General features: G+C 40.1%; 4 protein-coding genes and 1 pseudogene across 5 annotated transcripts; 3 read left to right on the top strand and 2 right to left on the bottom strand.

Moving 5' to 3' along the window:
- Window positions 1-32463: 32463 nt before the first annotated feature.
- LOC137274748 (uncharacterized) lies at window positions 32464-37081 on the bottom strand. Its single transcript, XM_067808087.1, has 2 exons — window positions 37066-37081; window positions 32464-33371 (listed from the first exon to the last, which is right to left on the bottom strand). The coding sequence occupies exons 1-2, from the start codon at window positions 37079-37081 to the stop codon at window positions 32464-32466; spliced, it is 924 nt and encodes a 307-aa protein (XP_067664188.1).
- Window positions 37082-48592: 11511 nt separating this feature from the next.
- On the top strand, window positions 48593-55636 carry LOC137274747 (uncharacterized). The gene is made up of 4 exons (XM_067808086.1): window positions 48593-48651; window positions 52692-52980; window positions 53021-53778; window positions 55432-55636. The coding sequence occupies exons 1-4, from the start codon at window positions 48593-48595 to the stop codon at window positions 55634-55636; spliced, it is 1311 nt and encodes a 436-aa protein (XP_067664187.1).
- A 16651-nt stretch (window positions 55637-72287) lies between these two features.
- LOC137274746 (carbohydrate sulfotransferase 1-like) lies at window positions 72288-76182 on the top strand (annotated as a pseudogene).
- A 2246-nt stretch (window positions 76183-78428) lies between these two features.
- On the top strand, window positions 78429-108746 carry LOC137272196 (carbohydrate sulfotransferase 6-like). 2 transcript variants are annotated; one of them, XM_067804549.1, is made up of 5 exons: window positions 78429-78669; window positions 103896-104001; window positions 104246-104320; window positions 104748-104925; window positions 106900-108746. In XM_067804549.1, exons 2-5 carry the CDS (start codon window positions 103914-103916, stop codon window positions 107687-107689), a joined length of 1131 nt encoding a protein of 376 aa, XP_067660650.1. In that variant the 5' UTR covers window positions 78429-78669; window positions 103896-103913; the 3' UTR covers window positions 107690-108746. The 2 variants fall into 2 exon arrangements, with proteins under 2 accessions (XP_067660650.1, XP_067660649.1); XM_067804548.1 differs by having other exon boundaries at window positions 78435-78669; window positions 103838-104001.
- A 1940-nt stretch (window positions 108747-110686) lies between these two features.
- LOC137272195 (uncharacterized) lies at window positions 110687-132663 on the bottom strand. The gene is made up of 5 exons (XM_067804547.1): window positions 131733-132663; window positions 119202-119292; window positions 116951-117859; window positions 114359-114438; window positions 110687-112104 (listed from the first exon to the last, which is right to left on the bottom strand). The coding sequence occupies exons 1-4, from the start codon at window positions 132551-132553 to the stop codon at window positions 114370-114372; spliced, it is 1890 nt and encodes a 629-aa protein (XP_067660648.1). The 5' UTR covers window positions 132554-132663; the 3' UTR covers window positions 110687-112104; window positions 114359-114369.
- Between the last annotated feature and the right edge of the window lie 11516 nt (window positions 132664-144179).

Genomic DNA, 144179 nt, shown 5'->3' with positions numbered 1-144179 from the left:
CTCCAGGAACATTTTCTGTCTGTCTACAAAAAAATTAAAACAAGAGGCACTACGGATATATTGTGTGCATATTGCGAATATGTCCCTTTGCGAACAGTACACCTGACAACTTGCAGCGCTACACAAAAGGATTATATTAAATATGTAACACCCTTCTACAGCAGAAAACAGTGCCTGTCGAGATTCAAAAATGCCATTTTAAACAATCTTCAGTCATTTTGACTTCAATTTCGATAGGAGAGTTTGTCAAATCATACATTCTCGTCTCGACTCTCGTCTCATTTCACATATTTGTTTTCATGTACTCTTTACAACAATACATGTCAAGTTATGTAATTCTATACCAAAAGGTTTGACCTAAAATCAGCTTTGCTTGGAAACCAAAACTGTTCCCCAATAGGAAACAAAGAATGTTGAATTTCAGTGCACTCGTTTATATATATGACAGGTAGATTTGAGGCAATGTAATTAGTATTTATGGCATGTACTATTAAGAATGTTTGGCAGTATTTCACGTTTTTTCAACATTTCTATATCATGCACATTGTACATTCATCATGACATGTTTTGGTATTCGAAAAAGTTTATGCTTTATCAGTTCAGTCCCTTTCACTAAAAAAAATATGTTTAAATCACACCGGAAAACATGTCACGAGGTGTAAACCACATGGCGAAAGAAATCCCAAAACGCTTCATCCCGGAAACCTTCATCAAATAGGATTAAGAAACAATACATGGAAAACAAGGATTCCAGCTGACTTTTTTTACCTGTTAAGGTGACTAACGTGCCATGAAAAAAGGTATAAGAAACCCCCCCACAACCAGCAAAGTATAACACAGAAAAATCGAAAATATTAAATATTTTGTATTCAGCAAACACAGGCAAGATACAAAGATTCATGGTAGAGACTTCTAGTACAATGCAACTGAGTCAAATCTAAAGTAATGGGTCACAAATATCATGTCACCTCACCAAAGTATTGGTTTGAGACTGAGAAACAGTTATACTGAATGTAACAAGATGAGCAGATAGGCACCGGATATGTAGGTCAAGTATTGGTAGAGGTTGATCCTGGCCAAATGATGTACTCCAGTTAACCCATGTGTGTGTCATCAACACAAACAGTCTTTATATACAAAGTCACAGATTCCTGAACAGTTGAGCATGACACGACCATCGCCATTAACTTAGAACCTTCTTGTAGTCTCAGCAAAACATTCTCAAAGTAAGGTGACTCTAGAGAACTACCTTAAAGGCCTGCTGCTAAAATTCTAATAGCACTGAACATTTATGATACAAAATGTGACCCATAATAACATAATAACAATCACTCAAAACGTTGTGACCCAATAATAATTATTACTTAACCAATAATACAATTTACAGAAATCACACTCTCATAACATTCTTTGCTTCACCTTTAGCATGAACTGGTTGCACCTGGCTGTGCCCTACAATATGCCCTAAAAATTCAACTTGTGCCTTCCCAGATTCACACTTGGCTAGATTCACAGTCAATTGTGATTCAGGCAGTCTTACGAAGAAGCACAAGTTCAGATGGTCTTCCCACTTCATGACGTAATTGATGACATCATCCATGTAAGTCTCGACACCGTCAAGACCAGATGTGACATTGTTGACGAGTCCCTCGAATGATGCTGGTGCTTCTTCAGACAAAACAGCATCACTTTGTATTGATTCAGTCCATCTGGTGTAGCAAATGCCAATACCTGCTCAGCACGCTCTGTGAGTGGAATCTGCCAGAAGCCCTTCAGTGAGTCAAACTTACTTATATATTTAGCTTGACCAATGCAATCGTCCACTCTCGGAATAGGATATGAATCAGTTCGTGAGAATGCACTGACATTGAGTGAAGCTCCAACCACCTCCACCAATAGAACACATGGTGAACTCCACGGACTGTCACTGGGTTCAATAATGTCATTCTCCCGCATGTATTACACTTCCTTCTGCAGAATTTCATGTTTCACTGGATTCATCCGATATGGGTGTTGTTTTACAGGCACAGCATCACCTACATCGGGGTCTTCTCGTTTATCCACCACCTATTGTTCTAGGTGGACATGTCACTGAAGCGGAATAATCCTCAAGACAATAGATGTCCCTGAAATTTTGTTCCCTGTGAAATAAGATCCCCACTTGAATGTAGTAGTAAAAAAGTAAGTCTTTCTACATTTTTTTTATTTCAACAATACATACAATATCAAAATTAACAATACATTCAATATCTATGACAATCCTCAATAGCCTGTTAAATAGGATACTGCATCCCAATATGCATATGCATCCATATGGCCAGCCAAGAATTGCTGTTTGATGTTACATAATCTGTTTGTTAAATTGACATATTTAACTTTCTTGCGAGGAGGTTTGGCACCTCCTCTTAATTGCATACATGATGCCTCTACGTAAGATTGTTCTTCTTTCAAGAATTCAATAATCTTGAAGATATTGGGATGGTTTTCTAAACAGGAAAGCTTCCTGTGCCAGCCCTCAACATGATTAGTAGTGCGGGGGCCTTCGGTGGCGAAGTGGTTCCACATGGTCCTGCCATGGTCACCCTCCACCCAGTACGATGTAATATAGTCTGTAAACTGTTCCACCCCAGGAGGTGCATCTTCCAGGGCCTGCCACCACACATCACTCACACAGTCCACTGGTACTAGGGGCAAAGCAATCGCTCGTCTTACAAGACGACCTATGTCCGGGTTGTCCTTATATTCAGTTACCATTCCAAGCTTCTGAACTTTTCTCCAAACACTCTGGCTAAAGTGAAAGTAGCAACCCTTTAATATGGCATTTTGAAAAGTCATCTTGATGGCGTTTTGAGCAGCTGACTCAAAATCAGTGAACACACTCACTGGATCCAATACAATGTTCTTAGAGGCCGCTACATTCTTCACATTTTCAAAGAAACGTTCATATGTCGACTGCTTTTTATCTGGGAGCAGACCATACACCAAAGAGCACATCTTATTTTGCACAAATGCATGAATGGTGTAAAGCTGGGTGAACACACCAGGGCACTTGTCAAATGTTCCGTCACAGTAGTATACATCTGCTTCGGAGAGAAGTCGCAGGTTCTTGTCAGTCGCGAAGGTCAGGATCTTGTCATGGTCGCCGTTAGAAAACAGCAGGAAGTTGTCGTTGGCATGCATCTTAGTATATGCATCGGGAAGATCTATTGCTGATCTAGTTGCTGGCAGATGGGGGATGTCTTTGGCTCGGGAGCGGTATAGAGCAGGACGTACACTGTCAAAGATGGGCACTTCTGCAATGATGTCAGGATTCGTCACTCTCAGACCTAGAACAGAGAAACACAATGTTAAATTCAAAGAAAACTGTTGTAGTGTTTTAGTATTTAATAGTAATTAAAAAGTTGCCAAGTATTTATGTTAATATTTACCTGATAACTCCTCCTGATAAAGAGATGGAATTGGTTTGGAATCTTTTCGGACAAGGTCCCTAAGATTGGCCAAGAAAGAATCTACAGCGATATTCTCCACAGATGCATGGGTATGCTGGTCTCTGTAGGACGTGAGAATATTATCTTTGGTGTTAACCGTGGCATGGCAGTTCTTCTGGGCGCAGTTCCAATGGACAGATGTTCCTCGTCTTCTTTTAACTACAAACTTGTGATTTTGGAACACTAAGTACTGACCACCTCTACCATTAGGAATAAACTGGACATTAACCTGTTGGTTAGCCATCGTGACTGACCTTAAAGAACCTCATGTACCATTTTATAATCGTGTAATAGTGAAAAGTGTTCACTGAATTAAAAAAACACAAATAGCATAATCGACACAATTTAATTAAAGTTCATGAACACTGTTCACTGTAACAGGGCAAATCAGCTAATTAGTGTCACCCACCAGGACCAAATTTCAGAGTGAGCAGTGTAATCACTAACACGTGTCAACTAATCCCATCTAATCCCTTGTCAAAACTAAAGGGTGGTGGATAAGTGAGAATGAACCCCTTCATCGATATCATGGCTAACAACATGAGTTCGAGTAGGCACTTAAGGAAATAAGTGAGACAACTCATGAATCAAATCTAACATTTGAACTCCTGTTCTGGGGAAACGTTTGATAGTTTCTCATCAAAGAAAGAAAACACATCAGAATTTCTCAACTTAGGTGACACATTATCACTAAAGTTATCAAACTTCATATTGCTAACACAATCATCAATGTTGTCAACATTTTCACAGTTGTCTTTAGCACAATCAGTAACTGGGGAGAGTGTTGCAATACAATTGACATGTTTGGTTTCTGATCTGTCATGATATTTCATAAACATGTTTACATGACACAACCTCTTTTGTTTATGATGGCCAGGTGTCAGGACGACATAGTCAGTGTTGCTAACCTTATTGTCAACAACATACGGACCTTGATATCTTGCTATCAGTGGTTGACCAGGAATGGGAAGTAAAACTAACACTTTTTCACCACAAGTGAAATTTCTATTTTTTTTCCCCTTTTTGTCATAATTTTGTTTCATTTCTGCTTGTGAAACATTGACGTTTTGTCTGGCCAACTCACTTGCTTTTTGTCTCACCAGCTCACTTGCTTTTTGTCTGGCCAACTCGCTTGCCCTGAAATATAGACACATAGTCTAACTGATTGCTTTCAGGACTGCCATTGATCCATTGTTCTTTTAAATGTTTCAGTGGCCCGCACACACTGTGGCCAAATACAAGCTCAAAGGGGCTAAACCCTAAACTATCTTGAACTGACTGCCCGAAGTCTTGATCATATTCTTCAAAGTTTGATGAAACCTCTCTAAAACTCCCTGCAACACTGGATGAAAGCATTAGGCTTAACTTGCTTAATGCCTAACTGGTACATAGCTAGCTACACTTTAGACATAAAGTTTGACCCCTGATCAGACTGAACAACATCTGGCAAACCAACTAAGGTGAAACACTTGATCAAAGCCTTGACAATCACAGGAGCAGCAATCGTACCAACTGGAATTGCTTCAGGAAATATGGTAGAAGCACACATGATAGTGAGCAAAGACTTTGTCTTAGGTAGTGGACCAACACAATCACTAATAACTCTTCTGAAACGTTCCTCAAAAGCTTGTATAGGTTTTAGAGGAGCGGAAGGAATTTTCTGTTTTGGGTTTGTGATGGCATAATTTCCATTCATCCTCCGCAAGAGCACCTGGCGACCTATATTTCAGAACACCATCCTTATAGTAGTAACAAACTGAAACCTTGCTAACCTCCTCAAAAGAAACAGCCTTACTAACCAACGTCTGCACTTCAACATCCTCACCCTGTGCAATAATATGCTGCTCTCTGGAAAGAATGTGATCATAACCTGACAAACTATAAGACTTGTCAAGAAGGCCTGAAGAGCTACTACTCTTTGAAGATACGTCATCAGTCTCTACCTCACAGAAAGAATGATCCATGAAACTACCTGAGAAATCATAAACAGAATCATTTGGCAGAGAAGACTTTGAAGAAATGCCTTTTGACATTGGACGACACACTGCTCAAGAAGGAAAAATACCCGGAAAATAATCCTCAAAGTTTTCTGAACTAACTGAACTCTCTGGCCAACTTTGGTCCCCATAAGACTGATCAACAAATCGGCACCCAGAGAGAGTCAAGAACACCTCACCTGAAATCAGATCTGAAATCAAATTCACAAAATGGAGAGGAGCAGAAGAATCGCCACCTATACCCTGAAGCAAAACATCTAAGTTAGCTGAAGACTCATCAGAAAAAGGCAAGATACCTTTCAAAATCAGAGACTGCAGAGCTGCAGTATCCTTCAAAATAAGAACAGGCCGCAGGGTAGAATTATCTCCCATAAGCAACACAAAACCCTTAGTAACAAAGGGCAGAACTCCTTCCAAACTACAGAATCTGGGGACTTTCCACCTCGAAAGAAAGCCTTAGGTGGAATGAACACAAAAGCATTTGGTTAACTTGCAGCCTGATTTCTAACTAGAGTTTGGAATTATTCAAATGACCTGGCTTCTTACAATATGCATAAACAGGATCAGAACCACTGGTAGTCTTAGGCTTAGGTTGAAACGTATGCAACTGCTTGCCACTTGAATTTCAACCTGTGCTAACACCACTGTAATCTGCATGTACTGAAGTCTTACCCGTAGAAAAGCCCTTTTGGACAGAAAACTTTATATTGCCCGGAGATCTAAAAGAACTCCTCTGAGTCAAACCATAATCATCTGCCAACATCGCTGCCTCATGTAGGTCATCAACCTTTTGTTCATCCAAATAAGTCTTAAGGTCAGAATAACACTCTGCTTGAAATCTTCCATCAAACCTGACTCAAACCATCAACATTTGTGACTTCCTTAGACCCACACCACCTATCAAACATTGTTTCCTCTTCTCTAGCAAACTCAACAAACGTCTCATTGTTCCTTTTGTGAGGAACTTATGAAGGGGGAGGCTGGAATGGCGCAGTGACGCCAACACATTGTGACGTAATGCAAAAAAGTGCACATTATTGTCTGATAAAGTATTGTCAGCGCCTTTGATCGTTCACTGAAGAATCTTAGAATATTTATTATTCAATCAATAATACAATTTACAGAAAATACACTCTCGTAACAACCTGGACATACCCAGAATATTCAGCACCTTATCTGCAACAATTCTCAGTACGTTTCTCATCAACATCTGTACACAATCCTTATATGACACAGTGACTGAAAATATGGAAATGCTTAATCATCCTTTCCAATTTATTTTTCTATGTGTACTTTGTTGTGGAATCCTGATTTAGAAACATCCACGTGCACAATTCTGGACGCCAAAGACGATCCAAGATACATTCTTCTGTATACTGACACATCTTTTGTAAATTATTATGTTCCAAGACTGAATAATGCCTTACCGGGGGCACCATTTGTTTTCAAATACTCTGGATGTCGATATAACTTTTTAATGTGTTATGATACTAGTAATGTTCACTTTCAGAATGTTTATCTTATATCCTAAAGATATATCTTAAAGCATGAAAAAGTAAGTTAGTACCAAGGGATTGCTCTGCCATGGTATGTATATAGTGTTAAAATGCTTAGCTCAGCTTTTAAACCACACGACTCTATTATGTCAGTGAAGTAAGTATAATTATTTATAATTGATTAGTTTATTATTTATTTTATTACCTTTCTACGTTTACTAAAGGACGCAAGATTCCTAAAAAATATACCTTTGCTATCATTTCCAATGATTAAATTATAATGGCAGTTTTAATTACTGTTATTAATCTTATAACACAACAACGTACTAGTACATTTGCGAAGTTTGTTGTCATCTAATGATATTGCACACGTGCGGAAGTTTGCAATTTCTCACCTTCGAGCAGATTGGTATAGTGTGTGAAACGCGATGATTTTGTATAGTGTGATAGTTTTGTATATAGTTATTTCACGCACTTTAATTTTGTCTAAGATATATATATAATCTGGCATCCAGGGGGTTAGGGATTAGAGAACTAATGGTTGGAAAATAAGCAACATTCAGAGACAAGATCAGTTTCTCAAAATGTGTCAAATATTTCAGATATCAGGAAATACCAAAAATATCGTTTTCCTGTACGTACACAATTTCATAAGGATTGTTCAGTTATAGAAACGTGTTCCAGAACGTGGGCTTGACGGACCACCACGTAAATTCCACCTCATGTGGCTGCCAAAACGCAACATTTTGGTACCAAGATGCAAAACATGTAATCGCAGGTGTCTTTTCAGTTAACAATATCAACTATTTTGATATGGACTTCAATATCGCAAAGAGCTTCCTTCTAATTGGAATTAAAAATTTAAATTTATCAGTGTTGCCGAGGTTTATGGCAATACATGGGCAGCCTACAGCATTCACTTATGGTTTCGTTTATTACACTGTAAATGTGTGCCATGTAATAAACGGACCGAGATCCATTCTGTCAACGTTGTACACCACTGTCCCACATTGCAAACTTGAGGGAAGATTTATGGATGGGTCATTTGTACAAAAACGCCGTGAAGACATATATATCTACATACTTATTTTCAAAGCTGCACAATTTACAAAAATAATAGCAAATATTGGAGATTTACCAAGAAAACAATAAGTGAAATGCATTTTTATAAACTTGGGATTAAAATATTTAGATAGAGGACAGACATACCCATGGGTTGAATGGTGCGCCCTCCTTGCGGATCGATCTCTGAATGCATATAAATCAGAATGTAATCGGCATAATCAAATCAAGAAGTTTAATTAAAGCTTCAGAAACAGAAGTTTCATCATGAGGCAATGAAATTAAAACCAGCAAAATACAGGTAATGCTGCAAGTCAACTGCTGCCTAAAGAGGCACAGTTGAATTTGAATTTTATTTGACTGAATTTAAAATACAGATTACATTTTGACTATAATCACCTTGGAAAGTATGTCAATGTCAAGGGATTTGATCTGAATTGTGTTCTAAAAGGAAAGGTATAGTACATGTATACGTTTCTTGTTTCTGCGCAATACAATGCGTACATCCCTTACTGTACATACACACATATTCTTGTGTATGTACAGTACAATGCGCATATCCCGTATTATTTTACCTCATTCATTTTGTAAACCTTGTGATGAGACAGTCTAGGTCAGGCATATCCTCTTAACTCTGTTGGATTCTCCATCATAATGGATAAATATTTTACTGCGAAAACAGTTCAGGATCCTTTTAACACAGTTCTTATTTAATTAATTAGTTCTTACAGGAAATTGATTTCATTGTTGAATTTTAAGTAATATGTTCTGTAGATAGATGTATTTTAATGATTGGTAGGTTAGATTAGTACTAAAATTGTTAGTGGCTGTACCCTCAAAGGGGGTTGAAGTATTCCTCCTGAGAGGGTACGTAAGTCCCAAAACATTCGATGTAAACTTATGTAAGTGAATGAGTGAGTTTAGTTTTACGCCACACTCAGCAATATTCCAGCTAAGTATGTGGCGACGGTCTGTAAATAATCGAGTCTGGACCAGACAATCCAGTGATTAACAACATGAGCATCGATCTGCACAATTGGGAACCGATGACATGTGTCAACGAAGTCAGCGTTAGTCGTCTCTTACGAAAAGCCTTTTATGGCAAGCATGGGTTGCTGGATGCCTATTCTAGCCCGTGACATTAACGGGTGAGTATATAAAGCATAATACATTTCATTATTCTAAAACATACATAGATATATTTCATCACACACTGACGACTAAAAGGTCCCATCGGCATAAATGATGTCTGCATCACAGAGATGTTCTAGGCTGGATGTTGTCGAAAATATCAAAATTCGCTTGTTATCCCCTTGGTCAGCCATCAGACACCGGTCTCCTACATCTGTAGTTGTCCAGTCTCTCGTGTTGAAAGTCAGCTTGTGTTTTTGGCAGCTTCGGTAGATTCTTGAGACGCTCTCTGTACATAGATGCCCTCATTGTGTCGACGTAGGGGATGTTTTGAGGTTGTTCATATCCGAAATGGATCGCTGAAGCAGTTTTATCTTGAAAGGATTCACAGCATGGACATGAGGGGTCGCTGGGTGTCGGTGTGGAGTTATATCACGTTTCACGAGCAAATCTTTCGCCATGATGGTTGGGGAGGAAAGACAACTAACTATTGCATTCGCCATAATTAATCAGAGTACTGGTCAAGTCAAGGCACATGTTTTCATACTGAACGTAGTCTGTTGGGAATTGTCTAAACATCTGTCATATTGCAAACAAATACTCTGCACATGAAATTATGTTATGTGCATCTATCCTCCAACTAGCCTATCTATGTATTTAGATACTCAATTAACTTGCATTTCCTGGTAGAAGAATAACTTTTAGTAATGTTATTACTTACTAAGTGTTTGGAAATATAAGTACTGCTTGTAATCTCTTTATTGTCAGTTCACATGGGCATATCTTAACTGATAAACCACTTTAAGTTATCTGGTCCCATTAGTAAGCATCTTGAGACCCCAAGTTCTCCAACAGCCTCTCCCAAACAGATTTTACGGGTCAGTGACTCCACGGCTCGCACTGACCCGTTGATAAATCACTCGTGCGTGGTTAGACAATGCAGGTAAATTCCCGAAGAAGCTACGTATTGTAAAATGGGAATTTTTCTTTTTTAATATTTCAAACAAACGCAGTCTTTCAAGCATGGCGTTCGTTTTCACATCCAATACCTTTCGTTTCGTTTTATCTAGACAGTTGGTAGTAGTGACAAAGACAATTTGTAGTCCAGTTCTTAAATGTTTCGGGAATACATGTGATGTGTTTGTGGCAGCTGACTATAAAATATACGTGATATAATTGGCGTCTCAATACCGGCCTTTGCGAAACGTGATTTTCTAAGCACTATTCAGTGCGGCGGAAACACACTTCAGCCTTCCTGTAAGTGTAGTTTCGAAAATATCCCAACTGATTCAGAAATCATCGGCAACGGTTCACAATTATGAGCGGCAACATGAAAACTTGATATTAGTGATCATTAATATACTATTTTTTTTAAATTCCATACTCCATTTAATTATCAGATTTTCCCCATTTTAACTTCAACTTCAAATTAAACATATCAAGCAATTAAAACATTTGGCACGATTTAATAAAATCAAAAGGATGGAAGATACATCATGAAGCGTGTCAGCATGCGGCGACTTATTATATATTATATAGCCCACACTGTGCAAGTATGTACTTTTCATATTGGAACTGATGGCTAGAGAAGGAATTGCGCGATGCATTGTGTGACTCCACAGACCAGTAAAGCTACCGAGTGGGAGTAGAGGGTAAAAAACTTGTATGCGATAGCGGTCGCCATGATGTGCGCTGTAAGCGCCCTCTACACACGCCCTCTACACAAAAGGGAAATGAGTTCTGAATTCAGATCGGAGTTACATCATCAGCTGGTCAAAAGGGAGACAATTCTTTACTTCCTGTTAAACTAGGTTTTATTCTAACATGAAACTATACTACAATAACATAGCCAATAATGCTCTGAATCGCGATTTCTTCGTGTCCAAAATGGCGACATTCACGATGAGACATATTTTGATAGGTTGCTTTATGAATTTTGATTTGAGATAATAGTGGATGGTATCAGGGAGCAGGAAAATTCCCGTTGAATTCAAAACTATTACGTATATTTGTGTGAGTGATATATTTAGCATCTAATTGGACTTAAAGTGAGGATTGAAGAGGAAGGATATATGTATCTTTGTGGCACGCAATGGGTTAAGGTGTTCGGTAAGATAAATACGCCCTCCGGGCTCAGGGAACATAAACGGCTATCGAGGGTACATCAGTCCATCACCCCATCGTGACCAGTGAACAACTTATGATGTATACACTTATGTTCGTTTATGTACAGTACAATGCGTATATTCCTTACTATACATAAACACATTTTTTATGTACAGTATAGAGTGCACATACCTTACTGTACATACAGACACATTCGTGTTTATGTACAGCATAATGTGTATATGCACCTTACTCTACATACAGACACGTTCCTGTTTATGTACAGCATAGTGTGTATAACACCTTACTGTACATGATTGAAACATATTTTATTAATTAAAAAACAATTTGGGCATAGGTTATCGGACTTTAGTAAGTCCCCAGAGTTACAACAGTATATTACAACGAAGTTCAAGCGGCAGACAAAGGGTAAAGACATGTACAGACAGAGTTACTCACATATTCTTATTTATGTATACTATAGTGGCTATACCCCATATTGTACATGCAGATATTTTTCTTTATGAGCAGTACAATGCGTATGTCTGTTTTTGTACATACACACTCATTCTTGTTTATGTACATTATTATGCGTATGTCCCTTATTGTACATACTCGCATATTCTTGTTCATGCATCCCCTACTATACATATTCGTGTTTATATATAGTTAAGTGCCTATATCCTCAATTGCACACAAACACACAGACACACAGACGCACACACAGACACAGACACACACACACATACACACATACATGGGTGTTTATGTACATTATAGTGCGTATATCCCTCACTGCACATACTCTTGTTTATATACATTATAGTGTATATATCCCATACTGCACATACTCTTGTTTATGTACACTTTAGTGTGTATATCCCTTACTGCACATACTCACATCTTTTGGTTTATATACAGTGTAATATGTCTATTCCTTACGGTACACACACATAATCTTGTTTATGTAAAGTAATAGTGCGTATATGCCAAGGCGACATGCTCCCACTTCTTGTGTCGCCAAGTCAACAGTTCCTGTAGAGTAATGTCACTCCTGTTCCTGTTACTATACTCAGGTCTTGCTTAGCATATACATATATCTTGCACACCCATCCTGGTTGCCACACCAACATTTCTTCCCCTAACTACTGCCTATATCCTGCCATGAAAGCCACCAGTGAAGATCCGGTTAGAATTGACCTTCAGTAACCCATGCTTGCCATACGAGGCGACTAACGACATCGGGTGATGAGACTCGCTGAGTCGGCTGACAAACGTCATCGTATCCCGCTTGCGTGGATGCATACTGATCTCAGTTTTGTGGATGTGAATACAAAATGTGCACATGCTGCTAAAGTCATGATGTCTATGTTACTGGACTTCCTCCGGTACTGGTATTCATCAGTGCCTGTTGTGTGGTTCATCACAAAAAATCAGCAACAAGATAGGCTACGGAAAAGGGCAAGTAGTTACAAATTTGAGGTAAAATACTTTATCTTCTTGTTGGCAGCATACCGGAGAAAAAGCCTTCTCGGGACAAGAAAAAGAAATTGCGGACGTTTCTTTTTTTGCGAAGATATTTGGGCATGGTCCGGGAAGCCTCTAACTCACTTCTGGTGGCATGATGGCTTTCCGAAGGATTTCCTAACCGGTAATTGTGTTCAGTACACCTGGAATGATAACAAGTATCTCTGGGAGAATGTGTCTTGTTTTACTGCACGCCGGTTTTACTGCCATTTCCGTATACAATAAACTTAACCAATCACCGCTACCGTAGAGTTGATTGTTAGGTTCAGTGCCGGTGGTGTGTGGTGTTTCCACAGTTTTACAGTTTGGATCTCACGGTATCCACTGCCCATCAACGTTATATGCAGATTCCCAGACGAAAACTATGTTTGTATAAGATTTTATTGTGATACGATGTTAACCATATGTAAATGGTGACTCCATGTTTTACTCTGATTAAAACACAAACTGACCTAGCAATTTGAGCCACATGGTCACCATGCCCGGGCCCAGGCAACCCCGTCAGTACCTGGTCTCCCTTCCGTCACAGGTGGTCATGTCATCAATGTGGCCACCATGGTCGTTGGTCGTCCTTGATCACAGGTGGTCACATCATCAACTCGATCACCACCCATATATATTTATACAGTAAAATGAAATTTGACATGTTGTTTTGGAGTGTACTCACTGAGTGCATTTAAATGATTCAAATGATGGTGCGATCGCCATGAACATCTATACCAGCTTGACCAACAGAAGACAGAAGATGCTGAATGCTGTCTTGAGGAATGTTTGGATTCTTTTTCTGAAGTGTTGTGTGCAGTTATTGTAGTGCCTGAGGTAGAGGATTGCACTGGCGCAAGCGGCGAGCAAGAGCAGCGCATAGATTTTTAAACAGGGACAAATCGTGTGATCTTTCCATTCTCATGTATATAGTGGCTTAAATCTATACATGCGGAGTACCACTGATGTGGCTTCTGAAAGCCAACAGCCTACATTGGTGTTCAGCTCAAGGTGATACACAATTTTACGATGCACGTACAGTTCATGTAGGGTGCGTTTAGAAATTCGCTACAGACGTTTTCCAAACCTTTTGTCGTCGGCAACCATTCCCCCATACGTTGGGATTCAGCATGGATTGGTCTGTATCAAATATGTTGTTAGAATTCAAATATATTCTCGGACTAGTTTCTCTTTTTGAAAAGTATATTTACTGAAACTTTGAAGACAACTGAATTTTTGTAACACTTGGAAAAATGACCTCACGATGTGACATGCAGTGTATTAGGTACAATATCAACATCAAACGTAAAACTATCAGATGTTGGAAACTGAGTCCCCTTGACCAACCCGTCTGGGACATAGACACAGAAAAAACATGAGTCTCTCTAGTGATTTTCGTTCAGTGTTTACATGTACGCTTTAAACATAACGAAATGCGTTTGTAAATAGAGAAGGACTATGCCTATTCAGTACATTGTGTGGTAAATAAATATTATGTCAATTTACAAATTACCCGATTCAACTGGATCTTTTATGGAAAATGGATCTCTGTTAGATGCTAATTAATACCAAACTGCATTCAGATCTTGCAACACAAATTCCGAGATCTTATGCTTCCTCCCTGCCGCTTTGTGGTACACCAGAGTGTCTGAAAACATAAAACACGTGATTGAACAATTTTGTGTAAGTTTGTCACTTAGCTAACTGCATTAAGGTATCAACCCCAAGACGCCATCTTTGAAGGAGTTAACCTGCATTGATGTTGGAAAACACAGAAGCTCGTCACCAAGACCAAAGTCCGCATGCAAATAGAAAACCTGATGAGAAGACTAACTACAACTTCCTTGGAATATCAAAATATAAAACTGAACAGAAGCTACTCAACTGTACCATTAAAGATTAACACTCACATATTCATTTAGAAGGCAAAAAAGTCGAATACTACCTAGATTAGGCAGGTGTACACGCAATCAAAGTCCGCCAATACCTTGCCAGGCTGTAAGATTAACGGACACGAATTCTCTGACAAATCCGGAAATAACAGGAGTCACTAACGTTCACCGAGCCGTTCACGAATCTCAAAGCTAAGTGAGAGAACCGTGCGTTAACGAGACCATATGATGAGTCATAGCTGTTGTCTGGCATCAGGCCGTGGACATTTTCTCCTGGGAGCTAACTAAAGGGACCATAGACTGAACAAACGCAAACCTGTATTTTTTGTCATTTTGTAAACTATAAGACATTAACATGAACGTCTACTTTTTTAGATTTAATTTTTTTTCGAAACTTGTGTTCCTTTTGTTGTTCAATATAGTTGGTGCTGGTATATCAGGATGGTAATATTCCCATTCCTACACTGGTAGGTAGTTTGGTCTTTAATGCCGCTCTCGGCAGTATTCAAGCCATATGGCGGTGGTATGTAAATAGTAGACTCTGGAACAGACAATCCACTGATCAACGGCCCTCAATCTAAGCAGTTGGGATACAATGACGTGTGTCAACGTAGTCACAGAGCCTGACAACCAGATTGATCCCGTTAGCCACGTCTTAGGGCAACCATGGGTTACTGAAGACCAATTCTAACCCGGATGATCACGTGTCCACATCGCTGGAAGAGGGGCCAAGCTTCAACAATAGCCGTGGGAGGAGTATTTAGCGTGCAAAGTGATCTTTATACAACTGTTAGTCTTCCTGGTATGTAAGCAGACGCCACATGGAAGGCACAGTTTCGATTCACTACATAAATGTGGTGTGTGAAGTCCATTAAAGATGCCTCAATCCCCAGCCCCACCCCAACCTTACCTAACGCCTCCCATCACAACATTGCTAGAATGTAGAATTGCACAGGGCCACGTAAAACCATCCTGACACACTTATAGTTGGTAGGGTGAGGTATTTCATTCGTAAAATGCGGTCCCTATGTAGTACACCCATAATCGCTCTCATTTTCTTATTCTTTCTCGGTAGTTGCAATGGAAATAAAAAAATATCAAACACATAATTTCCATCAGTTTTAATTTAAAATAGGACAGATTTTTATTAGCCAAATTCCTATCACCAGCGAATCACCATGGAGTTGATAAAATAAATACTACATATTTAAGGTATTTGTTGACATATCTGGAATAGTGTTGTTCGTCACCATCACGACGTCAACAGCAACAGAATGTAAACAAAGTCTTTGATACCTGGGCCCGCTTGCACAAAGCAGTCTTAGTTACAATCAATCGTAGACTCCTGGAATCATCTTTACAATCACCATATAATTGCTCTAATCCACTTGCACAAAGACGATCTTACGACATCATGGATTTAAGATCGCGATCTTAATTTAAGATCGAACTCTTCAATGTTGGAGGTAGAAATATCTTAAACTCGACTCCTGTCTACAAATGTCTGCACGTGCGCACATAGTTTGGCATCTGGTCGTGTTATTTTGAGTAAAATCCCAAATATATCCCACAAGCATTAGATTTGTAAAGATATGAAAGGATGACATGACTATGGGAGTGTTGTGGAAAATGCATGACAGTGAAATATGAAAACGATATTATTGAGTGTGTGTTGTATGTGTTGTAAAATACTTATCTACAGTATGTTAATTACTTTCTCTATTTTGTTGATAATTATTTTTTCCCCTTTTGTTAAAAAAACGTTTTACGTAACCATACCTCAGCAAGTGTATTTTCCTGTTTGAAGAAAGCTTGTATTATATTCAATATGCATAGATTGAAACTCTTGTCTCTCGTCAGATATAATTTTCGATTATACAATCAGAAAGAAACATAATTTTGTACGTTATTCAACTGTAGATTATTATAATGATAAACTAAGAAAAAAATCACCGAAAAGAAATACATGTGGAGATATGCGAGTGAGTGAGTGAGTGAGTGAGTTAATATTTAACGTCACATCGGCAATATTTCAGCCATACCGTGACGGGAACATAACATTAAAATGGAATATATGAGTATTATAAAAACCTGTCGACGAAAGACAGTAAAACAACTAGAACATCACAGAAAAGAATGTAAAACTAGTAGCTATGCCTAAAACAATTTATCTATAAAGGACAATACAACATAAAACTGGGCTATAGATTGCTAACAACTGAAAGTAGATAACCATACTAGGGACCATGGGGACTTACAGTACTTTTGCTACCTGCATGGACCCTAGCTGGATTTACATCATCCCCTCAGCTGTCAGCAATTTGTGAAATCTAGCCATACAATAAAAAACCCCACTTATTCTGCGATTAAAAACCTGGAAATTTAGAATTTACTTTGAATGTTTCAGGACTTACGTACCCTCTCAGGAGGACAATAATGTTACGATACTTCAACCCCCTTTGAGGGTACAGACACTAACAATGCAAGTCACAAATCTAAATTACCAATAATTAAAATACATCTATTTATAGAACATGTTATTCAAAATTCAATCAAGAAATCAATTTCCTTTAAAAAACCAATGATTAAATGAGAATTAACAGTGTTAAAAAGACAGTTTCGACATTGAAATATTTATCCCTTGTGATGGAGAATTCAACACAGTCAAGCAGGACATGCTTGACCGTGACTCTCTCATTACAAGGGATAGAAAACAGAGGATCCTCACCTTTTAACAGGTATGAATGAGTATATCTAGTATGGCCAATACGACATCGTCTTAAAATAACCTCTTCAAATCTGGACTGACAGCCCAAGTAGGTGAAACCAATATACGGTTTTATTTCATGTAATTTATTGATACCTACTTGGCACAGCAAAAATAACCTGGTTTCCGCAGTGCGGAAACCTGATGGAAAGTGGACTGAAACTTAAGTTTCCACCAAGAATCCAGTGAGTTTCCTTTGGGTGGCATGGGTGTCCCACTTCTTCTGCATCAGATCATGGATGTAGGTTCTAATGCTTGCTTTGTAATCAGAGTATGGTGGAAGAAGTGGTGACACAGATTTGTTGAGTGCTGCTTTTGCAGCAAGATCGGCCATCACATTTCCAGAAATACCTACGTGACTGGGTAACCAACAAACGACGATGTCATATTGGCCAGTAGCAAGAGTATTATACAGTTCAATAATTTCTATTAAAAGTGGATGTTTACAAGAAATATTTCTAATAGCCTGAAGGCAAGAAAGAGAGTCGGAATATATTATATATTGTTTACGTTTCGGGTGTCTTTGAATATATTTAAGAGCTGTTAGTATGGCATTAGCTTCTGCTGTAAAAATAGAACTATTGTCTGGTAATCTAGAAGATATTGTTCTGGATCCAATGACAGTGGCAAGCAAGCCATTTTCAAGACACCATTTATTAATCTTAGTCTTAGACCTAGGTGGTGGATAGAGTCTAGTAGTGTTAAGTTGCTTTTGCAGGCTCCACCATATATGATAGAGCCGTAATCTAGTCTCGAACAGATAAGTGATCTATATAAGTTAAGCAGGGTAGTTTGATCTCCTCCCCATTTAGAATTTGAAACAACCTTTAACAAATCTAGTGCCTTCAGACAGTTGGCCTTAAGGGATTTAATATGCGGCAAAAACGCCAAGTGGGAGTCGAAAATAAGACCTAGAAACTTGGCCTCCTTCACAACTTTGATAGGTGTATTGTTTAAATACATTTCAGGGTCTTTATGCGGTTTGTATTTTCGGCAAAAATGCATGCAGATAGTTTTGGACTTTGAAAATTTAAAGCCATTTTCTAAACACCATTTATTTATTTTGTTTAGACATAACTGCAATTGCCGTTCAATGGTATGCATATTTTTACCACGACAAGAAATATTAAAATCATCCACAAATAACGATCCATCAATTGAATCGTTTAAAACTTTTGATAAACTGTTGATCTTGATGCTGAAAAGAGTGACAGATAAAATACTGCCTTGTGGAACACCCTGATCCTGATTGTAATGATCAGACATTGTAGAACCCACACGGACCTAGAATTGTCTGTCATTTAAAAAGTTAGCAATAAATTCAGGCAAACGACCTCGCAAGCCAACGTCATGTAAATCTCTCAGAATGCCATATTTCCAGGTTGTGTCATATGCTTTTTCAAGATATAAAAGGATAGACACAGCATGTTGTTTATTAATTAGTGCATTTTTCACAAATGACTCTTAACTCACTAAGTGATCGACAGTACTTCTGTTTTTCCGGAAACCACATTGTATATCAGTTATAAGGTTATTTGTTTCCAAGTACCAAACTAGTCGATTATTTATCATGCGTTCCATGGTCTTGCAAACACAGCTAGTTAATGAAATCGGATGATAATTGGTTGGATCCGTATGATCACGTCCAGGTTTAGGTATTGGCACTACTATGGCGTCACGCCATGAGGGAGGAAAGTTACCCGATGTCCAAATATCATCAAAAATATGTAGGAGAGTTTCTAGGCAGGATTCTGGTAAGTGCTTCAGGAGTTGATAATGTATGTATACAGATCCTGTGGCAGTGTCATGAGCTTGATCAAGAGCAGTATGGAGTTCATGAATAGAAAACGTTTCATTATAATCTTCCCCATTATCAGAATTGAAATTAATAGTTTTATTTTCTTCTTGATTTTTGATATTGCTGGAATTGTGGTACATAATTTGAAGAGGAAGAGTGTTTAGCAAGGGTTTCACCTAGTTAATTAGCAATATCTGATTTATCAGTAAGCAATTGATCTCCATGTTTAAGATGATGGATAGTAGATTTAGTACCTTTACCTTTAATTTTCTGGACCATGTTCCACACCTTGGACATGGGTGTCCGAGAATCTATTTTGGATACATAATTTTGCCAAGATTGGAGTTTGTTCTATTTAAAAGTACGCCGTGCTTTAGCATTTAAAATTTTAATTTTTTTAAAATAATGTTCTGCCTTTTTCCTTGCCTTCCTAGCTAGTTTGCATTCATCGCTGAACCATTGTTTTCGAATATGTGGAACTGCAGAGGAATTTGGTATACACCCATCAGCTATGGAGTTCAGTTCATTAGAAAAGGATTTAATAGCATCGGGAACGTCAATAAAACGTTCAGGTTTAAGTTTTTTCAGCACACAGTGTCTCATATAAAGCCCAGTTAGCCTTTTTAAATTTTCGTCTTGATGATGGAGGAACATCGGATGGAGTTACAGCTTTTAATACAGTAGGAAAATGGTCACTTCCACAAAGGTCATCGTGGACTGACCATTCAAATTCATTTAGTAGTTCTGAATTTGTCAATGACAAGTCAAGAGCAGAATAGGTCCCTGTACCAAGGTGTAAATATGTGTTGGAACTATCATTATAAATACATAAATCATTGTCAGAGCAAAAGTCCTCCAACAATTTACCTTTAGTGTTTGTAGTTACACTACCCCAGCGTGGGCTGTGCCCATTTAGATCTCCCATTATAATACAGGGCTTCGGGAGTTGATCATATAGAGCTTGAAGATCAGTTTTGGCAAACGTCGAAGATGGCGAAATGTATAGAGAGCATAGCGTAAACGCTACATGTAAAGTAATTCTCACTGCAACAGCCTGCATATTAGTATTAAGTGAAACAGGGCTTTGAATAACGTTTTGTCTGACTAAAACGGATGACCCGCCAGTGGCTCTATCACCCGGAGGTGAAAAACAATGATATGCATTAAACTGACGAAGGTCAAATGTATCTGTTTGTTTTAAATATGTCTCTTGGAGACATAACGCTGAAGGTGTAAAATCCAGAACTAATAGCTGTAATTCATGTGAATTAGTCCTCAATCCTCTGCAGTTCCACTGCACAATATTATTGGAATAAACTATCTTTTGGGGGGATTTATGGGGGATCTACCCCACACTCTTTTGGAGGGCGACAAGCTATGTGCCCTAGAAACGTCCATGTGTTCAAGAGACCCGTATTTATTGAACAGTTGAATTTTGTTCTGTGATCCTTTAGGAGCTCTGCCACTTTGTTGTTTTGAAGCATCAGGCTTTGGCTTCGGTTTACTTTTCACTGTTTGTTGATTATCAGCTGTCGATTGAGACTTTGAGTGTGACTGAGATGATGATTTGTGATCAGAAGAAGACTTTGAGGCACTAGGAAGAGATTCCTCAGTCGGTGATGATATAGCAGGGTACAAAAGCTGTGGAGAATCACAATTTACCCAAGTCAAGGTAGTTTGGCAGTCTGTGGTTGATGTTGTTTTAGAGCTAGACCCCGATGATGTCTTTGCTATTGTAGCATAACTTTCTGTAAGATCAGATCTCTTTACCAGTTTTTTTTTGCCTCAGAGAAAGAGATATTTTGAGTAAATTTGATTTTTTTTATCTCCATTTGCTCTTTCCAAATTGCACACTGTTTAGAAAATGAAGAATGGTCGCCTGAAAAGTTGGTGCATTTTTTAAATTCACTGTCACAATCTTCTGTTGTGTGTGTCTTCTCACCACAATGAGCACACACAACAGACAACGTGCAAGTACTAACACCATGACCAAACTTCTGGCATTTAAAACACCTTAAAGGATTGGGTATATAGGTGTCTACATTGATGTGACAATAGCCTGCCTTTACTGATCTGGGAGCTGTTGGAGAGGAAAATGAAAACAGGTACGTATTTGTCTGAATGGTCTCCTGGTTTTTCCGTGTTGTAAAACGCTTAACATATGTGACCCCTTGATCTTTCATTTCTGAAACAATATCAAATTCAGATATGTCGGCGAATAATCCAACTCTATCCCTGATGATTCCTTTGCTTGTGTTAAGTGTCCTATGCGGAGATATAGATACTGGAATTACGACGAATGTGGTGGTAGACATCAGGTTAGTTGTCTGTTGTTTTCTGTTGCACTCGACGAGCAGTGCACCTGAACGCAAACGTCTGATATTTTTAACGTCACCAGCAATTCCTTGTATCCCTTTCTGTATCGCAAAAGGGTTCAACTTAAGTCTGCTGTTATCTTTAGTCTCAATCACGACAAAACGTGGCCAGTAATCAATGGAAGTGGACAGTCCTTGGTCGTTATCATCTGGATCATTGTCAAGTGGACGTTTTTTCTTGGTAATGGGGATTTGAGAAGCCATGGTTATGGTTGAATAGCTCATCATCCGAGCTCCCCACCCACCACGGAGTATCACAAGGACAATGCTAAACACAAGCGGGTCTCCAACTTGCAGCACCAAGGATACTCGGATGATATACTCCAGCAGCAAAATTAAAAGATTAATGATTCTGTCAGATTGGCGCATGAGCCACCGCCTTCTGGCATACGACTCTAGGCATTAATAAACAGTAACTTTTTCAAATTCTGTTTCAAAATTCGCCAAGGCTAAAACATATAAACATACAATTCTCAAACTTTTGTGCAACACTACAGAGCGCAGGGCTTGGCCTGACCAGCCGATTGATAGAATCTGGCCGATTCTACCACCCGTCTAGGTGAAGTAAGGGCCGAAGTGGTGTGTTGAGCAAAAGGAACACGAGTCAGGCTCCCAGTGCCCTCAACCACCAGACTACCGTCCTCCACCGACACGGGACGCAACCCATGGCGAACAGGTTGCCCAATTTGGTCGCCTCTTACGACCAGCAATGGGGTGCTGTGGACACATTCTGTCCCGGGTCCACACGGGAGAAGAGCACTTAGCGTTACCCAGCACCCACCACGAGGAGGTGGCTCTTCATGGGTGCCTGGAGATATGCGATGTCACAACATAACATACATTGTATTTAGGCATGACAGATTTTACAGCAACGGCATAATATGCAAAGGGAAACCACTCCATCGTGCACAAAAATTAAGATTAGCTGCCCTTGAGTTATTGAAAAGATCACGGTCACTGTTTGTCGTTACTATCCTTTCTTTGTTTATAAAAAAGGTATGGTGTTCATACTTTTTCCAACACTGAATCGGGTGAGAATTGTACTTTATGATATCGACTCGATAATGATTTTGTTCACTACCGCAAATAACGATAGTTCGGCGTTAAATCGACGTTGCAGTCACCGTGTTGTTGAAGCGTCGAGGCGAATCACACACTTAAATGCAATATAAAAGCAATATCCAAACGTGAAGCTAATTATTTGCTTGAAACTGACACCAACTTGAACGCCATTTAGCTACTGGCTACAATGATCTTAGTTCCTTACAAATGGTTCCGTCCAATTGTAAGTTTTGATTGTAACTTACAATGATCTTAGCTCAATCGCTTTGTGCAAGTGGATGGCGATTGCAGCCGAAGCCTAAGATCGCGATCTTAAGGCTTTGCAGTAATTGTAACGGTAAGATCGTTTTGTGCATGTGGGCCCTGATTATTATCACCACTTGAAAGAGCCAGCCCCCAGCAAGTCTTGTAATACAGAAACTCTTGCGGCAGGTGGCCACAAGACAGTGTTTCTGTGTTCCATCTCGATCTATAAGTCAATGAGCTGACAATACCTCAAGATGCAGAAATTGAGTTCAATGGGGTGTTTGGTTCCATGTCCGGATATTGACGAATAAAGGACTGGATGCTAAGCAAAGACGTGATGTTTAAGCTTTACTCTCCTGAAGCTCACCTGGACTACAATCGTAGAGGCTGTCTCCTAGTAGGAGTTCGTATTATCTAAGCTCAAATAATTACGGTTCATGCACGCATTTATGGATGTTTTCAGGGACGTGCTCAGACATCGTTGACATAATATTGCATATTTCTTCCAACAGAATAATCTTAGACTATTATTCGACATGTTTTACGAATCTATTTCAGAGATGGATATGATGTGGATGCCCCACAGTAGATGACATACAGGCACAAGGGTATCTGTAATTTGTAACACAGACAGTCGTTACATTTTCAGAATTATCTCCAGGTAAATTGCCTTGGGTACATGATAAAACACATAACATCGTCCTATTTCTTGTCTTAATGATTATGATTTACCCTTTGAGGGTAGCACATGTATGAAAGTGATACGATACGATACATCAAGCCTGTCAGTGCCTGATCATTCACAGAGAAACTTCTGAAGTAACATCACAGTAAGGCCGGTTAGAAGGTCATGGCACTTATGTTGTTTAGTACTTCCGGTGACATGCAACGTGTTTCCGCAATGGCGATATTAATGTTACATGGGGCAGGCCGTGGATAATCAAACTCGACACTCGCTGTGTGACACAGAAAACTATGTCATGTCATGTCATGTAACAGGCTATAAACGCACGAATGCTGTGTTAATGAATGATACGTGGATATCTGCCTCAGCGTCGTCTTCTGTCTGGTCCATAGATGTGACGCAATGCAGTTGAAAAGAATTTGAGAAAAGGAGGGTGATGTCATGAGGACCAAACCACGAGTTAAAGTCAAGCTGACAGGTTGCTAACTACCTCTATTCTGATTTGGAAAATCAACAAATGACAAGGAGTGAGTGAGTGAGTGAGTTAGTATTTAACGTCACATCGGCAGTATTGCAGCCATATCGTGACGAGGACGATGAATTATAAAAATACAAATGAATCACTAGCACGGACATTGTAAAACCCTGTCAACGAAGGACAGTAAAACTGACTAGAATATCACAGAATAGAATATAAAACTAGTGAATAGACCTAAAACAATGTATCTATAGAGGACAGTACAATATAAAAATGAGCTATAGGTTGCCAACAACTGAAGGTAGATCACCATACTAAGGACCATGGGGACTTACAGTACATTTGCTTCCTGCATGGACCCTAGCTGGATTTACATCATCCCCTCAGCTGTTAGCAATTTAGACAAATCTAGCCATAAAGTAAAAACACACTTATTCTACGATTAAAAAGCTGGAAAACTGAAATTTACGTCAAATGTTTTTGGACTTACGTACCCTCTCAGGGGGACAATTATTTTACGGTACTTCAACCCCCTTTGAGGGTACAGCCACTAACGATTTGAGTTACTAATTTAATCTTCCAATTTTAAAATATTTATCTATTTACAGTTCGGTTAACAAATTTAATTCCTTTAAAAATGCAATAATTAAATGATGACTAACATTGTTAAAAAGATCCTTCATAGCATGTGAATTAAAATACTGATCCCTTGTGATGGAATACTCAACACAGTCAAGCAAGATATGCTTGACTGTGATTCTTTCATCACAAGGGATGCAGAACGGAGGATCCTCACCTTTCAAAAGGTATTCATGTGTATATCTGGTGTGGCCAATACGACATCGCCGCATGATGACCTCTTCAAATCTGGACTGACAACCCAAGTAGGTGTAACCAATATAGGGTTTTATTGCATGTAATTTATTTATGCCCACTTGGGTGTCCCACTTCTTCTGCATCAGATCACGGATGTAAGTTCTAATGCTGGCTTTATAATCAGAGTATGGAATAAGAAGTGGTGTCACAGATTTGTTGAGTGCTGCCTTGGCAGCAAGATCGGCCATTGCGTTACCGGAAATACCTACGTGGCTGGGTAACCAACAAAAGACGATGTCGTATTGGCCAGTGGCAAGATTATTATACAATTCAATAATTTCTATTAAAAGTGGATGTTTACAAGAGATATTTTTAATAGCCTGAAGGCAAGAAAGGGAGTCGGAATAGATTATATATTGTTTACGTTTAGGGTGTCTTTGAACATATTTGAGAGCTGTTAATATGGCGTTGGCTTCTGCTGTAAAAATAGAACTGTTATCGGGTAATCGAGAAGATATTGTTCTGGATCCAATGACAGTGGCACAAGCAACTGCGCCACCGTCCTTGGACCCATCTGTAAATAAGGATTTATAATTGCTATATTTATGTTTCAGTTGATTATATTCTTGTTTATACTGTAATTCATTCGTTTCTGATTTTTTAAAAGTCGTTAATGTTAGGTCAACTTGGGGCCTAACCAACTGCCAAGGAGGAGAAGAAAGAAGACGGGAGGGAGCTATGTTATCCAGCTCAATGCTGGCAGCAGAAATAAGTGGTTTTATTCTTAAAGCAAGAGGCGGAACAAGAGAAGATTTCTTTTTGTATAAATCCTCATACAGGGGATTGAAAACACAGTTATATGCAGGGTTGGACTCATTTGAATATAGTTTTGTTACATACTGTAAAGCTAATTTTATACGTCGCTGCTCAAGAGATGGTTCATCAGCCTCGACATACAGGCTGTCAACAGGTGAAGTTCTAAAGGAGCCAAGACAAAGTCTCAGACCTTGATGATGGACTGAATCTAATAGTTTTAAGTTGCTTTTGCAGGCTCCACCATAGACAATGGAGCCATAATCGAGTTTCGAACGCACGAGAGATCGATATAGATGGAGAAGGGTAGCTTGATCCCCTCCCCATTTAGAATTTGAAACCACTTTCAACAAGTCAAGTGCTTTCAGGCATTTAGTTTTAAGTGATTTAATATGTGGTAAAAACGTTAAGTGTGAGTCAAAAATGAGACCCAAGAACTTAGCTTCCTTCACAACTTTAATTGGTGTGCCATCTAGAGATAGGTCAGGGTCTTTATGTGGTTTATATTTACGACAAAAATGTATACAGTTAGTTTTCGATTTGGAAAATTTAAAGCCGTTTTCAAGACACCATTTATTAATCTTGTTTAAACACAACTGCAATTGCCGTTCAATGGTATGCATATTTTTACCACGACAAGAAATATTAAAATCATCCACAAATAACGATCCATCAATTGAATCGTTTAAAACTTTTGATAAACTGTTTATCTTTATACTAAAAAGTGTGACTGACAAAATACTGCCTTGTGGAACACCCTGATCCTGATTGTAATGATCAGACAGGGTAGAACCCACTCGGACTTGAAATTGTCTGTTATTTAAAAATTTGCCTATGAATTCAGGCAAACGACCTCGCAAACCGAAATCATGTAGATCTCTCAGAATGCCATACTTCCAGGTTGTGTCATATGCCTTCTCAAGATCAAAAAAGATAGACACAGCATGTTGTTTATTAATCAGTGCGTTTTTCACAAATGATTCTAAACGCACTAAATGATCAACAGTACTTCTGTTTTTACGGAAACCACATTGTATATCTGTGATAAGGTTATTTGTTTCCAAGTACCAAACAAGTCGATTATTTATCATGCGTTCCATGGTCTTGCAAACACAGCTAGTTAATGAAATCGGACGATAATTGGATGGATCCGTATGATCACGTCCAGGTTTAGGTATGGGTACTACTATAGCATCACGCCATGACGGAGGAAATTTCCCGGAAGTCCAAATATCATCAAAAATTGACAAGAGCGTCTCTAAACAGGATTCTGGTAAGTGCTTCAGGAGCTGATAATGGATGTTATCAGCTCCAGTAGCAGTGTCATGAGCTTGATCAAGAGCAGTATGGAGTTCATGAATAGAAAACGTTTCATTATAATCTTCCCCATTATCAGAATTGAAATTAATAGTTTTCTTTTCTTGTTGTTTTTGATATTGCTGAAATTTAGGTGTATAATTCGAAGAGGAAGAGTGTTTAGCGAGAGTTTCACCCAGTTTATTCACAATATCTAATTTATCAGTAAGTAATTGATCTCCATGTTTAAGATGATGGACAGTAGATTTAGTACCTTTACCGTTAATTTTCTGGATCATGTTCCATACCTTGGACATGGGTGTCCGTGAATTTATTTTAGATACATAATTTTGCCAAGATTGGCGTTTGTTCTGTTTAAAAGTACGCCGTGCTTTAGCATTTAAAATTTTAAATTTATTTAAATTATGCACCATGGGATGGCGACGGAAATAATGTTCTGCCTTTTTCCTTGCCTTCCTAGCTTGTTTACACTCATCGTTGAACCATGGTTTTCTTATGTGTGGAACTGCAGAGGACTTTGGTATACACTCATCAGCTATGGAGTTCAGTTGATCAGAAAAGCATTTAATAGCATCAGGAACGTCAATAAAACGTTCGGGTTTAAGTTTCTCAGCACACAGTGTTTCATATAAAGCCCAGTTAGCCTTTTTAAAATTTCGCCTTGATGATGGAGGAACATCAGATGGAGTTACAGCTTTTAATATAGTAGGAAAATGGTCACTTCCACAGAGGTCATCGTGGACTGACCATTCGAATTCATTTAGTAGTACTGAATTTGTCAATGACAAGTCAAGAGCAGAATAGGTCCCTGTACCAGGGTGTAAATATGTGTTGGCACCATCATTATAAATACATAAATCATTGTCAGAACAAAAGTCCTCCAACAATTTCCCTTTAGTGTTTGTTGTTGCACTACCCCAGAGTGGGTTGTGCCCATTTAAATCTCCCATTATAATACAGGGCTTCGGGAGTTGGTCATATAGAGCTTGAAGATCAGTTTTGGCAAACGTTGAAGACGGCGAAATATACAGCGAGCATAGCGTAAACGCTACATGTAAAGTAAGTCTCACAGCAACAGCCTGCATATTAGTATTTAGTGAAACAGGGCTTTGAATAACGTTTTGTCTGACTAGAACGGATGACCCGCCAGTGGCTCTATCACCCGGAGGTGAAAAAGAATGATATGCATTATAATGACGAAGGTCAAATGTATCTGTTTGTTTTAAATATGTCTCTTGGAGACACATCGCTGAAGGTGTAAAATCCTGGACTAATAGCTGTAATTCATGTAAATTAGTCCTCAATCCTCTACAGTTCCACTGTACAATATTATTGGAGTAAACTATCTTTTGGGGGGATTTATTGGGGATCTACCCCGCACTCTTTTGGAGGGCGACAAGCTATGTGCCCTAGAATGGACGTTTTCAGATACGTCCATGTCTTCAAGTGATCCATATTTATTGAATAATTGAATTTTATTTTCTGACCCTTTTGGGGCTCTGCCACTGAGTTTTTTTGCAAAATCTGGCTTTTTACTTTTAGTTTTAGTGAGACTTTGTTGAGACTTTGTTGACGATTGTGAAGATGATTCAAGATCGGGTGATGTTTCTGATTGTCTTTGAGATGGACCAGGAAGGGATTCTCCTGTTTGAGTAGCTGTAGTGGGTGAGAGAAGGTTGGGATTATCCGTTGTGACCCAAGTTAAGTCTGTCTGACAGCTGACAGATACAGTAACTGTGCTTGATGTTGTTTCGGGAGTTCTTTTCGCAATGGAAGCATAGCTTTCTGTTTGTCCCGATCTTAGAACTTGTCTTTTTGCATCAGCAAAGCTGATGTTTTGAGTGAACTTTATTGTATTAATTGCCATTTGGTGTTTCCAAACAGGACAGTCCTTAGAGTAAGATGGGTGAGTCCCTGTACAGTTGACACATTTTTTAACAGTACTGTTACAATCTTCTGTTGTGTGGGTCTTTTCACTACAGTGAGCACATACAACAGACAAGGTGCACGAGTTTACTCCATGGCCAAACTTTTGGCATTTGAAGCACCTGAGAGGATTGGGAATGTATGTGTCAACAGTTAGATTGCAATAGCCTGCCTTGACAGATTTTGGAGCAGAAGGTAAAGAAAAAGAAAACAGATATGTGTTGGTTTTAAAGGTTTCATTGTTTTTACGAGTTGAAAAACGTTTCACATAGAGTACACCCTGATCTCTCATCTCAGACGCGATGTCTAATTCCGACATGTCAGCGAGTAATCGATCATGGTCTCTTACAATTCCTTTACTCGTGTTGAGTGTTTTGTGGGCTGTGATGGTGACGGGAATGCCAACAAATGTTTTGGTGTTCAACAGATTGTTTGATTGCTGCTTTTTGGCACACTCAACCAACAATGCACCAGACCGTAATTTCCTGATAGTCTTTACATCTCCAGCAATACCCTGGATTCCCTTAGACACAGCAAAAGGGTTTAATTTCAATGGAGTGCTATCTTCCGTCTCAATAACTAGAAAACGTGGCCAGTAATCGATTAGTGTGGGCAATCTCAGGTCATTGTCAACAGGATCTACTTCAAGCTGACGTTTGGTTTTCTTCAGAGGAGTTTCATAAGCCATGGTTATTTGTTTTGTATTTCATCATCCGAGCTCCCCACCCACCACGGAGTATCACAAGGACAATGCTAAAAACAAGTGGGTCTCCAACTTGCAGCACCAAGGATACTCAGATGATATACTCCAGCAGAGGAATTAAAAATAATTAGTCCACCAGATTGGCCCATGAGCCACCGCCTTCTGGGCATAAGACTCTAGGCAAAGATCACAACAACATAATTCAAAATGAGAAAAGTTTTTGATGAACTATAGAGTCAAGACCGAAATTAAACCAAGTCCAAAATTAAATTCGTGCGATGAAATGGATACAAATCATGCACAGGGCTTGGCGTGACCAGCCGATTGGTTGAACCGGGCCCATTCAACCACCCGTCTAGGTGAAGTCAGGGCCGAAGTGGTGTGTTGAGCAATAGGAACACTGGTCCTGCTCCCACTGCCCTCAACCACCAGGATCCCTTCCTCCACCGACACAGGGCCGCAACCCACGGCAAACGGGTTGGTGGACCAAATATTCCCCCGGGTCCACTACCAGGGTGTTAGCGAGCTCTTAGCGTGACCCAGCACCCACCACGAGGAGGTGGCTCGCCACGGGTGCCAAAATGACAAGGATGACAGGAAAAGGTGAGACATGAAATAATCATAATAATGAGGGGCGGTGAGGTAGCCTAATGGTTATAGCGTTCGCCCGTCACTCCGAAGAACTGGGTTCGATTCCACACAAGGGTACAATGTGTGAAACCCATATCTGGAGTCACCAGCCGTGCTAATGCTGGAACATTGCTAAGAGTGGCGTAAAACTAAATTCACTCACTCACATAAGAATGAGCCCAGTGAACTATTCTGATCACAAATGTGCTGAGAGGGATATTCATATTAAAGTGCGTGAGTTCAAACTGAACTCATAATTTCAGCGATGTATCGATTCTGGTCGTAAATATGATATATAGTGCTACACAATCTGCATTAAACCGGACTTGTACAAGCTCACAGCACGCACACAGTACTCGACACATGACAGCGATGTTCAACCCAAGTCCGCCATTCATGCTGCCTACACAGTGGGAATGTGGCGGCCACGTGAATGTCAATATTTAACTTAGCTTGTTTATAAAACAAAGATAAGCGGTGTAGTAGATACGCGGAAAACGTGTTCGGTCGATACGCCGAAGACGCCGGTTCGATTCTTTACATTGAGCTCAATGTGTAAAGCCTATTTATGAAGTGTGCCTCCGTGATAGTGGTTGAATCTTGATAAAATGGGCGTGAAACTACACTCATTCATTCCCGAACTTTGAACAAAGTGAAATTACATATTACGAAGCAATGACTAAACAAATATCTCTCCCTTGTGAGGATTACCTCGCTCTGTGCAGTTTGCAATATTCCGCTTGAATGAGGGCGACCAGTAACCAGTCCACAATGGTGTAATGCTATCACCAAACATCCTATATGTAAGGTGTAATCAACAAACTCTGATGGACAGAGGGCGTAGGTAGCCTTATGGTTAAGTCATTCGCTCATCATGCTGAAGACCCGTGTTTAAATCCCCTATTCAATGTGTGAAACCTATTGCTTGTGTCCACCGCCATGATATTGCTGGTGTCAACCGCCGTGATATTGCTGGTGTCAACCGCCGTGATATTGCTGGGATATTGCTGAAGCCGCGTAGAAACCAACTCACTCACCCACTTACTTACATACGTTCGTGAAGACGTCGACTATTTCATTTGTGTTTGGTTAAACGAACAACACAAGTAGCCCAAGCCACTGGGTGTTTTGAGAGGCGCCGTAATGGAAGGGCAATTCACAATTGGAAGGGCAACATGCACCGCTCTGGCCTTACCTGATATGTATCGAGCTATTGACAGCCTGCGTATTTTGCTCAGGTGTATCACATTTCTTTGATCAAACACACAACGTTAGCATTGGTCGTGGCGTTCCTTTACTTAGTACGAGTAAACCAAATATTGGCTGGGGGTAATCGTATCAAGGGTATGTTTGCTAGCGTGATCATGTATATGTATGCCCCTGCATGGGTCGGTCTTGTCCTGGATGAATCTCCCATATTTACTATAAAGCGGACCCCGATGGAGTTCCGGCTGCAAGACGCCTTACTTCAGTAGCTGTCTGGTTGAAGATACACACTACGAATGAAGACTGAGACACAACATTCGTTCATTCATTGAAGTTAACAAAAAACATTAGAGGGTCCAAACCATCGAATTTTATATACGTCATAAAAAAATGCTAACACTATTTTCAGTCAATGAATACTCAAACAATGAATTCAACACGATGAGCAGAAAGCTAAAATAATACCTACAAGCTCAGCACAATGTTTGGTGAAAAACGTAGGTGTGGATTGAACCGCGCTTTAAAATAGTCGGGATGCCTGGTTTCGATCAGGTTTAGTATCTCCCCTTGTGTATTTTATGTAATGGGTGTAGCGGTACAAAAATGTTCTTAAAAATTCATTTCTTCACTGATCGTTCAAATTTGGACACTACTGGACATTGCTCCCAGTTTCTACAGGGCACTGAAAGACATTGCTCTAGTTTCTACAGGACACTATTGGACACAGCTCCCAAGTTTCTACAGGGCACTGAAGGACGTCCCTCCCACACACATTTCTCCTACGCACTCTTACACACACCTTCGTGCTTGCACATCCACAGACATAATTGCATACTCACACGTGCCAGCACATTAACATACACGCATACGTTTACACACACATCAACGTACTGAGAGATATACTTACGACAACAAGCACACATAAACACACATATACATGCAAGAATATTCCGTTTGTTGTTACTGTTTGACCCACATTACATCATTCGGCCATACCAGGTATCTTGAGTGAGGAAGCTGACTGACTCTGTTCATCCACATAGGTTGGAATGTTCTGTTGACAAGGAAATCCCTTAGTTTGGGTGCATTTGCTGTAGTTTTTATTTGAAACCACTCCATTAGAATATTACGGACATCTACTTTAGAAAACAGTTGTTTTCCTTCTTTCAAAACTTCATATTCCTGATTCTCAACGTCAATCTTGATAAATGCTTTCGGGAAATCAACAAACTGCAACACGTCGTCAAGACGGACAGTGGAGATGAAGTTTGGATTGTAGTTGTCGTTGATGTCAAATGTTGTGTTCCGGACATGTTTGATAAAGGTACCTCCAATGTTTCCTTCTTTGCGTTGAAAGGTGACAGTTTTGTAGTCGTCAGAGAGCGCTGCAAATAGAATAGTGATCCTGTCGGTCAGTTTGGCCTCGTGTGTAGTTGCACACAGTCTCAACACATTCTCCACAAGCGGATCGACAGCGACCACGTGGCGGCCCATCAACGCAGCCGTTAAGGAATACGTCCCCAGCTGAGACCCAAGGTCAAGCATACCCATACCAGGGTTGTCTCTAAGTACTGAGATCATTGCATGTACTCCCGGAGATTCCCACATTCCTGATCTCTGAATAGACCCGGAGACATGAATGTCATCTTTAACGTCATGGATATACATCTGAAGAGTACCAACCGAGCTTCGGAGTTGGGCAGACTTTAATCCCTTCACTGCAGAACAGAATCGTGGAACCCTAACCCATTTCCCGTGTTTCCAACGGTACACACGTGTCTCCTGTTTGGGAATCGGAGTAGTTGTAACAGGGTTCGTTGAGGGCTGGATGTTAGGAATGACACGTACTTCGTCATGACTTTTGAAGCCTGGATATAAGTGATGAGGCAGAGAACGGGAGATGAAGAAAATAATTACTGATGATACTCCTAAACAGAATAGACATCGCCATCTGTTCCCAAAGCGAACCATTTTCATGGCTCCTTACAGAAATGTTGTAAGTTGGTTGTTCAGGTTGTGGTGACATCTATATTTATATCATCCCTGGGACCATGTTCACATGTTGAGGACGTTAGCATCGCCTATAAAGGGTTGATATCTGTATAAAAACGCCAAACAAAGACTTTTGCCGATTACGTAAATAATCAATGCTATGTCGTGTAGCAAAGCAATGGATTGAGTAGTATTGTCAGCATGACAGTCTTAATAGTTAAGATGGGTCGAGAGATGGCCGAGAATCTACTATGTTTAAATGTTTAATACCTGGATCGTCCATGTCGTTTGATAGCCGTTACCTGTCTGACAACGGTAAAACATACCCTGCTCGCATAATAAAGCGTCTTAATTTGTCTACCGTCTCAACTCACCTGGTTAATTGTGCCACCGTCTAAAGTCATATACTCTCGGGCGAACATTAGGAGGTGCCCTCCTTGTCCTCATGCAGCTGGCTTAATGGTTGATAGGTGTGACCAAACTGTCGGCAGATAACACTCGCCGTTACCTATTTACTTGGTGCGCAGTACCACGTGCGTCAACACCAGGAAGAAGTGCATACCACACGGAGGTCCCCGTACAACCTCTATCATGTCATCTCTTACGTCCTGTGTAATATAACGAAGATATCACTATTGTACTAGGGCCAGCATGGCCACGTGACTATGGCAGTTTGATTCACCCTGAACACACGTCTGGACACAAACCCTCAACACTATCGACTGCCTACAGGCTGGTCTCTCACGCTAAGATTGCGTCTGGTCTACATTACAGGGTGGGTATTTGCTGTGCTCTCACCTGACAAAGCAATGGCTATTTATATTGGCGGTTGATGTATGCAAATGGATTGAGTCATTGCATCGAGTGTCAGAGGAAGGAGAGAGTGGGGTAGGAAGTGACGAGAGAGAGAGAGAGAGAGAGAGAGAGAGAGAGAGAGAGAGAGAGAGAGAGAGAGAGAGAGAGAGAGAGAGAGAGAGAGAGAGAGAGAGAGAGAGAGAGTGTGAGGAGCTGATACATACTGAACAGAAAAAAAAGAATAGCAACTCTGGCTGGCTTCTTATCATATTTTGATAGAGGTCATGAACAAAACGTTTACTTGTATGAGATTTAATATTTTTCGAAACTAGGGTTTCTTTTGCTGTTCAGTATACGTGTGTGTGTGTGTGTGTGTGTCTGCGTCCGTGTGTGTGTCTGCGTGTGTGTCTGTGTGTGTGTACGTGTGTGTCTATATACATATATATTTATTTATTTGTGTACACATGCATGTAATTCATTAGTCAGTATTTAAGTCAGATCGAGTTAGCACTGCCAGTGACACACAATGTTAGCACTTCAGTGAACGAGAAGACATCACGGTGTTATCCTTAAACGTAAAGTTTAATATCACCGCCTGGTGAAAGCCTTAGGTTTGACACATCAGTAGAATGAACGACAAAATGTTTATCCACCCCGGATGGGACTCAACTCCACAAGCACTGTCCTATGAAAGTGTAATTCCAAATATAACATCTGTAACAGTTACATTTGGCCACAATGTAAATGGCGCTATGTATCATACAAATAGTAATGAAATGTATAATTGTACCATTGGTATGTATACCACGTGCTCCAGTGTTAAGAGTAAAATATCTGTAAATAGAACTGTTAAACATAAATACCTTGATGATGAATATCTGTAATGGCGACAGCAAGACGTGCTGTGAAACATGGGCATAAATACTGAAGTGTATTGAAGCGATGACCTGATATTGTGACCAGTAGTCAGTATACTGTTATCTGAACTGCGTGTGGGGTATGATGACCTGATAATGTGACCAGTAGTCAGTATACTGTTATCTGAACTGCGTGTGGGGTATGATGACCTGATAATGTGACCAGAAGTCAATATACTGCTATCTGAATTGCGTGTGGGGTATGATGACCGGGAGAATGTGGAATGAAAGAATGTGTGAGTTTAGAAATATTGGTCAATTTCAACACGACACCGATTTTCGAAACGTTTATTAAAAGGGACAAGCATATGACAGTGATTGAGAATTTGTCGGCAATAGTGCAGACATATCATGACGAGAACAATTGAATTTATATCGTTATTAAAATCAATAAATTGAAAACGTAAAAATCTGTCATTGAAGGACAGTAAAAACGCTAGGCTATCACAGATATGAGCATAAAACTAGCACTGTAAGCTAAAACATTGGAATTAAAGAGGAAACACGGGCTATAGACCGCAAACAACTGAAGGTAGATCACCATACTAGGGTCCATGGGGACCTATGCTACCGGCATAGACCCTAGCTGGATTTACACCACCCCTCCAGCCATCGTCGATTATACTGAAATTTAGCCAGTGTTAAAACAACAAATATACTACGAGTAAAAGTTTGGCCGTACTAAATTTACATCGATTGTTTTGGGATCTGCGTATCCTCTCAGGAGGACAATAATTTTACAATACTTCAACGTCCTTTCAGGGTACAGGTACTATATAACAATCTCAGTTACTAATCTAGACTACCAATAATTAAAAACATATCTAATTACAACTCATTTGACAAATTTTATTCTTTTTAAAATGCAATAATTCAATGAGAACTCACATTACTAAAAAGATCCTTCATAGCTCGTGACTGAAAATAGTTATCCCTTGTGATGAGTATACGACAGAGGTATGTGTCCAGTAAATATTGGATAGAATATTGAGGATAGACAAATGTTCATGTCGTTGGTCTTTGGATTGTCTGGACCAAACTGGAATATTTATAGGCCGCCGCCATAGAGCTGGAATAATGCTGCAGGCGGCTTTCTCACTCTTCTTTCCCTGCTTTGTTGACGTGGTTGTGTTCCTCCAGTGTGGCGACCGTCTGTGACAAATCGTGCCGTGACCTCACAGTTCAGTCAAAGACACCGTGAGCATCGTTCTACGATATTATGGTAACTAGGGTACCATGCTTAGGAGTATTTTTAATTAATTAAATCGTATTTCTATGTTTTACGTCGAGGTTTTGGCAGCATGTCGTTAACTAAGACGTCACAGACTGCTACTGTTGGAAGAGGTCGTACAATGATTCACAGTTCATCTAGCTACCTGGTTACACCTGTTAGGTGTTCTTTGCGCTTATTACAATACTTTTGTAACATACGGTATGAGTGACATATTGTCAAGTCTGTACCAGACCGCCATACATTTCTAGAGGCCGAGCCTCGTTTTGAGACTTCCACGATTTCCAGAGCTCCATTTGTCAAGAGCACGCTTCAGAACAGAGAACGCTGCACGGCGTGTTTGCAAGGATTAGGAGTGTAGTGTTGCAATATTCAAGAGATTAGATGTATCAAATCATACTGATTAACATTTATATATCAATTTGAATGAGTTGATTTCAAAATTCTGGTCATCGTACTTAGTTGCGCGTTAGGACAGAACCCAGTTAGCAAGAATCGAGGCTGCTGTGTAATCATGGTGTTGACTTGGACATGAGGGCCTGTGGTTATGCTATCACTTTGTTAAAGATGGCGTTATACCACAATGACGGGTTTTGTCACATCAGTGTATGTGTCGTAATAACATACCTCTCACGTTGTCCATTCTGGAGGAAAGTCTTGTAAATAACCTTGCTCTCCCCACGTGCCTGGTGTTGATCACAACCTCTAACTTGACTGAAGGGTGAAGGTCATTTCACGGCGATAAAATGTGTCAACAACCCACGACCAATAACGGCAAACTAAAGAAATTGCCACCCTTTTACATCAGCAAACTTTGACCTCAACGATCCGCGCTTTTGGCGAATTCCCCAGCAACCATGACTATGTCGAAAAAATTACTGTCGATCATTTCACACGAACGAAATGTAAACTAAACAAGTGTGCACAGAAGCATGATAATGATAATTACCAAAAATGACACAAAAGAAATACTTAAAAAGGGAATTAAATGTTTCGAATTGAGAGCAATCAAGAATAATCAGCCAGAAAAAAAATCCAAAATTCTAAGCGCATTCGGAAAGGTATGTCAATGAACAATTTTTTCAAGCTTTATGATAGCGACTCTCAAATGCTATCAGTGACAGGAGGGCACGTGTTAGTGCGATTCGTTCTGATGACGTCAGGGTTGTTTGAAGAGCTATCCGCGGGACGTTCGGACTGTATTCCTGGTGTGAGCTGCATTCCAGGTGTATTCGATGTAGATTCGACCTGTATTCCGATACATTTGAAGCATATTCAACCAGCAGTAATCCAGATGTATTCCGACTCATTCGAGTCGAAAGAATACTTACAATGCAGTAAGTATGCTTGGAATGCAGTTCGAATGTACATTATATGCCTTTCAATATTTACCACTTTTTAAAAACATTCGGTCTTGTTACAAGAATTGACTCGAATAGTTGGAATGCATTCGTAGTACAGTAAGTTAAAAGTTACCCCACTGGCACACCAGAGGTTGGTCTAGTTACAGCAGGGTTTGCCATACGCCCTTGTGCCCTGCGCCTATGAATCATGAGACAGGACAAATCGTGTTATAACTAGACGAACCTCAAGTCATGGGTGGGGTAGCAGACTTGTACCATGAGATTTCGGCGGTGTGTTTAAAACAAAGTGGTGGGAAAATGTGTGTACCATGTGACGTCATGGATATCACGTCATATAATGCGAATAAAAGGGCGCAGAAGCGCCGAGGCAGTGAGAAAATACAAACGACCGTCACAGTCTATGTTATTATTGGATCCACCTTTTGCACCTGAACCAATGAATCCACCTCTTGCACCTGAACCAATGAAAACGGAGGCCTCTGCCACTGCAAACGCAGCGTCGCAAGTCAGGGAGACCGCGGCGTCCACACTATATATTGTGTATCAAAACTACATCTTTAACTTTTAATTCCAAATTGAAAACAATCAGACGATCTTGTGTATGGGAACTGTTTCTTTAAAATTCGATTCAAGATTGAAGACAATCTAAATTTTAATTTCTTTCCTCTTTTTGTAGTTTAACACAAATGTTTTTAAATGATGTTAATTTTTATCTGAATAAATCTGTCAACATTGTACTTGTTTATTTATATGTTCTCCTATGTATCTCAACCTCGAAACCTGTTTGCGATGACGCCATAGTTTCGGCACACGAAAGTGGGCGGAGCAAGCATTATCCAGTGAGAATCAGTACGGCGAAACCATGTACATGTAGTAACTAGCAGATTACAGCACTGATATATTTACTTGCAAAATCAACCAGTGTACCAGGGGAAATTACTATTGAGACTGACCGATGTCATGTAGTAGCCGGAATGTTACACTGTTAAACGACAACCAAACAAATATGTTTCCTTTTACGTACGCTTCTTCCCTCACTATTGTCCCTGGTTGTCTTACCAGTATTGTCTCAGGAACATACCTCAAGCCGGGCATGGAGCTTTCAATTGTCGCTTTCTGTCACACCACTAGTTTAGGAAAAACGCGTTTCCATCCTTTTCTGACAATGAACTGACAATGATGCCATATATCTTTCACAGGTATTTCTACCTGTTTTTTTATGGTAAACTTATAATCATTGGAAAAGACCTATATAATGCACGTAATCTATTGTTAATTCTCTAAAACATTAAAAAGTATATTGCTAATTGAAACGCTGAGTTAGAGCAGTGGTTTCAGTGAAACATATGTTCAACTTACATGAATATTATTCAGTTATCTTATATGTAAGCCGTGAAGGTACCGTAGTAGAATAGGCCTTCAGCAACCTATGCTTGCCATAAAGGGCGATAATGCTTGTCGTAAAAGGCGACTAGCAGGATCGGGTGAGGTCAGGGTATCAGCTTTGGTGACTGTGTCCTCTCAGAAGGCCTTTTTTGATTGATATCTATTACTATCCTTTAAAAAATCGTCCAAAACCGGCAAAGTAAATAAAATTCAAAATCATAACTCAACAATCCATTTAAGAGGTAAACCTAATGTCTTTGAAATCAGAATTTCAATGTACTGAATTGATGGCGACTAAACTTCATTTGGAACCGAACGCACAGCGAATGTTTAATGTTTAATCGCTATCAGTTCAGTACAGCATACGAATATGTATGTACATACCCGTGTATATGAGTGAATAATGCATATCATTGTACTATATACGTGGTAGAGACGAATATAAATGGAAAAAAATCAGTATAATATGTCTCTGATTTTCAGACACACTAGGTTTATTTCCATTCGACAATGATCTATTTAAAATCCGGCACAGGACTAGAGGTAAGTTGAACTCGTCTGTGAAGGGAGTGGTTGGTGCCGTTCGTATTTTTAAAAAACATTCAACATAAAAAATGTCATGTCTAAAGAACACAAACTACTGTTTATCCAAAGTAATAATGTAATGCCTAAGAGCTTGTTTTTTTTATAATCCCAACTCTATACGACTGTTACGGTTAAGAATTTGCCGTGACAAACGATATAAGAAATCCCCTGTGGACCAGCAAAACAAAACAAAGACAAGTAAAAAAAAAACATTCAAATTTTATATTATTTGACACAGAGAGCAAGTCACAAGTCAATTTCACAATACTGATTTCAAATTCAATACAAATGAGACAAAATCTAAGGCAATGGGTCACAAAATATAATATAGCAAACTCACCAAAGTCTTCGTATCAGAGGCATGGAATTATGATTATTATGATAATAGCGAATCATGGGCGAGGAATTATTATTGTGGTTATAATATTTAGATCTAGTAATGATGTTATTAATAATAAGTGATCAAGGTGTTCTAATAGTATATTTAGAATGGGAAATAATAGATAAAGGCCTGTGAGGTAGAAAACTTATACAATGTAGGGGAGGTAGGTAATCGGCTGCGGAGGAAATAAGCATGAAAGTAGGTCGTCAGAACTTAGTGGGGGTAAGGCGAGATGACTCATAGATTAGGTAAAAGGATAGGGACGGTACTATCAAGATGGAGCAACTTGTCCGGGGACCTCGGCAGTAGTTCGTAGTATTCCACGGGACATATATGGTTAGGAGGTAGAAACTCTGAGTTTCTTGGAATCCACCTCGCAGCTTTACAAATATGGTATTGGGGGTACGGAATAAGGATGGGGGAGTGAAAAAGTATGCAGGGTTAGGGGTTTTTGACCAATGGGCAAAAAAGAAGAGGGTGTTGGCTGTGACGTAGGGACCCAGCTTTAAGCGGTAGCAAAGCCCAGGGTCGGGAGTCTGGTGCGCTCCCACTCTTGGTGTTTGGTCACAAGGAATCGTCGGAAAACTATCTTAAAAGGCACCAGCATTTGGCTTAAGACGGACGTTTTGCGGCTGAAGTCTTATAGAGTGACCATAGAGTGGGTTGTTCAGCAACACAGTTTCAAATAAACTATTGAACGAAGATCATCGTCTTGTGGTTGCTGGAGGAACTACGGTAAAGCTCCAAGGGCCCCCGGGTACTGACATTGTACCTCTCGCACATCCCCTATCGTCAGGACCGAAGTACGGGGGTATACCGTAGTTCGGGTAAGGACCCGTCCATCGCAGGTACAGGGTTCGACCACGTAAACGTCATCTATCTGGCAGCTAACAGACATGATTCCACACCTTGGAGATTAGTGCGAGAGAGAAACAGTTATGCAGAATGTAACACAGCGATCGGTCTGACAGCGGTAAATGTAGATGAAAAGTTGGCAGCGATTGACGATGATACTCCAGTGAATATGAATGCGTGTGTCCCCGTTTCAACACGGCAACTAGCCTTTATATACATACTCAGTCATTTCCCGAAAGTTCGGGCACACACTACCATCGCCAACACTGTAGAAATCTGTAGCAGTCACCCGGAAGTAACACACAGAAAACAAAGGGCAGATAATTTCCGGACAGTCTGATACCAAAATCTAAAAAATGCTGACATCTATTATACGAAATGTGATCCATCATAATTATTATTCAAAACACTAAACGTTGTGACCCAATAATAATTATTACTTAATCAATAACAAAAATATACAGAAAATACTCTCTCGTATAACAACTGAAACCAGCCTATTGTTTTGTTTGCCGTCATACTCTCCGCACCTCCGGGTCACACAATAATGGACTCGTCTGATCTACTTATTTTCCTGGAAGTTGAGTTGCGCAACAGTTTGGAATGGCGGACGAGCCAGTGCTTACATTTTCCGAAAGAAGTTGAACCATAAAGCATTTTAGTTTGATTCCACCAACTTCTAAATGCCTTTGAAACAAGGAATCCCAAGTTAGTCGCATCACAGGCAAACTGTAGCGCCAATGGGGTTGCGCAGTATAGCGAAAATGACCAGTCTTCATATATGCGAGCAAAGCGAGCAAAGAACTTTCCCCGCTTCGGATCGAAAAATATTTTTCATGTCAAAATAAAATATTACCACCATCAAAGGTACACTCCCATCTCCTCACTTGGTTGTGCTCTCAGATTTCCTACCCCATGTTTAATAATTACTCACGTGAAATATGTTTCATTCAACATTCTAAGCAGAACACGTGGTATTCAGATCGTTCTTCGCCTCCATTACCCCTACCAGCTTCCGGTTAAACGGAGTGACGAAACAAGAATAAGCAGAAAGAAATACCATATTGCCCAATTTTTTCATGAACCTGTTGGGGTCTATTTGTCTTTTCTGTTGTTTGGTATTTCGCAACGGTGGGTTCCTTCGTTCTTATGAAAAATGGTTTTTACAATGATATTCCAATCAAAACATCAACATACTGTAATTACCTTGGTATTTCTATTTTCTACTCGGTTGTCCTCCTTCGGGTGAAGGAGTAAGCATTAACTCCGTAACGTTGTGTTCTCATAATAAGGAAGTTGATATCCATAAAAATCTTCATTCTTATGTATTTCACTTCTAAATACCCTTCAAAGACTTGATTATAGGTTCCTTAGTAGTAGCTATATTGTCAGTTGCCCATAACTGTTTTGGTGTATCTGACCTATCGTGTTCTTGTAATTGTATTTTTGCCCATGTTTCGTGGACATCACGCCACAAAGTATTAGGCATTTTGGGATACATAACAATGAAATTGCACAGATAGTTATTTCCCATCTTGATTGGCAACAAGATTTCTGTTGGAATGTTAATATCTATTTTTGCATCAATTGTAAATGAGACTGTGTTGCTTTGAAAATGAGTGGTTCATTAAGTCCATCATTTTCATATGTCTGAATCGCAAGAGTACGTTATATTTTTATCTGGTTTATCCTTCAACGCAGACTTAAAACATCGGTTTTTGAATAATGTATTATAATAATTTTTGAAACAGGAATCTTTGTAACAAATGATGTAGGGCAGGTAAATCAAACACTTGAGGACTGTTAGGTCCTCTGAATAATATCAATAAATATCCCTGAAGTAGCAAATGGTGTCAAGATCACATTGTCAGTGTTTGGTATAATAAGATCTTTAGTTCTGCTATGCTGTGTTGAAAGGTAATGCCAGGTAAGGTAAACGGCTTTTGCGACCAGCCTAGTTTCATGGATTAAGTTACGTGTTTAGAGCCTCTCCATATTTTTTTTTGTTTTGGCGATGTTTCTTTTAATTCGTGTGGTTTATTTCAAGATGAAATTTGGTTCTTTACCATGACAATATTTCTAGAGATTCGAACATGCAACCTCATGACGTTGTCAAGTATGTGGCAAGAGTATGTCTAGTGAGATGTTCCCCATAGATATAACGTGGCAAATCGGACGCGCACGCTATGGTCGAACCTCGCATTCAAACTTGGAGTAACATGACATGCTTTGTGAGAAATGGGGTAAATAATTAACGCACAAACGTATGAAAATATCCTTGAAATAGCAAACGTGACCCCCCTGTGCACAAAGTAGACTAGTCCGTCTCTGCCGGGGTCGAATTCTATTCAGGGAGACATTATGTAATCACACTATAACTATTGCTTCTGAACACTAGTATCATTATTAAAATTGATAAACTCGGTGGTGTTGACTAAATGTTGATATATCATGTATAAGAAATATACGACTGGAAGTCGTTACTTGAAACACTACAGGGAGAACAAACCACACCGGTGTGTGTCCCTCATGTGATTCATTCTACTTTTGTTTCATCGACTGATGGATATACTACATATTTGCTTGCCTTGTGCAACATGTCGCGGACACGGACATCTGACACATGTCTCCAACCTCTTTCTCACTCAACGAGAACGGAAAACCGCTTGGAGAATGCTCGAAGCGACCATCTCTCCGGCTTCCATGTAGCGGCCAGCTTCCAGGGCTGACCACCTTCAACCCCCAACAACTGTACTTTTAGATCGCTGGAATATTGTAACAATGAAGACACCTCGGTATACAAATGGCGCGCCAGACTATGATAAAGACCAAGGGGAACCGTTCAGCCCATATTCAAGTAATTAAGGTACATTTACACCTGCTGTATACATTATGTCCTCTTTAAAGATAACTGCTCTAAGTGATTCTGTTCGTATTTGGTTGTCGCCTTGCAGGTCCATGCTTTATTCATTAACATACCTATGCCCATCATTTATGCATGTGAGTAATAACATACGTAATTGTACCCATTCTTCTGCTTAACATTTACGTAAACAGTCTCAGCCTTGGTCCGCCAACATCTACACCACCTTCTATGCCGACGTCCTTATTGGAGAATGCAATATCAACAGGGCCCCTGAAGTCAAAACCTGGCTTATTTACTGCCCTCCTCGCTACTTTGGATGAGTAATGTGCCTATCACCTATCCACTATCACCTCCAAACCTCTACTACCTCACTGAGGGTAAGACTAAAAATAAAATAGCAAATATATCAAGCATTCTAAAAATGAATATATTCTGTCATACCCAACACGGTGAAATAATTAAAATGAACATATATACATGTTGAATACTATGAATATTCGGAGACAAGATTTATTCATGTTAGCAGCGATTCACACGAAGCGGACTCTTATATATACCATTCAACTCTCAGATCGTATATAAATGTACAACATATCCTTGGAGTAGATTTCATAGTGGTGACCACGTTTTACCGCACGTGTGTAATGGCAGATGTAAGTGCAATGTAGAAGTTAGTGTATGGGTAAACAAGTAATTTGCAAAACAGGAGAAGACTATTTCTTTTGGTCGTTATTATATTTAATCATAAGATATGGTCATTGCAGTTGTAAAATGAAATTCTTAATACACGTAGTAAATGTTTGATGTCGTCATCATCTGCTTCCAAAGCAGACTGAATTATGTTACTGGTGAACCGTTTTTAACATTGTGGGCATGTAAACCAAACTGAACATTCTCCTATGGCTAAACCAGACCACTGTATACGTAAACATTCAGAACAAACGTATTCGAATTCTTGTCAACATTTTACTAAAGCTACGTTTATATTTGTACCGACCGTGTTATGAAAGAGCCGTAACAGACCAAATATGCAATTATACCACGCTTTTAGCATATAAGAAAATCCTGCTGTTCATGTAACATCAAAGACACCATACTAAAGGCGTCAATATGAAAGGTTCGTAACCGGATCCAGCGTGTCGTCCATGTCCGGTCTATGGAACAACAGTTAGGTGTGCCAGAATATGATGGCGTGTCGTTGCCCATGCACTGAAGCAGAATGAGCAGTTTGTGTGCAGTTGGAATATTTACAAACTAACTGGTGGCAACATCCGACTACAATTTTACATGAAATAGTTACAACAACAGCGAATAAAAGTTGTCCATGCCCATTTTTTTCTTTTTTGATAAAATTTTCTTTTAATCTTCACACATATCTTGGCAACTGACGGTTGGGGTAGAACCAAAAGACCATGTCTCCCGCCGTCGCAAGCTCAAACTTTCTAACAGTTTGGCTCTCACTGTATGAAGGTTCAGTCTACAATGAACACAAAACAAGAGCCAGTTTTAATAATAGCAAGCATACCCAATACGAGGTTTGTGCGCTAGCGACGCTTCGGGAGCGTGTTGATTTTGGTTCTTGACCTCCTTGGCACGGCTGCGTCCGAACACTGACGGAAATGAGATTTGCTTCTTATGAATTTCACCCTGATATTTTTACCCTTATATAGACGTTTTGTAGTTAAACGGGTCCTTCGGTTACATAATATCAAACAGATGAGGGGCCAAAGTAAGGTAACAATAACGCTGATGACCATATATAAATAACAAGATAGTTAAAGGCCAGATGTACATGTACATTACTAAACGGCATAATACATGGCCACTATAAATATAAGTTTTACTTCGAAAACCTTAAAGGAATAGTTAGAATTTATTGTGAAAGACACATTTTCTGTCGGTTGAACTAACCATAATAGTGACCTGATGATATTAAGTACTGTTAACTTGCAAAGGCTGCAACAACCTTAATGGTAAGTAAACTGTAAGATATTGTACGTCCATTTGATGTATTACCTACCTTTATTGACTCTGTGTGTAGGTAGAATCGTATGGGGGTCTGTGTTAACTATGCTCATAGGCGCTGAGGGGCTCATTGTTTTCCCACTTACAGGGAATACTAGTACGCTGTGCATTAAAATAGCACATCGTGCATCGCACCTCGTCTCTGTCTATGTCTTCACATGATTTCCCATCCGGAGAAAAGTTAACAATTTCCCAGCATATGTAACCCCTCACGGGTGATGTCTTTTGAGGCTTGTTGAGTGACGCGTAAAACTAAATCACTCAATAAAGTATTACAAAAAGAAATTGCATTTGATTAGGGTTTATATAATAAGTGTCTGTAAGTGACGTTAGTTTATATTTACACGTTAAGTTCCGATTTCAAACTACCGCCCCAGTGAGAAACTTCATCACAGAGACCCGTGATCGACCGAGTCACTAACCAATGAAACGGATGGTGAGGCGTTTTGACTTGGTTGACACATGCCACCGGTTTCATGTTGTTGATCACTGGATTGCCTGGTAAACGATGGATTATTTTCAGACCCCAACCATATAGCTGGAATATTCCTAGATCATTCAGGATCAGCGCACGCACGCACGCACGCACGCACACTATTTTGGTATGTGCTACTTAATGTCCATTCTCAAAAACAGACAAATATAGTGTGAAATGTAAGATCGTTACGTTTTATGTGAGACCAACCATCAATTTACCTCCAAGTTTGTAATGTGGGTCTCTGCTTGGAGCAGCTGTATTAACAAAAGTTGAAAATCTATTTCGTTTCTTCTTTATGCACGCGTAATTGTATAGTCCCCAACTGGTTTAAGTTTGGGTTTAACGAAAACCTTCGACATGTTTCTGTTAACCCATGGGTGCATAGGATCTTAGGATTTCATCAAGAGTTTATGACCTAGTTCCTTTTGGCTATCAGTGAATCGAATGGGGTGTCGTTTTACAATAAAATGATTTTTTCACACTTCTTAACACACGGAATTTCTCCAGAATGCAGGAAATTTACGAGATGTCAAAACCCATCGAAAATATTCAACAAAGTCTCTAAAAACGATTCAGGCAAGTGCAGGAACATAGTTAGACAAATGTTTTGCAAATTTTTTGCCGAGTTTATTTGCAATCTGATATAGTAGCTAACATCTGATCCCCAGTTTAAAGATCTGATCCACAGAAGCGTTTTATAGAGTCGTCATCATTAACGAAAGCATCAGATGTTAGAAGTTTAGAACAAAGTGTTTCTGCTTTAGTGACATTTCATCATGTCGACGAAGGAACATCAGATATGTTGTAACAAATTCAAAGACACTAGGATTGACTGCTACGTGAAAGGTTGCCATGTACACACCACTCGAATTCGCTTTCTGGTAAACACATATAAGATGATCCACGACCTGAAAAAGGACCCCAATTTGCATACTTGGGAACGCCCCACAGAACGATCCACTTGAAACAAGACGGAGACAGGCTGTCTGATATATATCGAGAAGTTCATTTTCCCCGTGCGTTTCACGCATGAATTGTTATAGCACACTCGATTTGGGAACAGGTACAATCCCAACGAATTGAATCAACACAATATACTGAGCAAATATGTTTGGAACCACCGATCCATTTCACGAAGTAAATGACATTTTCCTGTATTTTTTTTAAACAAAATTGTTGAATATCTAAAATGCTTGTCAATGCCCCAATCATCATATTTGTCTTCGTCTTAACTAAAGGTTAGCGTGGAATATCAGTATCTTATGCCTGAAATTGCAGTCTTATCATTCGAAGGAATATGCAGTGTTGTTTTAATGGGTAAAGTTGACTTTTCGTCTCGTAAATATGAAATAGATAATAACTAAATACAGTTAATTGTGTTTCTTTTAACTATTTAATATGTTAAAAGTTTTCTGTTACTGAATGGTGGTGGCTAATTCAGAGTAGCAAGGGGGAAATATTTTTATCCCATAATTTTGTTCCTATTTCTCTGTACGGGCTGATTTTCATCAGGGTTAGCGGTGTTGATTTCATGTCACGGTTAGCATGTATTGCACGTGCATAATCGTCAAGCTACCTGAAGCAGCCAAGTGTACTCGCCCAATTCGTTGTACCGCCTCTCTTGTCACAGATGCGTTTAGTGCGCAGGATCATCTAATACGTGTCTAGCAGTAGTAAGCTATGTGTTAGAACAGATAAGCCCAGACAGGAATAGGCACCCGTGAGCGGCCACCTCCTCATGGTGGGTGCTAGGTAACGCTAAGAGCCGTTCACCCCCGTAGTGGACCCGGGGGTAGGGGAAGTTTGGTCCACCAACCATGGGTTGCGGCCCTGTGTCGTTGGAGGAAGGGATCCTGGTGGTTGAGGGCAATAGGAGCCTGCAACCATGTTCCTGTTGCCTAATACACCACTTTGGCCCTGACTTCACCTAGACGGGTGGTTAAATGGGTCCGGTTCAACCAGTCGGCTGGTCATGCCAAGCCCTGTGCATAGATTTTTATTTGACTGCACATAAATATTTGGAATTGTTGAAATTATGGTCTTGGTGCCCTCTGTTCACACAACATAATATGATTCTGAAGTAAGTTTACAGGAATATATGTTTTATGACTTTTGCCTAGAGTCTCATGCCCAGAAGGCGATGATGGCTCATGGGCCAATCTGGTGGTACATTATCTGTAATGTTACTGCTTCAGTATACCCTCTTGGTATCCATGGTGCCGCCTGTTGGAGGCCCACAGGGATTAGGCATCGTCATTGTTGACACTCCATGGTGGGTGGGAGTAGTTGTATAGGTGACACGCTGGCGTATTTTTTGAAAGGGTAAATCCTATGTTAAAATTTTCGGGAAAAAGAGTTCCTCAATTAGAGTGTTCTGCCGCGGCAGGTAACCACCGCCCACTAATTAAACACATCGGCAAACACCAGCCCCGCGCAGCTACCGAGAAAAGTACACAACCATCCAACCGTACAATAAACAAGTCGTAGTTCAAAAGTATTTTCAATGAAATCGCTATTAAGTAGACAGATACGCTCGTGGCCTTGTAGTATAAGCAGAACAACCAAAATGTAGAACGGTAATTAAATGTTAATTGACAGTCCCAGTTAATTACGTGTACTCGTAAAGTCTTATAGTATATACAGAACGGCACAGGCGATGGTCCGTGCTATAGAACTGACAAAGTCGAGTCATGAGTTTGAACATCTCGTCAAAGAGTGTTGAGCGTGCGACAACGTCATTGGAGAGTGACTACACTTTAGTTTAACATGTCCTACCTGTGTGACGCCTGTTCTGGTCTGCTTACAGTGGACGCAAACGGTGACGATTATCAAGGACTATTCACTTGTGTGTATTGCAAAACCAAATTGAAATACACGTACCATCGTTTTCTAACCCATAGCGGAAAGTGCGTTGTGAAGAAAAAACGTACCTCAAAGAAGACGCACTCATGCACGTGTAAGCGATTTTGGTGTCGGTACTGAGACTGTGGTCTGTGAGCGTCACCGCTATCTATCACTGTACATAATGACCAAAGTCTCTGTTCTCGAGTGAATACATATTCACAACTATTCAACAACAACAACCAACGAAAGGTACAGTAAGAAAGCGCATTTATTTTACTAATTTATGCCATTTGTACATTTTAACACTAACGGGCTTTTGGTTTTATACGCGCGTCCACTGTTTCAAAACTGTCAGGGACGCACAAGCTGGCTCACCATCAGAGGGAAGCTGTAAGGAAAAAAGAATCATGTTCAAAAGTCTTATCACGCACAGATAATCTGAAGCAATGTCCTACAGACACGGATCGTAACATCATCGCTGTCAAATACAGGGGCATGGTATTGAGCCAACATCAAAATCGTGAAGCACTGCGAGGTAAGACATATTTTATCGTTATGTTGTGTCATCTTCTTGATATACACATAGGAGTAGCACATAGCGTCAATAATGATGTAGCATCCTATACGGCTCTTGTCAATTTGTCTTTATAGTATTTGAATCGAGTATTGTGAATAACTAAAACATTGATACGTACTTTACCAAAATCCTTTTCCATGTCCGAGACCCATGTTTGGCGCTCTATCCTCCCACAACTCTGTCACCCTCGCTGCGAGACGGCCTGTTGCCTGGTGGCGAATGAGGAAGAACATCCGATTCCAGGAGGCGACGGGGTGTTACACGAGGTGGTGGCGGAACAAAGGTTGTGGGAACATCATGTGGTCGCCTCGAAGGTCTCCTAGATATCATACATTCCACCGCTTCACACCATTTGGCATGTCCAACTGCCGGTGGTGAAATATAACCTGCTGGGACATCATGAGGACGTTTCGAAGGTCTCCTCGATGTCAGCCGCTCCACAGTTTCCAGCCATTTACGTCCAGCTGCTGTCGGTGTGAGAGGGACACGAGGGTGGCTCGACGACGTCTTTATCAGTCTATCTACACTAACGTGCCATTTGGCGCGACCCCTTGCACACGTGGGTGCTAACTCCACCATATCATCTTGGGGAGAAGACGACATGGAGACAGCAAATCTATGTATGATATCAACAAGTCTGATGATTTCCTTGTCTAGACATATATTCAATCCAGTTAGCAGATATTCATCTACCAACGATCGAAGATATCTGTTCGATAAAACGAACTCAGTATTGAACAACTGAAAAATGTCGCTAGGGTAAAGGTAGAGTGCCATGACTGTAAGGAAGGATCACGGCAAGAATAATGCGAAGGAAGAGTACCGAGCTAATCACGACTTATAAACCCCACTCGTACTAATCCGTACAACAATGGAAACTGTAACATTACTCGCGATAAACCAATGATGTCCTCGCAGTTGTCAATTAGTTAATATAAATAGCGCTACACTTGGTGAACGTCGAACAATGCGGTAATACAACGGAGTCAAACACACGCCCACCTGTATAAACTGAACACCCATCTCAAGGGCTATTGTATTGGGCTCGCGCCCTAGGGTTGAGGGTAAAACCCTTTGATGTGATATGTTGTTTTAGGTCGACGTTTCGATAATGAACCATTGCATTGAATTCGTTGTTGTCCATCGAATGACAAATGTCCAGAGGAGAACCCCCAGCTAACACACGGGATAGCAATTCTCTCACGCGCGTTTTCAGTAAATACAGACTATACCGGACTGGGTGAACGAATATTAAAAAGTATACATAGTATACATCTCTAGACTATTTAGAAATACGTACAGTTTACATATTAATATATACGTGTACCTTATTCAGTGTACGTTTTTAGCCTTATTTAATTCACGTAGTAACTGTACATTTCCTACCGTGTAATGTTTCATTAAAGCGCAAGATTTTGCCATTCTACTGTTCTCTGATCTAGTACTTCACACAACAAACAAAATATAGTATACATATTTCAGTGTTTTGAAACTGGTGCAAACCGACTTATTTTCTGGTGACCTCGACTGAGGTTTCGTGGCCTCTCCTTATCATCTCGTGGCATAGCCTTATAACCTCGTGGCCTCTCCTTATCATTTTGTGGCATAGCCTTATAACCTCGTGGCCTCTCCTTATCATCTCGTGGCATGGCCTTATAACCTCGTGGCCTCTCCTTATCATCTCGTGGCATAGCCCTTTTTTTCCTTATCCAATGTCCCTTCTTCGGCAGTGGATATTTATCATCCAAAACTGTGTTCAACAGGAGATAATGCTTGTGTGAAATCAAATGATATCTCTTAGGAAATAACAGTAGATGTTTAAACTGTTTGAGAGGCATTCTAGAAGTTGCTGAGATAAAGATGACAAGAATTTTTATGGATGATCAACTTCTTTATTGCAGGGTAGCGACGTTTCGGTATAGATTCTTATACCGTTTTCAAGCGTGTGGGGAATGGCAGGGGGAGTACAATATATATACAGCAGAGATGAGCATGTGATGACAATACAACAATAACAGGATTAACAATAACTATTTGAGGTAACAATACATTAGAGAAGTGTTGAGGTAAGCTGATTAAGGACTGAAGCCAGCGGGTGAGTTGACAGAAGCCAGAGTGAGATGAGTGGATTAATTGGTGGAAGCCAGGGTGAGTTGAGTGGATAAATTGAGACTGGGGGCCAGAGTGGGTTGATTAATTAGTGTTAATGATGCAGTTGAATGCCGGAGAGACAAAGACGCCTTGATCCCTGTTGATTGTTGGGTTGTGTCTGCGGATTTGTACTGCTTCGGCAAGTTTGCGTTGTTTGAAGTCATGTTTGTTGCTAGCAAGTGTTGTGACAGTGTCCCAGTTGATGTTGTGGTCAGGAAATTTGGTGATGTGTTCCGAAATGGCTGATTTTGTGTCACCTTTGTTTGTGGAGGTTTTGTGTTCTTTGATGCGTATGTTGAGTGGTCTGGATGTTTCCCCAATGTAGTTGCTGCCGCAGCTGCAGCTGATGTTGAAGATGACGCCTTTAGGGTGTTGTTGTTGTGTACTGTGTTTCCTACCGTTGGCCTTAATGATTGTTTTGAGGGGTGTTCCTGTTGTAAAGTAGGTGTCAATGCCTGCTTGTTGCTTGAGTAGGCGACTGATGTGGTGTGATGTTTTGCCGGTGTATGGTAGTGAGATGCGTATGGGAGCGGGATCAGGCTTGGTAGTAGTGGGTTTGGGAGGTGGGTTGACAGTGGAGTTAATGACACGGTTAACAAGTTGGGGAGGGTAGTTGTTTAGTTGAGTGAAGACATGCTTGAGATGGTTTAGTTCGGGTTGAGGAGAGACAGAGGATAGGTTTAGGGCACGGCGGGTGAGGGTAGAGATGATGCCTGTTTTAAGACTGTTGTCAACCTTAGTGACAAGCCCCTCAACAAAGAACACATCAGCGTGCTGTCCAGAGGACTCAAGTTCGTCCCTACCCGACCTCTACGCAACCACGATGACTTCATCATCAACGTAGAGAAGGGGCTGCAGCAGTTGGCACCTGGTGGCAAGGTTGACTTCCTCCGCCACCAGATTGCTGACATCCTCCAGAAGTCGAAGCCCCAGCAGCCCAACATCACCAAGCCTGAACAACAAGCCATCACAGACCTGAGAAAAGACAAGTCCATCACCATCGTCCAAGCAGACAAGGGCAAAGCGGCTGTAGTCCTGAACACCAATGACCAACAAAATGGTCAGCAAGATCCTCGACGATGATACCACCTACCGCAAGATCAAGAAAGACCCCACACAGAAACTCCAGAGACAACACAAAGCCCACCTGAAACAACTACGTGACAACTATGAACTCTCGCATGAACTGCACCACAAACTTGCCGTGTCCCACCCTCAAGCTCCCTACGCACGAGCTACTGTGAAAATCCACAAGAACCCTCCTAAAGCCAGACTCCTTGTGTGTTCCAGAGACACAGTGTTTTATAACACTGCCCAGCACCTCACGAAAGTTTTGGCCCCTCTCGGCAAAACCGCGGACTCCTACATATCAGACTCTACTGACTTCTGTGAGAAACTCAAGACTGTTGAAAACCCTGGAAAAATCGTTAGTTATGATGTAGTGGACTTGTTCACCAGTGTTCCCATCAACGAAACCCTGCACATCCTCCGTAACCGCCTTGATAACCTCGACTCCCCTCTGGACACCAAACTCTCTACTGACTCCATCCTTCAGCTCATTACTAACTCCATCACCTCCACATACGTCACCTGGGGTGATGAACTCTATGAGCAAATCCATGGTCTGCCCATGGGATCCCCTCTCTCTCCCATCCTATCTGAAATCTACATGACCTCCTTTGAGCACCAAGCCCTCAGTTCCTCACTAATTAAACCAACCTGCTGGTTCAGGAAGGTTGACGACACCTTTGTCATTCTGCCCCAAGCTAACGACCCCTCCGCTCTCCTTCAGCACCTTAACCAGCAACACCCCCGCATTCAGTTCACGTTTGAGACTGAAAGCAACTCACAACTCCCCTTCCTTGACGTTCTCGTCACCCGCACTACTGACAACACCATCCAAACCTCTGTCTATCGTAAACCCACTCACACTGACCAATACCTCCACTTTGACTCAAACCACTCACTCCGAACTAAAACAGGCATCATCTCTACCCTCACCCGCCGTGCCCTAAACCTATCCTCTGTCTCTCCTCAACCCGAACTAAACCATCTCAAGCATGTCTTCACTCAACTAAACAACTACCCTCCCCAACTTGTTAACCGTGTCATTAACTCCACTGTCAACCCACCTCCCAAACCCACTACTACCAAGCCTGATCCCGCTCCCATACGCATCTCACTACCATACACCGGCAAAACATCACACCACATCAGTCGCCTACTCAAGCAACAAGCAGGCATTGACACCTACTTTACAACAGGAACACCCCTCAAAACAATCATTAAGGCCAACGGTAGGAAACACAGTACACAACAACAACACCCTAAAGGCGTCATCTACAACATCAGCTGCAGCTGCGGCAGCAACTACATTGGGGAAACATCCAGACCACTCAACATACGCATCAAAGAACACAAAACCTCCACAAACAAAGGTGACACAAAATCAGCCATTTCGGAACACATCACCAAATTTCCTGACCACAACATCAACTGGGACACTGTCACAACACTTGCTAGCAACAAACATGACTTCAAACAACGCAAACTTGCCGAAGCAGTACAAATCCGCAGACACAACCCAACAATCAACAGGGATCAAGGCGTCTTTGTCTCTCCGGCATTCAACTGCATCATTAACACTAATTAATCAACCCACTCTGGCCCCCAGTCTCAATTTATCCACTCAACTCACCCTGGCTTCCACCAATTAATCCACTCATCTCACTCTGGCTTCTGTCAACTCACCCGCTGGCTTCAGTCCTTAATCAGCTTACCTCAACACTTCTCTAATGTATTGTTACCTCAAATAGTTATTGTTAATCCTGTTATTGTTGTATTGTCATCACATGCTCATCTCTGCTGTATATATATTGTACTCCCCTTGCCATTCCCCACACGTTTGAAAACGGTATAAGAATCTATACCGAAACGTCGCTACCCTGCAATAAAGAAGTTGATCATCCATAAAAATTCTTGTCATCTTTAACAGTAGATGTTGCCTATGCCAACCTTAAAATAAACAATGGACATTAGATACCTTTGTAATATCCAAACTGTTTACTGCCTTAAGCAATGTGTTTGCCATAGTACCTTCAACGTGGTTGGCTGTGCGAACCGACTGGATGAAGCAGGAAATGGATCGGGTCCCGGACGTGCTATTGTAGATCCATTGTCTCTCGGTGGCTTCCGATCTTTCCATCATCCCTAACTCTGCTGATGATTTGCGCGAAGACAGGCTTGATGTGATTCTGCGACAGACAGGGTAGGGACATCACTTTTGCGAACTTCTGCAATTGTCCGTTCTCCATGTACGCACACTGAAAAATGCAAAAGAGGTTTTAACACTAAACAAATATACATAATATGCATTTGTAAATATTGGAATAAGAAAATAGAATAGACACTCACAAACAAGCCGATTCCTTACACCTTTCTCCAAATAGCTTGTGCCAAATGAAACATACATGCCCGTAGTCTCACGTCGGGGAGTACAGTGCGGAAAGCCATCCAGGTTGCAGTTTCGAAATTAAGTGTGATCGACTGGACGTGGCAGAGCCTCGGCAGGATTTCAAGCAACTTCTTGAAGCAGGCGAGAGAGTCAATTTTCTTGTGTCGAGATATAACAATGAAGAAGATTGGGACCATTTTCATGAACGGACCGGAACGAGCGAAGCCATGAGTTGACAACAGGTGGTCGAATGACCGTTCCACAACTTTTAAAAGTACCACCTAGGAACCAGTGTTGTGCTTGGAAAAGTTCTGTTAATTGTCGGTCGGTTGCAAAATGAATGCGGCGAGAATCCTTAGCTGTCATATATGCGCCCAAGAAACCAACTGGTACATGTTCATTTGATATCTGAAACAAAGAAAAGGTAATATGTGATAACTAAAAATGAAACATACAGCTTTGTGGATTACAACCTCTTGTTTATTACGTTAATTAATGTTTCATGAAAGAGTATTTGCATGGCATACATGAACTAATATATATGTGTTAGTTTCTATGTATATACACCTCGAAATTGAGATGGATTTTAGGTCTGCTCTTCTCACGCTTTCAATGAGCCAACCTGACGAGGTCGAGGTTGTCCTTGTTACCTCGGGCGCCGGCTGGCTGATTACGGTAAAGCGTATCTGTCATGATTACATGATGCCATTTAGAAAGTGGTCAAGTGCAACATATGTCATATTTGGGATTATGTATGTATGTATGTATGTATGTATGTGGTTTTTACATACATTTGGTCTCCCTAATGCCGGTGTCATATATATATATATAATGTGACAGGTATAAACGTGTCATCTCAGATGATGCTTCTTGCTCCTGCTCACAAGGTCCAGAGGGTGTATTCCACTATTTTTGCATGTGTCCGAAATATGATATCATTCTTTTCATGTGTCCTAAACAAGATAGCATTCGATACAAATTATGTTTCTATGTTTTCTTTCGGTAACACAGTGTTGGCTACTGCAGTGGGTAGGTGACAGTAACTGACTGACAACTGAACTGAGCTCATTGAAACTGACTATAACGGGCCAGCAACCCAAGCGCAACATTTAAACGGATTAGATCGGATTACCGGGCCGGACAAGTGGGGCGACCCCTTACCCTGTCAACAAATAATTATTGAATAAACACGGAAATGCAGACTAAAACATAATATGCCCTTTAATATCCCTAACTTTAAATTCTAACCCAATAAAAACATGTTTATAATTAGAAAATTACCCAGTAAATGCCTACAAAAGAAAAGTTCAGTGGACTGATCCCTCTACTCATGACAGGCCCATGCACCAGCCCATCCCATTATATAGCACGGTGGAAGAAGCATGCCTGATGGATCTTCACCCCTCAAGAGACCAGTGAAAGTCCCGGGGTAGAATAGGCCTTCAGCAACCCATGCCATAAAAGGCGACTATGCTTGTCGTAAGAGGCGACTAAGGGGATCTGGTGGTCAGGCTTGCTGACTTGGTTGACACATGTTATCGATTCCCAATTGCGAAGATCGGTGCTCATGTTGTTGGTCACTGGATTGTCTGATCCAGACTCGATTATTTACAGACCGCCACCATATAGCTGGTATATTCTAAAGCGTGGCATGAAAGTCAACTCACTCACTCACCCCCAAGAGCTAAATGGACCAGTCTACTGAAGCCTAAACCTAGTGTATTGGTCATACCCTAGCCTATCCCTGTCCCAACAAACCTGCTTTCTACTGAAAAGTTAATCCTACCATTACAATACTGTTTTAACGCACATGTTTAAAGTATTGAGCCATTCCAAGCAATGAATAGCCTTTTGGATCTCGGACATTTTCATAAAATGCTACGCACTGTAAATTCGGAATTCTCTTTTGTTCGCAATTCAAAATAGTACAGTGTGTTTGTTTTCACCCCCAATATGTCTTGTTTTATTGTACCTAGGCAGCTGGTATTGGAGACAAAGACCAGTTGTAATTTGATTTTAACATGTATGGGGAATTCAGAGATGCATTTGTCGCAACTGACTATGAAATATTCGTGATGTAATAGGCGTCTCTATACCGGCCTTCCCGAAACGAGGTTTTGTAAACACTATACATTATGGCGGAAAGCCCACAACACGTCACAATTTAATTCTGGACTCACAAAAGTCCAGAAACTCTCAGCACTGTGGCCACTCTCTCACAAGGGATTTCGCAAAATTAAACAGGCAGCTGTTATGTATATGTGCTAAGGATGAAAAAATGAAAAACAAAAATTTCGAAAACTCAAAATTTAAACTCGCTAGCCCATGGGCACGCCCATGGGCGAACAGTGGTCAGTGGGTAGGCCCATGGGCGAAAGTGTTTAATTTCATCCAGAATAAATGTTTTGGAGGTTGTAAATGAATGAAAAATGTTAATAAGTATCATGACACAAATGTCAGCTTGTTGTGACTTGACTCTGCTAACTGACAGCGATTTTAAAAAATCTCGCCCATGGGTGAAAAACATATTGGCCCATGGACGAGATTAATTAATTTCATTGAAACTACATGGTTTTTTTTCCAGGCTTTGCAGTTTTTCAATAAATGAACGTGTATTTATTAGTGTCTTGACACGAAATTAAGCTTAGTTTGACTTAATTCGGCTAATTAAGAGTGATTTTTCAAAAAGTCTAGCCCATGGGCGAAAACCATTTGGCCATGGGTGAGAATATTTACTTTTACTCAAAATACACCTTTTCCCATGTTTTGGAGGTTGTGAATGGATGAAAGTATGTTCATAAGTATCATGTCACAAAATTCAACTCATTTTGAATTAATTCCGTTAATTTAGAGCTATTTAACAAAATCTCACCCATGGGCGAAAAACATTTTGGCCCATGGGCGAGAATATTTCCTTTTACCCCAAACACATCTTTTCCAATATTTGGAGGACATAAATGAATGAAAGTACATTTATGAGTATCATGTCACAAAATTCAACTCATTTTGACTTAATTCCTCTAAATGAGAGCAATTTTGAAAACTTTCGCCCATGGGAGAAAGACAGTTTGGCCCATGGGCGAGAATATTTGCCTTCACTCAAAATACATCTTTTCCTGTGGTTTGGAGGTGTAAATGAATTAGGATATATTTATGAGTATCATGGCACAAAATCCAACTCATTATGACTTAATTCTGCTAATTGAGACCGATTTTCAAAAACATCTCGCCCATGGGCGAAAAACATTGGGCCCATGTGCGAGAATATTTCCTTTTCACTCCAAATACATCTTTTCTAATGTTTTGGAGGATGTAAATGAATGAAAGTGCCATTATGAGTATCATGACACAAAATTCAACTGATTTTGACTTACTTTTGCGAGTTCAGGAAGATTTTTTAAAAATATGCCAGAATAATTACTTTTACTCAAAATACATCGTTTCCTGTGTTTTGGAGGTTGTAAATGATGAGGATATATTTGTAAGTATCATGGCACAAAATTCAACTCATTTTGACTTAATTCTGCTAATTTGTAACAAGTACAAGAATCTGGACTTCCACTTAAATTTTCATAGTTTTTTTTATTGTCTTGGGGGTTGTAAATTTATAAATGAAAGTCTGTTTATAAGTATCACGACCAAAAAAATGAAATCATTCCGGTCTAAATTCGACTAATCTCGCTCGTGGACGAAAATATTTTCGTTTGCTCGTTTTCTTTATTTTGCAAACATGTGGTTTAAAAATAGATGAAATTCTAATGAAAATTCAGTTTAATTTCGTGAGTTTAGTTTATGCAATATCCCAGGAATGTGGCGGCGGTTTCTAGATAATCGAGTTTGGATCAGACAATCCAGTGATCAACAGCATGAGCATCGACCTGCACAATTGGGAACTGATGACATGTGTCAACCAAGTCAGCGAGCCTGACCACCCCATCCCGTTAGTCGCCTCTTAGAACACGCATGGTCGCCTTTTATGGCAAGCATGGGTTGTTGAAGCCCTCTACTACTCCAGATCTTCACGGGTCCCGAACACAGAGCTTTACTTCCAGCAACATATACAGTACACTTAGAATACTAAGCCTTGAGATTCTTTTGAATTTAGGTATTCTATAAATATAACAAAATTCAACCTATATCAATGAAGTTGAAGTTATTTGTGAAAGCCCTAATCAAGAGTGACTAAACTCCAGTGACTATGCTGGGACACATTAATAAACGGTGTCGTGAGATCTTTAAACTGTATTGAAATATGTCTCGCCAATTCCACTGACATTCGCCAAATGTACCTACCTAGTAGTTTTAAGTGTACCTACCCAGTTTAGTGGTCTCCATTTTTAGTAATTCCCGTTTGCCAGTCCCGGCTTTTCTTCGTCCGAGGTTTTATGGGGTATTCTCCTATTTGTCAGACCAGAAATTATCTACAACAGGGGTAGGTCACTCGCTTGTTTTCGTTACTATTTGTACTAATTAGTATGCGCCTCCTCATGCTCCAATGCACACAGTGACCTGATTCGTCTCCATCGCAACTTAGGCTGCGTTTAACAGTACTTCAGCCAGTTTACTGTATCAGTCGAAATCTTACAATGAATGAATGAATGAATGAATGAATGAATGAATGAATGAATGAATGAATGAATGAAGAGCAAGAAGTATATGTGAATGAATGAAAGAAATGATAAAAGAAAGAAGTACATATGTGAATGAATGAAAGAATAAAAACATGCTAAAGAACGCAAAACTATCGTTAGATCACGTGTGTTAACATCAGCTTGTTATTGTCTCCCTGGTCAGACGTAACAATTGTCAGACAGGCTATAACAACAAACTATCTGGTTGACGGCACAGCTGCCTGTTGACGTAGTATACCCACATCACCTACTTTTCCTGCGTAACCTTCATCTACATCACCACCCTTAATATATTGAGCAGAGAGCACAGAAGGCCGTATAGATGTAACCACTGAACCGTGGCGTCTCTCTGCTCCCAAGTTCCCAAGTGGGGGTGTCCTTCCCTACCTCTTCCATTAATCTTTAAAACATCTAACAAGCTCAACGCATGCATTTTTTTACTCAAATGTGATGTTATACATATCATAAGAGTATTTTTTATGTATTATTCAGTTGATAAATTATTATTTCATGATACATATATGTACAATAGTTTGCTTCGATTCTGTAACTACCCACATTATGACATTGAGACCATTCTGATTTATCGAGTAAAATACGATTGTATAGTTTTTAGTTTGAATCTTGGCATATTTTACCGGTTTGCCACTTTTGCACTCTGCCCTTTTAAAGGGGGCGTGCATATTTTGGTGGGTTTTAGTATTCCATCTATTCATTTGGATTTATTAATTTATTTGTTTTTGTTTTGTTTTGTTTTGTTTTTACTGCTAGTGGACCTGTTAGTCTGCTTTGATAACTGTAAATTTATTCTGACGTTTGACGAGCGGAACATGAAGTGTTGTTATCATGTATGTTATGTAAGTATAATATAGGTATGGAGCGGCATTGATATGTATGTTTGTGCTTGCCAATCCAGTCCCGATTACTTGAGGAGATTAGTTTAAACTATAGATTACCGTATCCATACTATTAATGTGTAATCATTATATCGGGCTATGAGGAATACGTAATGTAATCAAGATTGACTTTGCGTTTACTTTTCTATTTTTTAAATAAATTTTCACTATTTTTGCTACACTCGAAAAGATTTACTTTGGCTTTCGTGATTGTGGTCTCTAAGTATTTTAGAAATTATGTTGTTGAGATAACTAGAACTGTTGATCTGCAGTCTTTCAAAGTTCATTTTCACGAGATATATTCTCCCTTTTTACCAGTTCTCAAAATGAACATATAGCTGTTTACACAAAGGTATCTTCCCGTAAAATAAGTAGGACATAGCATAGCAGCGCATTTGCCATAACTGAAGTTGTTAATATGATCCTGAAAACTGTCATTTTCAACATTCACCTTGCAAGCAATTTTATCAAGAAACTAAATAACTCATTACTAATGGAAGGAGTGAACTGAAAGCCCATTTTATTAACTGAAGTCACTGATTGAACTCGCTAACATCGATTCACTTACATTCTGGTACACGTGTCTTATTTCGTTTCCTGAGGACACACATTTTACTTTTTTTTATAGAAAATCCGTGTCTAATCCCACAAAACAACACCGTTGTCACTACACCAAACGATTTTGACCTCGACCTAAAGCAAAGGTTTAACTTACAGGACTACCTGTAAGATATCCCTTTCTTGATAACGAGTTTAACAGCTACGCCGAAATGCTACTTACCTTATAAGAAGTTGTATATCCATAGAACTTTCGTGTTTTTTTTCCAAATGATCATGACCTGAACAGATATTACTTTGTCAAAGACTTCATGAGTGATTTTCAAGTTCTAATCCACACACTGATTTCCACTTTTTCATCATTTTGACTTTTATCTCAGTTTGTTGAGTATCTCAGCATAACTCGCAAAGACAATGGAAACAGAGCGGAACGGTGACGCTTTCTGTTTCTTCCACGTTCACTTACGTAATTTCCGCAAAGCGCCTACGACAATTTGCACCGAAAGTCATGTCTCGTCCGCTGGTTTGTTTATTGGAGTAAAACAGCTGCCGCTTTCAAGTGTATTTTACTTGTCATATACAAAATTCATCCATGGATCACATTAGGTCATTAGGGGACACCGGCTTTGAAATGAACAGGTGTTCGTGAGTGTATATGGATGAAAAAGACTGGTTGCACAAGACGCGCAGCCAAATATCTCACATTCAAAGGAAATCTCGAATTGATTGTTTTATAAGGCGTCGAGCTGACCAGTTGGTTTTGAAGTTGTGTATAAACCTCCTTTGCAAGAACTTTGTCAAGCATACCTGCTTTGTCCTTTTGCAAGACCTGCACATATTAGTGTTTGAAAGACATTGACATTTATGTGCATGTGCTCTGGAAAACCTTGTCCGGCACGCTATTCCTTCCAATTTAGTTATTGTGTGCATGCTGCATTTCAGTTTTGGAAATGTGCTTAAAACATATTTTGATTCTCAAAGAACGTTGTTCGTTTAGCAAGTAAAATATTGCTTTGATTAACACTTCACCAGTACTATACAATATTACAGAATACACAAAACCGGATACACAAACACGACAAATTATAGCATTGTGATTAGGGGTATATGGGGTTATAGGAGTCCCTTTTTATCCACCGAGACAAGCCCTACACGCCCTGGTGGGGTGTGGATTCGGGGGAGGGGGTAACGGAGGAGATGACCAAGACACACGTACTCCATACGCTATCATGGTCTTCCTTACTGCTTGAAGATCGACCTTTTCTCACTGTGGTCAATGATGACTTCGGTGGACGGAAAAGAACGTATTCACTGTGAAAACCAGAAAATAGTTGAATCCGTCCACGATTTTATCATAAAATACAAAGCTTGATTTTTAATTTTTTAACAGGAAACTAATTAACATGTCAAAAACCTTCTCACAAATGTTCAGTGTTTCTACAAAGAGCTAGTCAGACACAACAAACCATAACTCTATTTTTCATGTTTACTTATATGATAGTTGTATTTTATGTAATGATAGGTATGCATATGTTATTATATGATAGTTCATATGGATGACGACACATGCTTCATTTATATTTTGTATTATATGCTGTATGGGTGAAGTACTGTAAAGCTTGTTCACCAGTCCCAATCAGAGTTCCAAAACACACAAATATACAACAACATGGAGATGTGTGGAGAAAATAGAGACATATGGAGAACAGCAATGTCATAACTGAACAGAAATCATTCCCTCTATTGGTGAAGGCCGTGTGGGATTAGTTAAACAAAGAAATCTAGTCGACCATGTCTCCTAATCCTCTTACTCCTTAAACAAACGACTTGCCTGGGCTGTCTAAAATTGAACTGAAATTTTTGTAAATTCGATGTTTCGGGTATTACGTGAGGAGATAATCAGGTGTCAACACTATGGCGTTCGACGTTCCGGACATGAAGGAAAACCAAATACGTTATAAAGTACAGTAATGTGGTCACTATGAGCGAGGCAGACGGTCTGATGAGCACAGCTCATTACGGAAATCTCTTGTCTTTGGAGCCTTCTGTCAAGTTCTTCTTTATTCTTTATTGTGGCCACTGTGTCACAATATGCTGTTTACAATGCTCACAGACCCTCGATTCACGATGACGCCAACTTTCTCGACTACTATCTTTCAGGAATTGGTTCCACAGCTCATTCTTTCACCGATGTCTTTGTGTATGTGTTTTAGCTCGTTAATTAGCGTAGAGACGAGTCTTCTGCTATTCTCGGGCACAAGTTCTCCAAGGCAGTCGACGCTCCGGGTGTCATTAGAACAGTGTTGAGCACTGTCACACTCCACTGCTTTTCGACAGCCCTGTTGTGTATTTGATAAAACAATCGACAATCCGGGTGCGAACCAAAAGAGGATACCACCATTCTCATCGGTGGATGAAATGGGATGAAGAAAACCCGCATACTCTTCATCACATTGCTACACCGTATTTACCATAACGAATGTTTAAATATCACTTTATGTAAATAGAGCATCAAAACAAGCTGGAACCATGTATTATATTAAGATGGTACTAACTATACTCGATTCGAACCACTGCTTTACAGTTCACTGACTGCCGTGGATGCAGGCTTTTCCCACGTGGCGGGGAAAACTTAATGAAATGTGCCCTGTACGTTCTTATGAACCTTGATCTTTCAGGTACATTTCATCAGTTGTGTACAAATACTGGTCTAGAATAATGTTTCAAACGTATTGATGCAGGGGCTCATTATATATGGTCTTGTTTACGTCCGGCTCGTCAAACGTCAGAATAAATTTACAGGTACCAAAGCAGACTCGCTCATAGTACTGGTGAAGTGTTAATCAAAGCAATATTTTACTTGCTAAACGAACAACGTTCTTTGAGAATCAAAATATGTTTTAAGCACATTTCCAAAACTGAAATGCAGCATGCACACAATAACTAAATTGGAAGGAATAGCGTGCCGGACAAGGTTTTCCAGAGCACATGCACATAAATGTCAATGTCTTTCAAACACTAATATGTGCAGGTCTTGCAAAAGGACAAAGCAGGTATGCTTGACAAAGTTCTTGCAAAGGAGGTTTATACACAACTTCAAAACCAACTGGTCAGCTCGACGCCTTATAAAACAATCAATTCGAGATTTCCTTTGAATGTGAGATATTTGGCTGCGCGTCTTGTGCAACCAGTCTTTTTCATCCATATACACTCACGAACACCTGTTCATTTCAAAGCCGGTGTCCCCTAATGACCTAATGTGATCCATGGATGAATTTTGTATATGACAAGTAAAATACACTTGAAAGCGGCAGCTGTTTTACTCCAATAAACAAACCAGCGGACGAGACATGACTTTCGGTGCAAATTGTCGTAGGCGCTTTGCGGAAATTACGTAAGTGAACGTGGAAGAAACAGAAAGCGTCACCGTTCCGCTCTGTTTCCATTGTCTTTGCGAGTTATGCTGAGATACTCAACAAACTGAGATAAAAGTCAAAATGATGAAAAAGTGGAAATCAGTGTGTGGATTAGAACTTGAAAATCACTCATGAAGTCTTTGACAAAGTAATATCTGTTCAGGTCATGATCATTTGGAAAAAAAACCACGAAAGTTCTATGGATATACAACTTCTTATAAGGTAAGTAGCATTTCGGCGTAGCTGTTAAACTCGTTATCAAGAAAGGGATATCTTACAGGTAGTCCTGTAAATTAAACCTTTGCTTTAGGTCGAGGTCAAAATCGTTTGGTGTAGTGACAACGGTGTTGTTTTGTGGGATTAGACACGGATTTTCTATAAAAAAAAGTAAAATGTGTGTCCTCAGGAAACGAAATAAGACACGTGTACCAGAATGTAAGTGAATCGATGTTAGCGAGTTCAATCAGAGACTTCAGTTAATAAAATGGGCTTTCAGTTCACTCCTTCCATTAGTAATGAGTTATTTAGTTTCTTGATAAAATTGCTTGCAAGGTGAATGTTGAAAATGACAGTTTTCAGGATCATATTAACAACTTCAGTTATGGCAAATGCGCTGCTATGCTATGTCCTACTTATTTTACGGGAAGATACCTTTGTGTAAACAGCTATATGTTCATTTTGAGAACTGGTAAAAAGGGAGAATGTATCTCGTGAAAATGAACTTTGAAAGACTGCAGATCAACAGTTCTAGTTATCTCAACAACATAATTTCTAAAATACTTAGAGACCACAATCACGAAAGCCAAAGTAAATCTTTTCGAGTGTAGCATAAATAGTGAAAAATTATTTAAAAAATAGAAAAGTAAACGCAAAGTCAATCTTGATTACATTACGTATTCCTCATAGCCCGATATAATGATTACACATTAATAGTATGGATACGGTAATCTATAGTTTAAACTAATCTCCTCAAGTAATCGGGACTGGATTGGCAAGCATAAACATACATATCAATGCCGCTCCATACCAATATTATACTTACATAACATACATGATAACAACACTTCATGTTCCGCTCGTCAAACGTCAGAATAAATTTACAGGTACCAAAGCAGACTCACTCGCTGGGCCACTAGCAATAAAAAAAACCAAACAAAGCAAAAACAGATAAATGAATTAATTTAAACAAATAGATGGAATACTAGAAACCACCTAAATATTAGCATGCATCATTTTATAAAGATAGAGCGCTAAAGTGGCAAGATTCAAACTCTTCAATCGTATTTTACTCGATAAATCAAAATGGTCTCAATGTCATAATGTGGGTAGTTACAGAATCAAAGCAAAATATTTTACATGTTTATGTACGATTTATTTAGCAAAGCCAGAAAAATCCCCGACAAACACGGCCGCTTCTCCTCAATATGTGGGTTTGTGAGAGTGAGGGTACTCCCTACAAGGCTCACTCCCATTAGTTAACAAGGCGTCCTCCCATTTGATGTATTTTTAACACGATAGGTACGGAAAATTAATTAGGCGATGTGGGTATGTCATGACTGGTTGATTTCTCAGGATTAGGTGAATTGGGTATGGTAGAGTCGAAAAACTATGATCATACGGGATTTAGCAACCATGTTGGAGTGAAGGAATGACAAAACTCTGTGATAGATTAATGAGTGTCTTTTATAAGCATTATGAAAATGGTAATGGTAAATTAACACAAGATGCCCTAAACCTGCCCAGCGTGTCACACACACACATATATATATATATATATATATATATATATATATATATATATATATATATATATATATATATATATATATATATATATATATATATATATATATATATATATATATATAATAATAATAATAATTTATCAACTGAATAATACATAAAAATACTCTTATGATTATGTATAACATCACAATTTAATAAAAAGATGCATGCGTTGAGCTTGTTAGATGTTTTAAGATTAATGGAAGAGGTAGGGAAGGACACCCCCACTTGGGAACTTGGGAGCAGAGAGACGCCACGGTTCAGTGGTTACATCTATACGGCCTTCTGTGCTCTCTGCTCAATATATTAAGGGTGGTGATGTAGATGAAGGTTAAGGAAAAGTAGGTGATGTGGGTATACTACGTCAACAGGCAGCTGTGCAGTCAACCAGATAGTTTGTTGTTTTAACCTGTCTGACAATTGTTACGTCTGACCAGGGAGACAATAACAAGCTGATGTTAACACATGTGATCTAACGATAGTTTTGCGTTCTTTTGGAAGGGATGGCCGTGGTGTATCATTTATTCTTTCATTCATTCACATATGTACTTCTTTCTTTTATTATATCTTTCTCATTCATTCACATATGTACTTATTTCTTTTATCATTTCTTTCATTCATTCACATATACTTCATTCATTCATTCATTCATTCATTGTAAGATTTCGACTGATACAGTAAACTGGCTGAAGTACTGTTAAACGCAGCCTAAGTTGCGATGGAGACGAATCAGGTCACTGTGTGCATTGGAGCATGAGGAGGCGCATACTAATTAGTACAAATAGTAACGAAAACAAGCGAGTGACCTACCCCTGTTGTAGATAATTTCTGGTCTGACAAATAGGAGAATACCCCATAAAACCTCGGACGAAGAAAAGCCAGGACTGGCAAACGGGAATTACTAAAATGGAGACCACACTATTAAAACGAAACATGCTAAACTGGGTAGGTACACTTAAAACTGCTAGGTAGGTACATTTGGCGAATGTCAGTGGAATTGGCGAGACATATTTCAATACAGTTTAAAGATCTCACAACACCGTTTATTAATGTGTCCCAGCATAGTCACTGGAGTCTGGTCACTCTTGAGTAGGGCTTTCACAAATAACTTCAACTTCATTGATATAGGTTGAATACCTAAATTCAAAAGAATCTCAAGGCTTAGTATTCTAAGTGTACTGTATATGTTGCTGGAAGTAAAGAGCTTCAACAACCCATGCTTGCCATAAAAGGCGACCATGCGTGTCGTAAGAGGCGACTAACGGGATGGGGTGGTCAGGCTCGCTGACTTGGTTGACACATGTCATCAGTTCCCAATTGTGCAGGTCGATGCTCATGCTGTTGATCACTGGATTGTCTGATCCAAACTCGATTATCTAGAAACCGCCGCCATATTGCTGGGATATTACTGAGTGCGACATAAAGCTAAACTCACGAAATTAAACTGAATTTTCATTAGAATTTCATCTATTTTTAAACCACATGTTTGCAAAATAAAGAAAACAAGCAAACGAAAATATTTTCGTCCACGAGCGAGATTAGTCGAATTTAGACCGGAATGATTTCATTGTTTTTGGTCATGATACTTATAAACACACTTTCATTCATATATTTACAACCCCCAAGACAATAAAAAAAACTATGAAAATTTAAGTGGAAGTCCAGATTCTTGTACTTGTTACAAATTAGCAGAATTAAGTCAAAATGAGTTGAATTTTGTGCCATGATACTTACAAATGTATCCTCATTCATTTACAACCTCCTAAACACAGGAAAAGATGTATTTTGAGTAAAAGTAATTATTCTGGCATATTTTTAAAAATCTTCCTGGACTCGCAAAAGTAAGTCAAAATCAGTTGAATTTTGTGTCATGATACTCATAATGGCACTTTCATTCATTTACATCCTCCAAAACATTAGAAAAGATGTATTTGGAGTGAAAAGGAAATATTTTCGCACATGGGCCCAATGTTTTTCGCCCATGGGCGAGATGTTTTTTGAAAATCGGTCTCAATTAGCGGAATTAAGTCATAATGAGTTGGATTTTGTGCCATGATACTTACAAATATATCCTCATTCATTTACAACCTCCAAACCACAGGAAAAGATGTATTTTGAGTGAAGGCAAATATTCTCGCCCATGGGCCAAACTGTCTTTCTCCCATGGGCGAGAGTTTTCAAAATTGCTGTCATTTAGAGGAATTAAGTCAAAATGAGTTGAATTTTGTGACATGATACTTATGAACATACTTTCATCCATTCACAACCTTCAAAACATGGGAAAAGGTGTATTTTGAGTAAAAGTAAATATTCTCACCCATGGGCTAAATGGTTTTCGCCCATGGGCGAGACTTTTTGAAAAATCACTCTTAATTAGCCGAATTAAGTCAAACTAAGCTTAATTTCGTGTCAAGACACTAATAAATACACGTTCATTTATTGAAAAACTGCAAAGCCTGAAAAAAAAACCATGTAGTTTCAATGAAATTAATTATTCTCGTCCATGGGCCAATATGTTTTTCACCCATGGGCGAGATTTTTTAAAATCGCTGTCAGTTAGCAGAGTCAAGTCACAACAAGCTGACATTTGTGTCATGATACTTATTAACATTTTTCATTCATTTACAACCTCCAAAACATTTATTCTGGATGAAATTAAACACTTTCGCCCATGGGCCTGCCCATGGGCCTACCCACTGACCACTGTTCGCCCATGGGCGTGCCCATGGGCGAGCGAGTTTAAATTTTGAGTTTTCGAAATTTTTGTTTTTCATTTTTTCATCCTTAGCACATATACATAACAGCTGCCTGTTTAATTTTGCGAAATCCCTTGTGAGAGAGTGGCCACAGTGCTGAGAGTTTCTGGACTTTTGTGAGTCCAGAATTAAATTGTGACGTGTTCCACTTAGCCGTTCGTTTAAGTATGTTTTCGAAAACATCCCAACCGATTCTAGGTTCATCGACAGTGTTACAGATTTACCATTGTGTTACGAGGTGTTTTGTGTAATTAGTCTTATGGTTGATTAAGGGATAGTTATTATTAAGTAATAATGTTTAGAGTTTTGAGTGATAGTTATTATGAGTCGTAACGCGGTAATAGTGTTTTAGCGACACACCTTTAAGTTAACACTTTAGGGTTTCCTCCCTTTGGTGGGTGTTTTGACTGTTGGTAGACACGAGCCCGATCGCAAAGGGCACACACGGACTTGCAATCAGAGTAATACCGGAGTTGTGTCATCATTCGGCCTATCTACATCTGTCTTCCTCTTCATTAAGCCTGACCTACATTCAAAACAGCTCGCTGTGAAAGATTTGGTAGAACTGTTCCCCACTAAAACCAAGACTTTGGTGAGTTGATACTATATTTTTGAACTAGAAACCTCTGTTGTGAAACATTTGGTGTAGGATGAATTAACACTGCTTGCAGAGAAGATATTAGAGCAATACAAAAGGCAAAGGACCTCCACAGAGTTAATGCTTGAGACCGTGTGGTGAGCGGTGTGAGTATTAATGTAGTGTAAACACTGCGTTGCACCAAAGATCAGACGGATCGACATTTGTCACTGGTACATTTTAGTAAATTAGAAATACACGGATAAACACGGCGAAAAGAAGGTTGACTGTAGCCGAACAACACCGGTTTGTGTGATAATTTTCAGTTAAGAATTACACAAGTTACTAAAACGTTTGTTTGCCACTTTCCATCTATGACTTAACCCCATGTAACTCATACCATTCGGCGTGGTGTTTCATTGTTGGTTCCCACTTCGATGCCGTCATGTTAACATTCCTTGGTGGGTGGGGATCAGGGATGTTGAATCTACATCCATTCATTATGGCTTCCCAACAACTCTCTGGTTCTCCATCCATATCCAAGACAAAGCATGTAGATTCAGAAACTGTCTCGTCTTCTAATTATGAATCAGAGACAACAAAGTTAGATTCTTGTTTGTACAGGCAACTGAAGGATAAACCATTAAAACTGAACCATTTCGCAATATCGAAAGCTATTGCAAGAACATGTGGCAAAGTGAAAAACGTTACTCGTCTTAGAACAGGTTCCTTGCTGGTGGAATGTGCCAGAAAGCAATAGGTTATTAGTTTGCTTAAAGCTCGTCATTTTGCAAATATAAGGATTGCTGTGTCACCACATAGGACGTTGAATTTGTGTAAAGATGTAAAGGTCGGGAAAATGTCTCTCTGACATGACAGAAGTTGGTACTGAACTTAAATCGCAAGGTGTCACCTCTGTTAAAAGATTCACAAGAAAAGATGGTGATAACATTGTCAAAACAAACACTTACTTGTTCACAGTTTGTCTAACTACCATACCAAAATCAAATGTGCAAACTGTTATGGAGATCATATGTCCTCATTACGATCCCAAATTCTCAAACTGAAACATATCCTTTGTTGAAGCAAAGAAACTGTTACAAGGCACAGGTGGAATATTCCCACAAATAACTTACTCGGCTGTAGCAGCTACCTCCGTCCAACAGTTGACCACGGGTGCCAGATGGCCATTTCCTGTGTCTCAGAAAAGGAGAACATTCTGTATACAATTTCTGATGAGGATAAAGGAACATCCACCCAGACAGATATGATACCTGAACAAAACATTCATCATGAACCAGAAAGGGAAACAACAATGTCGAAAACGAACAGAAACAACAAAGACGAATGGAAGCCATAGCCCTTTAAAATATTGAGGTATCTTTACCATTAAAAGTGCCTGTAGAGGTTCATAACACATATGAACCGCTAGATATGGTGACAAGCCCTTCACAGAAATCACAGAATAAAGGGACATCGCCTCGTTCACGCTCTCTTATTGAGCCCCCATGAGTTGCTCTCATAACGTTATCCAATGGAATTGGAAACAACCTTAATGATCTACAACTTAATGATCTACAACTATTATCACAAGATGTTAAACCATCAGCCTGATATACCTGAAAAGTACAGATAGATTTTACTTTCGTGAGTACAATACATTTTAACGGGCATATTTTATCCTTTATGAGGAAGTGCTGATACTAACAATAAAGGGAAAGTACTTGAAGACTTCACATCTAAATAACAACGCATGCATAACACTTATTTACAACCTGGTACAGGAATGTATTCTGTACTGTACTTGTCACTCTCTGATCCAGATGTGTAAAATGAATTTGAAAGGTCAGTCCATGTTTGTGGAAGTGACCATTTTCCAACAATTTTAGAAGCTATAAATCCGACTGACGATCCACCTGCACCAAGGTGAAATTATAATAAGGCCAACTGGCCATTATTTCGGACACTGTGCACTGAATATTTGAAAAATGACGTCTTTTGTCGATAGCTGGATCCGTTCCAGGTATTCTCTGATAAACTTAAGAATTACGCTAATTAAACTATACCTAGGTCCTCTGCAACTCCACACGTTCGTAAACCATGGTCTAATAATAAATGTAAACAGGCCAGAAACAGTAGGAAGAAGGCCGAGAAGTAGTCAAAGTTAAAATTCTAAATGCCAAGGCTCGACGCGCCTTCAAACAAGCGTCAGTCATGGCGAAATTATGTTTCCAAGATAAATTCCCGCACACCAATTTCAAAAATGTGGAACGTGATTCAACGACTAAAGGGCAAAGGTTCCAAATCTACCTTCCACCATCTTAAAGATGGTGGCGATGTATTGACGGATAAGGGTGACATTGCCAGTAAGCTTGGTGAAACTGTCACCAAGCATTCGTCTTCATCAAATCATGTCCCTGAGTTTCAGACATACCAGAAACAGCAGAGTTTCAGAAATACTGTGACAGTGCACAATTTATCTTTGTATTCTTCATATTTGTATATTTTTTGTATGTATGTATTTTGTATATGTTTGCCACTTATATCTTTCTGTGAGTTCACATTCATTTTGAAGAGTTGCAATTTTGAAATGCCACATTAATTAGCCTTCATGCCATGGTTCAAACTAATGTAACGCACCTGGCAAGAATAATTAACACAGGCCATATACCATTGAACATGTCACGCTTAAAACTCAAGCTATTGTTTATTGCACCAGTAAATGTCTTAATGACACGTGGTATAGACATCCAGACCACAATAAATCCAGTCTAATTAACCCCAAGCTAATTAGCCCCAACTACTGTTGTCACGGCCAGGTGACATCAGCTGTAGGAAGTTGTAAAACAAACCATAATTAAGTCGGTGTAATAATCCTGTCACGGTCACGTGACTACCCTTCCAAAAATTCATTTCGGCTTGTTCAGTCAGTAACCAATAGTAAAAATATCCGATCTTGGTCAACCAATCAAAATGGTAATTAAAACACCGATAGTACCTTTTTGGCCAATCACAAAAGAATTCCAACATTGATCAGTGGTGTTTCGGCTATAAAAAGAGGTCAGTGATTTCTTGTCTACACACTTGACCTCACAATAAATGTTGAAACATCTCCCTGACTGATCATTGACTTACGGACTTCTACATTCTATTTAAGGTAAGCTTTCTTGTACAACTCTGATATTATATTATTTAATGCCATGACTAAAATGTCTTATTTATGAATAGAAAGTGGCAATATCATGTATATAGTGTCTTTGCATGAACATCGTCATGCATAATGTCAAAGTCGTTACTGACTGTGTAATAGTGTCTTTGCATGAACATCGTCATGCATAATGTCGTTACTGACTATGTAATATTGTCTTTGCATGAATATCATCATGCATAATGTCAAAGTCGTAACTGACTATGTAATATTGTATTTGCTTGAACATCGCCATGCATAATATCTCAGTCGTTATTTGAACATGTAAGTGAAGTAGATGTGCTGTCATGGATTAGTTGTGCCTGTGTTGCACTCATGTATGGACACACTAGATGTACTTTGCATCATCATTATGCTAATAGTGAACTAAAGTGAATATTTGGTTCAGTAGCAAATATCATTTATATATGTTTTACATAACGACAGCTGAGGCACAATTGAGATATGTGTTAAAAGGATTTGTGTGAATATGCTTTCCCATTATGATTAGTATTTGATGTTATGTTGAAAAAGGAAATGTTATAACGGTTACAGAGTTAAGCTCGACCATTTGAGACGCTAATTCCCCATCAAAATGTGTATATTCGATTATTGTTTAAATATCTTTTATGTATATGTATTTATGTATTACACACTTGACCTCACAATAAATGTTGAAACATCTCCCTGACTGATCATTGACTTACGGAATTCTACATTCTATTTAAGGATCTAAGCTGGTTACCCCACACGAACCAGTTGACAATACCAAAAACAGCAGAAGAAAAATCAGTTTTAACTCCGACAAAATTGTGAAAATTATAATGAACTATTTTCACTACATGAGCTATATACCGCCCTTGAGCAAGCTCATGATACAGCAACAGGGGCTGATGATATTCATTATCAGCTCCTAAAACATTTACCCAAATCATGCCTGCAAACACTGCTAAGTATATTTGATATGATATGGACGACAGGGGCTTTCCAAAATTCATGACCTTCCCAAATTCATAGTTCCTATACCAAAGAATGGCCTGGATCATACTGATCCTTCGAATTAACGAGTTGTGTCTGTAAAACCATGAAACGAATGGTAAACAATAGATTAACATGGTATCTAGAAACCAATAACCCTAAAACAAATATCCAGTGTGGTTCCAGGAAACATCGTAGTACCACTGACCAATTGGTACGTCTAGAATCCTTTGTTAAAATACTATATTAAATAAACAACATGCAGTATCGATATTCTTCGATCTGAATAAAGTATACGATACGACTTGGAAGCATGAAATTTTAAAGGACTTACATGGTTTTGGTTTATGGGGTCGTTCATCCCCCTATATATCACACTTCTCGCCTCGCCAATATGTAACAAGCACGACAAGACAATACGTTGGACTGTTGGCATTTCGCCGGACCGACCCCATGCTCACTAAAAAGTGATTATTTCCTCTATTTTGCATGCATCTCGGCATGTGTTTACGCTTTAGCACAGTGGAATTCCGAACACTCTCGATGACTTCGTTAGATTATCACCTACATCAAAACGTTGGTCGTTTTAGCCTTTTCGCCACCGACCCCATGCTCACTTAAAAGTCCGTATCTCGAAAACTATTCGGCCGATTTTAACCAAATGTTACATGCATGTCTGTAATAGTATGGATAGTGATAGAACGGGATTGGGGCCTTGCTGTTAATTAAGGCTGTGGGAAGGACCCGATCCCGTTCCATCACTGTCTATAGTACTCAATGACACGGAATAATAATTTTGAAGTCAATACACAGTACTACAATTTGGCTTTCAAATAATACCTCTCCAAAAGAATATCCCCTATTTTTTAAAGGATATGAGTTATGCATTTACAGACTATTCAATGCACATAGATAATTTTTAAAACTCCTACACTGATCTCAGACTTACTTAGACAACGTAAATGCAGTTCCGTGAGTGAGCAAGTAAAATGTTTACAAATCAGTATTTACTGGGTGTTTGTATGTCATGGATTTACTTGTTAATGTTGAAAGTACAAACATGGTAAAAATATCATCTTAAATTTGGAATAAGCAAACAAATGTTCATTCATACAAACGCGTCAGTAGATTTTTCATCTATCCTACAGACAGGATTGGCTTCGTTATCAGAGCAAACACTTGAAAACTTCCTGACCTCTAAACATGCGCGGCATTGACATTTTCACCTTGGGTCAAGGTCACATGTTCAACAGCATTGACACGCGTGACTACCACAACTGCAGGAAACGGAAGTCGGGTCCTAGGAACCCTGGATTGCCTTCCTGTGTTAGAGCAGTCTTGCGTCAGGTCTCCTGTATCATGTGTTAAAACCATCAGGTTCAGCATGACAGACATGAGGTACCTCATGAATAAACATAAAAACATAAACATTATTCACCTGATTCGGTACCCGAGGGCCACACTGTGGTCTCAGAAAAGCTTAGGAGAGTTTTCCTGGGATGGTTTGGACGTACATGCAGAGACGTTCTGTCAGAGAGTAAAAGTAGATTTGGATGTTTCTTCAGAGATAAAACCATTTTACCCAGGACGGATTTTTACCGTTCGATATGATGATTTAGCCGAGAGACCTTTCTTGACGATACAGCAGATATATAGATTCCTCGGCTTAAATTTGACTACCAGCATTCGAGATTATGTACAAAAATATAACTAGTGCCAGTGGCAAAACCTGTAGAAACCCCGTGTGTACCAACACGAACTCAACGGAAGTTTTTTTTCTAAATGGCGGACAACTTTGTCGTACAACTACGTGGCTGTTAGTGACATCATCTTCGAGCTTCTGTACAAGGTGATGGGTTATCTACCCGCTTCCGAACACAACCTTCGGAATCCCATGTACACAACTTTACTGAAGCACAGCAAGCACTTTAAAAGTGCGGTAATCTGTAAAAAAAACTCCCCTAAAGAGAAAACACCCCTACATGCCACCTGACCAGTATCAGCAACAATCACAAAGGTTTACCATACTCACAGAACAGTCCCCCCAGACATCCTGTTACCTACGGAAGTATAGCAGGACTTAGTATCCCCTACGTATGGTTTAGTATCTCCAGCGTGGGACTGGGTAGCTCTTGCGTAGGACTTAGTATCGCCTACCTAGGAGTTTTTAAGCCCAAAGTAAGACAGAGAATCTGTCCACTTTATAACTTTCTTTTACGTTCAAATTGAATTACAGCACATGTAACCATTGTGCAATTTATAGCGTCTTTCAAAGTCAAAAAAGGAAGAAAAAGCAGAACATATTTCGGATAGTATACATTAATTTGAAATACTGGACTTAAATACCCAGACATTCAAACAAACTCCCGTTTCACTGTTCCAGTCACTGTTAGAGTCTACTGTCATGTTAGAGTCTACTGTCATGTTAGAGTCTACTGTCATGTTAGAGTCGACTGTCATGTGTGTCATTTACCATTAGAGTCCACTGTGTTTCATTTACTGTTAGAGTCGACTGTCATGTGTGTCATTAAACATTACAGTCGACTGTGTTTCACTTACTATTAGAGTCTACTGTTTCCTTCACTTTTTGAGTACTGTGTTCAACTGATTGTGGCACATTACTGTCATACGTTGGACCGACTGTTGCACATTACTGTCATGTGTCGGACCGACTGTCATACTTTACATGCCTTGCGTTAAGGTTGTTCTACTGTTACCCGTTGCAGTTAGTTGACCGTTGTATGTTGCACTTTGTAACACTTCACTGTGATGCGTTGGATATTTCAGAGGTCGATGCACATGAGTTTTAATCTGCGTGTACAGACGAGTCCCAGACTGTAGGAGGCAACTTACATTACCCTATTACTTACAGAAATATCTATAACGACAGTCTTTGAATTTTTAATTCCGTATTGACTTACGCCGCACTCAACATGTGTCCCCTACCCCAGTCAAGTCAACCGGTAAACAATCACGAAACAACGTGAGTTGTATCCGATCCAACCTAGCTCCTAGCGGAGGACGCCTGCATCACCAAACATTTCTCATCATAATAACAATACTTCACAATCCGAACATTAAAAAGAATCTATCAAGTACTACGTAGGAGACAGCAGAGCTGCAGGTGATTTTTAAAGCAATTTGGGTATTTACACCCACGTCTGTTTATGTACGAGTAATTGCCTTTCTTGAGGAGTAACTAGCATTTTTTTTATACTCCCACTAGTTTAAAGAATTTAGTACTCTTCCACAGAGTGTCTTTTCCTTATTGGGTAAATATAAATGCTTCTCAAGACACCTCATTATAAGGGATAACTATTTCAATGTAAAAACACTTACGGATCTTTTTAACACAGTTATTACCCATTGATATATACCCATTAGCGACCACGTCTGACGGTACGTTGATGGACCCACTCCAGCCTGTTGCCTACACCATGAAGTGAGGTACATCCTGCTCCTAGGTCGGCGTATGTCAATACTAGAGCTTGGATTTACCAGCCGTCCACAGAAGCAAGATTATTAAATGTCTAATCATGAAAACACACTCTTGAAATTGAGGTTTTTATGTTGTGTCATACATCAGTGGAAACTACTAGCAGGCATTGCATCATCATTTGGTGGAGGAAGGAAGACGATGAATTAACATGACACGACAGGACGGCATTTTCTGATTTTGATCGTCGTCATAAAAGGCAAATAAACAGCTTTGAAGAAAACGTCTTCTAGGTATCTGTCTGTGACAATATGAAACCTCAGTCCTGAGTCAGCGACATTTATAACAATTTTCTCCTAAAATCTCAATCGATTGTAACGATTCCAACTACATCACGAGCATCGCGTGTTTCGGAAAATACGTTTTGATACCGGATGCTCGCGAAAGAGTGACCGTTTCATGTCCCAGGGCAAACTTTAAAGCCAAACATAATCTGTATAAAATTATCAACGCTACATCAATTATCAACGCTTCTTTCCAATAGGTATAAGCTGTTCGCTGTCACAGATGTACACTGTACAGAAAACAGATTCGCTCGCATGTATGTATCACAGGTGTCGTGACCAAAGGCGGAATATATCAACCACACAATATAAGCCTGTTCGTACACACGCCAGTGCTGATGTGGAGTAGATACCATTATTTGATGGCTATAAGAACATTATAATGACCAACATAACTCCCCCTCATGGATAGTCTGACAGTGATAAAACCGGGAGATAAACATATGTCACACATCTCACATTGTTCTACCGATCTTACTCTATTTACACAGCATACAAGTTTGTGGCCAGATTGTGTAACATTAGGTGAACGACAATCGCTAACGTGGACACATATGTTTACAGAAGTCCTGTTTGTGTACACTGGTTGGGAAGCATATTTATATACAGATACGTCTGGTTTCACTGTCTTAGCCGATGTGGATGTGATTTCAAGCGTTCTCGCCAGGACCCCGTTACTGCACAGAAGGGACAAGAGACAGTAAGGCAAACGTGTTTATTATTGTGATTGTTAATATTGTATAAATACGATAACTGTGTGGCTATTTTACTACTTATGTACTTATTTGGGATGAGGGGATGGGGTAGGTGAGGTGGGTGAGGGGGTGAGGGAGTGGGGGTGGTGGTTGAGGTGGGTCAGGTGGGGCGTGGAGGAAGAGATGGTTTCTTTGGGGAAACACGTGCATTTGTTGTTTTTACCTCCACGCAAGATTGCAGTAGACAACACTTAACCACTGAATCTGACCATCCCATCCAGTGAGGTGACTCAACAGACAGTATTGGTCTTTCAGTATGTCGCCGACAGCCTTTTATGTGTCTGTCATTCCATCACAAGACTGCTTCTCCACTATCTTACCTTATATAGGGATTTGTACATTGTATTGGGCTCACCATCACGTTAGTTAACAAACAGGGTAGATTAACCTCCTAACCCGGGGAACGTTAGTTACAAAGACGGTAAATAAACCTCCTAACCAGGGGAACGTTAGTTAACAAAGAAGGTAGAAAAACCTTACCAATTGCGAACCTAAGTTTTTAAGAAAAATGTTTGATTTACCTTCCCACTTCAGAGTTAACCACAGTAGAAAAGCTTTCCTGGGCTGGGGATGATACATGAGGCAGAATGTCTTCAATACTCGGGTAACATAAACGTATTTATAGGGCTATAAGAATACACTGTCCGGGGAACATCAACTAACTTGGACAATAGATAGACCTTCTCACTTGGCCAGAAACGTTAGTGACACATGAATCAACATGGGTGAAGACGATCCTTCAATCTGGGTCCAATGGAGGGTCATCACGGTTGTGCAACATCTCATGTCAAGTCAGAAATAAACTGTTCATGAAAGTTTGGCTTTCTTTGCATGGTCGATTTAATTATCGGCCATCAGATTAGCTGATGTGGAAGTATGTACTTAGTGTCAACAAACATGTCTATATTGTACAGCCTTCTAGGTAAATCTGTTTGCACAAACACGCTGTATCTACAGACATGGATTTATAACTAGGCAGCCAGCAACAGACCACTCTGTCAGGACCATCAGTATCAGTGGTGACATTGATCTTACTGAACATCTCATTGTTGCTACATTAGAATTGTCACAACAGAGCCGCACTGTCAGGACCATCAGTATCAACGGGTGACATTGATCTTACTGAACATCTTATTGTTGCTACATTAGAATTGTCACAACAGAGCCGCACTGTCAGGACCATCAGTATCAACGGGTGACTTTGATCTTACTGAACATCTTATTGTTGCTACATTAGAATTGTCACAACAGAGCCGCACTGTCAGGACCATCAGAATCAACGGGTGACATTGATCTTACTGAACATCTCATTGTTGCTACATTAGAATTGTCACAACAGAGCCGCACTGTCAGGACCATCAGTATCAGTGGTGACATTGATCTTACTGAACATCTCATTGTTGCTACATTAGAATTGTCACAACAGAGCCGCACTGTCAGGACCATCAGTATCAACGGGTGACATTGATCTTACTGAACATCTTATTGTTGCTACATTAGAATTGTCACAACAGAGCCGCACTGTCAGGACCATCAGTATCAACGGGTGACTTTGATCTTACTGAACATCTCATTGTTGTTACATTAGAATTGTCACAACAGAGCCGCACTGTCAGGACCATCAGTATCAACGGGTGACTTTGATCTTACTGAACATCTCATTGTTGCTACATTAGAATTGTCACAACAGAGCCGCACTGTCAGGACCATCAGTATCAACGGGTGACTTTGATCTTACTGAACATCTCATTGTTGCTACATTAGAATTGTCACAACAGAGCCCCACTGTCAGGACCATCAGTATCAACGGGTGACTTTGATCTTACTGAACATCTTATTGTTGCTACATTAGAATTGTCACAACAGAGCCGCACTGTCAGGACCATCAGTATCAACGGGTGACTTTGATCTTACTGAACATCTTATTGTTGCTACATTAGAATTGTCACAACAGAGCCGCACTGTCAGGACCATCAGTATCAACGGGTGACATTGATCTTACTGAACATCTCATTGTTGTTACATTAGAATTGTCACAACAGAGCCGCACTGTCAGGACCATCAGTATCAACGGGTGACATTGATCTTACTGAACATCTCATTGTTGCTACATTAGAATTGTCACAACAGAGCCGCACTGTCAGGACCATCAGTATCAACGGGTGACTTTGATCTTACTGAACATCTTATTGTTGCTACATTAGAATTGTCACAACAGAGCCGCACTGTCAGGACCATCAGTATCAACGGGTGACTTTGATCTTACTGAACATCTTATTGTTGCTACATTAGAATTGTCACAACAGAGCCGCACTGTCAGGACCATCAGTATCAACGGGTGACATTGATCTTACTGAACATCTTATTGTTGCTACATTAGAATTGTCACAACAGAGCCGCACTGTCAGGACCATCAGTATCAGTGGTGACATTGATCTTACTGAACATCTTATTGTTGCTACATTAGAATTGTCACAACAGAGCCGCACTGTCAGGACCATCAGTATCAGTGGTGACATTGATCTTACTGAACATCTCATTGTTGCTACATTAGAATTGTCACAACAGAGCCGCACTGTCAGGACCATCAGTATCAGTGGTGACATTGATCTTACTGAACATCTCATTGTTGCTACATTAGAATTGTCACAACAGAGCCGCACTGTCAGGACCATCAGTATCAACGGGTGACATTGATCTTACTGAACATCTTATTGTTGCTACATTAGAATTGTCACAACAGAGCCGCACTGTCAGGACCATCAGTATCAGTGGTGACATTGATCTTACTGAACATCTCATTGTTGCTACATTAGAATTGTCACAACAGAGCCGCTCTGTCAGGACCATCAGTATCAACGGGTGACATTGATCTTACTGAACATCTTATTGTTGCTACATTAGAATTGTCACAACAGAGCCGCACTGTCAGGACCATCAGTATCAACGGGTGACATTGATCTTACTGAACATCTTATTGTTGCTACATTAGAATTGTCACAACAGAGCCGCACTGTCAGGACCATCAGTATCAACGGGTGACATTGATCTTACTGAACATCTTATTGTTGCTACATTAGAATTGTCACAACAGAGCCGCACTGTCAGGACCATCAGTATCAGTGGTGACATTGATCTTACTGAACATCTCATTGTTGCTACATTAGAATTGTCACAACAGAGCCGCACTGTCAGGACCATCAGTATCAACGGGTGACTTTGATCTTACTGAACATCTTATTGTTGCTACATTAGAATTGTCACAACAGAGCCGCACTGTCAGGACCATCAGTATCAACGGGTGACTTTGATCTTACTGAACATCTTATTGTTGCTACATTAGAATTGTCACAACAGAGCCGCACTGTCAGGACCATCAGAATCAACGGGTGACATTGATCTTACTGAACATCTCATTGTTGTTACATTAAAACTGTCACAACAGAGCCGCACTGTCAGGACCATCAGTATCAACGGGTGACTTTGATCTTACTGAACATCTTATTGTTGCTACATTAGAATTGTCACAACAGAGCCGCACTGTCAGGACCATCAGAATCAACGGGTGACATTGATCTTACTGAACATCTCATTGTTGTTACATTAAAACTGTCACAACAGAGCCGCACTGTCAGGACCATCAGTATCAACGGGTGACATTGATCTTACTGAACATCTTATTGTTGCTACATTAGAATTGTCACAACAGAGCCGCACTGTCAGGACCATCAGTATCAACGGGTGACATTGATCTTACTGAACATCTCATTGTTGCTACATTAGAATTGTCACAACAGAGCCGCACTGTCAGGACCATCAGTATCAACGGGTGACATTGATCTTACTGAACATCTTATTGTTGCTACATTAGAATTGTCACAACAGAGCCGCACTGTCAGGACCATCAGTATCAGTGGTGACATTGATCTTACTGAACATCTTATTGTTGCTACATTAGAATTGTCACAACAGAGCCGCACTGTCAGGACCATCAGTATCAACGGGTGACATTGATCTTACTGAACATCTTATTGTTGCTACATTAGAATTGTCACAACAGAGCCGCACTGTCAGGACCATCAGTATCAGTGGTGACATTGATCTTACTGAACATCTCATTGTTGCTACATTAGAATTGTCACAACAGAGCCGCACTGTCAGGACCATCAGTATCAACGGGTGACATTGATCTTACTGAACATCTTATTGTTGCTACATTAGAATTGTCACAACAGAGCCGCACTGTCAGGACCATCAGTATCAACGGGTGACTTTGATCTTACTGAACATCTTATTGTTGCTACATTAGAATTGTCACAACAGAGCCGCACTGTCAGGACCATCAGTATCAACGGGTGACTTTGATCTTACTGAACATCTTATTGTTGCTACATTAGAATTGTCACAACAGAGCCGCACTGTCAGGACCATCAGAATCAACGGGTGACATTTATCTTACTGAACATCTCATTGTTGTTACATTAAAACTGTCACAACAGAGCCGCACTGTCAGGACCATCAGTATCAACGGGTGACATTGATCTTACTGAACATCTTATTGTTGCTACATTAGAATTGTCACAACAGAGCCGCACTGTCAGGACCATCAGAATCAACGGGTGACATTGATCTTACTGAACATCTCATTGTTGTTACATTAAAACTGTCACAACAGAGCCGCACTGTCAGGACCATCAGTATCAACGGGTGACATTGATCTTACTGAACATCTTATTGTTGCTACATTAGAATTGTCACAACAGAGCCGCACTGTCAGGACCATCAGTATCAACGGGTGACATTGATCTTACTGAACATCTCATTGTTGCTACATTAGAATTGTCACAACAGAGCCGCACTGTCAGGACCATCAGTATCAACGGGTGACATTGATCTTACTGAACATCTTATTGTTGCTACATTAGAATTGTCACAACAGAGCCGCACTGTCAGGACCATCAGTATCAGTGGTGACATTGATCTTACTGAACATCTTATTGTTGCTACATTAGAATTGTCACAACAGAGCCGCACTGTCAGGACCATCAGTATCAGTGGTGACATTGATCTTACTGAACATCTTATTGTTGCTACATTAGAATTGTCACAACAGAGCCGCACTGTCAGGACCATCAGTATCAACGGGTGACATTGATCTTACTGAACATCTTATTGTTGCTACATTAGAATTGTCACAACAGAGCCGCACTGTCAGGACCATCAGTATCAACGGGTGACTTTGATCTTACTGAACATCTCATTGTTGCTACATTAGAATTGTCACAACAGAGCCGCACTGTCAGGACCATCAGTATCAACGGGTGACTTTGATCTTACTGAACATCTTATTGTTGTTACATTAAAACTGTCACAACAGAGCCGCACTGTCAGGACCATCAGTATCAGTGGTGACTTTGATCTTACTGAACATCTCATTGTTGCTACATTAGAATTGTCACAACAGAGCCGCACTGTCAGGACCATCAGTATCAACGGGTGACTTTGATCTTACTGAACATCTCATTGTTGCTACATTAGAATTGTCACAACAGAGCCGCACTGTCAGGACCATCAGTATCAACGGGTGACTTTGATCTTACTGAACATCTTATTGTTGCTACATTAGAATTGTCACAACAGAGCCGCACTGTCAGGACCATCAGTATCAACGGGTGACTTTGATCTTACTGAACATCTTATTGTTGCTACACTAGAATTGTCACAACAGAGCCGCACTGTCAGGACCATCAGTATCAACGGGTGACATTGATCTTACTGAACATCTCATTGTTGTTACATTAGAATTGTCACAACAGAGCCGCACTGTCAGGACCATCAGTATCAACGGGTGACATTGATCTTACTGAACATCTCATTGTTGCTACATTAGAATTGTCACAACAGAGCCGCACTGTCAGGACCATCAGTATCAACGGGTGACTTTGATCTTACTGAACATCTTATTGTTGCTACATTAGAATTGTCACAACAGAGCCGCACTGTCAGGACCATCAGTATCAACGGGTGACTTTGATCTTACTGAACATCTTATTGTTGCTACATTAGAATTGTCACAACAGAGCCGCACTGTCAGGACCATCAGTATCAACGGGTGACATTGATCTTACTGAACATCTTATTGTTGCTACATTAGAATTGTCACAACAGAGCCGCACTGTCAGGACCATCAGTATCAGTGGTGACATTGATCTTACTGAACATCTTATTGTTGCTACATTAGAATTGTCACAACAGAGCCGCACTGTCAGGACCATCAGTATCAGTGGTGACATTGATCTTACTGAACATCTCATTGTTGCTACATTAGAATTGTCACAACAGAGCCGCACTGTCAGGACCATCAGTATCAGTGGTGACATTGATCTTACTGAACATCTCATTGTTGCTACATTAGAATTGTCACAACAGAGCCGCACTGTCAGGACCATCAGTATCAACGGGTGACATTGATCTTACTGAACATCTTATTGTTGCTACATTAGAATTGTCACAACAGAGCCGCACTGTCAGGACCATCAGTATCAGTGGTGACATTGATCTTACTGAACATCTCATTGTTGCTACATTAGAATTGTCACAACAGAGCCGCTCTGTCAGGACCATCAGTATCAACGGGTGACATTGATCTTACTGAACATCTTATTGTTGCTACATTAGAATTGTCACAACAGAGCCGCACTGTCAGGACCATCAGTATCAACGGGTGACATTGATCTTACTGAACATCTTATTGTTGCTACATTAGAATTGTCACAACAGAGCCGCACTGTCAGGACCATCAGTATCAGTGGTGACATTGATCTTACTGAACATCTCATTGTTGCTACATTAGAATTGTCACAACAGAGCCGCACTGTCAGGACCATCAGTATCAACGGGTGACATTGATCTTACTGAACATCTTATTGTTGCTACATTAGAATTGTCACAACAGAGCCGCACTGTCAGGACCATCAGTATCAACGGGTGACTTTGATCTTACTGAACATCTTATTGTTGCTACATTAGAATTGTCACAACAGAGCCGCACTGTCAGGACCATCAGTATCAACGGGTGACTTTGATCTTACTGAACATCTTATTGTTGCTACATTAGAATTGTCACAACAGAGCCGCACTGTCAGGACCATCAGAATCAACGGGTGACATTGATCTTACTGAACATCTCATTGTTGTTACATTAAAACTGTCACAACAGAGCCGCACTGTCAGGACCATCAGTATCAACGGGTGACTTTGATCTTACTGAACATCTTATTGTTGCTACATTAGAATTGTCACAACAGAGCCGCACTGTCAGGACCATCAGAATCAACGGGTGACATTGATCTTACTGAACATCTCATTGTTGTTACATTAAAACTGTCACAACAGAGCCGCACTGTCAGGACCATCAGTATCAACGGGTGACATTGATCTTGCTGAACATCTTATTGTTGCTACATTAGAATTGTCACAACAGAGCCGCACTGTCAGGACCATCAGTATCAACGGGTGACATTGATCTTACTGAACATCTCATTGTTGCTACATTAGAATTGTCACAACAGAGCCGCACTGTCAGGACCATCAGTATCAACGGGTGACATTGATCTTACTGAACATCTTATTGTTGCTACATTAGAATTGTCACAACAGAGCCGCACTGTCAGGACCATCAGTATCAGTGGTGACATTGATCTTACTGAACATCTTATTGTTGCTACATTAGAATTGTCACAACAGAGCCGCACTGTCAGGACCATCAGTATCAACGGGTGACATTGATCTTACTGAACATCTTATTGTTGCTACATTAGAATTGTCACAACAGAGCCGCACTGTCAGGACCATCAGTATCAGTGGTGACATTGATCTTACTGAACATCTCATTGTTGCTACATTAGAATTGTCACAACAGAGCCGCACTGTCAGGACCATCAGTATCAACGGGTGACATTGATCTTACTGAACATCTTATTGTTGCTACATTAGAATTGTCACAACAGAGCCGCACTGTCAGGACCATCAGTATCAACGGGTGACTTTGATCTTACTGAACATCTTATTGTTGCTACATTAGAATTGTCACAACAGAGCCGCACTGTCAGGACCATCAGTATCAACGGGTGACTTTGATCTTACTGAACATCTTATTGTTGCTACATTAGAATTGTCACAACAGAGCCGCACTGTCAGGACCATCAGAATCAACGGGTGACATTGATCTTACTGAACATCTCATTGTTGTTACATTAAAACTGTCACAACAGAGCCGCACTGTCAGGACCATCAGTATCAACGGGTGACTTTGATCTTACTGAACATCTTATTGTTGCTACATTAGAATTGTCACAACAGAGCCGCACTGTCAGGACCATCAGAATCAACGGGTGACATTGATCTTACTGAACATCTTATTGTTGTTACATTAAAACTGTCACAACAGAGCCGCACTGTCAGGACCATCAGTATCAACGGGTGACATTGATCTTACTGAACATCTTATTGTTGCTACATTAGAATTGTCACAACAGAGCCGCACTGTCAGGACCATCAGTATCAACGGGTGACATTGATCTTACTGAACATCTCATTGTTGCTACATTAGAATTGTCACAACAGAGCCGCACTGTCAGGACCATCAGTATCAACGGGTGACATTGATCTTACTGAACATCTTATTGTTGCTACATTAGAATTGTCACAACAGAGCCGCACTGTCAGGACCATCAGTATCAGTGGTGACATTGATCTTACTGAACATCTTATTGTTGCTACATTAGAATTGTCACAACAGAGCCGCACTGTCAGGACCATCAGTATCAGTGGTGACATTGATCTTACTGAACATCTTATTGTTGCTACATTAGAATTGTCACAACAGAGCCGCACTGTCAGGACCATCAGTATCAACGGGTGACATTGATCTTACTGAACATCTTATTGTTGCTACATTAGAATTGTCACAACAGAGCCGCACTGTCAGGACCATCAGTATCAACGGGTGACTTTGATCTTACTGAACATCTCATTGTTGCTACATTAGAATTGTCACAACAGAGCCGCACTGTCAGGACCATCAGTATCAACGGGTGACTTTGATCTTACTGAACATCTTATTGTTGTTACATTAAAACTGTCACAACAGAGCCGCACTGTCAGGACCATCAGTATCAGTGGTGACTTTGATCTTACTGAACATCTCATTGTTGCTACATTAGAATTGTCACAACAGAGCCGCACTGTCAGGACCATCAGTATCAACGGGTGACTTTGATCTTACTGAACATCTTATTGTTGCTACATTAGAATTGTCACAACAGAGCCGCACTGTCAGGACCATCAGTATCAACGGGTGACTTTGATCTTACTGAACATCTCATTGTTGCTACATTAGAATTGTCACAACAGAGCCGCTCTGTCAGGACCATCAGTATCAACGGGTGACATTGATCTTACTGAACATCTCATTGTTGCTACATTAGAATTGTCACAACAGAGCCGCACTGTCAGGACCATCAGTATCAACGGGTGACTTTGATCTTACTGAACATCTTATTGTTGCTACATTAGAATTGTCACAACAGAGCCGCACTGTCAGGACCATCAGTATCAACGGGTGACTTTGATCTTACTGAACATCTCATTGTTGCTACATTAGAATTGTCACAACAGAGCCGCTCTGTCAGGACCATCAGTATCAACGGGTGACATTGATCTTACTGAACATCTCATTGTTGCTACATTAGAATTGTCACAACAGAGCCGCACTGTCAGGACCATCAGTATCAACGGGTGACTTTGATCTTACTGAACATCTTATTGTTGCTACATTAGAATTGTCACAACAGAGCCGCACTGTCAGGACCATCAGTATCAGTGGTGACATTGATCTTACTGAACATCTTATTGTTGCTACATTAGAATTGTCACAACAGAGCCGCTCTGTCAGGACCATCAGTATCAACGGGTGACATTGATCTTACTGAACATCTCATTGTTGTTACATTAAAACTGTCACAACAGAGCCGCTCTGTCAGGACCATCAGTATCAACGGGTGACTTTGATCTTACTGAACATCTCATTGTTGTTACATTAAAACTGTCACAACAGAGCCGCTCTGTCAGGACCATCAGTATCAACGGGTGACATTGATCTTACTGAACATCTCATTGTTGCTACATTAGAATTGTCACAACAGAGCCGCACTGTCAGGACCATCAGTATCAACGGGTGACTTTGATCTTACTGAACATCTTATTGTTGCTACATTAGAATTGTCACAACAGAGCCGCACTGTCAGGACCATCAGTATCAACGGGTGACTTTGATCTTACTGAACATCTTATTGTTGTTACATTAAAACTGTCACAACAGAGCCGCACTGTCAGGACCATCAGAATCAACGGGTGACATTGATCTTACTGAACATCTTATTGTTGCTACAATAGAATTGTCACAACAGAGCCGCACTGTCAGGACCATCAGTATCAACGGGTGACTTTGATCTTACTGAACATCTCATTGTTGTTACATTAAAACTGTCACAACAGAGCCGCACTGTCAGGACCATCAGTATCAGTGGTGACATTGATCTTACTGAACATCTTATTGTTGCTACAATAGAATTGTCACAACAGAGCCGCACTGTCAGGACCATCAGTATCAACGGGTGACTTTGATCTTACTGAACATCTCATTGTTGTTACATTAGAATTGTCACAACAGAGCCGCTCTGTCAGGACCATCAGTATCAACGGGTGACTTTGATCTTACTGAACATCTTATTGTTGCTACATTAGAATTGTCACAACAGAGCCGCACTGTCAGGACCATCAGTATCAGTGGTGACATTGATCTTACTGAACATCTTATTGTTGCTACATTAGAATTGTCACAACAGAGCCGCACTGTCAGGACCATCAGTATCAACGGGTGACTTTGATCTTACTGAACATCTCATTGTTGTTACATTAAAACTGTCACAACAGAGCCGCACTGTCAGGACCATCAGTATCAACGGGTGACTTTGATCTTACTGAACATCTTATTGTTGCTACATTAGAATTGTCACAACAGAGCCGCACTGTCAGGACCATCAGTATCAACGGGTGACTTTGATCTTACTGAACATCTTATTGCTGCTACATTAGAATTGTCACAACAGAGCCGCACTGTCAGGACCATCAGAATCAACGGGTGACATTGATCTTACTGAACATCTCATTGTTGCTACATTAGAATTGTCACAACAGAGCCGCACTGTCAGGACCATCAGAATCAGTGGTGACATTGATCTTACTGAACATCTCATTGTTGTTACATTAAAACTGTCACAACAGAGCCGCACTGTCAGGACCATCAGTATCAACGGGTGACTTTGATCTTACTGAACATCTTATTGTTGCTACATTAGAATTGTCACAACAGAGCCGCACTGTCAGGACCATCAGTATCAACGGGTGACATTGATCTTACTGAACATCTTATTGTTGCTACATTAGAATTGTCACAACAGAGCCGCACTGTCAGGACCATCAGTATCAACGGGTGACTTTGATCTTACTGAACATCTCATTGTTGCTACATTAGAATTGTCACAACAGAGCCGCACTGTCAGGACCATCAGTATCAACGGGTGACTTTGATCTTACTGAACATCTTATTGTTGCTACAATAGGGCTGTCACAACAGACCACTCTGTCAGGACCATCAGTATCAGTGGTGACATTGATCTTACTGAACATCTCATTGTTGCTACATTAGAATTGTCACAACAGAGCCGCACTGTCAGGACCATCAGTATCAACGGGTGACATTGATCTTACTGAACATCTTATTGTTGCTACATTAGAATTGTCACAACAGAGCCGCACTGTCAGGACCATCAGTATCAGTGGTGACATTGATCTTACTGAACATCTCATTGTTGCTACATTAGAATTGTCACAACAGAGCCGCACTGTCAGGACCATCAGTATCAACGGGTGACATTGATCTTACTGAACATCTCATTGTTGCTACATTAGAATTGTCACAACAGAGCCGCACTGTCAGGACCATCAGTATCAACGGGTGACTTTGATCTTACTGAACATCTTATTGTTGCTACATTAGAATTGTCACAACAGAGCCGCACTGTCAGGACCATCAGAATCAACGGGTGACTTTGATCTTACTGAACATCTTATTGTTGCTACAATAGGGCTGTCACAACAGACCACTCTGTCAGGACCATCAGTATCAGTGGTGACATTGATCTTACTGAACATCTCATTGTTGCTACATTAGAATTGTCACAACAGAGCCGCACTGTCAGGACCATCAGTATCAACGGGTGACATTGATCTTACTGAACATCTTATTGTTGCTACATTAGAATTGTCACAACAGAGCCGCACTGTCAGGACCATCAGTATCAGTGGTGACATTGATCTTACTGAACATCTCATTGTTGCTACATTAGAATTGTCACAACAGAGCCGCACTGTCAGGACCATCAGTATCAACGGGTGACATTGATCTTACTGAACATCTCATTGTTGCTACATTAGAATTGTCACAACAGAGCCGCACTGTCAGGACCATCAGTATCAACGGGTGACTTTGATCTTACTGAACATCTTATTGTTGCTACATTAGAATTGTCACAACAGAGCCGCACTGTCAGGACCATCAGTATCAACGGGTGACTTTGATCTTACTGAACATCTTATTGTTGCTACATTAGAATTGTCACAACAGAGCCGCACTGTCAGGACCATCAGAATCAACGGGTAACTTTGATCTTACTGAACATCTCATTGTTGTTACATTAGAATTGTCACAACAGAGCCGCACTGTCAGGACCATCAGTATCAACGGGTGACATTGATCTTACTGAACATCTCATTGTTGCTACATTAGAATTGTCACAACAGAGCCGCACTGTCAGGACCATCAGTATCAACGGGTGACATTGATCTTACTGAACATCTCATTGTTGCTACATTAGAATTGTCACAACAGAGCCGCACTGTCAGGACCATCAGTATCAACGGGTGACTTTGATCTTACTGAACATCTTATTGTTGCTACATTAGAATTGTCACAACAGAGCCGCACTGTCAGGACCATCAGTATCAACGGGTGACTTTGATCTTACTGAACATCTTATTGTTGCTACAATAGGGCTGTCACAACAGACCACTCTGTCAGGACCATCAGTATCAGTGGTGACATTGATCTTACTGAACATCTCATTGTTGCTACATTAGAATTGTCACAACAGAGCCGCACTGTCAGGACCATCAGTATCAACGGGTGACATTGATCTTACTGAACATCTTATTGTTGCTACATTAGAATTGTCACAACAGAGCCGCACTGTCAGGACCATCAGTATCAACGGGTGACTTTGATCTTACTGAACATCTCATTGTTGCTACATTAGAATTGTCACAACAGAGCCGCACTGTCAGGACCATCAGTATCAACGGGTGACTTTGATCTTACTGAACATCTTATTGTTGCTACATTAGAATTGTCACAACAGAGCCGCACTGTCAGGACCATCAGTATCAACGGGTGACATTGATCTTACTGAACATCTCATTGTTGCTACATTAGAATTGTCACAACAGAGCCGCACTGTCAGGACCATCAGTATCAACGGGTGACTTTGATCTTACTGAACATCTCATTGTTGCTACATTAGAATTGTCACAACAGAGCCGCACTGTCAGGACCATCAGTATCAACGGGTGACATTGATCTTACTGAACATCTCATTGTTGCTACATTAGAATTGTCACAACAGAGCCGCACTGTCAGGACCATCAGTATCAACGGGTGACTTTGATCTTACTGAACATCTTATTGTTGCTACATTAGAATTGTCACAACAGAGCCGCACTGTCAGGACCATCAGAATCAACGGGTGACTTTGATCTTACTGAACATCTCATTGTTGCTACATTAGAATTGTCACAACAGAGCCGCACTGTCAGGACCATCAGTATCAACGGGTGACTTTGATCTTACTGAACATCTTATTGTTGCTACATTAGAATTGTCACAACAGAGCCGCACTGTCAGGACCATCAGTATCAGTGGTGACATTGATCTTACTGAACATCTCATTGTTGTTACATTAGAATTGTCACAACAGAGCCGCACTGTCAGGACCATCAGTATCAACGGGTGACATTGATCTTACTGAACATCTCATTGTTGCTACATTAGAATTGTCACAACAGAGCCGCACTGTCAGGACCATCAGTATCAGTGGTGACTTTGATCTTACTGAACATCTCATTGTTGCTACATTAGAATTGTCACAACAGAGCCGCACTGTCAGGACCATCAGTATCAGTGGTGACATTGATCTTACTGAACATCTTATTGTTGCTACATTAGAATTGTCACAACAGAGCCGCACTGTCAGGACCATCAGTATCAGTGGTGACATTGATCTTACTGAACATCTTATTGTTGCTACATTAGAATTGTCACAACAGAGCCGCACTGTCAGGACCATCAGTATCAACGGGTGACTTTGATCTTACTGAACATCTTATTGTTGCTACATTAGATTTGTCACAACAGAGCCGCACTGTCAGGACCATCAGTATCAACGGGTGACATTGATCTTACTGAACATCTTATTGTTGCTACATTAGAATTGTCACAACAGAGCCGCACTGTCAGGACCATCAGTATCAACGGGTGACATTGATCTTACTGAACATCTTATTGTTGCTACATTAGAATTGTCACAACAGAGCCGCACTGTCAGGACCATCAGTATCAACGGGTGACATTGATCTTACTGAACATCTTATTGTTGCTACATTAGAATTGTCACAACAGAGCCGCACTGTCAGGACCATCAGTATCAACGGGTGACTTTGATCTTACTGAACATCTTATTGTTGCTACATTAGAATTGTCACAACAGAGCCGCACTGTCAGGACCATCAGTATCAACGGGTGACTTTGATCTTACTGAACATCTTATTGTTGCTACATTAGAATTGTCACAACAGAGCCGCACTGTCAGGACCATCAGTATCAACGGGTGACTTTGATCTTACTGAACATCTTATTGTTGCTACATTAGAATTGTCACAACAGAGCCGCACTGTCAGGACCATCAGTATCAACGGGTGACTTTGATCTTACTGAACATCTCATTGTTAGAAGTAACAGTTACGCTTGATATATACCATTCAAATATAAGTTGGGGATACTGGATTTACAAGATTGTTAAAATACAAATGATGAAGCCAAGGAGGAAACAGATAATGAAGAGAAATAAGGGAAAAGGTAACAATGTATTTCATTCTTTTGGACATGTTTCATCTGTATGGACATATATTATTTTTTCTCATATGTAATGGCATTGGCTTGTGGTATGCTCTCATATGTAATGGCATTGGCTTGTGGTATGCTCTCATATGTAATGGCATTGGCTTGTGGTATGCTCTCATATGTAGTATGTCCTACTTTTTGTGAATGATATATCTGTACATATGAAAAAAACCTTGTCAGAGTTCAAGCAAATTTGGAGACTTCCGGTAATGTGGTGAAGGTTTTAGGTCTGTTGCTCACGTGACATGTAGACAACACAAACTGTTTGCATTCACATTATTTCTATTTCTTAGCGTTGAAGAAGTGTTATATTTCTAAGGACGTACGGGATATTTATTACAATATAAGCGATGTTTTATAAGCTAAGTCAGTGTATACATGAATACATGTGTATAGAGTAATCTTATGTTATACAGTTAAAGCACAGGCGGATTATATCTATAGATGTTTACAGAATAGATAAGGTTGATGTACCAAGTATGGTACGTGTTTCCACAGTAAGGATTAATGTTTACAACAGACTAACAAGGGAGAGATTAACGCGGAAGCGAATAATGTGAAGGATAAGAGAATAATTGGATTGAAAGTGTTTGGAGACGGGTTTATGGTAGGCAGTGGGCATATGCTCGCAATAACACGGGTCTCGGTTTACGACTGGTTGAAGTATCTTGATGTGGAGTATCTAGATGTGGAGTATCTTGATGTGGAGTATCTTCTCGTAGTTTCCTGATCTTGTGGTGGGGTGAGTACACTAATGCTGCTCCAGGGGATATTGCGGCCTCGGTGATTGTGTGAATGAGTATGATTTTACTCCGCTTTTAACAATAGCACGGCGGGGAAAAGCAGAAATCCGCTTTTCACATTGTACCCATGTGGAGAATCGAACCCAGGTCTGCTGTGGGACGAGCGGGCGCTTCTACCACAATGCTACACCACTGCCCTGTTCTGGATGAACTTGTATTTGGTTCAGCATGTCCAAATACTTCAGCTGCAACCGACAACGTGTCAACATTTCTATCTCCCAATGTTTGTATAGCCTATACATGGAGGTATAATTTCTGGACGAGGGCACTTCGGGCATTTCTGAATCAGCAGAACCGTTTTAATTTCTCCTCTGTAATATATTTTGTAAATACGGATGGCCAATGGAATAACTGATTAAGGTTTCTTAGCACATAAAGTGTGATAAAAATGGCTAAAATTGCAGGATCTGATTAAATGATAAAACGTTAGTTACTTATTTCAGTGGCAGTTTTATCCTTCTGACATCAGGACAGTGTTTATTCTTCAGCATATACAATTTCGGAAAGTTCCAACTGCACCAAGACATAATCTAACACGTTGTTGGTGCAAAGTGTTGAACTCCTGAAAGTGGAATGTACTAATTGAACAGTCGTAATTTTAAATCCTCTGTAGTGATGGAGGAAATGTTTCGGACTTCCAACCCTTTGGGTCAGTGAAACTACCTCTAGTATAACGCGACATTCTAAACATGTATATTAATATTTGGAAAATGGGGGATAAAAGGTAATTATTTGTCAAATATTATTTCGTAAAATTCTGGTCTGACTGGACACTTTGATTTAGGTTTTATCGAAGAATAAACGTTTTCATCATTATATGTTTTCCATTTATTACAAACATGAACACGTGTATAAACAAATATAAAGCAAGCTCTTTGTCGATACTTCGTGTGACCAAGCTGTATGCATCTTTCGATAGTGTACATATTTGTACCACTACATGGTATATTTGTGCCGTCAATAAAAAATGATAAAAGCCATCAACAAATAATGACTAAGCAATATTTTATATCAAACTCCTTGAAATACCGCGCATTTTCACACTATAAGAGTAGCTAGTGAAACCATATTGTTGAACCCATTCTGTCTTTTACAAACTTGCGTGACCTCATGAGGCAAGTGACCATGAATGTTCAGATTGAGGATCGTTTGAATAATATCATTCTTCCATTGGTGTCATCCTCATAGCTATATCGTTTTGTCTGTAAGTAAACCCATTGCAGCAAACGGTTCCGGTCTTATAAGATGATCGATATTGTTCCACTGATGTCTAAAACTAAACGGACTTTCCATTATCAGACATTGAGATTCCAGATACCAAACTATGGGCCCATTGATCACATGTGTCTAGTTTTGCAGTCAATGCTACTTGATGCCGGATATTAGTTAGAAAGATTAGTATATAAGGATTTGGGAAAGATGGCATGTTCCTGTCAGGAATGAGCTAAGACTATCATGAGGAAATACTGACAAATATTTATAACAGGTCTAAAAGTGAAAATTCTGGTAGAAGAACTTTAATGTGTCATCAGCCTTTGTCAAATCCTCACATAATGGTTAATTATAATGTTCGGCATTATTAGAGTGGAAATGTATTTGGTTAATATGGAGCTTCTGGTGATATGATAGCTGTAATCGTAGCTGATAGACCACTAGTCTGGTGATGTGATAGTTGTAATCGTAGCTGATAGATTACTAGTCTGGTGATGGGATAGTTGTAATCGTAGCTGATAGATTACTAGTCTGGTGATGGGATAGTTGTAATCGTAGCTGATAGATTACTAGTCTGGTGATGTGATAGCTGTAATCGTAGCTGATAGATCACTAGTCTGGTGATGTGATAGTTGTAATCGTAGCTGATAGACTACCAGTCTGGTGATGTGATAGTTGTAATCGTAGCTGATAGGTTACTAGTCTGGTGATGTGATAGTTGTAATTGTAGCTGATAGATTCCTAGTCTGGTGATGGGATAGTTGTAATCGTAGCTGATAGATTCCTAGTCTGGTGATGTGATAATTGTAATCGTAGCTGATAGATATTACTAGTCTGGTGATGTGATAGTTGTAGTCGTAGCTGATAGATTACCAGTCTGGTGATGAGATAGTTGTAATCGTAGCTGATAGAATACTAGTCTGGTGATGTGATAGCTGTAATCGTAGCTGATAGATTCCTAGTCTGGTGATGTGATAGCTGTAATCGTAGCTGATAGATAACTAGTCTGGTGATATGATAGCTGTAATCGTAGCTGATAGATTCCTAGTCTGGTGATGTGATAGCTGTAATCGTAGCTGATAGATAACTAGTCTGGTGATGTGATAGTTGTACTCGTAGCTGATAGATTACTAGTCTGGTGATATGATAATTGTAATCGTAGCTGATAGATTACTAGTCTGGTGATGTGATTGTTGTAATCGTAGCTGATAGATTACTAGTTTGGTGATGTGATAGTTGTAATCGTAGCTGATAGATTCCTAGTCTGGTGATGTGATAGCTGTAATCGTAGCTGATAGATTACTAGTCTGGTGATATGATAGTTGTAATCGTAGTTGATAGATTACTAGTCTGGTGATATGATAGTCTTGTGATATGATCCTTTGCCATTGTCAAGCGTAGGTCATCAGAGTTGAAGAAATGAAGAGATCATCCAAGATGGGGGAGACGCCTCTACAACTTAATAAAACATATACTGATCGCCAAAAGAAACGCGAAATTCATCAATATCTACTGTGACGTAAATCCACTATGTTGAATATGTTATTGATTCCGTTAATACTGTTCTCCAGGGGAAACGAAAAACATTGTTCACCACAAACACAGCATACGTGGCGTCAAACAGCACGACAATGTTAACTTAGTGGTTTTCATTGTGTCCTGGCAAGGGCAGGTCGTGAGTTAGAACTGCATACTCTGCATGATGTTCTACTTATTGCTATGCGTCTCAGGAAATGAATACTGTTTAACGTGTGCATTGACATGTGAGCGTGTCACGTGTAAGTGCGAACGAGCGTCAGGGGACAACAGGGAATATTGAGGCAGGTTGGAGCATCCGACTCGTCGCCAGGCATTTAGGAACACATCAATCCACCATCTACAGACTGCTTGACCGCAATCAGCAGACAAATACCGTCGTTGACCACTCTCGTGTAAAGTCATACGGGTAAGACCGCTACATTGTGACTCTTTTGCTCCAAAAAGGATGCCATGGAAAATTCATTAATCTTCTTAAGAGCATGTATTCATCTGTCAATGCGTGCGTGAAGGTGCAAGGAAAGGCAACTGAAATATTCTCAACATCTGCTGGGGTTCGACAAGGCTGCATTCTCAACCCAGTGTTATTTATATTATACATAACTGATCTTGTAACAGCCATGTATAGATCATGTACAAGTGGAAAAATCGTCACCGAAGATATTGAAGACTTAATGCTTTTACTTTTTGCGAATGATGTTGTGTTATTCTCGTTTAGCATCGCTTTACAAAGACAGCTTACGGTACTGGAATCCTACACTTCAGAATCAGGACTACAACTGAATAAATCCAAGACTCTAGTTTTTAGAAACGGTGGAAAACAAGCAAAGGATGAAAAATGGACTTACAAATGACTGCCTATCGAAACCGACACCTACTACAAATACCTTGGACTTATCTTCTCATCTCGACTGGTATGGACAAAAGCATGTGGCAATCTCGCACCGCAAGCTAGCAAGGCATGCCTCGCAATAAATAGATTCCTACAGAAAAATTAAGAAATGGTGTTTTCAACTGCATGTACTATATATGACACTAAAGTTTCACCAATACTCGTATATGGTGCAGAAGTGTGGAGAAGCAAGTACTCAGCTTTTTAAGTGAGACAGTACAGACAAATTACTTTAAGCACCTTCTCAAAGTCGGAAAATTTGGAGACATCCAATTTTTGAAGTAAAGCCCATAACGTTCTGGATAAAGGTTCTACGAACGACAATCGATCGCCACGCACACCAATGTTACCGAATGCTTAAATCTCTCGATGAAACCGGAAAAAGAAACTGGACTTATGATATTAGAGAAATATTGTTCAAGATTGGATTTTCACATGTATGGATCGCACAGGATGTCGGAGATATAAATATTATCTTATCATGTTTAAAACAGCGCCTCAAAGATATATCACTCCAAACCTGGCATCATGAGATAAACAGTTCAAGTTTGCTTACCCACTAGCTTCAGTTCGGTTTTCACTGGAAAGAGAATCGTATATCACGAACATCAGGAACAGGCTGCTAAAAAAAGCCTATTTCAAATTTAGAGCTTCACTGACAAACTTCAAGATGAACAAGCTAAGGACCAATAAAGATACAACGGCGATCAACCCCATCGGTGAATTTTGTAATCATAACCTCAATGAAGACGAGAGCCATATATTTTTATGGTTGTATACTCCAGCCAGAACTCAATATCTACAGAAGTTACAATCAGTATACAGAGGACCACTAACCATTCAGGCAATTTTCATATGACGCAACAGTAATGTACAATATCTAACAGCTATATATCTCACTGAAATATTCAAAGTAAGATCTATGGCAAACTCAAATGTTTATGTAATTATTAATGTATCAACTGTATCATAGGCCTTAAGGCCCAAAAACTACTGAATAAACATCTGATATTAAAAAAAAGTTACATTGTGATCCCATTTGCGAAATCGCGGCATACCAGCTACCACAACAGCCCGTTACACCAAAGGAAGACACAACAGACACAACAGCGACAATACTGTACGTCACCATCTTGCTCAGATTGGTTTACGTTGTCGTCGACCATACGTTGGTTTATGTTTGACGTCACGACATAGACGTGCTGTCCATCGCAACTGGCGATTCGTAATTCGTTAGGTGGTTTCCATATTTATTTACCGCTTCCTTTCGAGTTATCGCTGTCTCTTGCGCACAGTTTGTAGAAAAATGCCATGTTTTCACTAATTGTCAGTATCATCATTTCAAACTTCACGTTTCTTTTGGTGGTGAGTATATTTATATCAGAGCAATTAGGTGGGTGCATATCATAACAGCTGAGGAAATTCTGATAAGGCTGTATGGCATCAATATCCCTGATTAGACACACTCAGGTTTCCCCATATCATTCTTCTACAACAGGCCAATCTGCTCTTGTTGAACTATGTGTAACGATGTGTGATCACATTGCAATAACTGACGGGGTTATGTACATATAGTATATGGCTTGACAATAGTGCGCAAGAACCTTCGCTTCAGTAATGTAAAGTGGTTGTGTGTTTTGTTCTTTTTTTGTAATTGGTAAGATGGGGCATTGTGTTGTCTGAGGTTATAAGGCGTCATCGAACAATGGAATTAGGCACCACGGAGTAGGTACATAGTTTGGGCGGCGGTTTTCTACAAACATAACAGTTACTATAGACCTTCATTTAGAGTACTGTCGAAAATGAATAAAACCTTGTTTTTAGCCCATTACTCTGTATCCCTAAAATTTACAGAACTGTAAACAGGAAGTGTCGAAATAACTCACTTCGGCAACTGAGCATTTAGAGGATATCCAGAAAAGCATATTTACGCGTACAATCCGGTAAAAATAATACGAATAAATGCGAAAAACAATAGATCAGACTACAGATGGCAATTACGTCGCTCAGGTATAACGATGACTCACCTGGCATGAACTGCATGCGCTGCCTACTGGACCAGGGAGTCATCTCAAATATATCTGGTGCTTTTTTCATTTGTGTTGAATATGTCTTATTTATCGATTAACATCTTACGTTCCTTTTTTCAGGAAGTTTATGTTAAGATATGTAAAGGAGTATGAAACCTGATACCCACAGAAGAGCATCGTCTTTAATATAGAAGTGGCATGACCACCCTAAGATCGACAGGACTGCATATTGTTGTATATGACAGGACATGCCGTGTACTTCCATGTAGTATTGTGGGTAACAGAAAAAAGACGGGGGTACCGTTGCCCCCTTGCCCGTCCCCAATCATCGACTGCTTTACACGTCCTAATTTTGCTTTTGAGACGACCCCTCCTACCTGTTTCTCTGTTTCGTGATAGTCAGACTCCATGGTAGCTACATCCTTAATAGTTTCAGCTTTTATGTTTTCCATAAAAGGCGACTATGCTTTTCGGAAGAGGCAACTAACGTAATCGGGTGTTCAGACTGGCTGTCTTGGTTGACACATGTCATCGGTCCCCAATTGTGCAGATCGATGCTCATGGTGTTGATCACTGGATTATTTGGTTAGTATCATTACAGACCGCCGCTACATATCTGGAATATTGCTGAGTGCGGCGTGAAACGGAACTCACTCACTCTCACTCAGCATGAAAGTTATTATTTTTTATGACAGCTGTCGTAATGAAGCTAGGTCAAAATTCATAATGGGGATTTAAAAGCTGTCATTTGTAATACAATATCATCGCACACAAATGTGCATAAAGCCATGGTCTGTTACAAATAGGTCGTTTTGGTCTGTTACAGACAATCCGCTTTGTCCATTTCTGCACTAACCTTCATAAGTATAGTCCATGTTTGCACGTTTCCTGTCTCCCTACCACTGGAACTGTATTTAGGTCGAACCTACTTCAACAGATATTTCACACTTTCGCATATCAACTATATAAATGAACAGATAAACGTGAAAAACATATTTTTCTATTTCCCACAGTACTACAGTACAAAAATATCCCATGTTCATTTCACAATACTACGCTTCTGCTTGCTTGATGGGCATATTAGTAGTTGGAGTGATAAAGATATGAAGGGGCTTTTTATGGATATACAGCGTCTTTATTCTGTGAAAGGAGATGTTTCAACATACACTAGTGGGAAGCCTGTCTTCCACATGCACATGCTGTTGAAATCGATCGTTTGAATCAAACATGGTGCTGATGTGTTTTAGCAACATTGTGCTTCGCTGTTTTTTGCCATGTTCCATTTTCACTAAACTCAACGAATATTGAATCATCTGCTTTACTGCATGTTCTGACATGTTGTTTAAAGTGTCCACAGAATAATGCATCAACACAATTGTGTTTAAGAGCGTCATGAAGGTCAGGAATAGAAGACATGTCATTATAATCCTCCCTAGCAGAGGGCGTATGTATGCATTCATCAACTATGGTCTTTACTTCATTAGGCAACGTTTGTGAGATCAAGAATCCCAATGAAATGTTCAGGTTTCAATTGGTTTATACAAATAGTTGCATATTAAAGCCGCTTTGGTTGTATTCCACGAAAGCTTTTAAATTAAAAGAGTCAATATTAACCAAAATATACTGAACATCATTGAAAACGCACCACCCCTAAAATTGTGGATTTCTAAGAGCAGAAGTGAGCAATCTATGTAAATTTTACATATTTGTGTAGACCAATGTTTGATAAAGAAAAGAAGCAAAAAACAATCAAGCAAAACAGTGAAGATTTAATGCAGCTGACAATGAAATAGAGATGGGGTCAAAATGGAAGTCAGTAGCGTGTATGACCCCAGTTAGCAGCAACACAAGCTGTGCAACGTCTCCTCATTGAACGGATAAGTCTCTGAATAAAGTCCTGAGGCACTGCATTCCACTCTTGCTGCAAGGCATTGTCGAGTTCCCCAAGGTTGTTGATCTGCGGACGACGTGCGAGGCGTTGGCCGATGTAATCCCACAAGTGTTCGATGGGTGACAAATCTGGTGACAATGCAGGCCAATGAAGTAGAGGAATGTTGTTGTTAGCCAGATACTGTATCGAAACACGTGCAGTGTGGGCTCGTGCACTGTCATGTTGAAATGTGTGCAGATCTTGATGCTGGTGAAAGAAGGGAACGACGTTGTTCTGAAGAATGTTGTCACGGTAGTAAACGGCATTCACTCTGCCACGACAAACAATCAGAGAGGTTCTGTGGTGATAACTTATCCCTCCCCACACCATAATGCTGCCTCCGCCCCACCGATCGGTTTGCACAGCACAATCCTGATGATAACGTTCACCCCGTCGACGCCATACCCGTAGACGCCCGTCAGCATTTCGCAAGTGAAAACGCGACTCGTCGGAGAACACCACACCATGCCAACGTCGTAACAACCACACACGATGCTGTTCAGCCCATTGTCGGCGTTCACTGCGATGCCTGTCAGTCAGGATGGGTCCAACGTAAAGGCGTCGACAGCGTAACCCTGCCGCACGGAGACGGCGTCGGACGGTGGAAGCGCTGATCAAACCACGTCGACCCTGGACAGCGTTGGCGGTTCTGGCAGCGGGCAAGGTTCGATCCCGAATGTGGCGCCGTACAATGTCTCGATCTTGACGAGGGGTGGTAACACGTGCCTGACCTGGGCGTTGCCGGTCCCTGCTGGTTCCTGTTTGTTGGTATCTGTTAGCAAGCCTCAGAATGGTCGAATGATGACACCCAAATCGTCGTGCAATGTTTCTGCTTGAAGCGCCGACCTGCAACATACCCAAGGCCTGTTCTCGTTCCTCTGGTGACAATCTTGGCATGGCGAAAAAACTTTACTTACGAAAGTACTGCGAAAATGAGAACGGTTTTGTGCCGAAGGTCATTTATACCCCTGAACAGCATGCTTTCTGCATGCAATTTGTGCCCTTCGTGTGTGATGTGCATGAATTTTGTTGTTTTCATGTGATGTGTTCGATGATGTGTTCGAACGATCCGTTTTTTACTGTAGAGCGTTATTTACGATCTAGTGTGTTATTATCAAAATTCCCACCATTAATTTTCCATTTCCAAAAGATTCTATTGCCTTATTTCAAAATTTACAGGTGGTGCGTTTTCAATGATGTTCAGTATATATTACCCAGTTTAAGTCCACTTCTGCATTTTGTCCAATTATGGGACAGACAAGTATAGCTGTCAGTTATAGCTCTGCTAAGACGTTAATATGAAACCATTTGGATAAAAGTCATTCTAGGCCTTGGTGTTCTGTGTTCTGTTCCAGAGGTCCACACACACCACCTGTAGATGTGTTAAAGAGTATTGTCTGCTTCAACTTACAGAAGACGGACAAACTGACAATGATCCGATGCGGGCGACTTATGAAACTACTGATGTTTTTGGCTGTCGGCCTGGCTTTAACCCTTTATGTGAAGCAAACACAGTATAGTAAGATATTACCTTGCAGTTTTATCCCAGATGTTCTGTTTCATACAGCTATAGCATTTGAATTTATTCTTTTGTTTGTTTTGCTGTGAAAACGATTAAGTCAATATACAGCTATACAAATGGTTCAAATGGCATGTTATTTTGTTATTATATAGAACTCCATATAACAAGACTGTATTGGGAATTGTAAATGTTTCGACAGTGTCCAAAATACCCAAACTCAGCTTTCAATTTCAAATTACAGGATATCTTCCGACGACTGAGGGTGTGCTCGAGTCAGTGTCAGCGGGAAATCTAACGATTGAAAACACAGAGAAACGTAAAGCTTTATCTTATATGTATGACTCAGGGGCATGTTTTGTTGTGACATTGATTTCTTATTGGGAGCGAATGTTGAACGAATGTTTAGATTTGAGCCAGAGAAAGAGTGCGTATAAATGGTGGATGAATCGGAACAAGGAAGATTTGGTTGGAATTGCCAGAATTCTGGCGTAGACAATACAGTAGTTAAAGAAGACACCTCTATGTATCGTTCTGGAACAAACTCCACAAGGTACGCCTGTGAGGAAATAACAGCTGATGAGCTATGGGAGTGCATCGGTCTGGTGCCTCCACAGAAACACCACGTAGTGCTTATGGCGAGGGTTTTCTTTCTCCATAGTCAAGTTATGAACAGTCACGCTACTGGCCATATATCCGACACTACACCGTATGTCAACACCAACGTGTCTCTATTTGCACTCCAGGCATTAAAACCACAGGAAAGAAGACGATGGTAGTTCTTCTGACGTACATGCGCAGCGGGTCCACATTCACCGGTGATGTCATCCAGAACCATCCGGATGTCTTCTACGTGTTTGAACCACTTCACTCTATAGAGCGTCTCCACAAGGGAAAAGTGAATCTTATGTTCCTCAATGAGAGGTATGTGTGTTACGAAGTGAGATAAATAGTTTACATGGCAAAGGGGACATTGCATTGGTCGTTAAACTTCAGTTGACTGTACAGTCTGTTAGACGACTGACCCAAACGCCTGTCTGTCCATCAGGCCATTGGCATGAAAGGTCAAACACGTTACTTTCGCTTCTAATCTCGATACAACCCCAATGTCAGGTTCGTTCCGTCCCATTCTTCCTACAGAGGAATGTGGTCGGTGATATTCCAGTTATGTTCGATGGGTGACAAGTTTGAACTAGTGCTTGACATGGTAAAGTGCTTTATTACTCGCCCGTTGAAGATAGTGTAATATTTTCACTTCAATATTACACTAGTGTAATACCGCTTGACGTATGACGTCAAAATGGTTCAACGTTTTGCTCAATGCTAATGTTGATGTCGCGATTTTACTAGACCTTGCTTGACTTGAAAGCTGAGTGTCCTCACACTGTAGGCAATTTCGCCGCAGTTTCTGTCAACTTATGTTAGCGAGTAATAAACAGAATACTAAACTCGCTTCCGTGAAATACCATTTTCATTAAACTCGTTAAAGATTTGGTATGAAACTCGCTTTCGCTCGTTTGATACCAAATCATTAACTCGTTTAATAAAAATGGTATTACACGGAAGGTCGTTTAGTATCCTCTATTTACGCTCGCCTTTTGGAGGTATTCATTAATTATTCGAGCTCCTTGTTCTCTTGTGGCGCCATCCTGCAACTCAAAACTCAATTTGAGAGGCATACCGACCAAATTCTTTCTGTCAATCTCATGAAACCAATCTAATTGTGCACCAGTTGTCGCCTTTGACAGGACCGTTGTCGCACTTGCTCGTTGTGGACTATAGTCAGCTAATTAGTGACTATGAAACGTTAAGAACCCGTAACGCACGTCATAACTTGTCACAACTTCCTTCATGACTGGTGACTTTTGGTCTGTTTTCCTTATATCAATACACAAAGGTACAGTTTGGCTCCTAAACAATACCCCTCTAACTGGGTTATCCCCTAGTTTGATAGCATATATGTAATAAAGAATATTTCATCCACAAATGGTTATAAAAACTCTTATCTCAAACTTAGATTGACAACATAAATGCAGTTCGTGAGTGGGCAAGAAAAATCGGTTAGTACTTACTAGTGACTGTTTGTCATACATGTCATATTTGTTAATGTAGAAAGTAGAAACATGGTATGAATATCACCACGAGTCACAAATGTGAATTCTTGAGTGTGTTGAATATTGCATCACAAGGGATAACTACTAGTATTTTAAATCACGAACTATGCAGGATCTTTTCAATAATATCAGTTCTCATTTAGTCATTGCATTTCTAAAAGAAGTAGATTTGTTAAATGATTTGTAAATAGATAAATATTTTACTGGAAGTTTGAATTAGCAGCTAACATTTTTAGTGGCTGTATCGTCAAGGGCGATTAAAGCACTGCATGATTATTATCCACCTGAGAGGGTATTAGCTCCCAAAACATTCCGGGTAAACTTTCCACTTTTGATTCGTAGAATAGTGTCGTTTTAACGTGTGGCTAACTATGTCTAAATTGCTAACAGCTGATTGGATGGTGTAAATCCAGCTAGGGTCCATGCAGGAAGAAAATATACTGTAAGTCCCCATGGTCCCTAGTGTGATGTTCTTCCTACAGGATCTATAGCCTGTTTTTATATTGTCTTATTATTTCTAGTTAAAATGTTTTAGAGTTAATTACTATTTTTGAATGGATATCTGTGGTACACAAGTAGTTTTACTGTTCTTCGTCAAAAGGCTTTAACTTTATTTTCAAATTTTATTTATCTATAATATTCATTAACAAATTATGAACTATTCTTGTCAAGGTATGGCTGAAATATTGCTTCTCTCACTCACCCAAATGGGAATTCTTTTGTAATCACAAGAAACGTTTATTCATGCAAATGGATTAATCAACACTTTGTTTTCTTTATCTAGCCTTCCGACAAGAGTGCCTTCAGTATCACAGAAAACACTTGAAAACTTCCTGACCTGTAACATGCGTGGCATTGACCTTTATACCCTGAGTCAGCGTCACATGTCCAACAGCATTGACACACGTGACTACCATAACTGCAGGAAACGGAAGTCTGGGGTCCTAGGAACCCTGGATTGCCTTCCTGTGTTAGAACAGTCTTGCGTCAGGTCTCGTGTATCATGTGTTAAAACCATCAGGTTCAACATGACAGACATGAGGTACCTCATGAACAAACATGAAAACATAAAAGTTATTCACCTGATACGGGATCCGAGGGCCACACTGAGGTCTCAGAAAAACGTGGGACAGATCTCGTTTGATGGCTTGGACATGCATGCGGAGAAGTTCTGTCAGAGAGTGAAACGGGATTTGGATGTTTCTTCAGAGATAAAACCATTTTACCCAGGACGAATTTTGACCGTTCGATATGAGGACTTAGCCGAAAAACCTTTCATGACGACAAAACAGATATATAGATTCCTCGGCTTAAATATAACTGTCAGCATTCAAGGTTATGTCCAAAATATAACTAGTGCCAGTGGCAACATCTGTAGAAGAAACGCCTTATGCACCAACAAGAACTCCACGGAAATTCTTTCCAAATGGCGGACAATTTTGTCGTACAGTCAAGTGGCTGTTATTGATAAGATCTGCGAGCCTCTGTACAACGTGATGGGTTATCTACCCGCTACCGAACACAGCCTTCGGAATCTCAGTGTTCCCATGTACACAACTTTACTGAAGGACTGAAGTTATTCACTTTCACAGTGAGGTGACCTGTACAAGCACCTTCACGGAGGATCCACACCACGTCGGCAACACCCGCGTCCATGCTCGTATCCACAGAAACACTGATCAAACTCACCATGCACATGAAGATATACATGTTTACAGAACAGTGTCTTGCACTGAAATCAACCATATACTAAGTTACATTTGAGGTCTCCCGTATACTTCAGGTCTGCCTACACATAAGTTGACTAATACACTAAAGGTCACCCCTACACTTAATGGCAGCCCCGCACTTAAGGTCGGCCCTACACTTAGGATCACCCCTACACTTAAGGTCTCCGCCTCACTTTAAGTCTGAGATTACACTTAAGGTCAACCCTACACTAGTGGTCACTCCTACACCTAAGGTCAGCCCTACGATAAAGGTGTCTACTACACGAAAAGTGAACCAAACACTTAAGGTCAAACCTACACTTCATGGCACCACACACTTAAGGTCAACGCTACATTTAGGATCACCATTACACTTGTCAACTCTACACTTAAGATGACCCCTAAACTTAAGACCAACCCTGTACTTATGAAACATAACTGTCATTCAGTGTTATGCCAGCAGGAAAGGCACGAGGACAACTTAGTTCTCTCGGCTGACTTGGTAGTCAAGTCAAGACAGTCAATCAAAAAGTTGAGGATAGTTTTTTTTCAGCTGCAGCTACCTGCTTGCAACTGAGGACACGTTGTTGCTCACCAGCCTGTCACCACCATCACAAATCGGGATCCATCGTGCTCCTACATCAGCGTATTCATAGACCTTAATTTAACATATTATATTTGGGATACGATGACTGACTTTATGTGCTGGCGACTAGGTGCATGACTTTGAGTGTGTGGTTCGAATCCTGGATTGGACTCAATGCAACAAAAGTACTAGAATCTGTACTTTACAGAGAAAATTCAGTCCCAAATACAGGTGTTAAATTTGACCACTTACTGAAAGTAATTGCGTATTCGTATTAAATGTAACAATCGTCCACTGAGGCAAGGTTATCTAATGTTTGAAGACACTCTCTTGAAATCGGAGTGTGTGTTTTGCTATATTTCAATAGCAAGTAACGGGTCCAGTGTCCTCGTTTGGTAGTGGAAGGAAGGTGGTGAATTAACAGGATAGGACAAATGAGACTGGAAACTGGTACCACTGCATGAATGATATATATCCGTGGTTCTGTATTTCCCGCTAAACCCTCGGAAACCCTTGCTGTGACGACTTTCCACCAATGTGACAATGTGTATGCGGAATGAAGTTGCTGGTTGTGGCGCTCGAAGGTAAGACACTCCAGGGCCTCCTACCAAATAGCAACCGAAAAGAAGGCAAAAGTAAACATCCTTATGTTGCAAGCATTTTTCATTGAATCTCTACAGCAGAAATATGAATGAGGTTAAGACGAATAGGTCCCAAGTTTAAGCTATTGTCTCTAGTCCGTCTGTTAAGTATCGTGGTCAGATTTCCTTGTTCTGAATTTTTGGTATACACAGAGAATCCAATGAGCAAGGTGTCCATAGGGTTGCCGAATTCTAGCCTGATGTTCACTGCCACTCGGCATGATGAGGAAGAAGAACATCTCGTAAATGACTTGCATTCAACTTCAGATCATATTGCCTAAGGCGGGCACGCGCGCGCGCACGCACGCACGCACACACACACACACAAAATTCTCAGTAAGGTGCATCCTACCTTTCTGAAAAAAGCTGTATCTACCCCCGAGTCCCGTTAATCAAAGAATGAAATTTCTTCCACATTTGGGCGGTGGGGTACCCTAGTGATTTAGCGTTTGCTGATCCACGCCAAAGACCCGGGTTCTATTCCAGAGATGAGTACAGTGTGTGAAGCCTATTGCCCGTGTCCTCTGTCGTGGTGTTGCTGGAATTTTCCTAAAAGCAGCGTAAAACCATACTCACTCTACCACGTCTGTTAACGAAAAGCCAGTTGGGTATCACACTTTGGTCGGAATTCGTGATTGGCTACTGCATGGTGATGACTTAAGGCCAGATGACTACGTTTCCGTGGTTACGTTAGTCGTACTCTTGTCGATATCAAACTATGTCAAAACATTAGGTTGTTAAGAAATGTTCATTGCTCTTAGTTTCACTATCATCGTTGCCTTGGCATGACGAAAACGTTTGTATATGGAGCCAAACTAGCCAAATAAACAGATGGTCGGATGATATCATACCCGATCAGTTCTCAACTATGGTGAGAGTACCTGTTTGCGAAATACGCATTATATCGGGAAGCGCACATACAATATCCAAAACAACACTATCGTTGGACAAGACACCATGTACGTCGTTCAGATGTCAAATGCAATTTCAGATTAAGAAACGGATAACTGTACTCGTGTTTCAGTGGATGCAAACATGTTGTTCGTGCCCAGAACCCAATACCCGGCTCTTACTTGTGATGTGAACAAGTCTTAATGAAATAAACTCTTCAAACGTTTCTTGTCTGTGGTTGTAGGTTAAGCCTTCGCGACTTCAAATGAACACTAGAAATGGGCTTTACATGTTGTCCCAGGTCTTGGGCGTGACGGGCGAACACTTTAACTACTAGGCTACCCCTAATACACTGTTAATTTACAGTGGTAAAATAATGTACCAACCTTAGTTCCATTATGAGCTTCAGTTGTACTTGACAGTAATATATTTGCAATTTATAACTTGCAAATAACACAACATATAGTTGTACTTGTGTGCAGTAATTCTTAATGTAAATTGCTTATTCTTTTATTCTAATAATGAAAATAGAAAGGGACTCAGTATACAACCTTGTCTAAGAAATTCCACATCACTCTATAAACATGGGACAGTGCACTGAGGGTGTCTTTGATCTTTTTTAGATTTCAATTGTATTTGCATAAATTTAGTAATGTGTGGAATCAAAATCAACCAAAATAAATAAAGATTATTGGCTGACTATTTAATGATACCAGATGTGCCATACATATCATTAACTACTCATTTTACTGGAAAAAAACATTTATTCAAACACATAGAAGAAGAATGTGTAAAAGGGACTAACAGCCAGATGCATGTATGAAAGACTACCACTGGCAGTGTCACACACTGCCGTACATATCCATTTTCAAAATACATTATTGGTGTAAACATCCTACCAGGCCCCTCCTTATACCAAGAGATATCCCAATCCAGCGGAGCAACCACTGTCAACAACTGACACCTGAGATCAGGGTCAGATGGTACTGCTAACTTTTAACTAGAGGATCCTTAACGGAGTTGCACAGCAGCATGGGCACACTGGTACACAGACAGGGCTCCTGATAGGGGCCAATACGCGGTGTATGTATGGATAATAAATACGCGTGATACGGTACAAAATGATTTAGAAAACATACCAGATACACACCACATCAATGGTGAGCATCTCAGAATTATTTACAGACCTATTTGTCTGAGGAAGCATTGTGTTATTGTTTATTGACCTGTTTACACAAGAGTGGCAATGTTGTGGGGTACATATCAAATGAAACATAAGATTACCCTAATGTGCTTTACGTTCTTACAATACTCCTGTATTGAACACATAAGGAGTACATGCTCCCGATGTTGAAACATTTTCTGGAGTCCTCCACTGACAAACTTAAGCTCACACAATCAAGATGTTTCCTCTTTCACAAGTGGAAAAATCTCTTGCAGTTCCATTCTGGTTGAGGAACCTTTGGGTGGTCCTTTCGTGAGAGTTAACTCACCACAAGGTGGACCAGGGTTCAGGTCCCCACATATGCACAATGGAGGAAGTCGATTACTAATGTTCCCTGCAGTGTCATAGCTAGAATATTGCTAAAAACTGCAGAAAACTATCCTCATTCAGGGAAGATGGAAGTCTGCGATCTGTGAATGTGTCCCGGGGAAGAACACTGATGCAAAGATGATTCCCAGTTCATGAGTGGCAGCCCAATTGCTGCCTTCTCAGGGTTGCGGACCAGTCGATAATCAATTTTGTTTAAGTCAGCATCATTGTCACATAATACGTCATCTCTGGGTGTGTTTGGTTGGCATCCAGTGTCATGTTTGCTGAAGGAAAACCTTGGACAGGAAATATTCAAATGAACATCTAAACCTGTTTCAGGATCAGTTATCCAGTATTTGGATTTGGAAGATACAAAGTTCTCTGCAGGTCGAACTGGACATTTAAGCTTTGCTTGCTCAATTAAATGTTTCATTCTACGCTGATGCGAGACTTGGTCATGTGACCAGGGATCTCGACAACCAATCATTTCACACTCTGCATGAGCCTTGTAGAATGTAAGTCGAAGTGGCCGCCGCTTTATCCTTTCAGGAGGTTTGTTGATCTGTCGAAGAACTTCAAGCTTCTCCCTCCATGACAGGCCGTCAAGTGTTCTTGGGGTCAAGGTCGCCTGGAAAGGGAGACAATCCATAAATGACTGCAAAAGCTATAACTTGGGACTCAAGAAAAACTGGTGGCTTATGAGTCACTGAGAGAACAGCTAGCATACAAGTATGTGCAAAAAATGAAGCTGTAATACGTTGCTTTTACACTCTAAAAGTGTTCATAAACATGATACATAAAGTCATGTTAACTTACATGTAAAAAATGTGAATACCCCTTACTATCTAATAATTAATATTGTCACAAAAAACTCTTACTGACATGAATAGCATGCTTCAGTTAAAGTAGGAAATGATACCAACCCATGTATACATGTATGAAAGATAGTTTAGAATTGACAGCTCACACATTGTCAAACAGAACATGATGTCATCATCCACAAAATGGTATAAATAATAAATTGGTACATGAATCAGGATTCATGTGCTTTGCTCAGTATTATTAATCTCCACGATGCTTGGAGGTAGTAATGAAACATTGATGAGTTTCACTATTTGTGTGAATCTTGACTGAAACATTAAAAAAAGATACTTTGTAATCTTATAAACTGTTATTTGGAGCGAGTACGTACTGACTTCAGAAAAATCAAACACATGTGACCCACAGCAAATTGAGAGTCATCATTATTTCATTCTGAATGACATTTGTTCTTGGCTAAAAGCCGCAAATGGCAGTTTCAAGAACAGTTGCACAAGACAGGGACAGGTCTGTTAATTCATGCACATACAAAACAATAACGTTAGTGACATGCTGTGATTGGAAAGGAATCATGGACCAGTTAATAGAAAACACTTAGGTTATTGACCAAGGGCTCTTTTCATGAAGCAACCTTTACTAAGGCTAGCTTAAACTCCCATTCTCTAACATAGTACTAAGGTTACTTTAGTGACTTATGATCACCGTAGTGCTTTGTGAAAAGAGGCCCAGAGCTTCAGATTACATGTAGGACAGGTTAAATGACTCAATCCTAAATTTGTTCAAACTTACACTGACCCCTAGATCCTCTGCCTTTGTTTTCATGATCACATATTAGCACCTTTGACAAAGGAGAACCTATTTAGCCTGCTACTGCTGGAATTAATAGATTGAAAATATCCTGTTCATCAAAAGCTTCCCTGAGGGCTTTCATTTGCAAGTCAGTTTTACATGAGGAATTTCTTCTAATAACAGCATAATCAGTGGGGCTGGCAACAATGTTGTTGACATTGCCTGCATCACGATGAAGATGGTTTATTGTTTCAGTTTGGTTGATTGTTTGACTGGCATTCTAAATGTTCGTGAGTCAGTAATGAAGTATACCCTTTAAGGGCAACAACGTCTTGTTAGGCCAAAAATATAAAATGTTGTGGTTCCAATTACACTTCTGTAAATTTAATTTAGTGTATGTAGGTAGAATTTTTTTGCTTTTTACAGAAGATTTTAGAAGTAAAATGCAAACTACTGAAACTTTAAAATGTGCAATTGTTTATTCAATCAAGCTTGCAGCCATCATGTCCACTTTCTCAGAATGACCAATGCATGTTCTTGCTGGGAGAGAATAATGGTATCTAAAAGCTTATTTATTCACCTCACTTAAAAAACATAGGTCAGCACTAGAATTCAAGAGTTGGTCAAGTAATCCGAACCACAACATGTTCTTAGGCCTTATTGCATAGAGCAAGGCTTTTGGAGTTTCTGTAGTTAGCAAGCTACACTAAAATGTGACTCTGTGTAATAAACGACCGGTTGTTATCAACAAAGACATAGGCTTTATGATTCTGGTTAGTCTGGGGCATGGCGTAACACAGCAATCAAATTGGCTAATGGAATTCAACAAGCAGTTAATTACTGATTACAGTAACCATGGGAACAGATCATGGAGCTGGTGTAGCTGGAGTCTTTGGAGACATGGAGGAGGATGTTTCTTACGGCCCATTTCCCCCGTAATGTGGAGGCTGATTTGTAAATATGAACCCAGTCAGTGACAATGCCACACCCTGTAAAACTACCACCACAATTTGGTGAAGTGATATAAATGATGAAGTCTAGTTCATACAATTCGGTGACTGAAGTCCTCTGCACTGATCCATACCATGCGCCTACACTGATATTCATCCACGTTACCAAGGATCATAAGGCTAACGAGGACCAACATAACCACCCCCCCCACCCCATCCCCTGATCTTGTGTTGCCATGGAAGCAGTAACATGGATACAGGCACAGTTAGCAGAAACATTCAGTAAGGACAGGAGTTAGTGACAGTTTGAAGGAAGAATGATACCTGTTGTCTAACTACTTTGTTACAGGGTCATAGCGAGTTGCCAGGCTGACATACGCCCGGCCATTTGTATCAAACCACATCTGAAATACAATGTTATACCACATCTTACAACAGGAATAGCATAAAATCATACATTTCTTCAACTGAAATGAAAATAAGTAATAGAACAGAAGATTTTCATGATCATATCATTTGAAGATTATGGTTCTCATACCTACATTCTTCACAAAATATTTTTATGTTTACTAATCTACTCAGATTTCCTTGTTGTCCAGTGTTGATTTGAGCAACATTCTGATGATCAGTTGCTGATAAACATAATTGAGCATTAACTGACAATCCAAAGTTTGATATCTGTGGCAACAACCTGTAAATTGGGATGATGACCACTGTAGCTAAAGCAAGTCTTAATACTAGATCACATTCAAGCCACCCAAGGTTGTAAACAATGTTGTACAATGTTGGCATGGCTTGTTATGTCCAACATGCAGTTTAGCCAATTGGTTCCACCATTTGGGGGGTGGGGGGGGGGGGGGGGGAGAACAATGGTAAGCTGTATAACTATACTGAGTAAAATCAAAATGAATCGTTCTGGCTCTAATTTGACTCTATTATGGTTGGCTGACAGACAAAGAAAATGGACAACAAAAATCAATCTACAGTCTCACATTTCACCATTTCAAAATATTCTATAACTTAACTTCAAATCTGAGAAAAAGTGAAAAAGAACAAATTCCAGTTACCATGTTTAACATTATTATGTTACTTCTGCCTGTTTGAGAACTTAATCAACAAAAACACATGGTACTTTGCAAGTGTAATGAATAACACACCAAATACACAATGTAACATGTTAGTATGTCGTATTAGTGCATGATGTCAAGAAATTTCAATGAAAATATGTTGCAGCAAACAAATTAGTAATTCATGCAAAATGTTACACAACATGACAATCATATTAGGCCATATAAATATAATGTGGCTCCGATTACACTTCTTTTAAATTTAGGGGAAGTAAGTGAGTGGAATTTAACATTCTAAAGTAAAGTACAAACAAGTAACACATTTATCAATGTGTATTTGTTTATTCAGTCAAGCTTGCTAATATCTGAAAGCTTCCTGATTCATATCACTTAAAAAAAATGACTTGGCAAAAGAATTCATGGGTCAGTAGGGTAATCGGATCCACAACATTTTCTTGAGGCATTATTTAATACGGGTTGACCAAACATAGGTTGGACTTATAATCACCAGACATTGCTGTTTCATGAAAGGTATACCCTCACACAAACTGGTAAAGTTTAGTTCAGTTACTGTAGGTTAACTTGTATACAATGATGATTACCTTAACATCCGTTTATAACTTATATACCTAGTAGATTTCAAATGATTTCTGATTACATGTATGAATGGATTGTTGCAAATCTGTGAATAACCCCAGGTGTTCCAATTAAACAAGTAATAACAAAACTAACATATCCTAGTCACACATGGAATTCTTTTCAAACTCACCATTTCCCCATAAAGGACCCAGAGTAACTAGCCTCATATCAATAAATACAGTCATAATAATAGTCATTTCATGACAGATGTAGCTAATTGGTGCATTAGTTTAGAGGGAAATTCTTTTCACACATACATTCGGCACTTATCATTTGTAAAAATCAGATGCAGAACATGCCTAGAAAGTCAGGTTATAACTTGGGTGGCAGATCTCCAGATCTGGATGCAAACACCTGCCAAATTCAGAATCGTTGGTTAAACATCTGATATAGGTGAATTCATGAATACTGTGTAAAGAGCAACAGTATAGCATTATCATAAGGAAATACGACAGTGGTAAACACCTGTCCATTTCAAACAATACCAGAAGGGCTCAGGGAACATAAGCAAATATCGAGGGTTCATTAACCCTTGGGCCCCAAAGGAACAGTGAACAACGTATTTATCTTACCAAACACCTCAATGTTAATGTTGAACTGTTTGTAGTTGTCAAGGTGTAATTCCCCTTAATATTCACTGGTACTACATTTGACATTTTGTTAAAACTTATTTATCTGAATGTGAGGCAAATCTTTTCGTGGCCATCACTAAATTTTGCATAGAGTTATCTCCCTTCCACCTGGAATTGTAATTAAACACAGGAAAAATTGTCAAAATGTTACAATGCGCACAGCTCTATGCTCTGTGGTGTTGGGCGGATGTTTGTTGGGGAATATTCGTCAAAGGTTAATTACCTCTTTCATATCAAGAGTGCTAAACTGAAATATTAAAATTTGGATTAATCGGAAATATGTTTTCTACAATAGATAATTATTCTTAAATCCTTCTTTCGATCAATTTTTGATGATTTTTACTACCTCCTACATAAAAAACTTTATTAACTTTAATCATAATATCATTATCACTTTTATTATCAATAAATCTGGCCACAAATACAAGAAGCTGAAAACAAACCAAAATTTAACTAGTTCACAATGTAATTCAACAAGTGCTGAACACATCAAAATAAACAGTGGGTGAGAAGTTAGGCAAAATCAACACGGTTTCAACACTGATGACTCCTCCACAACAAATCTCAACTCGGTTTACCCCAGATGCTATTGAAGGTCCTTGAAGCTGTTGTCCAGACCCATGCTCAAGCTCTGCCATGAGAGACGGAGGGTCTGCCAAAACCATCTCCGCAAGATGCTTCAGATTATGATCTGCATCTACACACCACTTTTTTGTTCTGCTCGACGCTATTACATGTTGAGGAATGTTGTGATTCCAGTAGTTATGGTATGGCACAAATCCGTCTGCGGTCATCCCTTCCTCAAGGCCTTCTGCCACACACAACTGGAGTTGATCCACCAGCCCTGCTGAACCGTGTCGAACCTCGCCCTCATCAGTAGGGGAGCAGCAATACTTTTGGGTAGGTGTGCGCATTTTACGTGATTTCTTGCGTCCATGTAACTCTCCATAACTCACAGTGCTGTGACTCCTTCCCCGAGAACTCAGACTCTGAACTTTTAACACTGGTTCCTTTTCAGCATCAGAAGTTTCACCTTTTATTTCCATAAGTGCTAATGTGTGTTCTCTCACTGCACTTCCTTTAGCCATTTTACCTGCTGCCAAAGGAGGAAACTCATCTTTCCCATTCTTTCTCTTAGACCGATTCATATGTTTTTCACCTCTTGTAGAAGACAATTTAACATTGGACCGCGGTTGTTTAAATGGGGCGTTCATGCCAGCATCCTTTTCATTTCCTTTAACAGGCTTCCGTTCAAACGCTGATTTCTGTGGGTTCCACATCATTGTGCTACTACTGCTCACTATGGTTCCCTTGTGAGTCAGGACAGACTCAGAGGGGAAGATGTGATACGTGCATGATGCCTCTAGTTTTGGAGACTGCTTGACGGTGGTGGTGGCTCCCAAGCACGTCGTAGAGAGCTTACCAATACTAATGGCCTCGCTCGCCTCCGAAGCTGCTGTAGCCTTCTCAGCCTCCTCCACATCTGGCTGGGGGACAACGCACACTACATATCAGTAAGAGACATCAAGTAATCAAAAACGGACATGGCTGGTATAAATTACACAGCCTGTTGACAACACACACTAAACCTCAGTAACTGACATCCAGAAATCATAAAACATGGCATGTACATAGGAATGGCTGTGGGAAAATAAACATTATGTCATCAATGTCTACAACAGTTATCTGAAACATTCATATAAATCATGTTGCAGTAAAGTCAATGGAAACACTGTTTGCTTTTCTGGAATTATACCAGTCACGGAAGTTTTGTTGGTTTAAAAAATAGTTTGCCTACAATATAAAAAACAGCTTCAAAAGAATTTATGCACTGATAAACTATGTGAGAGAGTTTGGAATTTAACCAAACACTGACTCATTGGAAGCACAAACCTTGACCATATGTGTATGCGCTAAATATGACATAATTCTAACTACAAGCACAAATTTCGGAAAGGTCAACATCTATTGACCCACACCAAAGCAAACACACCAAGGCATTGTAGCTCACTAGTTACAAATCAGATGGACATTACAATTATGCTGTGATGTTACATGTCTGCTGCTGGTGAGATGAATGTTACAGGTTTGCTTGTGATGTCATGTGCTGCTGTGAGCTGGACTTTACAGGTTTGCTTGTGATGTCATGTGCTGCTGTGAGCTGGACTTTATAGGTTTGCTTGTGATGTCATGTGCTGCTGTGAGCTGGACTTTATAGGTTTGCTTGTGATGTCATGTGCTGCTGTGAGCTGGACTTTATAGGTTTGCTTGTGATGTCATGTGCTGCTGTGAGCTGGACTTTATAGGTTTGCTTGTGATGTCATGTGCTGCTGTGAGCTGGACTTTATAGGTTTACTTGTGATGTTATTCTTCTTTGTTGTCTGTGAGGTAGATGGTATTCAAGTGGGGCTTGTGATTTGAATGTTGTTCTTGCTTGTGGGTAGTGAGCTGGACGTTATTCAAGTTTGCTGCTATTTTTCAGAAATGTCATATCCTGGTTAAAGTTACGTCAAAATTCATAACATCTATGAGACGTTCATATTCATCATCCTGACTTCTTTCGTTTTTAAGTAAGAATCAATGTGCTATAACAACAATGGTTTTCAGCCATAAATATATCCTCATGCATAAACATCTTCCTGTGGGTATATATTTTATATAGCTCTCTGAGGCAAACTTCCAGATGACAAAGAAACAGTCAGATGATGAACAATGCATCACGTCACACCATCACTTTTGAAGTTTGGTTCGAGTGAGCTACCTCTGACCATTTATATCTACAGTATCACAAAAGGCTTGTGTGGAAGCAGCCATGACTGGCGGGGTTACCTGTCCTTCTTGGGCAGCAACACATGCCAGGGTGTCCAGTGTCCTTGACCCTGTGGGTAAAACTTCAGACTTCACAGGGATCCCGTTTGTGCTGTAGAGAACAAAAAGAAAGATGTTCCACATAGTCCATTTCATACAGGTGGCAAGAGGCTACATAAAAATGTAAAAAGTTTCTCAGGCATCAGCACATCACTTTTGTTAATTTTTTACTGCCATTTAAAAATAATATTTTTGAGTTGGCCGCATCCCGATCATCCATTTGTCCATAAGTCTGTGTGTCTGCAAGTGTGAGTGACTGAATCTACAAGTCATTAACATGTGCTAAACTTCCAAAGCTGTACATGTATTTCAGAGAGAAACAAAAATGTGTTCCTCCCTCATCACATTTTTTGCTATAAATTTAAAAAAAAAAATTCTACTGTCCTCGTCACTTTCTAAAAAAAATGTGTTCAAAAGACATTTAATTTTTTTTATTATTACCCAGTCAATGTTGGTCATTGTTACATATCAATCACTTGATTGTCTGGTCTCCATAATGTCTGTTTATGGTCCAGTATGGTTAATGGTTACTAACATTACCCCAACAATGCAGGATATTATTATCAACATTGATGCATGTATTGTCTGGTCCACCCACCACTGCTTTATGATCCATTCTCACAACATAACTACAGTGTTAAAAAAAACTCCCAAGAAATCACTGGCTTTTCTAGTCCAGACTTGCTACTTAATGCTTGAATGTTACTGGCTGTGAACACATGAAGCCTTGTCAACAGCTGTGATTGTGCCAACACCAAAACTCCTGGTCATCATTACCAGAGATAAGTAAAAAGTTTCTTGAAGAAATAATTCCAGTGCAAAAGTTGACAGATTGCTTGTTTCACTGAAACAATAGCAGTGTAGTACCCAACCCATTCCATCTAACATTAACACTACTAAGAGGACTTTAAAATATTTTCATAAAATCCACAGGAATTAAGTTCAGTTAAGTTCAGTTAAGCTGTTTCAACATACCAACATTCATAAGACCACACAATAAAAACAATATTCATCTACAGTTATGGTATTTGCAAAACATTATGTCTTGGTTTATATCTATACACACAGATGCATATATCTATATGTGCACTTAAACATGTATTTTGGGAGGAGGAGTTGAGTTGCTTTGGTATGTCCAGTTACTGACAAAGAAGAACTGCTATTAATGTATACTGTTGGTGATACTTCGTGTGTTATGTATAAACGTATAATGATTGATTACTCAAGTACTTCATGTGTAAATAAATTTGGAACTTTTTTTCCTTTCCATGACACATGAAGTAGGCTAAAACATGAATGTATTAAAATTTGAAATATATAAAAAATAATGGCTTTTGAACTTTGTGGAATCAGTGAATTGATCAACAAAATACTTATGAATCATGAAGGTCAAGTCTACATAATACCTGTTTACCAGTACCACTATTGACAAAATACAACTACATTGTCAACAAGACAACAGCAAAATTATGTCAGACTCATTCACAGACAGACATGATCAGCCATGAACTCTCTGTCAGAGTGACATACATATGAGATAAATATACCAGTGTTTACTGTCTCAAAGGACAATGCACAGCTCCCTAAAACCTGTCAGTTCAACAACATTGATAAACACTAGTCTGTCTCTGATTCATTCAAAAGAATTTTGATTAACTGACAATCTGATATTGACGCACGCTCTGACATGCATGAACCCCCTCACAGCCTGAGGGTCTTGCATGACAGGCCACAGTGTTTGCTAAATGGCTGGTTTGTAATAAAGAAATACTGGTTAGGTCACATGACGGCTCAACACCTACAGGGGTTCATCTAGACAGTTCAGTGGGGATGTTCTGGCCTATTGTCATGAAATATCAATAAAATACCCAAGATGGAAAACAAACTTTCACAATTCATGCTAACAAAGTTGTATTTGGCTTTGGTTGTTTTTTTTGTTTAACACAACATCAGCAACATTCCAGCCATATGACTGCTGTCAGAGCATAATTGTGTGTGGACCAGGCAATCCAGTGATCAACAGCATGATCATCTCGCTTGTAACTGTACCGAATGTTACGATTTGCATACATGTAACGTGTATGTTGCTGACAACTGGAACAGTAGATGAAGGTGACTGTACTGACAGCAATGTTCTTATGCCTAAAAAATGAAGACAGAATTTGAAATTCATGCTTTAAGGTTGCAAATTTGCTATTCAAAATCCCTTTTTGCTATCGTGAAAAAAATACACAGAAGGAACATTACTTCCTACCTGTTTTTTTTATGTGAAACTGCTTATGTTCATCAATTAAATGTTCTTTTTTGACAGGATGGATCTCCATGTGTGCACTTTCACTTGCAAAGATACTGATACTGGTATTTTAATTTCCCCAAAATGCTCATTGGAGCTTTTTTTGTTCACTCTGGCATGGAAAAACTCACATAATTGCAACAGAGAACCTGGTCAACTCAGTGTGCATGCCCATATGGATAACACTACTGCTTCTGATGTTTCATAATGGAAATTCATCATTTCCTGAAGCTTAAAGGCAATAAAATGTCATCTGCTAGTACATGTAGGATGTATTTCACTTTCACTGCTTACTGTGAAAGGTGTTTTTCTGTTATCACAAAAATCAAACCCAGTTGGAGATGTAGATTGCAGACAGATTTAATAGTTATATATTTGGGATTACAATTTTTAAGTAAAGCATAAATTCTACTTTTTTTTAAAATGAGCCCCCACCTAGGACCAACACTAAAACTAGTAAAAGTCATGCACCTTCTCACCAGCACACAAAGTCAGTCGTCTAATTTGTTCAGCCACTGTGACTTCCACAAAAATGGAAGTAGACAACTGTCTAGCTAAGATACACAGCGTTCACTACATGAACACTATGCTGCACGTACATAGGCCGCAATGGTGGAAATCCTTTGTCGCACTTTCGTGCACTCGTTACGACTATTGCGCTTGAAAAACTTATATGAATGGCTTCTTTGTACTTATACCTACATGTGCACCCTAGTTTCGTTATCAAAATATTCCAAAATATATGTTTGCAAGCCATCAAACATCTCAGGCGATCAATCGCATGAGCGGCGCCATTTTAAATCACGTGACGCGAAGGGATTCCCTCCCTAAAATAGTAACACGTGTCCCACACCTCGGTGCTTGCTTATAACAAATTTTCATACATCTTTAGATAATTAAAAGGATTGTGCGGAGACTTTCGTTCCAAATCAAGACTGACTGACCATCCAGCCCTTTCAACAACTGTTTTGAAAAGAATTGTTTAGGAGTTTTCAATGCTTTCTACAATATTCATCATACTGGATCATTGCTGCCACCTTGACGGTGCATTTGTGTTTCTGTACTACTCCTAAAAGTTTGGCTACAAAACATAGTTTACTAATAAGACATATTGAATGTACGAACTAAATAATTAATGAGTTAACAAATTAATTATCTCTAAACTCCATTTATATGCATAAAAAAATAAATACAAAACAAAAAAAAAAACTTTAACATTCCACAATTCACATTTCTACTGCCTTGAATATCACTTTTAATATTTCCATGTTGTGTTAGGTTTCAAGCACCCAGCTTCAATCCTTGCTGCACATCGCTTCTTTTCCATATTAGCAAATAAGTAGCAAAACAGTGTTTCTTATGTTTCAATTATAAACAAATACCAAAACAAGTGGATACATCTAAGAAGCAATTGTTAAACGGGGAAGGATCATTCAAATTACAGCACAAAGGCAAATATCACATTTAAACTCTTGTTCATATATCATTGATGAAAAAGGTTTTCATTTCTTAAAGGACACATGCAACCAAAAAATCAAACATAATTAAAACGCATTTATCACTTATTCATGACATATAATATACATTGCCGCTTTAAAAAAACAAATAAACAAAATTATAAGCGTACAATCGCGATTCAAAAGTGCAATATTTTGTACTTGGACTTACTTCCCCCGAAACGAAGCCTAGGGGTGACCGAACCCAGTCATACCGGGTGGATATGCACTCAAGTGTGACGACAGTTTCCGATTGGCTGTTTCATTTGCTGATATGCTGAGGGTACATTGTGTGTACAGAAAGATGATCCGTTTGATGGGCATTTTAGAAGTATAGCCAGTCACAAGAAAGAAAGATTCTGTATGGACAACAACTTCTTTTTGTGTACTTGATGCGTCGTTTCAGTATGGATTCATATACTGTTGTCAAACAAAATCATATACACTAAAAGAAGTCGTTATCCATGAATAATGTACAGAGAGATGTTGGGTTTGGAAAATACATGTTCCCTGAATTTGCGCTCGATCCAATTAAAAATCATGTCAGTAGAGATGGTAAACTACAGCGTGGCTGGAATCTGTCATTCGTCCAAGTACAAAGCAGGACTTGAAACTGACAAGAGTTTGCACCAGTTTCAGTCAGATCCAGTCATCCGAAATAAATGAATGTATGTCTGCAACCCACAGACATAAAAACATGTCATGTGTATCACACGTGCCTAATTACATAATGTGGCAGACACGGGACTCGGGTGCACGAGTCATAAATCAAATTATTTTCTTTATGTCGTATAGTCTGATAGGTGTTGAGTTCAAACTGCACGTGGTCAATGATTGAAACTGTGTATTGCATATTGTCTTTAGCAGACAGGCAGGCAGACATATAGGTGTGATTAAACCAGACACTGAGCTTTCTCTGTGACAGAGACTGCTTACCACAATCAACAAGTTTTTTTACGTAAGGAGTAGATTATTTACTTGTTTGTGTACACAACCAAGATTAGACTACTGCTCACAACCTCAGACGCTGGGCATGCATACTGTTTCGAGCTCCGCGAACCTATTCACTTCGCATGCGTCACCGGCACAGCGCAGCACAGCTGTTGAAACCAGTTTTCCCCCCAGCGCTGGGGGGAATTTAGTGAAACGTTTGAACTCAGATTTCGCGGGCTTTTTTTCATCGCGTTTTTTTTTCAACTTTATAGGTTGAATTGGTATTTTTTATGATTTGTTTCGGTAAATGCATACCGAAAGGTACCAGAATCTGCAAAGTTGTGTTTTACGTTGCATGTGACCTTTAAGTCACTTATACACTTCAATGAAGTCTCAGTTCAGAATGTCAAACATATACAAATGCTAACATAAGGTGGATACATCTAGGAATTAATTGTTAAAAGGTTAGGGTCATTCAAATTACTTCACAATGCCAAATATCATATTTAACTCTTGTTCACACACCACTGGACAGAAGGCTTTAATTGTTCGGTCAGTTGAAGAAATTCCATTTGCAAATATGACAGTACCTCTTTCTTTTGACAGCATAAATAGCAGGATTCCAAATTATCAATGCAGTATTAGAACAGAAAAGTATGTTTTTCAAGGTGCAAATTTTATTAACTAGTATTGAGAACTTTAGCAATGATAAGTATATGACATTGTACATGAAGTCTATCCTGAATCAAAGGTTATGATTTCGTTTGCTTTCGAAGCACTGGCAATTCTAGTCTTCATGAATATGTCAACGAGTTATGTTTATTTGACATGTTTTGGCGTGTATATAGCAAAGTGGAAGGAAAGTATTGAAAGTATTTTATGTTCTGCTCCAGGAAGGAGCAATACCACCAACTTCAGTTGCCATGGAAAAACACGCACGCATGCACGCATGCACGCACGCTTACACACACACAAAATTATCAGAAACATATTTTGTATCCAGCACTACTCATAGGCACAAATTCACATATACCTATGTACAAAAAAATGTGAGGAAACAGTGAACGGATTTAGAGTTCTGCTCTGGAAAAGAACACGGCCACAGTTTTCAGTCGAAGACAAACTTGCTGCCATGAAAACGCCAAAACATTTTTTTCAGAAATCCAAGGCTATCAAAACCAGTACACCTCCAGGTCTATCTAGGTGCCAGTTTTGGTGAAAGAATAGAGAACGACAAAAGTGTATAGACGCATGGACGGAATCCAGTTTAATACCCCTGAAAATCGCGTTGCGAGGGATAAAAATGTTTAAATCCCAAATATATAAGGACTACTTTTGATAACAATCTTTGACAGTAGCCTTTGATGCAGAACCCTTGTTTTCCGCATCCTTAACTTCACCCTTTTAGGCTTAGGGGATTTTCCATGAGTATACATGACCTGGTGTTTTCTCGCTGATGTTTTTTTTTTCAAGCGTCTGTCCGTCATCATTTCATTTCTGGAGCATAGCTCTAAAATTGGTTATTACTTTTCAGCATAAATTGGAATAAATAAATATGGATCAGAGTCTAAAGTGGTGCCTTTTGCTATTTGCAGACTTTTTGCTTTTTTATTTGACTGGTTTTTATGGAAACGATTGGACTAAGTGAAAAAGAGCAGGGTCAGTCACTCAGTCTATATTGGAAACAAAAGTCTCCACACAATCCTTTTAATTTTTCAAGAATGTATGAAAATTTGTTGCAAAACAAACAGCAAGGTGTGGAACATGTGTACATGTGTTACTGTTTTAGGGAGGGAATCCCTTCGCGTCATGTGATTACCAGCTTAGTATTGAAAATAGTGCCTCACAAGACATATAGGCCCTTGGAATTCCCTATTTTAGGGAGGGAATCCCTTCGCGTCACGTGATTCAAAATAGCGCCGCTCATATCCGAGTGATTATCCGAGAAGCCATTCATATAGGTTTTTTGTGCGCACTAGTCATAACGAGTGCATGAAAGTGCGACAAAGGATTTCCACCATTGCCGCCTATGTAGATGCGGCATAGCATTCATGTAGTGAACGCTATGTATCTTAGCTAACAACTGTCTAGACAGCAAACTTTGTGAACCCCTCTGATAAATAACAACTGGCACGGGTCCCATGGCCGAAAATGGATCTAGGCTACCAGTTGTCTGGTCCTGTTGTCTGGTGGGAAAGTTTGAAAGGTTTCTGTCCTTGTGTAATGGTAATTTGATAAAAAAGGATCATTCCAAATGCTCTTGGCTATCTACAATATTGGCTTTTATTGGTAACAAATACTACAAGAGGTGGGTGGCTGTAAGTGTGATACACAACACACCGCCTTGTATATCACAGTATTTGTGATATACTTTGAACTTCCAATACCTAGTGCTTGTGATCACTCAGAATCAGCTGCAGATCAATAATCGGACCTCAGTTATCCATCAACTGGGCGTATAAGTACTAAAGTATGGGTCACAGCACTTTGCGAGGCCGTGGTACTTCCGGTGACAAACAATGTTTTATACCTTTTGAAAGGAACCGAAAATCTTTGGATGAATAACAAATTTCTGACCTACCAGCTTAGTATTGAAAATAGTGCCTCATTAGACATATCGGCCCTTGGAATTACAGAAACACTTCATAGGTGTTTGGCTAATGTGAAACATTAAAGCACATGAGGAAAATTGCTATCACCAGATAAAAAGGCATTATCAAAAATAATATTGTGATATTATCTTGGAAAGAACAAACCACAATTTCCCAGTATACTAAAATAACATGCACCCTATATACATGATTTAGGAATGTACCACAGATCTATGGGGTGGTCGGGTAGCCTAGTTGTTAAGGCACTTGCTCATCATTCAAAAGGCCTGGGTTCGATTCCTACCAAGGGTACACTGTGTGTACTTCTTGAACTTCTGGTGTCCCTTGCTGTGATATTGCTGGAATATTGCAAAAGGCTGACAAAAACCATACTCACTCGCTCGCCAGAACCTAATCTGAAACAGAAAGTCACATCGTGGTAGGACAGCACAGCTGTACCACAAATGAAACAATCTGTGACAATCAAGACTTGTTGAATATCTTACCATGCTTACAGTGAGAAAAGGGAGACACATCAACAAATTTCTATGTAACAGTGCAATACCATTGCCAGGTCCCACAACATTCTGAAATCTGTCCCAAATCAGTCAACATTAGCTCGGGTATCTGTGAAAGAAATATGCTGTCTGAATGACACTTGTCTCTTGCAAATGATTCTTTCACATGCAAGAGGGAAGTGGCTTAATGTCACAAGAGGTCCTTGATAGATTATTGCCTTCTCTACACCAGCACTTGATACCAGGATATTGAACAAACTGAGCGTGATAGGATTCAGCCTTCACAGCCTCAAAACTTGCATGCATGATCAAGCTAATATGATTAGTTACTGGCCCACACTGCTCAGATTACAAAATATACTGCAACTGATATAAATACCTCAAATCCTTATTTTGTGCTTTAGCCCAGGCATTCTACACTATTATGAAACAATATCAAAGAAGTATTCAGATAACTTGACAATGTGCTCAATCAATAAATGCAATGAAGGATGAGGTATATATCCAAAGGGCCCTTCATACCCACCACAACATGTAAATGAAAAACATAAAACAGCAATTTTTTACCAACAGGATTTCCCTATGGCTGTCAATTTGTAAACTTTGAGTTTTCATCAGTCCTCGGTGTGAATACATTTCAATTCATTTCCAGGTATTTTGCTTTAGTCATACCATCACTTCAGACATATTCAGACTATTAGGAACAAGGAGTTTTAATGTCAGAAGAATACTATCCTGTAACCAACTTCATTTTAAAGCAATATTCCAGTGATATGACAGCAGGCTATAAATACTTAAGTCTGGGTTAGACATCCCAGAGATCAACAGCATGAGCACTGATCTACACAACTGGAATAGTATGACACATAACAGGCGAGTCAGCAAGTGTGACCACCCAATCCTGCTAGTCGATTCTTAGGACAAGCATGGGTTGCTAAAGATCAGTTCCAAATTGGACTTTCATGGTTCGGTCTTCTGTAACTAAACAGCACAAAACACCTGTTATTCACCAGGAATTGCCATGGAATCTGGATGATAATGTTAACATTGTTCTTTATTTCTAACATAATACTATGTTTTTGTGTTCTAGATATAAACACTTTCACATAATACCCATCATTTAACCCAATTTATGAACAAATTCTGGTCAGTGAAATACTTGTCCTGCAGCAAGGTACTACAGAAGACAATACCAGCTTGACAAGGGTTAGTGAACACAGCCTGTATTTACCAGCTGTAAGTGAGGTTAACCTTTATACCCCTTTCAGTTACTATCTTCCTTGTGTGTATAGCACTTGTCTCGTCAATCAGTTACAAAGTTTCAAGTTGTGGCACTAACAGATGGTGTAATAAGTGTAAGTTTGCAGGTGGCTACGTCCATAATGGCCTGATTTGATAACACATCACAATAACCATTCAGCATTTGACAGATATATGAACAGCCAATATAGTTACGTCTGAAAGAAGGTTGACAGATTGAAAGGTATTTAATATCAGCTTTCATGAGTGGATTCTGAAAGGGCTCTGTACCAAGATCATGTCATTATTCACAGTGCTACAGATGCTTTTCAAATCTACTGAGTATTCGCAAACAAATTTATTATCTGAACCACTGTAGAGGATGATATTCGGTCCATATATCTGCAGCCAATGTCTGTAAAACTTACCAAAATGGAAGTAAACATTTCCCCAATTCATAATGTTTCATTGACCACTAATGTTATGGTAGGTTGTATTTCACTGATAAGAGGTGCTGTATGGAGAGTAGTTTTACTGCTGGGTTTAACATTGTCGAATTGAATTCATGTTGTACTAACAGTAAGGGAGGCGAATCTCTTTTGGGTGTTTTTCACCACTACAGAGGCTCCATATGTACTGCTAGACACATATTAGATGATCCTGCGCACTAAACGCATTTGTGACAAGAGAGGCGGTACAACGAATTGGGCGAGTACACTTGGCTGCTACAGGCAGGTTGATGATTATGCACGTGCAATACATGCTAAGCGTGACATGAAATCAACACTGCTACTGATGTAAGACATGTCTTCCTGGTTGATCACCAGTGGAATTATGGACGAAAATCAGCCCGTACAGAGAAATAGGAACAAAATTATGGGATAAAAATATTTCCCCCTTGCTACTCTGATTTAGCCACCACCATTCAGTAACAGATAACTTTTAACATATTAAAAAGTTAAATGAAACACAATTAACTATATGTAGTTATTATCTATTTAATATTTAGCAGACGAAAAGTCAACTTTACCCATTAAAACAACACCGCATATTCCTTCGAATGATAAGACAGCAATTTCAGGCATAAGATACTGATATTCCACGCTAACCTTTACTTAAGACGAAGACAAATAGATGATTGACAAGCATTTTAGATATTCAACAATTTTGTTAAAAAAAAACCCAGGAAAATATCATTTGCTTTGTGAAATGGATCGGTGGTCCTAAACATATTTGCTCAGTATATTGTGTTGATTCAATTCGTTGGGATTGTACCTGTTCCCAAATGGAGTGTGCTATAACAATTCATGCGTGAAACGCACTGGGGGTGGGGGGTGGGGGGGTGGGGGAATGAACTTCTCGACATTTATCAGACAACCTGTCTCCCTCTTGTTTCAAGTGGATTGTTCTGTGGGGCGTTCCCAAGTATGCAAATTGGGGTCATTTGTCAGGTCATGGATCATCTTATATGTGTTTACCTGTAATAGCAAAATTCAGTCAAAATGTTCCAATTAGTTGTTATACCACCACTGTCTTATCCTTCTGTTTGCATATATTAAAACAATTATGAATATTATATAACAAATATTATTCTGCATATTTTATGTAGATTGGCTGCCTGTACCCACCGTCAACAATATTAGAGCCAGATAGCAGCAGTCTGTAATTATCCAAATCAGGACCAGACAATCAAGTGATTGACATCATAAGCATCAATCTACAAGTTTCAAATAAAAAGACTTAATTCAGTGAAGTCAGATTGCCAGACAACACTATCCTGCTAGTTGCTCGTAAGGCAAGCATGAGTTGCTGAACATCAGCTCTAACCCATATCTACATGAGCAGTGAGTATTTGAAGATCTGCATCACAATACGAAATTGGTACTGTTGACTGCTGACTTCAGTGGTGATATGAAAATACTGATTTATACACAGATTTAATGATTTATCTACATCTGTATGGATACTTGACCCTAAGCAAATGTCAAATTTATGACCAAATTTGAGAAGAATACTTCAACTCATGCTTCAACAGTCAAACCTAATCATCAATGTAAAGTATAAAATTTATACTTATATTTCACTGATAATAGAACCAAATATGTGGAAAAGGCTTAAGTGTTTAGTTTTACATCACTGCAACAAATTCAATATTGATGTACAAAGTTATAATACTTCTGGATCAAAAACTCACAAAAATCTTAATTCTGAACAAAAAAAATACTTTCACTTTTTTTCAGCTCTGTTTTAATAGCTTGCAAATGGCACTTAGATTAAAATCACAGATAAATCTAAGTCATATCTGAATGTGAACTTTTCCCTATTTTCTCTAATCTTCAACACAGGCAAAACCTTAAAACATTAAATCTTCTTTGAATGGCATTCTAGAAGATGTGGGGATGAAGAATGAGGCCTATTATTATGGATGCACAAGGTCTTCATTGTGTTTCAACAGACTCTTAATGTTGTTGTCAAACAAGTGGTGAAAACATTGAAGCAATACAACTATATGACCAATGATCACAGGAGGCTTACATTACCTCACTGAAACTATGACATGGAAGGGCCAAGCAAAGTTAATTTCAGAAACCGAATCATCACTACACGTGAAATGAAACACCAGGATGAACAGAGTTACAGGAATAGCACATAAACAGCACAATGAACACAAATCACATCCAACTGGGTTCTCAGTATGCACAAATATGTGTTCAATAAGTCCAAAGGTATAGAATGGATGCTATAAATACATAGGACACACAAGAAAATTCTTGCGCAAAATTCAAGAAAAGAAACTTAAAGGTCATTTAATTAAAGTAACTAATTCATTTCTTCAACAGACTTTCATACTTCCCTGAAGAACTTTTGAAATTAGTAACTGGAGTTCCTTTGGACCCATAGTTACATAGTTCAAAGTAAGGGCTTGTTCCAGCATTAACCTTGATTTTTAACCTCTTTATCTGTTTCTACTTGGGCCGACATAAATGATATCTATGGACATATTTCCTGACATGGGTAGATTAGGTTCGATGATATGCTTGAGTATTATTGCCCAATGGAGACCTTGTCAGAACCCCGCTTTAATGAGGTCACATTCCAAATCAAACATCTAGATCAACAATCTCACACAGCACACAGGACTGTCATTACACTACTACTGGGGTATTCCCAGGCAAAACTGGCAGTTCAGTGAGGCTATACCTATACCACAAAACTATAAGCTGTGTCTTACAAACAAGTTAACACACAACAATAAGTGAGATATGTGTGTGTGTGTGTGTGTGTGTGTGTGTGTATGTGTGTGTGTGTCTGTGTTAACATGTAGAAATATGGTATAACTGGATAATTGGGGACGCCAGCCGTCAGTGTCACACGTTAACACATTCTGCTCTGGTTGTCGTTTATTCAAGCTAAACACTTACCCTGGTAAGTTGGAACCTGATAGCTTGCTTTGGACACTGGATATCGCATTGTGAGGCGTTGGAACGCTTACTTTCGTGGGAGTTTTACCTGCCGTTGTAGATGGTTTAGATCTTGTACCAGTCGCCGATGTATTCCTTGGAATAGTATTTCCTTTTGTCTCATTTTCACTGGAAGATGCTGAATCAGCACGTGCGGTAGTTGGAGCCAGTTTATATAAATTAGTTTTATCTAACTTTTGACTGTCCCGTCTCGTGTATTGAAAAGTTCCATTTTGTGAGGACTGGGCTAATTTTGACAACAAATGGCAACTGGAATATTCTCGACTTGGTTGAGGAGCCACGTTGTAAAAGCCCGGGTGGTGGAACGCACTCACTCGTTTGGGGGGCTGAGGCGATGCGTTATCGATTGTGGAATTCTCCTCGCGATATTGTTTCATGTAATACCTTATGTCTTGATAATGTTTGAACACATAATTTTCTCTGGGGTTTGGTGTAAGTTTCAATCGTGAATCTCTCCAACTCAGAAATTCCCGCGGTCCATCTTTTCCTTTAGAATTCACTGAGTCTTTTTCCGGTTTCCGTAGCAACACTTTGGAACTGTGTAACCAGCCTGTTAGTTCTTCGCTTTTCTCGCGAATACTTTTGGCAGTTTTGGGCTTCGACGCATTTCCAATAAATTCAATCAGCGCCTCTTTGTCATATCGGTCGTCTGCTGCAAGTAACCTGTTCTGGACCAGACGATCTTGGTGAGAAGAAGTATGTTTTTCGTGAAGCGTCACGTCATGTTTAGCCATTTCTCCATTGCTTATTGGCAAAATCATTTAGACCAGGTACATGGGCGTATACTTCACAACTACCGCGCATACCTTATCGAGCAAGGTAATCCGCACCTAAGCACCGCCAGTTTGCAAACAGTTTAGTTGGCAAGCACGCGACTCGACTCTGGCTGTTCAATTAACTTGACGGACATTATTTACAGTCGGCTACTTTTCGACTGCCAGAATTAAGTTCTTCGTGTATACATAATGTTTACACTTGGGCGTGACATTGACATCCATGGCCTTATGAATAAACTATTCCCAAGCTGACACATCAGTCAACAAATTATTTCATTCGTAACGTCTTGTTAGGTGATGTGTCACAATAGGGAGGACAATGGAAGAGCCGTCTACCTGTTGGAAGAAAATTACCGTACGGGTGAGTGGCCAAATGTACTTAATCAATTGTCGAAGATTGAGTCGGAATAGAGTGTCAAAGCCGCTCCTGCTTAAGATTATTTAGAGCTACTTGAAGCTTTAAGAAACATACGACCTTGTTGGTGTTTTAATACGCGCCACATGAAAACTTGTATAACATTCTCGGCGATAGCAGACGATCTTTTGTAGTATATCAATCAATTCACTGTTAAACCAAATGCCGTCCGACGTAGTGAATCTTGAAGAGCATTAACTCGTGAGATACATGTAGTTTAAGACCATAAAGAATACTATCCCGGGCCCACGAAATGAATTCATAAAATGTAATTGTTGTTTAAGGTCTTGGCACCATTCCAGCTGGATAACAGTGCCCCGTGAATGGAAATCGTGAGCCCTATAACTGAGCACCAAGTCAGAGTACAGTTACAAACCATGAACCGGTCAGCTAGATTGCTGGGGAACAATTCTAACCCTTAATCCCGAAGGAAGAATCTTCATTTGCAATTATATACCTGTACTAATATCCCTAATTATAGGACACCGTGGGATCAGGTGGTCATTCTTGCCGACTTGCTGGACCAAATCATGTCATCGCATCCCAGGTGCGTAGATCGGTGCTCATGCTGTTGATCAGTGAATTTCTATTCCAGACTGTGTGATTTACAGCCCGCCGCCAGATAGCTGGAATATTGCGGAGTGCGGCGTAAAGCAACAACCAGCCACGATATAGTGGTAACCTAGCTCCGCAATCATATCAGGAAGGGAATTCAAACCCACAATCACAGGTTTCTGGAAGGCCAAAGGGTGAGCACATCGGGCACGTGCGACGGAAAGTTTGCACTCAACTGATGAGTGAGATGGGATTGAACGCGGCATTTAAGATAATATTCCATGTTTACTGCAACGTGTACATACGACAGACAACGCTCTTCTCTCAATTCTCTCAATTAGAAGAAGAAAAAGAAGAAGAAGAAATATTTTATTACCGTGTCTTACGCTAATATTCTGTACATAATCACACGGTTAAAACATATTACATAGCATCCGGTCATTTGCCATATGGTCACACACACACACACACACACACACACACACACACACACACACACACACACACACACACAGAGAGAGAGAGAGAGAGAGATGTATATTTTAACCGTCATTATGCACCGAATATTACCATATAATAATCAAATAATTCTTCTTCTAATTGAGAGAATATCAGAGATTTCACAAGGGAGGCAGCTACGTCCTTCGTTATATCACAGTTAATCGTTTCAGTTAAATAAGATATATATTGCAGATACATCACAATTCTTGCACACATGATTGCGTGAAACTCACCCACACACTCACCCATCTGTCCTCACACCCACCACCCCGGCCCACCCCCATCCCTCCCCTGTACTATGAGATATGTAATGCCTTCCTGTACATGCGGTTAACAAGAGCGGCCAAAGGTTTAACGGATGTCGTGTGTTGCAGCATGAACACAGTCTGGTGGAAGGCAAGCAGCAGCGAGACATCAGAAGAAAGCTGATTCAGCTCCATGAGAAAACTGTAACGTAAGTCTGAATAGAAGAGGCAACTGATCAGGAAATGAATCTCATCCTCCACTGAATGGTAGCAGAGACCGTATATGGTCACTGATGGTAGTCCCATAACTTACACAACCTATGTTCCAGCGTTGCCTTGGGTCGAGTGATCCTGTAACGTTCGACTTCTAAGGGACAGAACTACAGTTTACCAGAACTACAGTTTACCAGAACTACAGTTTACCAGAGCACTGCGATGGCATCTGGGGATTAACTGAGTAATGTATGCTTCAGCCATCAGACAACTTTTGAAACGTCTATACGTTCGTAGTTTATTTGTATTCAACGGTCATTCCATTATTGGCTAAACCATTTTTGAACATCAAGAGATTAAATCCACTCACAAGATAATTTATGCGCTGTCAAGTTACAAATGTCATGAACTGGAGGTTGTAATTTAGAAAGTAAGTTTTACAGGTAGAGTTAACCCAAGATCTTTAAACTGTCGAGACCATTGCATAATGACACTTGGCAGTCTGGAGTCTGCCATACGTTTAAGTATTTCCATTTTGTTGCTTACAAAAGGGCCTGCCCAACCCACCTCTCCTCTGAGTGCTAAATTAGATGTTTTATAACCGACACCCAGGAAAGATCTGCAGGCATGGTTTTAAACTGCGTTAATACAGTTAAACTGTTTTGTGCCCCTCATGGCAGCGCCACAGGTCAATATAGGCTCAACTAAATTATCATACAGACTGTTATTAACGTTGAAAGCCATGCCACCTACTGACTTAAATATTCAAATATTTATTCCAAGAGCACGACTGCTCATGTTGTTATCTCTTTAACTGTAAAGATCAAATCCAGATTTTCCTGTATTCAAATTCAAAGATTCGTGTAGGCGGAGCTATATTCCAAACATTATAACCAATATTGAATGTAAAACTAGACCTGGTGATAGAAGTGGGAAGATAGTGAACAACTCTAGATTTCTGAATATTCACCAACATGGAGCTGGAGCACCAATGAGACACGACATCCTACATTCTCTGTAGTGACAACTTATGTCGTCAGCATAAAGGAGAAGATTCAGCATAGCCCCAACGATGTCAATCATAAGATTTTAATATCAGTAGCAAGATATACACTGAGAATAACGTTGGAGGTAATGTGCACCCTTGGCGGTCCCCAGTTTGAATTTCAAAATAATGTGTGTATTCGTTGTTAATTGGAACCCTTCAAGATGTGTTATCACACACAGCGTGAACTGCAGGAAGAACTTTCCCATTAATTCCCATATGCAGTAATTTATACCATAAAAATTGCCCGTTAACTTGATCAAAGGCCTTCATTGTATCAATGAAACAAACAAAAGTAGACTGTTTGTTAATATTCCTACTTTTAAGGACTGAATGCAAACTGTACGTATGTCCTTGTGTCCCCCGACCCGAACGGAAGCCATTTTGTTCTTCCACAAAGAGACTATTCCTTTCTAAGTAACGTTGCATGGAAAGGACACCAGGGTTATGCCCCGGTATCCAAGTGGATCTCGTGGATCAGATCGGGTTTCTTGATAGGGTCAATAAAGCTTATGACGCCAAATGTCGGGATAGTGTTAAACTCGAAACAAAGACAAAACATTGTAAGCAGGCTTTTTATGCATAATTTTTTAAATGCTTCTGCCGGTAAACAGTAAGGACCTGCACGTTCCAACTCACTGAGGAGAATGGGTGAATCCAAGTCACTTGCGTCAACGTGCGGGCGGGTCACTAGACCCGTGTCACCTTCACTATTGACGTTTAGTAGGTGAAAGGTATTGGAAGAGGGATGGTCAGGCTGTTGCAACAGTTTTGTCTATGGAGTCACCAGTCTATAGATGAGAGCAGCACATCCAGAACTACGCGGACAGATTGGTCACTCATACCAGCATAAAGGCACACATCACAACAGTGCTCAACTCGCTTCACTGTCTCCGCATTCCTGGGCGAATCATGTTCAAGATACTTTCGGATATTTCGACATTTTTTACATATTATTTTTTGTACATCAAAGAACTGTTGTAACACTTTTTAAACACAACATACCTTCATCACATTATTGAAATCCAAACAAAGATGTCGGGTAATGCAGCTGACCAGAATGGTACATCTAATTACAACAAGCAGTAATATACGAAATAAGGAACACAGGCAATGACGTGGACTACCAGAGCCATAGAGAGCCAATTTTAAAAACTGGGTACTTGAGAAGTCCTTAACTCCGTTCCATCATTGTGTATACTACTTACGGAGGTACATTTTTAGGGGTTTAGTTTTGGCTAGATTTGAGTAGGTATGGACTTCGAAGTGAGCATGGGTTGGTCGGGTAAACGAAGGGCTCGGGTTGACACGGGGGTAGTTGCTCTGTGTGTGTACGAGTCGCAGTGCGTGAGTGTGTCTCTCAGCTTGATGTAGGGGTGGCAGCTACATTAAGCAAGTAAAAATCATGACGAGAAACTATCATCACATGGTGGACGATGTGTGAGAGACCATGAGGTGGTCCGTCTTTCATGTGGTACAAGTTGGGTTCACCGTCTTTGATGTTGACCAGGTGAATGTTGTACGTTTTCATGGACCGTATCAGATGGGTGGCGCGTTTTCTCCCTCGTATTCACCCGGCTGGTACAAGTACCTAATGCTGACATGGTCTGGTAATGGTTTCTCTTCTGTTTTATCGCGACATCGTGCCGCCAGTGATGATTCGACGGATTTCATTTTGATGGCTTAGATGGGTATCTTGCCCAGGAGTATCGTGACTTCATAGTTGATGGCATCTACCACTCGCTGCAAGCATGCGACCCACTCCGTGTTTCTGTTTCCAGGATCGCTTAAATCCTGTGAGTACTGATGCGAGAAGAGGCGTTCAGCTAGGGTGCGACTGAATTTCTTGATGATTGCTTGTCTACGGTGAGCTCCTGCTACACTTCGTCTCACACTGACGTTGTACTTGGCCAGCAGCTGTGACACGGCTTCCATGAACTCAGCAGTCCAGGTGAAGCAACTGTGTTTGTAGATGCTTTGGCGACTTTGTTTGAATATTTAGTCTTTAAATGGTTTTATTCATAAAAAGCAATGATTTCCTAAACTGTTCATTAGATTTACATCAGATTTTGATCCTCAGCAGTCGGGTGTGTTTGTTGAGGTAGTCTTTTTTTTCGTCAAGTAGATGAGATGGCCTCGGAGCACGTCCACTCTGTGGGCCTTGCAATGGCGATAATGGTATTTCACGCCTTTGCTGCACAGTTTGCACGTGTAGTTGACAAAACCTTTTTGGATGGACATCATGTGTATGCCCCAGGCCTTTGCGGTGCATCTTGCCGCAGGTCTTGGTTTTCCCAAGAAGCACATACTGACACTGAAACTGTGCGCATTGTCCCATCCTTATACACATAGATAAATATGTAAGTCTAATTGCTTCGCGATCAATACTAGGGTGACGAAGACCCTCAGTTCATTGGATGGTGTAATACTTAGAGAGGGTAGGTTTGTCGCCGAAGGGGTCGAACCGTTTGCTAGTGAACAGGTAGTATTGTTGCATGGCTACACCGACGTCTTTGAACATTCGAATGGCATGGTTTTCATGTTGTAGTTGGGTGTTCATGAAATTGATTCTTTCCATATGTTTTTTTTTTTGCGTACTCGGCTAACACGACCTGCAGTTGCTCAATGGCCAAATCATGACTTTTCCATTCCACTTCGGTCTCGGTGGCATTGTTGGATTGTAAATGGGAGAAGAGGTAATTGCTTCCTGAAAAGGCCAAGGCATTGAAATCTTTTTATGTATTTTATTTTTTTTATTGCAGTGTTGTCTGCAATGTTGCCTTCCTCGACGAGTATCACTTTGGTGGCCATCGTCAGTCTCACGTCAAACACGAGCATGCCCATGTCTTGCGGCTTGATATCGTGTTTGGGTGCCTGTTATTTGGTGATTTGGTGTTACTTTGCCAGTCCTCTGACCACAGGGGCGTGATACAAGTCATTGATAAAGGTTTTAGACAATCAGTTTCTCTGCCGTCAGTGGTGGGTTTTGCTGTGATGATTGTTGCGATCAGAGGAGCCATCAGCATCCCATATCGGTGGAACAGGTCACAACTGAAGGTGCTTAAAGTGTGGCCAATGAACGGATCTTTCTCGAGGTCTTTCCACATGTACAAGCAATGTTCTGGTGGAATGGGTAGGAAATACGACACGATTTACATCATTTTGGCGCCGAGGAAGGCTTTGTACAACTTGTCGATATCTTTGGAGAACATATTTTGAATTTTGCAGGGAGTGAGGTCCATGCAGAGGTATTTTTCGGCTTTGCCACCGACCGCCAGTGCCACTAGTCTGTCCAGCTTGTGGTCGGGTTTGTTCTCCGTCATTTGCTTGAGCAGTTCATTGCACTCCATCTTATAATACGGCAAAAGTGATAGGAAAGTCAGGAGACCCATCATGAAAATTCTAAACATGCAAATTATAACCTGGCTTGTTTGAATGCTGCTTAAGCTAGCAAACTTTACATGCTACGGATGTTTCGTTGTCGCGTTCCTGTTTGCTCGGAATCACGTCATAATCTCTTATGCATTCCTCGAATGAAGACCTGTTTTTGCAGCAAAACAGTGCCACTCATCGCATCTGTTGCCTCAGATCTTTGAGCACTGAGTTGAATTTTTGCGTCAGCACCGAAACCCGAGAAGGCCAATTTGACGGCATGTATCATGTTTTTTCATGTCCTTGTTGGAGCTGCAGTCATCTAGGATGGTGAGTGTTCCGGGATCCACCCTGTGAACGACTGGGTCAGTCATCACCTACACTCTCGGCGCGAATATCTTGTTCACCTGCAACGTCAGGCACCGAATGGCGATGTGATCAAATGCATCATTCTAGTAGGTAACAATAGATGGTTTCGTATAAACGATGTCTTGCTCGAATCGTCCGTTTTGTATAGTACGCTGTGCATGGATGATCATGTACAAATATAAATTTAATTTACGGGAGGTTTGAGCCGTGTTGGTGAATTGAATGGTGTTCCCCACATTGCCATTATCGATGCAACGCCAGCTGCTGTACAACCGATTGTCGTCCGTGGATTGCATAGCCAGTTACAGCACATACTTGTCAGTTAGGTACTCCCCGGTCGTCACAGAGGCAAGACCGAAATCCTGGAAGAAAGCGTTGATTTCCAATGGCCACGTGATCATCAGATCTCATCCCACTGACGGTAATGCTGAACAGTTGGGTTTGGCACGCCCTCGATGGTCACCTCGACCTTGATAATCTCAGGGTTCCAATACTTATTGTTGACCCTTTGTAACGGTTGAAATTCTTTCACCGCAAGAATCAAAATGCCCTTGATTCAGACTGATGTTCCACAGTGTGTCGTGACTGTTCATGAAGATCTTCCGGTGACACAGCACGTGGTGGTACAGAATGGGTAAAGTGCCTGAATACTAGTTGCGAATCTGTTGATCGTGTAGTGACCCGCCTTGCTGCTCTCAGTAAATATAACATGACTGTGATCATTAAACGCAAGTTTGTAGTCGAGCCTGTCACCCATTGCGGCTTGGTGAAATGCCATGTGACTCTCCAGCAACTCGAAGGCAGACAGATTGCAAAATCAGTTACCTAAAGCTTTATAGATGGCTGTAATGCTTATTCGCTGTTGAGGCGAGTTCAGCTTGCGAGCTACCCCCAGAATGATGACGTCGTGCATGCCTAGATTGGGAAAGCACACGAACAGTGTTTGCTTCGCACCCATTGTTCTTGGATTGATCATCACTGATTGATGCACAACTTACACCGCCAGTGGCTCTCTCAGTCGTTGGTAAGGGTCTAGTTTTGTCTGTATTGCAATGTAATTTTTTCTACATAAAAATTCATAATATATGTTCACTAAATAAAAAGACCCCTTGCTCAACAATAACGAGGAGGAGGAGGACACATCGTTCACGAGCGATCTCATGAGCGATCAAATCTTAAAGCAGACCATCAACAATTATTACAACGATTTATAAAGAGATAACATTACGTCCAACCACTGTATCGAGACTGTTCCAAATTTTTCATCAGTAAGAAGGGCATACTGTGACTGGGATCGATGTGATGAACAGGCGCAAGAGAAAGCCACTTGCTCTGTCGACTCTGGAGGGAAAACAAATTGAACAACCGAGAATACTGCGGTACAAAACCTAAGCTTCCCCCATGGTCATGTGAGAATTGGAAAACGTCAGGACTGGGCTGGGAATGACCTGTTTGGAAGCCGCTTCCTCAAACTGAGAAGTTTGACGATGAAATTTTAAACTTCGGAACCAGTCTGATACTCAACGAGTCAGATGGAATGCTCAAGTTAACGAACAGAGACCAACCCATCAAACTAACCAAAGACTTGACAAAAACACTTGGTTTAACGACTTTAACGACACCACAACTCGAGAAACGGGATCAAAATTGCCAAGCCTCATCCCTAACCATGAACCGTGTGTTCACCTCCATCAGCTGAGCAGGACGGACAACCTTCCACAGTACTGAGAATCATGCTGGTAAAAACAAAAAAGTACAACGACGGCAGAACTGAATGGTTTTCATCTCAACAGTATAAGAAATTAATCATCATCATATATACTCATGGAAAAATTTAAGGGAATACATGAAATAGTTGTGACTTTTAATCTTTGAATCAGTAAGAGAAAAGTTCATACAGATGAAAAGGTTTTTGTCAAGTGATGCAAATCAATATCGGGTTTGTCCCCTATGTCTCTGGAGAACTGCTTGGCATCGTCGTGGCATGCTGCGAATGAGTGTACGGATGGTACCAATCGGAATTCTACGCCACTCTTCCTGGAGAGCCACGAAAAGTTCATCCAAATTGTGGGGTTGAACAGGTCTGTCCCGAACATTGCGGCCAAGAATATCCCAAAGATGTTCGATGGGGTTAAGGTCAGGACTTTTAGCCGGCCATTGCAACACCCGGACACCTGCAGCCCTCAGTCTGTCCCGACAAACATGAGCGATGTGAGGGCGGGCATTGTCATGCTGGAACTCGAACATTCGACCTGCTGTACGCGCAAAGGGGGTCACAATCGGGTTCAAGATCTCTTCACGATATCTTACAGCTGTTATCCTGCCATCAACACGCACAAGATCTGTTTTGTGGTTAAAGGTAAACCCGCCCCACACCATAACAGAGCCCCTCCATAAAAATCATGCCGTTCGATGGTGCAGGCACTGTGACGTTCCCTAACGCGTCTCCAAACTCGAATTCGACCGTCATTATGGTGTAGTGTGTACCTGCTCTCATCACTTAACATGGTGTTTCTCCATTGACGTACGGTTCTTCCTCCATGGTTCCGTGCCCACTGCAGTCTCAAGCGCTTGTATTGCTGTCATGTTGATTCCCACCAATGGACGGCGGCTTTTTAGACCAGCCGATTTAAGAAGATTACGCACTGTACGTGAACAAATTCTGACGTTGGTTCTCCGCCTGAATTCCGTATTGATTTTGAACCTGCCTCACAGAGCAATAAGGCGTAGGGTCCGGTCATCCCGTGGGGTGGTTTTCTTTTTCCGTCCCCGACCACGCCTCATTTTGACGTCACCAGTCGCTCTGTATAGATTCCAAAGTCTGGATATCACACTAACAGACTTGTGAAAAGTTGGTGCAACCTGTCGTAATGTGCTTCCACCATTAACCATGCAAATTGCCTCCCATTTCTGTGTCAAAGTTGAGTACTGACTCGCCATGTTAACAATGTTTTTTAACCGTTGTGTTTGACAGTGCACATACATGTAACGTGTAAATCTAAGTGCATGTAACTTCAGGAGCATGTAGTGCACGTGTACGGAAAGCATTATGGTGAGTTCGAGTGAACTGCTCTTCACGAAAACGATAATACACGGCGCCGAAGTTAGTAAACAGAAACTTGACATGCGTTCCCTTAATTTTTTCCATGAGTATATAATCGAGATACACACACACACACATGCGAATATACTCATACACAACGCTCACTCATAGCAGAAACACCCGAAACAGTAGCGAGAATGTGTCCCCGTTCAGACAGCTCTCACATCGAGATGGTAGCAAGGCAGTTCGAGAAAACTGCCGAGGCCTGCGCTTCATTCACCTTCGGGCAGCTGTCGCCTCGCTAGTCAAACGACCGTCTATCATCATAGCCAAGCTGATACACACAACTGATACGTGTCACGACACTCGTTTAGAGCAAACCGAGACGGCAGCGAGATAGACTAACAGCTAGTCTCTGAAATGAACATATTTTACTGAAAAAACGTTCATTATTTCATAAAATAATATAATGAAATGGAGCCCTGAGACTTTCTTCATTTTCAGAATGAAGCTATGGAAATCTAGACTTGCCACATTTCTAGACTTGCGTGGGCTTTCTTGGATATATATACTTCAGGGTCTGTACGACAGACTAGCAGCGAGGCGATGGCCGCCGAAACCTCCGTTTGCATTCATTCAAGGACGTCCTAACGAGATGGTAGCAGAACACATCCGGGAACTGCTGAGAGCTGCCAGACCGACACCCATGCTCACTAAAAAGTGATTATTTCCTTTTCAACTATTTGACCGATTTTCGTGAAATCTTTCATGTATCTAGGCAGATGGTTACGCTATAAGGAAATAGTATTGGGAACATGACTCCATTCAAGTAATTATAATTACTACAAAACGTTGAACATTTTGCCGACCTCGTGCTCACTTAAGTCATTATTTCCGAAACTACTTGGCTGATTTTACTCAAATTTTAGATAACGTCCTTCCCAGGGGCTAATGTTTAAATAGGGCCCATAGAAGTACCTGGTCAGAACCACTATTGTCCATACTGCTTCAGTCATGAGACCATTAACCTTCTAGCGCCTAACGGGCACCTTGTATTTTGCTTTCTTCCACCGACAGACCCGTGCCAGTTACATTCGGACACTTGACGTAATTTCCATAGACTTTACATCTAATTTCAGTGTAGCATAAATAATTTTCATGAAAGGACTTTAGGATGGATCTTTGTAATATATGACAGGCAAATGTGGAATTTTTTGCTTTGCTCTGCGCACATAATTTCAATTCAGTTTTCCAACCACTATATATAACTAAAGACATTACATTTATCACTTAAGTATGGTTCCACAATGCACAGACCTGTGCATTGCCGTGTTAAAGGACTTCTCGACACCTTACACATGTTGATTAAATTGTCACCATTCGATAAATAAGCAAAGGAAAATTAAACAGAAATTATGCGATTGTAGGTATGATGATTCCCGACAAATGTGCAACATTTGACTTGGATCTTACGTAAATTAAATTCATGAAAATTATTTATGCTACACTAAATTAACATATGTAAGTTTATGGGAATTACGTTAAGAGTCCGAATATAACTGGCGCGCGGGTCTGTATATTGGTATATGTGAATTAACACAGCTCGCAATCCTTTCTCGTGTTCTTTTCGTTACAATTCAAAGACTTTCGCCTGTAATTGACATAACCTGATGCAAGGCATACTCCTAGATATTTTATGTCCGCTTCAGCTATTGCCCAGTTTCGTCCTTTATTCGATGTACGTTTGTATCGTCACGAAAACGTGGTATCATTGTGAATTTTCATTACCGTCATTATTCTGCTTAATGTGGACATTTATTATGTAAATATAAATTCGTTCTACATATCTTTGA

The sequence above is a fragment of the Haliotis asinina genome, chromosome 2 (assembly GCF_037392515.1).
Source record: "Haliotis asinina isolate JCU_RB_2024 chromosome 2, JCU_Hal_asi_v2, whole genome shotgun sequence".
In the NCBI taxonomy this organism is placed as follows: Eukaryota; Metazoa; Mollusca; class Gastropoda; order Lepetellida; family Haliotidae; genus Haliotis; species Haliotis asinina.
Note: the sequence above shows the minus strand (reverse complement) of the source record. Positions and strands in the feature narration are given on the sequence as shown.

Coding starts and splice junctions, on each gene's coding strand:
- LOC137274747 (XM_067808086.1), top strand. CDS start 48,593: ATGGTGCCGCCTGTTGGAGGCCCACAGGGATTAGGCATCGTCATTGTT. Junction 52,981..53,020: donor CAGACAAGGGCAAAGCGGCT/GTAGTCCTGAAC, acceptor ATGGTCAGCAAG/ATCCTCGACGATGATACCAC. Junction 53,779..55,431: donor CACCCCCGCATTCAGTTCAC/GTTTGAGACTGA, acceptor ACATGCCCGTAG/TCTCACGTCGGGGAGTACAG.
- LOC137272196 (XM_067804548.1), top strand. CDS start 78,524: ATGTTTACAGAAGTCCTGTTTGTGTACACTGGTTGGGAAGCATATTTA. Junction 104,002..104,245: donor TGTGAAGCAAACACAGTATA/GTAAGATATTAC, acceptor TTCAAATTACAG/GATATCTTCCGACGACTGAG. Junction 104,926..106,899: donor CTTATGTTCCTCAATGAGAG/GTATGTGTGTTA, acceptor TTCTTTATCTAG/CCTTCCGACAAGAGTGCCTT.
- LOC137272195 (XM_067804547.1), bottom strand. CDS start 132,553: ATGATTTTGCCAATAAGCAATGGAGAAATGGCTAAACATGACGTGACG. Junction 119,293..131,732: donor TCAGGTTCCAACTTACCAGG/GTAAGTGTTTAG, acceptor TGTTCTCTACAG/CACAAACGGGATCCCTGTGA. Junction 114,439..116,950: donor GACCTTCAATAGCATCTGGG/GTAAACCGAGTT, acceptor ATTGTATTTCAG/ATGTGGTTTGATACAAATGG.